This window comes from Onthophagus taurus, chromosome 7 (genome assembly GCF_036711975.1).
Source record: "Onthophagus taurus isolate NC chromosome 7, IU_Otau_3.0, whole genome shotgun sequence".
NCBI lineage: Eukaryota > Metazoa > Arthropoda > Insecta > Coleoptera > Scarabaeidae > Onthophagus > Onthophagus taurus.
The window spans coordinates 27,163,796-27,287,750 of record NC_091972.1 but is presented as its reverse complement, the minus strand read 5'-3'; the positions used below and the strand labels follow the sequence as shown (position 1 = coordinate 27,287,750).

General features: G+C 33.1%; 4 protein-coding genes across 4 annotated transcripts; 2 read left to right on the top strand and 2 right to left on the bottom strand.

Moving 5' to 3' along the window:
- Positions 1-19,989: 19,989 nt before the first annotated feature.
- Positions 19,990-22,166, bottom strand: LOC139430792 (putative ankyrin repeat protein RF_0381). Its single transcript, XM_071198087.1, has 3 exons — positions 21,959-22,166; positions 21,724-21,905; positions 19,990-21,668 (listed from the first exon to the last, which is right to left on the bottom strand). The coding sequence occupies exons 1-3, from the start codon at positions 21,992-21,994 to the stop codon at positions 20,306-20,308; spliced, it is 1,581 nt and encodes a 526-aa protein (XP_071054188.1). The 5' UTR covers positions 21,995-22,166; the 3' UTR covers positions 19,990-20,305.
- Positions 22,167-36,450: 14,284 nt separating this feature from the next.
- On the top strand, positions 36,451-43,946 carry LOC111416136 (endoplasmic reticulum metallopeptidase 1-like). Its single transcript, XM_071197929.1, has 9 exons — positions 36,451-36,618; positions 37,345-37,502; positions 37,560-38,616; positions 38,674-38,912; positions 42,453-42,633; positions 42,710-42,903; positions 42,954-43,106; positions 43,165-43,370; positions 43,446-43,946. The coding sequence occupies exons 1-9, from the start codon at positions 36,609-36,611 to the stop codon at positions 43,927-43,929; spliced, it is 2,682 nt and encodes an 893-aa protein (XP_071054030.1). The 5' UTR covers positions 36,451-36,608; the 3' UTR covers positions 43,930-43,946.
- Positions 43,947-61,087: 17,141 nt separating this feature from the next.
- LOC111416669 (endoplasmic reticulum metallopeptidase 1-like) lies at positions 61,088-77,159 on the top strand. Its single transcript, XM_071197987.1, has 9 exons — positions 61,088-61,293; positions 61,364-62,081; positions 62,144-62,443; positions 69,000-69,226; positions 75,714-75,894; positions 75,949-76,142; positions 76,193-76,345; positions 76,408-76,613; positions 76,669-77,159. The coding sequence occupies exons 1-9, from the start codon at positions 61,150-61,152 to the stop codon at positions 77,138-77,140; spliced, it is 2,595 nt and encodes an 864-aa protein (XP_071054088.1). The 5' UTR covers positions 61,088-61,149; the 3' UTR covers positions 77,141-77,159.
- Positions 77,160-80,741: 3,582 nt separating this feature from the next.
- LOC111416678 (endoplasmic reticulum metallopeptidase 1-like) lies at positions 80,742-121,281 on the bottom strand. Its single transcript, XM_071197509.1, has 12 exons — positions 121,263-121,281; positions 120,860-120,943; positions 94,111-94,166; positions 93,708-94,050; positions 88,300-88,677; positions 87,703-88,244; positions 82,116-82,296; positions 81,860-82,044; positions 81,654-81,806; positions 81,388-81,593; positions 81,220-81,338; positions 80,742-81,164 (listed from the first exon to the last, which is right to left on the bottom strand). The coding sequence occupies exons 1-12, from the start codon at positions 121,279-121,281 to the stop codon at positions 80,818-80,820; spliced, it is 2,613 nt and encodes an 870-aa protein (XP_071053610.1). The 3' UTR covers positions 80,742-80,817.
- Positions 121,282-123,955: the final 2,674 nt, after the last annotated feature.

Sequence of the window (123,955 nt, the reverse complement as noted above, 5' to 3'; positions counted from 1 at the left end):
AGCGTTACGAATAACGCACATTGCATTTAATGTTTCCTCGCCCGTTCTATTTCCTTTTTTCATTTTAATATCTGTTACCATGGAAAAAATTCTTTCTGCTTCAGCATTTGTATGAGGCAATGTTAAAATAATATTGGCAAGTTTTCCTAAATTTGTAAATAAGTGGTCGTTATTAAAATTTTTTTTCATCCAATTTGAAGCCACATCGATTTCAGTTTCATCGAATGAAGTAGCTAGTTTCTGCCACTCAATTGATATGTCAGTGGCAATGAAATTAAAAAAATCAACAGCCAATCCAACTATATCAATATCAGAATTCTTCTTAGTTGAAAATGCCACTTGGGGATCTAAAAATTCCATTGCTTTAAAAATGTGATTATTAAGTGTTAAGTGGAAATCGTTTTAAAATTTCAGTAGTGGCGGTTACGTAAAATGATAAACATTTTTTCGAATCTCCTGTTGACCGTCCAGTGGTAAAGATTTTATAAAGCTTTCACACTCATCACCTAATTTAATCTTATCTAATGGCAAGAAATGTTCAGTTTGACATCCGGTTTTAAATAATTAGTGCATAGTCGTATAAATAAAGTATTACAGTGCCCATGTAATTTATGAACTGACTATTTGATTGAAATAATGAATTAAGGGAATTTAAAAAACTTGGAGCATACTTCATGAAATATAAATACCCTTTTAAATACATATTTTTCATGTCATTGTGGATAGTTTCTGCACTTTTTAATTTATCCTCAGTTATTGCTAGTAAAAAGAAATGTTCTAACACATTCCAATTATTTAAAATTCGTACTACACAGTCGAGCCGACTCAACCAACGTGTAGTTACTAATTAAAAATTTTTTGTTTGCTCTGGTTAAAGTAATCTTGCAACTCCGCTAAAACAGCGCATCGTTTCGCACTTCCTGATATGTACATTTTAACAGAGCTACTAAATGATCCACAACTTGGGTAGCAACATTGTGCTCCGCGAAAAATACAGAAAGTTTAATTTCAGCTCTTTTAATATTATCAACATGTATATCTTTATCATTACTAACAAAATAATTAGCCAATGGTTTTGTCGTTTTAACCGCTGACATATTTTCAGAAGTTTTTGTCTATTAGAATGCCTTAATAACTCACTCTTGCCGCATGTCAATTCTACATTACAAACGGAACATCTAAAATTTAATAATGTTCACACAGAAATATAAATTATTTTATAATTAATTTAATTTTATTGATTAAAGGAAGCGCGACTACCTGCATTTATTTTTATTTTTCTTATCCGCTGTTAACTAGTTTTTAAAATGGGGATCCTGCAACCAACATTCCTGGAAAACTTTCGTTCCTTTTTCTTGGTGGAACTTTTTTTGAGGAGGTTCTAAATGTTCCGTATCTGATGAAGAATCTTCCATTTTTTTAAACAATACATTCTATACAGTAAAGACAATCCGACTCGGTACTCTACACGGTTTACGATTCTACGCAGTTTACTCTCGTAATCAATTATTGAATATGATATAACATGACGTAGCCTCTATGCGGTAAATACCCGAATTGTTTCGGATAAATTTATTACGTTCGGCAAATCTCTGATAGATGGCGCTATTACTAAATATTGATCGTCTTATAATTAGAAGATAGTGCAAATGTCAAATTACAAAAACATATTTAAATTTTATAATATAATAATTTTGAGAAATTAAAAATCTCTCAAAATAGACGAATATCCCTTTGTTTCTAGGAATACTGAAAAATCTCCCGAATCGGGATATATCTCTCAAGTTGGCAACACTGCGAGTCGCATGTTTAGACGAAGTCGCGGAATAATTCAAGATTAGGAGTCTCTCTTAAAAATCGATGATTTTTTTTTTAATCGATAGGAAATGAGTCAAAAGAGGCGTTAATGATAAAAAAAAAGTGCGGAAAAGTGTAGTACTTACCGAAAAATCACTTTAAAGTTGCGATTTGACGTTTCTTTTTGGAAGTTCAAAGCAATGTTAAAATTGCATTTTCGTATTAAATCCTAACCTGAAATTGTTTAATTTATATCCACGCACAAAATAAAAAGTTATTTTCACTGAACTTGTTGAGATTACAACATATTTTCGGATGAAAACCTTGTTTCTTAGGCTATCGATGCAGAACGACAATTAAATGTCGTTAGATAGAATTGTTTCTACCAAATGTGTATTAATAGACTTTGTGTTAATAGATTGCGTATCAATTGATCTGTCAAATGACTGAAAGCTGAAATATCTTTATGTTGTAAATATAAATGATAAATAAGTATAGTAGCTTATTTAATAGTAATTTAGTTAAATTAAAATAGTTATTAAAAAAGACATGCTTACAAAATAAAAATAAATAAATAATCCGTGTGACGATAGCAACAAACTGTGTATTTAACCAAATGACAATTATAACTGACAACACAAGCAATGTTAACCATGTATTTTCTCGTATTAAATTCTAACCTCAAATTGTTTAATTTATACCCACGCACAAAATAAAAAGTTATTTTCACTAAACTTGTTGAGATTACAACATAATTATTCATAATGACACCTATGTGAAGTTAGCCCCCAATTAAACAGAATTTTACATGTATAGTATTTTAATTATAACATGAGAACCAGTGAACCGATTTCGATAAACAATGTCTCATTCGAAAGCTTAATCCTTCGTTTGCCTTATATGTTAATATTAAAATCAATAAAAGATGAAGAACACCGCTCTGTACGTAAAATAGCTTAATATTACCAAACTTCAAGCCCTTGTGCAATTGTTATCAAACCGAATTTTAAAAAACTGTGTTCACAATCAGAAAGAACGCTCCTTCAAATATCTTAATCCGGGTTTTTGTCGGTCAATATCTATTAGCATCATGGTTAAATCACCTTTAATATACATCTCTATATACAGAAACGTTTAATTGCTCTACCTCTAAACAACTGTCTTATTTGATATGAGGAAAACTATAGAAGTATATCATGAAGTTATAGACTTACACAAGGACGTTTTTGGTCAAAAAATTACCAAACTCACACGTTTTAGCTACTTTTAAACATTGTTGGGACCAATAACTTACTTATATCACCAGGAAAAAACTCTATAACCAAGCAGCGATAGCCGCGTGTTATACACCATTAGAAAGACCAGAAAATTGTAGATAAGATAGACCTATACTTCTATAGTTTTCCCCCTATCAAATGAGAAATTTGTTTAAAGGAATAGTAATTAAGCGTTTTTGCGTGTAGGGATGTATATTAAGGGCGATTTAAGCATAACGCCGATAGACATTTACCAACGAAAACCCGGGTTAAGATAATTTAAAGAGTGCTCTATCCGAGTGTTATAATAGTTTTTTAAAATTCGGTTTGATAACAATTGCACAAAGGCTTGAAGTTTGGTAATTTTAAGCTATTTAATCTAAGTACAGAGCCACCGCTTTGTAGTTTAAGTACAGATTGATCTTAGTATTAACTTATCGACAGACAAAGACCGGTTTTAGATAGAGAAAGAATCTCTAATTATTATCTCGAATTATCTCTAATAATAAGAAAGATATCAGCTAAGAAAGTAGATAAAAAATTACAGATACAAGTTTGTTGCTATCGGACAAATGTGGAGGAGGCTGAAAACTAGAATTCGTAAACATAAAACTAAAGAAAATTCCAATATTTCTAAGCACCACATAAAGACTGAACATAATATAAATTATGTTGCGTAAAAATCGTCAATCTTGCTTTTATCGATGTAATATCGCCCAAATAAGAATTTTGTGTAGAAATTAGATTTTGAGTTAGGTTAATTTACATTTAAACTTGCGAAAATTTCCCAAATGTCGGATTAGATATGGAGAAGGGTGTGAGTCAAATATAAACACCAGCTATAAAAATAAGAATAACTATTTATAGGAACTCAATCTGTTTTTACAATTGATGACTATTGTTTATTCTGTTCTTAAGGTGGTCCCACACGACTGGTGTAATTGGCAAGTACGCAAGTAGGCAAATATTTGTGTAAACATTGGCCTTACATTGTAATTCACGTGTAACATAAAAAACACCTATAACAATGTGAGCTCCCAGACGCTACGCAAGTGTATCCGAGTAGACGAATATATATAGACGGTTCGTTATCGGATGGATACTCATTTGCGATTTCCTCCAGGTCCCGTTGCTCAGCTGGCTTCATATGGTCGTACTTACATAATCGCAGCTATTCGATAAAATTCCGCCGCCTTATCAAGCTTCTTCACTGTGCACGATTTGTGGAAAATATATCTGGCAAGATTCCCAGGGCGATGACTTTTAGTACGGCCAGATGTTGACATACTACTCTTCGCATGACGCCAAGTGGATTCGATGGATTTGTAACTTAAAATATGCAAAAAAGTTGCCTTTTCGAAACGATACAACCTTACCGCACCTTCCATCTTTTTTGTTTCCGAGTGGAAACGTGCCCATTACACACCCACAAGTACCCATCAATTGCATTTCTACCTTAATCTTTTGAATTTCTCCAAAATAAGGTTTATTATTCTTCTCTTTCAGATTTGACCAAAGGATTTGACGAATATTTCACCCTACGTTATGACCTTTTGATGCAAAAAACTTTGTAACTACGAAAGGGATTTTCATCAATAATATGTGTTATTAAGTTCCAAAATAACGTTAAACTAACTAATAATTATCCTAATTATAATATTTAAGTGGTTTGAAGTCTTTTAATAACAAATTTTTATTTAACTCTCATGCTCTCTATTAAATGCGGTAACAGATTATAAACATTTCAAATAGATTTTTAGAATCTATTTGTATCTTATATTCTATTCAATTTCTTTTTTCGAATCTATCTTTGCTTCTATCTGGCGACGCTCTTGTACATAGTTAATAGACACACAATCTATGTAACGACAGGCACTTATTGTTAATAATTATGACCTATGCGAGGTTAGCTCCAAATTTTCCTAGTCCCCAATTAGATAGGATTTTACATGATTGTATAGTATTTTGATTATAACAAGAAAACCAGTCAACCAATTTCGATAATCAAAATCTCATTCGAAAGCTTAATCTTTGGCCAATACGAAAGTGGAAATGCCAGACTCGAAATCTCTCGCGGGGTCATTTCAATGGCTGTACGCACATAATTAGTAAATTTTGAAATCGGGCATTTCCACCTTCGCATTCATTGCAGATCATACTTTCGACCAAGATTTTGATGACTAAAATTGGTCAATTAGTTACGGAGATAATTGATGTGTTTAATTAATTCGTTTGTTGTGTTTTAATCAAAATCCTTAAATATTTCGAATCGGGCATTTCGACAACAGCATTCAGCCAGACACAAACTTTCGATTGAGATATAAAACATTAAAATCCGTCAAACTGTTCTCTTATTATAGTCGATTTAGTTTAAATTAATTTTTTAGCACGAGCGTTCACATGTGCATAAACAACGAGCCGAAGACGGTATCATTCCGAGGGCTGTATAAACTTAGCGGGATAGAATTGAAATCGAGCATTTTGTGATTTCGATAGAAGACACTATGACGAATCGAGTGACGTATAGATTTTGATCATCGGGTACATCGTTTACGAGTTATCACCACTTAAAGAAGGTCAATTTTGTGTTATTTTCCTGTATCTTCGCATTATTTTGACGTTTTAGCGAAATTCGAAAGAGTTTTCAAATCGGGCATTTCCACTTTCGTATTGGCCAAGGATTAAGCTTTCGAATGAGATATTATTTATCGAAATCGGTTCACTGGTTTTCATGTTATAATCAAAATATTATACATGTAAAATGCTATTTAATTGGGGGCTAACTTCACATAGGTGTCATTATGAATAATTATGTTGTAGTCTCAACAAGATTACTGAAAATAACTTTTTATTTTGTGCGTGGGTATAAATTAAACAATTTGAGGTTAGGATGTAATACGAAAATACATGGTTAACATTGCTTGTGTTGTCAGTTGTAATTGTCATTTGGTTAAATGCATAGTTTGTTGCTATCGTCACACGGGTTATTTTTTTATTATTATTTTGTAACCATGTACACGTCTTGTTTAATATTAATTTTTAATTAATTAACTATTTTAACTTAAGTAAGGTACTATTAAATAAGCTATTATACTTATTTATCATTTATATTTACAATATAAAGATATTTCAGTCGTTTGACAGATCAATTGATACACAATCTATTAACACAAAGTCTATTAACACACATTTGGTAGAAACAATTCTATCTAACGACAGGTAGTTGTCGTTATGCATTGATAGCCTAAGAAATAAGGTTTTCATCCGAAAATATGTTGTAATCTCAATAAGTTTAGTGAAAATAACTTTTTATTTTGTGCGTGGGTATAAATTAAACAATTTCAGGTTAGGATTTAATACGAAAATGCAATTTTAACATTGCTTGGAACTTCCAAAAAGAAACGTCAAATCGCAACTTTAAAGTGATTTTTCGGTAAGTACTACACTTTTCCGCACTTTTTTTTTATCATTAACGCCTCTTTTGACTCATTTCCTATCGATTAAAAAAAAAATCATCGATTTTTAAGAGAGACTCCTAATCTTGATATATGCCAAAAATTCTCCTCAAAAAAAGAATTTAAACAAAATTATAACCTGAAAAGAAAAAACAATAACACGAAAATTGAGTCGGCTGAGTCAATATTGTAAGAGACACTCCTTTAATGTCAAAAAAATAAAATAATAAAAAAACTCGAGCGAACAGGTCGAAAACAAGAAAATAAACTATTAATAATTTAGATTCTATACAAAAATATTCAAACCTTATCTGGAAATCCTGTTCCTTCTTTTTTTATTTAATGCGACTGCACGTGTTGATTAAAGCGGAACCAGGAAAGCCGGAACAAACTTTACCAAAAATTAAACAAGCGTACTGCACTAACGCTTGAGAACAAAAGAGGAAGTGGTGGGAAGAGGAAACGCGGTACGGACGACCGATATCCGCATCCCCACCCCTAATATTAATGGATCTTAAGAATATCGATAAATTTACCAACGAACACTCAATGACCTTTAATAATCAACAACAAAAATAAATTAAGATACCCCGCGAGTGTATTAATAAAAATTAGATATCCATTAAAATCATAATAAACTGATTAAGGAAAGAAAATCAAATGAAAGTAATTACATATGAAATCACATACAGTGTGTCCGTAAGTAGCGGATAAAATCATTATAAACGGTTTATGAAAAAATCCCTGAAACGGGAATTATGCAGCTGCATCCCATAGCATTTAAGAAACTAATATGATAAGATTAGTAGAAGAACCGTGAGACTCGAAATGAAACTGTAACAAGATTGGAGACCGTATTGGCCGACTTCCAGCCAATTCCAAAGAGTCCATGGATCACATTTCCAGGACAATAAAATTGATGGCAACTCAAAATTCAAATCAATTCGCTCTTGTATAAGGACAAGAGCCTCCATAACTCAAACCGTAGTAAATATAATTCCAAAATTGAAAGAAGTACTTCCAATGTTTATCAAATTATGTGAACATTTTTTAAATAATTATTATGATAGAGTAAACCCTCATAATTCTATAAATCAATTTTTAATAAACATTATTAAAAGTCGTTTCGAAGGAGAAGATTTAAATTTTCTTATGTAACCAATATTAAAATTGACTGCACTAGATTCAGAAAAAAATCCTACATGAAGAAATTGCATAAATTTAGATCTTTAGACCCGTTTCAGGAATTTTTCCATAAATATTCAGTACAACATGTGTCGGCTAACAAGTAGCCTTCTTCAGGTACAACTAAAATTAAAATTAAATAGTTGGTAAAAAAAATTGATATAAAAAACGTCAATGCGGTACACATATGAGTAATCGGGAAATCGTATACATATATATAAATCATTTCATTGAAGTAAATTAGAAAAGGTCATTCAAAGAACATGTAAAAATCCTTCAGAAAAACAAAAGGGTTAAAAACTTAACTTAATGAACAGAGTTTATGTAACTTACTTGAAAAGGACGAAAAACAATACTAACAAAATGTTCAAAGAATGTCAGTTGATCTAAAAGTATAAACGTGAAAGTACAACAGTTAAAGAACGACTGGTCTTAAAAATAAGGAAAAACAAGAATGGGACGCGTGCTATACAGGTCTTTAATAAAGAATAAAAAACCTATCGTTGTGAAAAATAGACTTGCGCGCGAAGAAATTAAATGTATTTTATAAAAAATCTAAAATTGTTGATATCCGTTATGTTGTTAATAAGTTTGTTTTCTAAATTACCAGTGTAGATATGGAGTTCCTCGTATAAATCTAAAAGTTTGGATTTTTTAGTATTCTTTAGTATTTTTGTACAATTGAGACTGGTTTTATGATTATTTTCTTTTAGGTGTTGGTATATTGCGGAGTTATTACATTTAAGATGTTCCTTAAATCTGGTTTGGATGTTCCTGCCTGTCTGTCCTATATAAAACCGATCATCGGACTTGTCAAAACGGTGTTTGTTATTAGTTAGCATATGACCTAATTATATGATATGTTAAACTTTTTGAGGTGTTTAGTGATTTTATGCTGTATGGAGGGCGCAAATAGAAGGGAGATTATCTTGTCTCTATTGTTGTGTCGGGGATATACCATTCTGTTAATTAACGATGAGTGAACTCTGTTGTATATGTTTTGCATGTCCCAGAAACTATAACCATTATTTGTTCCGATACTAAGAATTGTTTTAAGTTCTGAAATGTAGTTTGAATCATTGAGTGGTATGGTGTTAAGCCGATTAAAGTAGAATCTGAAGGCAGCTTCTTTGTGTGACGTTGGATTGAAAGAATTCTTCGGAATTATCAAATCTGTAGATGTTGGTTTTCTATATATATTAAAAGACAGATGGTCGTTATGATCTCTGGAGATACTTAAGTCGAGGAAGTTAATGCTCTTATTTAGTTCCTTTTCCATAGTGAATTTTAAGTTGTTGATGTTGTTGAAGATGTTGTACAATGCCCTAAGTTTAGCAGCGTTACCCTCATAAAAGATAAGTATATCGTCTACGTAGCGTCCATAGTATGAGATATTGGATGTGAAAAGTTTATATTTCTCTGAGAATAACTGCTTCTCGAAGTCATTGACGAACATTTCCGCGATGATGCCCGAAATTGGAGATCCCACGGGAAGACCATCAGACATTTGATAATATCGATTGTCAAATTTAAAGAAGTTTTGTTAACAAACTATTTTCAGAAGGTTGCAGAAAGTTATTATTTCATTATGATTAATATTAAGATATTGGTGGTGGTTATCTAGGTGATTTTTTATTATAGATATGGACTCATGAATTAGCATATTCGAATATAGGTTCTTAATATCAAACGATATAAGAAGGCAATTCTTTGTGAGAGTGATGTTCTTAATTTTATTAATTAGATCCATGGAGTTCTTCACTGAATAGGAGTTGTGGTTGTGGAATGAATTAAAGAGAAAAGATAGGATAGTCTTTGCTATTTTGTTTGTGGGAGTATTGTTGTTAGTAATTATTGGTCTAATACTTTTATCTTCCTTGTGAAGCTTTATGAGGCATTTCAATGTAAGTGGTAACGGATTCATTTCTGTTGATTTGTTAGGACCAATGTTGAATTTTAAAAGAGCGGTAGAATTCTCTTTTATAAATTTCTTTAGTTTGTTGCTAAAGGCTGTGGTTGGGTTATTTTTTATGGGATATATGTTATTATTATCAAAGAATTCCTGGGCTTTGTCCACGTAGGTACACTTGTCCAAGATAACAAGACCAGAATTTTTGTCACCAAACGTTATTATGAGATCATCGTTTTTGAACTTTTCTCTTATGGATTTTATGTGTTTGTGATCTGTGGACATACAGGTATAGTTTGTGTCAGATTTAGATCCAAAATGGCTTCGCGGTTAGAATCAAAGATATGTTTAATATTGGGATTTTTGGAAAGTTGTGCTTCCATATGAATTGCAAAGTCAACGGACTTTACTTTGTTTGGTAATGCTAATTTATGACTCATGTTTAGGATCTTTAATTCAGAGTTGGAGAACGCAGTATTACTAAAATTAGTAAAGAGTCGTGGAAATAATGAGTCGTCGAGATCACTATTTTATTATATTAGTTATAGTTTGAATGGGTCTTTCTGTTTGGATTCTTTTGACCGTGAAAAGAGCATTACTATTATTGTGGTGAGATAAGGCAGTCGAGGGTTTATTTATCAAATTAGCTTTATATGATTGTTTGTTGTTTGTCAGGATTCGTTGCTTTGGAACTTGTTCAAATTTATTAGGTTGTTTTTGGTTCACTCTATTAGTATTATTGCTGACGAGGTGTTTAAGTTTGTTCTTCTTAATTTCTTTGTTCTTTATTAACCTTATAGACTGTCAAAAAACCTCATCACGAACCGTCACTGTCATTAAATGATGTAAGCTTTGTAATAAATCCATCATTCGGTACGTGAACGTGACTGTGAAGCACATTTCGTTAAAACACACGCTCGCGATTCAAATGGCTAATTTATCGTGCGTCTACCTTTCAAAAGTCACCTTCTGAGCGTCGGAGCGGAGCGTCATTCAAACTCGCAATGACCAAAGAAATTACATATATGTACATATAGAAGCAGTTGTTAACACTAAAACTTGAAGTCAACGCAACACGCTGTGTGTTTACTGTTATTTACTAACAACCTTGGCGAAACGGAGAACGTAAACAGGTCGGACCACCGCACCGGCCAATTATCGCAGAGCACTCCCGAATATTGAATATTATTTTAGGTTTTAAAATTTATTATAAACAGTCGTTATTAGGGCTTTTTGTTGCACCCTCACAAAACTGAAGAAAGAGGTGGGCGGATTTGCGTTTAAGCTTGAAATGAAATTTGCATGTTCTTTGGATACGTCACTGGTTACACAGGAAAAAATCGTGTCGTGTAAAAATTTTAGAGTAGTTAGTAAAAAGAATTAGAGTAAAAATTGTAATATCACATGGTAAAAATAACTCTAATGTACACTATATTTAATATTAATATAGAGTTCATATATTATTCACTTAATAGAGTAGTTTTTACAGTTCTCTAAAGGAGAGTTCTTTTTTACTTATGTTAGTGAAGTTATGTAAAATATAAAACATTAAATTTTACACTAGACGTGTACTTTTTCTTCGGGTACTTCGTAGGCACCGCACTATTTTGCTCGGGATTACTCGTCGGTACCACGTGATCAACATGTGGTGTGGTGCAGCTAAAATTTAACGGTCACCTACTAAACGAGTCGGAACTCGATAGCGTCTCGAGACCTGATTTACGCGATATAGAAAGAAAGAACGATTATTTTTATTTTAATTATGTTTGCCAAAATAAAACATTCATGATGTGAAATTAGTGGAACTTCCGGAAGATTTTACATACAAGTTCCTTGTGAAGATTGGTAAGTATATGCAACTTGGTGCAACTATACATATAGGAAACTTATAGAAGACTCATTAGATACAGTTTTGATGGTGACTCAGCGGAAACTTTAAAATGAATTAAGTATTATATAACAGAATTTAATTTTTTTAAATTTAAGTATATACAATATATTACAAGTAAAAATAAAAACAAATATTTTATAATTTTGATTTTTATTACAAACGTAAAACTTCCCTAAAAATACTCCACTTCCTATTAAAAATTAACACTAATAAGTGGAAGATACACACTATTTAGTGATATTTTGTCAATTAATAGGGTAAAATTAGAGCGAATTTTTAATAATTTACACTGATTAGATTAGAAATGTATCTAATTAGAGTCACTACAACATCTAGTTAGATTACATATAATACACTGTTATAGAGTAACGATTTTACACTATTTAATAAACACCATCTTCTCACTATTTAGTGTAAATTTTTAATCTATTCACCTACACTATATAGTGCAAAAAATAATTCTAAATAAATTGGACCGATCTGAACCATGTTTTAGAGTTGATTTTTACTCTATATTTTTTCCTGTGTATAATTTAATCAATTGGCTGGCGTGCTTTATAAATTAATGAATTTCTCCATTGTCTTCAGGTGAATTATAGTAATCGGTGAAAATAATACAGAATGTATTTCTGAAGATTAAATTTTATTTAAAAAATTTTTTGTTCTCAACGACCGGTTTCGATTATTCTATAATCGTCTTCAGGTTGTTCGCTACGAATTAAAAACATGTATTGAAAATCTAACAGAAACATAATTAATTAATTAACAAGTATTTACCGTCAAAAGGGAATTCAATTCTTGAAGAAAACTTGGAGGCATGTCAATTCTATTCATTACACAGAAAATTCTTAGAGGTTATGTCGTGTTCACTTGTCACTTGTTCACTTGTCACTTGTCACTTGTGCTTTAGCCTCTCAACGGTCCAGGAAAGATTTCTGTTAGGATGGAAATCTCAACTGTATACTTTTTACATCTGTTTTAGGGTTTTACGACTTGACCGACTTAATCTCTGTATCAATATCCTTTTTCACAACTTGTCTATTTAATACTTCCTCTGACCGAAAATAAGAATCCCATTTAAAACACAAATGTAATGGTTTTGAAAAAGGGTATTTGAGGTATAAAGTTTTTTGTATGTGTAAAATATCATTGTTATGGAACCATTGTTATGTCATAAAACCTTAAAATAGAAGGTTTAAATTTACAGGAATGGGGTTATTTAGAAATGTGAGTTGGAAATGATTTTATGTTTTTATAGCGTAAATAGTTTGTGTAAAAGGTTTATTTTGCTTGAATAATTTTATGCAATAATAATATGTATTGTCAACTGCAGCAGTTAGTGTAACGAAAAAAAAAACGCGTAAATAAAGAAAAAAATACATAATATATATAATATATAATAATAGTTGATGTAGAGCACAAAAAAGTATAAATGGATGTAAATTGAAATTAATTTGGTGACAATGGTGTGGTCGAGCAACCGATGATCTTACAAAAAAATCAAAACTAATGATAATAATATTGTGAGACCTTAATTACAACAACAAAAAAATACATATAATAACCAACACATTTACAACACCAAACACAACACGGGTCCTCGCCTAGCTCAATTGGAGATTGGGTTGGGTAGAATTTCTTTAAGGCGCCACACAGTTGCTCCCGTATTGTCCACGAACTGTGATGTGAAGTTGGTAAGTGTGTGTTGTGAACAAATGACAAAAACAACAAACACAACAACAAAAAAATAAGTTGAAGATTTGAGTTGCAATAATATTTATTTGGGATAATACCCAAAGAACGAAAAGCAAAAAAAAATGAACAACAAAAAGATTAAGTTTAGAATTTCGCAAAAATTAAAACAAAATAAACTATACAAGGTTCCGAAAACAAAATTCAAAAAAATAATGTCATTAGCGATTGAACAATAAAAAAAAAAAACTAAAAAGAAAATCCCTAAATTGAACCCGCACGACTCCGTATATTTGAGCTTAAAATAAAGCCGTAATAATAAAAAAAAGTAAAACCGAAATCAAAAATAAATTCGCCAATGAAAATTATCTAACAACAAAACAAAAAAAAATTAATATTCAGAACCAAAAAAAATGACCAAACAATTACTTTTCGTAAAACAAAAAAAACTAATTAATTCGACAGATAAGAAAAAAAAACGGTAAGTACAAAAAAAATAACCGAATTATATATAATACTTTTAACTTCTAATTCTTTACTTTATTTTAGGTTTTTATCTGACCTTGACTGGATGAACCTAATCCAGGAAGTCTTCTTCTTCAGCAACGCCTTCCAGAACTTAGAAAAGGATGGATATTGATGAAAGAGAATTCGAATAAGGATGATATTGATTCCCAATATAAAATTTAATAATGTGTTTTCTTCCAACAGGAAATGCAAATAAACCAAAGAAAACGCTCTCCAATACAAAAGGCCTAAAGCGAAAATAAAGAGAATTAGGAAAAAAAAATAGAAATGAAAAAGAAGTGGGAAGAAAAAGGAAAAAAAAGGAATTTTGTTAAATAACGCAAAGATTGTTAAAGAGTTGTAAATTAAGGATTAAAAGAAAAGTCTTACCTCAGATTCTAGTGTTAGTTCTAGTTTTAGTTCTAATTTTAGTTTAATTCACACGGGCCGTGAAAGCCTTCGTACTTATAACATTAAATATTACTTTAAGGTTTTCGTATATAATAATTATGTGCGGAACAACTTTATTGGGTTTGTTCTGTTGTTGCTCCCCGATATCAATAAATAAATAAATAAATAAATTCCTAGTAATGGTATATATTTTTAGGACGACAATCAAAACGGACAAGCAACGGAAAATATTTCCTCGACTTATCAGTAGGCGGTCAAAGAATACTAAAACTTTTGCGGCGCGCAAAGTGTATTCCAAAAACATGTTCCCCTTGGATTTGTAGAGATATTGTTGAACGACATATCGTTCAATATAATGATAGGAACTAACGATATACTCCACAAAACATCACCATCCCAATTGAAGTCCCAATATTCTCACCTCTTCCGCTTCCTTCTTTCCTTAAATCCTAAAGGAATACAAATTTGAACAATTCCTTATTGCAAAAACTTCGAGTCTGTGAACGTAAGATATTATAATTTCTGTCATGCTATAAATAAATAATCGCCATGCCTTTATAGGAAATCAATTATTACATTCGACGGTTTTGTGCTGAAAAGCAAATCAATTGTATCGACATTGAAGCAATATTGTTAACAGAAACATGATGAAAAGGTAACACAATGTAAAAATGTTTCTTTTCTTATGTATTTAATACAAATTTCTACACAGGGATCGAATTCACTTAAATGAACAAGGGTTGGAACCGGTCTGGAGCGCGGTAGCAAGTAATTATAATAATATTCTCAATCCGTTATACAATTTAATTATAACTAAAACAGACCATTAATATAATAAAAAATATCTATCAAAAATCCACCCTCCAAATCATCCTAAAATTTCATCAATTTCAGATGTGTCCATCGGGGTCAAATTCACCCCCAAAGTCCACACCGCGCTATGTGCATATAGAGTCTAACAACAAATTTTTTTCTCGAAAACCGTTAAGGTTTACGGTGTTTTGACGGATGATTTAAATCGCTAAAGGCATCCTCTAAATCATCCTAAAATTTCATCAAATTTCATCTCTAAAGTCCCATCCGCGGTTTATAAGAATGATTTTTTTTCTCGAAAACCGTTAGGGGTTACGGTGTTTTGAAAATTGATAAAAATACTTAGAACTGTGTTCTATTATGTGGTAGAATTTGGTTTAATTCGAAGGCGCCCATAAGGGCGAAAACATCCCTTTTCGGGGGTGTGGGTTGAAAAAATTTTTTTTACCAAATGGGGTTGTAAGCTTTTCTTGAGGGTAATAGTGACCTGTGTGTGAAATTTGGTGACCCAAATCGTATTGGTTACGGAATTATTAATGTTTTAAGTTTATGGCAGGGATTTACGGATAACTTCACACCAGTGGAGAGCCGTTATTGTAGGAAGTAGAATCCTTCCTACAATAATGGACCTACAATACATCGAAGGAGAAAAAACAGTGGCCCAACTCCATAGAGACTATGTAGCGATCTGTAAAGAAAATAATAAATCATATGCAAATTTTTTAATGCATATGTAAATATCTTTTTTTTTGTAAAAAGAAAGATCACTGTGAAACTTGCGGATCGTATGAGCTAGCTTTAGCAGAAGATAAAGAAAATATGAAAAAAGAATATGACACATATCTAATAGAAAAAGATCTCTCACGTAAAGAAAAAGAAAAAGATACAATTTAGGCAGTGTTGTCGTTGCAGTGTATGATTTACAAGCAGTTCTTCAATGTCCCAGAGGAGACGTGTCCAGTTTCTACTACGTTTCCAAATTAAATGTCTTTAACTTAACTGTTTATGAACTGAATTCAAAGGCAGTGAATTGTTTTATGTGGCACGAGTCTGCAGGTAATAGAGGTGTTTGTGAAATCGGAACATGTGTTTTGAATTATTTGGAATCTCTAGAAGATAGAGAAAGAAATTGGATGTGATATTTTATTCGGATAACTGTTCTGGTCAGCAGAAGAATCAGTTTTTGTTTGCAATGTATCTTTATGCTGTTAGAAAATACGATCATATAAATTCAATAGCGCACAATTTTTTAATAAAAGGGCATACGCAGAATAGCGTTCACTCTGTTATTGAGCGTCAAATAAAACGTGCCTTAAAATCAGGACCAATTTTTGTTCCGGAACAGGACAACCGTATAAAGTTCATGAATTAAGTCATGAGAATTTTCTCAGTAGGATATATTTCCATCTACTATTCGAATCAATTGTTCAAAAAACATCGACAATTAGTCAGTTAAGATATCTAACATTAAAATCATTAAAGCTGAAAAAGAACAACCATAAACTGTTCTACAAAACGTCTTATGGTGAAGGCGTGAGCAATTTCATATCATTCAGGTAAAGCAACCAAGAAAGTCAAGTAACACAAGAAGATCAGAAAATACAGTTAGTGACACTTTCGTAGAATTGAAGAGACTGTATAACACCAAACCTGGATTAAGTAAAAAAAATAGTATACATATTAAGTTTATTTTCTCAGAACAAATAAAAAAAATCTGTTGTTCGGCAGTATTACTTTAATTATTTCAAAAATTTGTAATTTAAGAAGATAAAATGTTATGGTGTTTGTATATATATATATGTAATATATATATATATATATATATATATACATATTATATGTATATACAAGTGTCTGACGTAACTCGTTCGTTAGAACTTTTTCAGGTTCCACTATTCGCAGAGGTTTGAAATTTTGGTAGCATGGGTTGTTCATTCGGAACTTTCGATATAAAATATTTAGAAGTAGACGGAAGTAGACCACAACTTCGTTATTTTAAATGGAATACTATAGTTTTGATTGCACATTTTAATTGTGCGTAAAATATAGGTTGACTTTGATAAAAGTTATTGGTACCTAGCGTTTTCGAGTTATTTTGGTTTTAAGCCTTTTTTAGCAAATTTCACCATGCTCTTTAAAACCCCATATCTCAGCCAACGTTCATTCAAAAGAACTTTAAATTAGCACGATCACTCTCAGATGCTGCCAAATAGATTGCCATTTGTTGTATCAGAGCATCTTATACAAGGTCAAAAATTGAATTACTGTTTCTCCATATTCAATGGCGAGAAAATAGAAAATTTTAAATGGAACGCACCACATTCTTTTAGCCTATCTGAAAGGGAAATTAATTCTATACAAATTATTTATAAACATACCTATACCTATTTATTGTAGTTTTCCTCATATTGGGAAATTTCCAAAATCTCGGGATAAGTATTTCACGATATACATATGCTAGAAAAATGTAAATTCCGTCATTTTGATGAACTTTATTTGCACATAAATCACGTAATTTGGTATTTTTTGCGGAATTTAGATTTTTCTAGCATTAGACGAGTTAATTAGAATAAAACGGAACTCTCATGGCACACTTAAATGGAAAATTAAACATTAAATTCTAAAAAATATTGACGTTTGAAATGTCACTTATGTGGTACCATTGGATTCAGAAAATTATTCAAATTTCAAAAATGTAATAATATATAGGGTGTTCCATTTAAAAATCTAAAGTTAGTGACACTTCTGGCGAAACCGGAATTGAAAAAAAAATTACTTGTATGTCAAAAAGTGTCCTTATCATGTGTATAGGATGTCCCAAATTTGAATCAATTATCTTCAAAACTAAAGGAGATACGGGGGGTGTACCATGATCCTGTTACACCCGGTATACAAGGTGTTTCGGTGACTCGGGGAACAAATTTAACCATATACAGCCTGATTCAGAGTAAGGGCCTTATTTTTTTTTAGCCACACTACTTTCAAAATATTTGGCAGTAATATGTTTTAGGACATTCTCTACACGATGGTGATACCAGATTTTCAATTGGACGAATTATTTCAAAATGGCGACTGTCAACTTTTTTTTTTTAAATGGAATGCCAAAATTTTTTTTTATTATTGAGATCCTAAAAACATTCTTTTTACGACAGTATTTTGTTTTTCTTAAAAATTTATTTCTTTCCCCATCAAAAATCGACATAACATTTTAATCTAGTAGCGCATGAATGTTTTACAATCGATGTTATTTTTGTCCAAATAAATAAATAAGTAGATGTTTATTACAAAATAAAGTTTAATTGTTTCTTTTGTGTCTAGCGCTACTTGATATTTGGACAAAAATAAAATCGAGTGTAAAACATTCATGCGCTACTAGATTAAAATGTGTGCTTTTTAATGGGGAAAGAAATGAATTAAAAAAAAAAAACAAAATACTATCGTATAAAGAATGTTTTTAGGATCCCAAAAATAAAAAATAAATTTGGCATTCCATTTAAAAAAAAAAGTTGACAGTCGCCATTTTGAAATAATTCGTCCAATTGAAAATCTGGTATCACCATCGTGTAGAGAATGTCCTAAAACATATTACTGCCAAATATTTTGAAAGTAGTACCCATAGTGTGGCTAAAAAAAAATAAGGCGCTTACTCTGAATCAGGCTGCATACTAGAGTGAAAATGATGACGATTCATGTAAAAAAAATTATAAAAGTCTTCAAATTTCGACGATACAGGCCATAAAAGTTAGTTATCTTAAACACTATTTACAGTAAAGCGTTGAAATTTGGTACAGTGTAAATCAATGTCATGTAAAATCGTTAGGCAATTTATGAATTGGATCGGTCATCGGGAACAATGCTATACAGGTGTTCCTAAAGTTTGTTTGTTCAGAACTTTTTTATTCTATCATAACCGTACATTTATGTTTGCAGTTTCTAACAGCAAATTTAATTTAGAAACTTTTATTACTGTTAGATAATATTGATAAAAGTCACCGTTTTCGTGTTAAATGCAAAAATGTTGGGTACCAATTTCATTAATAGCACTAAAAAAAAAGAAATCTTAGTTTTTGAACATTTTCTTTAGTATTTTTTATTACTTGTCTTGTTATTCTATGTACTTTTTTTATTATTCCTGTTAGTATTGTCGTTTTTTTGTTTATTTTTTGTTGATTTTTTATTTATTGTTTTCGAATTCTTTTATTAAACCAACTAAAAGAAATTAAAAATGTGATTTATCTAAATCTACACTTGGACATGTTGCATACATACATAATAGTTATGACAGCTGAGTTCGATTTTCATTTCTCATTGCCAATTCAGATTCAGATTTATTTATTTATTTTTTTTAGTGTTATTGAATTCGGAGCCTAACATTTTTGCATTTAATACGAAAACCGTGGTTTTTATCAATATTCTCTACGAGTGATAAAAGTTTCTAAACTAAATTTACTATTAGAAACTGCAAAAATAAATGTAGGGTAATGATAGAATAAAAAAGTTCTGAACAAACAAACTTTAGGAACAGCCTGTATAGAAATGTTCCCGCGTACCGAACCAACTCAAAAATTGCCTAATGATTTTACGTGATATTAGTTTACACTGTACCAAATTTCAACGCTTTACCATAAATAGTGTTTAAGATATTTAGAAAAATGTGTTATAATTTCATAACTTTGATGGCCTGTATCTTTGCAATTTGAGGACTTTTACTAATTTTTTTTACATGAATCGTCATCATTTTCACTCTAGTATACTAGGTTACATTTGATCCCCGAGTGACAGAAACACCCTGTATACCGACCGATACAAAAAATTAATGTGAAGTTTATTGTAATTATTGAATATTTCTACCTTATATCGTGAATTTTAATTTTTTGTCATAAAATTACGAGGTAAATACGAAAAATAGCCGATTTTTGACGGTGACAGAAACTTTTTCTAATTTACTTATTTTAACTTACTTAATTTCTTACTTAATCTTACTTACTTAATTTCAATTTTGAATACATATTTTATTTTTTTGGTGTTCCATAGGTTCGCAGAAAATCACGGTATAGTAGAATGCGGTTTAATCAAAAACAGCTGGGTCAACGCGGTTTTAATTAAAATTTGTCAAATAATTTCGTTTGTCCAATCCCATTATCAGTTTTTCAAAGTTATGTTTCTCTACTTTTTTACAGTTATTTACGCGAATTATAAATTAAAAAGAAACAAAAATAAGCCATGCGAGGAGATGGGGGAAAGGCCTTCTACTACCGAGAAATACTATAACATAACAAAAAGCAAAAGGTAATTTGAGAAATCATCAAAAAATATTTTTTTACATTTTATAATAATATTTAGCTTTACAAACTTAATGTAATAGTGTAACAGTGTAACAAATCACGTTTCACAATGAACCCCCATTTAGGCGTAAAAGTTTACACATTTCAAGTTTTTCATCAATAAATCTGCAATTTTTAATGGAGTAATACATAGGTGTCCGCCCCTTTTTGGTTTTAGCGTTTACATCCGTTCCACCTTCAATGAGCAATTGCGCAAATTTCAAGCACTTAGTTCTTCCGACAAAATGTAAGGCTGTTTTATTTTCATCGTAAGTCTTAGCGTTAATATCAGCTCCGTTTTCAATTAAAAATTGACCGAATTCAAAGTTTTCGAATTGGTTAGCTGCAGCATGAAGGGGTGTCTCTCCACTATTAGTTTTAACATTCACGTCCACTCCCTTTTTGACCAACATTAATCCGAGTTCTACATTTTTCGATATAGCAGCATAATGCAAAGGTGTGTATGTAAAGAAGTTCTTCGCGTTAACATCTGCACCGTTTTCGATTAACGCACCACTCAAAACCAGATTTGAGATTGCACCACAAAAGTGTAACGGAGTATTTTGATAAATGTTTTCAGCGTTAACGTTAGCTCCGTTTTCGATTAAGAAACACCCCGCTTCAATGTTTTCATAGAAAGCGGCATAATGTAAAGGTGTTTTCAAATCTTTATTTTTAGCGTTAATATCGGCACCGTTTTTGATTAGAAACTGAACGAATTCAACGTTTGAGTGCTTGACGGAATAATGTAATGGGGTGTCTTCGAAATTTTTTTCTGTAGCGTGAAGATCCGCACCATACTCGATTAATAATCGGCCAAATTCTATGTTTGTTGACCTTGCTGCAAAATGTAAGGGTGATTCATTATTATTATCTTTCGCATTTACATCTGCTCCATTTAAAATTAGTATTTGAAAAATATCTTTTATACCAGTGTTAGTTATGTAATGTAAAGGCATCTGCCCGTTGTTGTTCTTAGCGTTAACATCCCCTCCATTTTTGATTAGTAAACGACAAATTTCTAATTTTGAATTTTGAACGGCACAATGCAAGGGAGATTCTCCGTTATTATCCTTTGCTTTAATGTCCGCCCCATTTTCGATTAGCAATCGACATAACTCTAAGTTTCCATTCAATGTGGCGAAGTGTAAAGGATTTTGTCCTCTCCTATTGTTGCTAGCGTTAACATCAGCTCCATTTTCAATCAACAATTGACTCAATTCCTTATTATCTAATGCGGTTAGATGTAAAGGAGTATAACCGTTGTTATCATGAATTGTTACATCGCAATTATATTGGAGCAAAAGGGAAATTGTTTCAGAAGAAGCCTTGTTTCTAAGCGAGTAGAATAATGGTGTTTCTCCTTGTCGGCTTCGAATATTAACGAAGGATTGGTTTAAAGATAAAAAGTATCTTAAAGATTTTAAACTAGGGATAAATAAAATAAATTATTAATTATTTACGTACATTAAATAAACTGAACCTTCCATGACGAACAGCCAAATGAACACAGGTTACGCCGCTAAAATTATTATCAACGACTACTTTGCGATAATACCCGTTGCAATATTTTTCAATTTCGTTAACCTCGTCTTCTCGAATAGATCTGTATAAAGATGATTCTGGAATTGTTGATATATGAAGATCGTCATCAAAAAAGTCTCCCTAAATAACAAAAAATAAATGTAAACTTAACAAAGAAATTAAAAATTGCTTACCATAAGATTACTTTCAAAGTCACTATTACCATTCATTCTTCCCCTATATCTCACGACAACTAAGCTATATACAACGACACAGCAAATCTAAAATAATTCCAAAGAGCAAAGAGATTCATGGAGACTTTATCTTATCATTGAGTAACAATGCTTAATCATACATTTATATTGGGAGTGTATTAATCAACAAATCAAGTGATTTTAGTCATCACTTGTGTGGTGGAGTTATCTGTAGTTATCTTGCGCGGTTTACATCAACCGCTACAACTTGTATAAAAAGATCAAGAAGTAACATTTTACATATATAATGCGAATTTGATTATGTATTTCGTTAATTTTAACTTAATTATTTGCGTATGTTCCGAATCGCGTGCGCTATCAACAACAGTAAAACCACGATTTCACCTAGTTTTCACATTTTTGCATTTATCTGGGTTTCTATGAATCAGAGAGCAAAAGTGCAAAAAAACAATTTTGTTGAGAATAAACTTTGCTACAACTTTTATATTAAAATTTATTTTCTATTAATTTTCGTACTACGTACGCTACCAACAACAGACTTACATTACATTACATAGAATACATATCGGGTAGGCGGACCAACCAACCTTGCACCGCGACCCTAAGGATCTATTGTACCCGGATAGATATCGTTATCAAATTTCACCGTGCAGTCCAATGTTCTTAACGAACATTAATACCTTGCTCGGCGAAAGGTCATTCAGATCTTTTGAGGAGATAAACTGCGACCCAAAAATCGAGAATCTGATACGGTTAACGGCAGGGCAGTGGCATAAAACATGCTCAACCGTCTCTGCTTCCTCCGCACATAGTCGGCATTCAACATCGTCGGCTAAACCCAACAAGTTGAGGTGTGCTTTTAATCGGCAGTGCCCAGTAAAAACACCCATTAGAACTTTTATGCTACTACGGGCAAGTCCTAAAATATTCCCGGGTTTGACAGTGGCGATGTTAATAAACACCTTAGCATGTCTCATTCCAGGAGAACTGGTCCACAGTAGGCGAAGTCTCTCTTCAGCCCACAGTCCAATCCTATATTTGGCCATCGCAAATGATACACCAACTGCTGGTTCCGGTCCCACAAACGCTTCAGCGCTGCCATCTCGTGCTAGCTTATCTGCCGCTTCATTGCCAGCAACCCCAGAGTGACCCGGGACCCAGATCAGAGAGACTCTGTTATCACAACTCAGTGTGTTTAATGTTCTCTTACAATTATTAACCAGAGCCGACACCGTTTTCACGGCTTGCAGCGCCTGGAGAGCGGCTTGACTGTCTGAGAAAATTCGTACTGTCATGTTCTTCACCCCTCTTTCAAGAAGGATTTTAGCACCCATGTCAATAGCAAATACTTCCGCCTGGAATACAGTACAGTACGTACCCAGGCTGTAGGCTTGCTTAATTCGAGGTGTCTGGCAGTATACTCCTGCTCCTACCCCTTCAGGCGTTTTTGATCCATCTGTGTACAAGCAAATGTCTGCCCGAACCAAAGAATTTTCATTTTCGATCCAGGACTGCCGCTCAGGCAGTACAATCTGGTATCGAGCATTAATCACTGATAGTGATACCGCCAAATCTGACGGCATTGATAGCACAGTATCAGTGCTTATAATGTCTTCCGCAGCCCATTGGTAGGACATGTCGGAACAGTTTTGAGCATATTGCTTAAATCTGTAAATGGTTGTTCTAGCCACTTTCTCTATATGCAAATGCAGAGGAGATAGGCCAAGCAGAACCTCCATTGCTAGAGTTGGCGTTGTGCCTATCGCACCAGAGATTGCCAATCCAGCTGCACGTTGAATTCGTGAAAGTTTACTGATAACTGAAGTCTGTCGGACTTTCCTATACCAGGCTGCTGCTCCGTATGTGATCATAGGTCTAACCACAGTCACATAGAGCCAGTACAGTCTTTCAGGGGTAAGACCCCAATTTTTTCCACAAAGGCTGCGACAAGTCCACAAGGATAGTCTAGCTTTGTGCAAAACTCCCTGCAAATGTCCATTCCATGACAGGGTTTTGTCTAGGATTACTCCTAGATATTTGACATCCTTTGAGAAAGGAATTTCTTCACTTATTATTATTATTATTATTATTATTATAACAACAGACTTAAAAACGACAACGTTTTCGCTTTTCGCCATTTTTTCACATATTCTTATTTTTCTGGCTTTCTATGTATCTAGGAGCAAAAGTTAAAAATTGTAATATTATTGAGAATAAAATTTGCTACCACTTTGTGTTAAAATTATTTTTCCCAATAACTTCCGAATCCCGTAGACTAGGAACAACAATGTTTGAAACCACTATTTCACCTAGTTTTCACATTTTTACATTTATCTTGGTTTCTATACATCGGGGAAAAAAGTTTAAAAGAGCAATATCGTTGAGAATAAAAATTGCTACAATTTTTGTGTTGAAATTATTTTCCTAATGCGTTCCGAATCCCGTGCACTACCGACAAGAATATTTAAACCACAATTTCACCTAGTGAGAAATTGGCATAGCAGAAGAAATGAAACGCCAATAAATAACATTTCTCGTATGGAAGTCATTAGACAAGAAGTCGGTCCCGTCGTGATTGCATAGAAGGTGGGTAATACAATAGATATGTAATACCGGAGACTGAAAAAGAAAGCACGACGAGCAACCTTTAGAACGCAAACATATCGGCAGAACTGCGCATTGAACGGTGAACATGACGAGCCTCTTGAGGTACCTGGAATTTCTTCCCTAACCCTCTTCATCGGACCTAAAACAAACGGAAAATATATTACAAAATGTTCACTAATTAATAGTGACATCGGAAGTGGAATTGGGAAGGACAATCGGACTCCTGGATCGTCAGACGAGAAGCAGCCTTGGCCGTTTGTGGCGAAGGTGTTAAACGTGGTAATCCGTTAATCCCGCTAGGAGGGGATTGGGGTGGTTTTCGAGCCGCGTAAACTCGGTACTGGCCTTGTCACGAATGAACTCCTCGATGGTCGCCATCTGTCGACGCCTGGTTCGGTCCTAGGAAAGGGGTCTTGGTGCCCTTTTATATGTTCGGGATGTTAACGGTCTCGGGCGCCACCTTAGGTTTAGAGAATTAAGAACTTTTTCGTCTCCAGGTAACTTTTGGGGGTTACAGTCGGAGATTCAGGGATTCGGTAGGGGAAAGAAGAAAACAAGAAAAATTCGGGAAACAAATTACCATAAACTTTATTAATAATAAAATCAACAAATAGGAGAGCAGTTTATTAATTTTTGATCACGGTCGGAGAATGGGGAGGGTGGGAATAAATCGACAAGACTTTGACTTTATAATAAACGAGTTTAAATTAAACAAACAAAAAAAAATGAGGCGGAGATATAGGATACACCTGGAAACTTTCCTAAGGTGTAAAGGAACGGAATACTCGAAGAACCTTCTAAGAGTATTAAGGTTGGGACAAAATGTACAAAAATTAATGAAAGTTAACAAAAATAAAATCAAAGTCTTTCAAAATAAATCGGACTTACGGTAAAATTGAAATATAGGTAATTCTCAGAAAATTAGCGGATGTCTTCGGAACTAATCACGGCTGTTGTGGACTGTTAAAACTGTCGTAGAACTGATGAAGAACTTTGAATAAGGAAATAAAAGACAATATTTGAACTTCGCACTTGCATAAATTGTTTAATTTAAATCGGTACCGGTTTCGAAGTATATCACTTCATCTTCAGCCGAAAACTATATATAAAAGTAAAATGCTAAGATTAATCTAAGTTAAAAAATATAAATTTATAGAATACTCACTGTCAAAAGGTGAAGCCAACAGGCATATTCATTTGAAATTTGAAAAGTTTGAAAAATTGAAAAAATTATATAGTCATAAAATTATTTCAATTCAAAATTCTGACGGCGCTATCGGATGCGGGACACAAAATTACATAATTACTGTCTTTGAACGGATAAAATCGGTTAAGGAACGGCGGAGTAATTAACAATTAATCAACAATAATTAACGGAAAAATTTATAACACAAATCAAAAGATACCCTTACTTATACGGAAAATCACAAAAATATTTTTAACAAAACCGGCCACTGTTTACGGCACTTATATTCACAAACGTTTTCCCGACCAGGTGTTTCACGTTAAAACCAATTAATCGGTATTAATTTACGCGCACCTTAACACAAAACAATTCCAGCAGTTGGGTGATGTTCGGGGCAATCCTACATGGGCAATATTTTTCACGGATGACCATCAGGAACGGAGTAATTTAATTAATTATGATGCGGGATGATTTTCGGTGAATAATTGTGTTAATAATAAGCGGATCATCTTTAAAATCGTTCAACGGTTATTTCACTATATTTGTAAATGTTTGAAATTGGTTTGATCGTTCTACGATTTCTAATTCCGCATCATAAAAAATAGTCGCTATACGGTAGCTCGACGGTAGCTCGCTGGCTGCTGAAAACTCCTCGGGACGGTCGGCTGGACCGATAGAAACATGTGACTTGTCGTATCTTGTTTGAAAATTTGTTAATTTCGGAATTATTTAATTATTTGATATAATAATTTTTCGGAGAGCACATGTTTTCGTGATTCAGCAATTTTATTAATTACTTTCATTTATTGATGATTCGGTCAGGGAACGTTGTTGGTATTTAAGATAACGGTTTTGAAATGGAAAACGGAGGAAATCAAAGTTTAATTATGAATATTATCGAAATTAATGAAATGTGAATTGGGTTGCATAAACGGGCGGTGATAAGATATCTTTTTCGGAATTTCTACAAATTGGGTGGAAACTGTAACGTACCGAAGTAGTGTGGGAAGTATACTCGGATATATTTAATTTTTGGTAATTTTTCGGGATTTTCGGTTTTTGAAAAATAAAAATAATGTAACTTCGTTACATTGTGCAGTGTCGCATTACTGACAAACCAAGGTGCATCAAATACCATCCTTTGGACCTTGTTCTGAACCCCAGACTGAAGAAGCGTATGTCATCGCAGGTCTGATAACCGCTTTGTAGAGTCGAATCTTCCGGAGAGGATCCAACTTACTTCGGCGATTTATCAGAGCGTACAGATTGACCAGAGCTACCTTCGCCCGGTTCGCCATGGCCTCGATGTGACTTTTCCAAGTTAGTTTAGAGTCCAGAATGACACCCAAATACCTGGTTTCGGAATGCCAGGGAAGCTCGTTCCCTCGCAGTACCAACGCATCGGGGGGTCTCTGTCTACGCCGAGTAAAGAGTACTGCGGTACTTTTATCAGCGTTGATTTTGACCCGCCACTTTGCGAAGTAGTCTTGCAGCTGATCCGATGCTGTCTGCAGTCTACGAGCGGCGATCTCGGGGGACCAAGATCTGCTGTAGATGCACACATCGTCGGCGTACATCGCTAACTGAGTGCCCTCAGAACGGGGTATAGGTCGCTCACAACGATACAAAAGAGTATCGGTGAAAGCAACGACCCCTGAGGGATGTCAGCAGTTAGGATTCGCTCTCTCGAACGCGACAAAGCCGTTGGCGTTCCAATGAGCCAACTCAAGCGAATGAGGTACTCTCGGTCTTCGATGAGTCATCATAAGAGTTTCATCATTTTGGACATGATTTGGACGCACAAGTTAACTCGTGCGTCCCTATCGGATTTGTCGATCTGGATGACTACGCTCATCATCGCCAGTATGTTGAGGAAGGGGTAGGTTGAGGGTTCAACCGCCACCTCTTTCGCAACATTGACCGGTGATGATGTTTCAGCCACTGCGATCGACCCGCTTTTACGAATCCTCCTATTGCGACGCCTCCTCTGCGACCTCGATAGCTTCGGAGGGTCATCGGTCGCCTTTTGCTTCGGCTCGGTGAGCTTAGCTTTGGGCGCCGCGACCTCTTTCCGAACTACCTTGGTAGCTGGAGCGTTCGGTTTGGCGTTGCCTTTGGGATCTTTCGCCTGACTACTAACCACTTTCACGGGCTTCGCCGCGACTACTAGAGCCTTTTTATCCCCCGTTTGCGTCTGAATAGGTGCTTTCGGGGGAACGGTCGCTTTGATCTTTGGGGCTGCCATCCCGGAAAAAGGGATGTTTTCGCCCTGATGGGCACCTTCGAATTAAACCAAATTCGACCACATAATAGAACACAGTTCTAAGTATTTTTATCAATTTTCAAAACACCGTAACCCCTAACGGTTTTCGAGAAAAAGAATCATTCTTATAAACCGCGGATGGGAATTTAGGGGTGAATTTGACCGTGATGGGCAGTTCTGAAATTGATGAAATTTTAGGATGATTTAGAGCGTGCCTTTAGCGATTTAAATCAACCGTCAAAACAACGTAACCCTTAACGACTTTCAAGAAAAAAAATTTGTTGTTAGACTCTGTACGTACAGAGCGAGATTTCGAGGAAGATGGAACGCCGAGTAATCTACCCTTCAAAGCACTTGTTTCGTGACCAATTTTTAAATGTATTACTGCGATCTATCTCCTAAAATCTTTGATGGAAATTAACTTCTTTTCATGAATTCTTCTATACAGCTTGATTCAGAGTAAGCGCCTTATTTTTTTTAGTCACACTATGGGTACTACTTTCAAAATATTTGGCAGTAATATGTCGTAGGACATTTTCTACACGATGGTGATATCACATTTTCAATTGGACGAATTATTTCAAAATGGCGACTGTCAACTTTTTTTTTTAAATGGAATGTCAAAATTTTTTTTATTATTGAGACCCTAAAAACATTCTTTAGACGAATAGTATTTTGTTTTTCTTAAAAATTCATTTCTTTCCCCATCAAATGGCACACATTTTAACCTAGTAGCGCATGAATGTTTTACACTGGATGTTATTTTTGTCCAAATCTCAAGTAGCGCTAGACACAAAAGAAACAATTAAACGTTATTTTGTAATAAACATCTACTTATTTAATATAAGGAAATTTTCTTCGGTATTTATCACCCAAATTGTAAATGGTAGAAATCAACGATATCGTACTTTACGGTGATATAAATTTATTCACTCAACCGGTTTCGATATTTATAATATCATCATCAGGAGTTCCTATTGAAAAACAGTGAACAAAATCAAAATTACAATCATAAAAACTCAAATCAGAAAATATAAAACACATTGACATAACCTACAAAAACTTACGTCGGGAATGGTCTTTTAAAACAGATTAAAAATGTTGATAACATCACAACACCAACAGTAAGTGATCGATCATCTGCGTATAATTAAACAAATATGTAATTAAACTAATTAACAAACTAATGAAAAACAGCGTGTGACCGGTAAATCATAAAAGTAAGCATATACCGAGAGATCAAAGAAGCCGGTCCGCTAAAAACTACTTTCCCAAGCGCTTGATACCAATACTTACTGTCCTCGTCACAGCCTCCTCCCATCTCTACTTGTTTTTAATTTTCAACATTCATTGGTCGACGAGGTGATATCGCTTTTAGTTTTAATGGTTTCGATCAACTGAGCTCAGAGTCGTGTTCTTGGTTTTGGCGTTTGGTGTTTTCAATATTTCATTATGAATTTATTGCGGTTTTATTTAATATTATCTGTCTTTATTAAGACTAAAATTCGATTGTGATTTTTCTCTAAGGTAAATAATTATTTTATTTTAAATTGGTTTGGTATAAATTTCGTTGATTTATTTTTAGGTTAAATCTGCCTTTCACCTTAGAAGAAGACAAGTTTCAAAGTTTCTTCTCCAACCTTATCTTCGAAATGGAGTAAAAGATCAAAATGGGGTATGAAAGTATTCAACAAGTCTTTGTGTAGAGGAATTTAGGGAGACATGCCTGGAAAATGTAGTGACCTTATGTCATGACATTAGGAAAGTTGTCAATGTGGTTTGTTACAAGAATTCATTGAATAATTACATGATGATGAATTGGAAGAAGGATTTTTTCAACATGACAATGCAACTGCACGAACAAACAAAGGATTCCTTCATGAATTTTATGATGATTGAGTAATCGGTAGAGGATGTTAGCCACCTCACTCACCCGATCTAACCCCACTAAATTTCTTTTTATTCGGTCATTTCAAAAATTCTGTCTACAAAAACCGTTTACAGACCATAGAAGAATTGGAAGATGCAATACGACACAATGTTCAACAAATAACTGCAGAGCAACTTGTACAGGTCTTTGATAATATGAAAAGAAGAATCACTTTATGTTTAGAAAAGAATGGTCAACATTTTGAATTCGTTTTATAATAAATAAAACTTCTAAACCTTTATTTTTATAATAAAATAAAAGATCTTTTTTTGATTTATGAAATAAATTAATTACAAAAGAATAGTTTAAAGGGTTTTCTTTTTATTAATTAATCCTTTTTAATTATTTCCATCATAATTTAAATTTACATCCACCAATCTAACTCCAGAGAGAATTTATGTCGAATTTTGTTTAACGAGAGTAACATTTTTAATTTTGTGCGTGTGAGTTTTTAAGGTTATGTTTACTAAACTAAAAGTTTCCTCCCATTTCCCCACCACTATTAAAACAAGTGGAAGGAGGGTGTGACCGCTGTGACGAGGGCAGTAAGTATTGGCATCAAGCGCTTGGGAAAGTAGTTTTTAGCGGACCGGCTTTCTTGATCGCATTGTATAAGGTTAAGTGTCATATGAAGTTAGCTAGTAAAAAGGGGGGGGGGCGGTAAATTCAAAACTATAAATCAATCTCTGTTCTACTTTAAGAAATCCAGCAAGCAAAGAAAGTTCCTAATCTTCATTTATATATAATCTATAATCATTTATAAAATTTTTCTTGGGTTCAACAACAGCCGACTATTCAAAAAATTCGCCATGTAAAAGGATAAGGAGAGAAGAAGGGATAACATACAATGGGTAGGAGAAAAAAGGAAAAGGTGGAAAGGATTAATAGGGAAGGTAGCCAAGGAATCCCGAAACGGTGCGATATGAAAATGCTACCATGTTTCATATCGTCGTCCGTCTGGGGGTCTGGGAGGGGTGTATGGTTGACGAAGTTCCATATATAGTGGCCTTTGGGTCAACTGCAGCTGATCATTCAAACATTCAATTTCGGGGTTGTTTTTCTTAAATTTTCCTATCTCATAAGCCTCCAGAATCTCAAGCAAATATCCCTTATTCTGTTGATGTAATAATCTACTGTTGTCTATGTGTATCATGGAAGTCATGGTTGAGTTCTAGTAAATGTCTGCCAAAATTGGAACTGGTTCTGGTTTTATGTTCTTTTATCCTGGTACGTAAAGATCTACCAGTCTCACCTATGTAAACTGCCCCACAAGTCGAACAGTCGGAAAAGAACGGATAAATGTAACCAAACCACAAGATCCGGAAACCTACAACAATGCTAGAGAGTTCCATCAAAGAATAACTAATTTATCCTCCACAACTTTTAACTCAGAAGAAATAAACCTTTTAAGCAAAGGTCATAAATATGCTATTTATGAAAAACCTAAACTTAGAAGAGCAACTATGGAGTTGGAAGCGATTATAAAGAGTTGCCCAACCAATAATGAACTGAGACAGGAGATACATAGAATTGTGATCAATGAAGATAGAAGACCAAACAAATTACAACAGAGAATACAGGACACTTTCATCCATCAAAAAGAAAAAAGAAACCAATAACCTTATTTTTGCTATTGCCGATAAAAATGCAGGTTTGGTTATCCTTGATAAATCACAATATATTCAAAAAACCGAAGATTTCCTAACTGATAATCATTTTGAAACTCTTACAAAAAAGAAAAACCCACTTAATCTCTTCCATTTAAGAGTTAGAAAACTGCTAAACAATATGAAAGATGTTTTGTCCACATACATCGAGAAACCTATTTCCTTGTTACCAATGAACCCTAAGATGCCTCGTTTGTACTCCCTTCCAAAACTACATAAGCCGAATATCCCCATAAGACCCATTATCTCATCTATCGATTCTACCACCTATAAGATTTCAAAATTTTTGATCCAATTTAGCAAACAATATTTGACCTTCAAACCAACCAACTAACAGATACGAGTTTATTTCTAAACTAAAGACAATAGAACTTCCGAATAATTGCATAATGATATCTTTTGATATTGTCAATCTTTATACCAACATACCAACTAAAGAAACACTTATTCTACTTAAAAAGTTATTAACGGCTGACTTAAAGAACGATTTATTATCTGACACTATTCATAAATTCTTTCAAGTATGCATTGAACAGAATTTCTGTTCGTTCAATAATAATATTTACAGATTTCAAGAGGGATTACCTATGGGCTCACCTCTGAGTTGTTTCATGTCAGACCTTTTCCTGGATTCAATAAAAAACGATTTTATTTTAAACAATAATATGAACCCGTTTAACAAACACATTGTCACCTGTTTTTAGGATCTCAATAATAAAAAAAAAATTTTGGCATTCCATTTAATAAAAAAAAGTTGGCAGTCGTCATTTTGAAATAATTCGTCCAATTGAAAATATGATATCACCGTCGTGTAGAGAATGTCCTAAAACATATTATTGCCAAATATTTTGAAAGTAGTACCCATACTGTGGCTAAAAAAAAATAAGGCGCTTACTCTGAATCAGGCTGTATAGCAAGAAGGAGTTTACAACAGTCGTATCAATTGTCATTGATGGTCATGACTTCGCTGTCAAATCTTTGATCATAGGATTCTGGAGCTAACTTTTCTAGGTCTTGGGTTGGTCGCAACAGACATTTTACATTTTCTTATTTTCGTGATAGTACCTGTTACACGTACTTGCATTTCTTTTAATTGACAAAATAAGGCATGATTGCTATAAAAATTATAAAAATATAAGCAGCAGCTTTTTGGACTATATCAATTAGTTAGCAAAAGAAATAGAAATATCCATCTTCACCACAAAGTGCCCAGAGTTTGTAACCAAATCGTATTGGCTTACCCTTTATGAACTTTTAGTAAGAGGTGAGTGGTAATATCTTACAATCATTTCATTTATGAACACATTTTCTTAAGAAATACTAAAATTTTAAAAACTTGCATTTGCTATGCCTAACACGGGTCTAATCTTAAATGATTTATCGCCCTTACTTTCATTAGCTTCGGCATTATTCCGAAAATGTATGTAAGAGTTTACTTGAAAATAGGCATTTTTGCTCAAAGTATTTTTCATAATAGATTTTCCAAAATCGTCGTCGTCTGACCAACAATCGCGCTCAGATGGTAAAGTGTGGTACCCGCTAAATATAAAAAGAAGCCAATAAAAATTTTGTTCTCATCATTTGTGAACTGTGGTATAACCGGAAGTGCTAGAAATCTGAAAATATTTTAGTCGAAGAGAACGCAATTGATAAAAGTTAAGTCTGAATTGTCAAATTTTTATTTTGGCCAGAACCCCAGAAACGTCTAATGACCGGTCTCGCTGAGACACCCTGTATACGTACACAGTTTAACAACAAAATTTTTTTTCGAAAGCCATTAAGGGTTACGGTGTTTTGACGGTTGATTTAAATCGCTAAAGACACCCTCTAAATCATTCTAAAATTTCATCAATTTTAGAAGTGCCCATTAGGGTCAAATTCACCCCTAAAGACCAATCCGTGATTTATAAGAATTATTTTTTTTCTCTAAAACCGTTAGGGGTTACGGTGTTTTGAAAATTGTTAAAAATACTTAGAACTGTGTTCTATTATGTGGCAGAATTTGGTTTAATTAGGAGGTGCCCATCAGGGCGAAAACATCCCTTTTTCGCGGGTGGGGGTTGAAAATTTTTTTTTTACCAAATGTGGGTTGTAATCAGCATACTCTTCAGTGTTATAAGCGTACATTTTGAGTTTCTTCTTGTATGTAATAATTAAACCTTACAGCAAACTGACATATTACAATGACAACTTTGTTTTTGTTAAATGTTTGATTTTACTGACTATTAATAAATTCGCTGTAGAAAACTCTAAAGTGTTATAATTTCGTAAATAATTGAAATAGGACATATGTTCATTAACATTTTTTTTGGGTAATTGGATTAGCTATCATATGTCAAAGTTTGATGGTGAGCTAATAAATCACCCTGTATAGGTATATTACTCCTATAATATTATTATTATTTTAATATTATTAATATTTTTAGGTTAAAACCTGGATGTGGATTCCTATTTTTATTTATTTCGTACCCCAATTTGCCACGTTTTTAAGATCATTACCAATTTTATTATTTAATAAATATAATCTGCCTGATAGCTTTCAATTTGTTTCTGTTTTGTTGGTGGAATCTTCATCAACTATTGGGAATTCGATTTTGATATTATATGTCTTACTTAGAATGGATTTTATAAGAGGGTGCCTTATTATGAATTGCTTATGTTGCATTCCAGCAGCACTCTCATTACAGCACGTTGGCCAAACATTATAGTTAAAGAGCAGGTAAGCTAAAAATTTATTTGCTTAGATTCTTTCTGTGAATAATATTACTAACCGTATTCTACATCTTGATGTGTGGTATCTCCCTCCATCTGTCTCAAAATTATATCAAAAACAAAACTATTTATTAAAGCAGTGTTTTTAAGAACATGATTCCAATCAAGAAAATATTTTCATATAGTTGATGTATGTAAAATATACAGTATTGGTTCGTTAAGAAATTGTATACTATTAGTAGATCACTTACTTTTATATTTCTAGAATGCTTTTGGTGACTACAATATTATAATTCAAAATGTATGGATGTTTAAACAAAAAATAGGTGCATTCAGAAGTAATTTGCTTAAGAAAAATGCCACATACAATGCGAATATTTGCCTTTATTACACAAGCAAACACAAAAATAAAACAAAATTTTAATAGCAACTCGTCTTAATTTCAATTTTCAATTCTCAGCTACAATTTAAACAACTATTGTTAGTTCCTTATACAAGATGTTCTAGAGTTGCCACAAAAGCTGAGCTGATGTCTACATTTTGTTCTCAAAACCATCTTCTTTAAAATCTCTAGAGTTGCTAACTTTTGTATGTCCTTGTTTGAAATCGAATGGTAACACCGCTGTTTGTTTAGTTCATCGTGTAGTCTTTTTTATATATTTATAAGTTTTCTCAGTTATTATCTTAACTTTAGTGGATAAAAACGGCAAACAATAACCAATTATAGCATATTTAAAGCAAATGATAAATCAAAACAACGTGTAGTACTTTTTTAGATTAGTACTTTTTTAAGATTTATTTTATTATTTGCAGTATTAATGTGATTTAAAAGTAAGCAACAAAATTGAAACTTCATGAACTTCAGGTCGAAGTGAAAGAATAAAATTATTTCTGATCGATTTTTATTTTCCTGAAGATATTGTCAAAATTCAATATTTTTCAAACTTTTCTTGATATCTTTTCTACGATAGCGTTTATTTATTCAAAATGCAGCAAGACGATCAATCTAATGCCGACAACCCAATACATAATATTTCGCATGTCAAACCACCTCCTTTCTGGATCAACCAACCAGAAATTTGGTTCGCCCAAGTTGTGGAACAATTCGCCATATCTAGAATTTTTAACGAAAAATTAAAGTATAATCTTGTTATTATAAATTTACCGATCGATGTAATTTCACAAATTTGCGGTGTGATTAACAATTCCCCTGAAAATGACATGTATCATTTTCTTAAGCAATGGTCTATAGACTCACTAACTAAAGAAAGGTGCTTAGATGATCTCCTGTCAGATTCTGAGATGGGGAATAAAATCGATAAATAAAAACAGAATCGTTAAAAATTATTTACAGCCAGTGCAAACCAGCAAAATTCACAAACAGTAAAACCGTATATGAAAGGTCATGTTCTCACTTTCCTGTCACAAATTTCATTAATCCACTGTGGAGGATGTAACACATTTTAATTAGTTTATTTTATCAAAATTAAAAAAAATATAATGTCCATATAAGGGATCCCCAATTAGAACGTATTAATGACGCAAAAGGAAATTTCACGGAATTAGATTTTCATCAGTCTAGGAAGCTCAATGACCTTGCTTAGTACGACAGTAGTCCGTCTTATAATCTGTTGTTGCATTTTGGTATAAAAAGAAAGAAAATACTTGGAGCAATAAACAACTATTGACCTAAGTTTCGGGTGCAAGCCAACCCAACCTTTGACTCACTCTAAGATACGAGGAGTTACCACCTATAGCAGTCCCTTAATTTATTTTATTGATTCAGTTTTAATTCCGTTGCGTTAAGTACGTTCCTTTTATTGCTGACTGTGCGAAGTGTCATATACTGTGTGTTAATTAATTATCGTACCCGACGTCATCATTGCAAGTATGCAACCAATATCACACTGAATATATGTGAATACCCAAATCGCGTATTGCAATATCGTCTGGTACGATAATTAACACACTGTACTTAAATTGTCGTTGTTTTACTCGTGTTAAATTTTATTCGCTTTGTTTTATAATAATTATTAGGAATTAAATAAAACGTTTTCCAAAAAATCTCAATCATTTAAATTAATGTATTTATAAACGGGAACTTATCATTAAGGCAATTAAGTTTAAAACCTTTATTCTGTTTATGTAAAAACGTGATGTTATCTTTATAGTAAAGGTGATTGTTGTAAATGAACAAGATATCGTAATTCCGGAAAGCAATACTTGTGGGAAATCTTATTGATCTGTTGACATCACTGCTATTTATGTTTTATTGTAAGTTAGGTACTTTTAATTTTTAATGTGGGTATGTGAAAGTACTAACATCTGTACATAGAACTGTCTTTATAACAACAATGAAATCTGTTTGTTCGATTGTAAAATAAGTTATAAGCGTTTTACCTAATTTTAGAAAATTAAAAGAAGTAAAGGTCCGATTGAATTGTGTTATAGTAACTAAAAATCTGGTCATTTATGATATTTAGATGATATTATATATATATCTTTATATCTTTATTTGGTTATATTTATAAATTCTATTACATTTAGTTTGTTGCAATTGTGCGAACTTTTTTACAGATAGTTAAGAGAGATTTTAGAGATAACATAAATAAAATTGTGTTGATAAGACACCAGATTAGAAGAAATTGTTTTTATGTACCGTGATAACAATATTATCTATTATAAAACTCTGCCTTGAACTAATCTAAATTATACGACAATAAATCACAAATATGCTAAAAGCCAAATGACCTTTTTTAGTGGAGTTGTTATCTCTTAAGGCATTTATGCATACAGATAAAGCAATCATTACTCAAATCTAATCTGACAGGATTATACTTCAACGCAATCATTTCAATACATTATTTTCGTTACTTTTTTAAACATTAGTATCTAAGGTGCCAATTAGGTGATAGTTAAACCTACGATGCCATCTTAGCAGTTAGACAATATTTCTACGAAAACCATATTAAAATTAAATTAAAAAAAACTTTCAATTAGCCATGGGTGGAAGAAAAAGTTTTCAAAAAGACGAAGAAGATCATGAAACTATAGCTTATCCATTCACCATAATTGCAATTGCTGTTATTGTTGGATTGTATGGAAGTATTTATGCCATTGATCATAATTTGCCTACACCATTATATTTATCTGATGAGGTATGTCTATCTTTCTGTATAAGTTAAAACACTAATCTATAAAAAACTTAATATCAGGAAGCCAACCCAAATTCATTTATAGCTGAAAGAGCAAGAGATTATCTAAAGCCACTAGTAGCTATCGGTCCAAAAGTGGCAGGACATATCAACAATGAAGAAAAAGCAGTTGACTACTTAACAAACACTATTAATGACATTATAGCAAAAGCCAATGTAAAGCAAAAAATAGAATTACGTAATCAAGTTGCTTCTGGGTCATTTTATCTCGATTACAAGCCCCACGGTTCTATAAATACATACGAAAACATTCAAAACGTGGTGGTAAAAATCTACGGAAAAAATGACCCTAACACAAGTGTTTTAATTAATACCCATTTCGATACTGTACCAACAAGTCCTGGAGGAAGTGACGATGGGATAAACGTAGCTGTCGCATTAGAAGTTTTAACAAAACTTTCTCAATCAAGTGAACAACCGACTCATAACGTGATTATTCTTTTTAACGGAGCCGAAGAAGCCGGTTTAATTGCTTCGCATGCATTTTTGTCGCACACGTGGGCGAATGAAGTACGCGTTTTAATTAATTTAGAAGCTACTGGAGCCGGTGGTAAAGAAATTTTATTTCAAACGGGTCCTGATAAACCATGGTTGTTAAAATATTATAACGTTCCTCACCCCCATGGGAATGCGGCTGGCGAAGAAGTGTTTCAAAGCAATATTATCCCTTCGGACACTGATTTTAGAATATTTAGGGATTACGGAGGCTATATCGGTTACGATTTTGCTTTCACAAGAGATGGATATCGATATCATACAAAATACGATGGGTTTGATAATATCAAATTAGGAGCTTTTCAACATACAGGTGATAATATATTGCATTTAACAAGAAATTTAATGGAAGCAGAAGAGTTGGATGAAAATTTTACTGAAGAAGATGGGAAAATGATTTTTTACGATATTTTCGGATTGTTTTTTGTACATTATTCGGAAACTACTGGGGTTATTATAAATAGTTTAGTAATAGTTGTTTCCTTTTTACTGCTAATTTGGGTCTGTTGTGGTGAACATCCTACGACAAGTGAACGTGGGTTATTAGTGAGAACTTCGGTGGGTAAGTTATAAATAATTAGTTTTACTAGCTTATTTTTCAATAAAATTAATATTTTAGGTTTTCTTCATGTGAAGATTTTTAACAGTTTTAAACACATTGTTGTGTTACTAGTTATAACTTTAATAAGTTGGTTACTTGCTGTAGGAATTGTGGCTTTGATTGCGACTATTTTGGATGTTTCCCATAGGACTATGACTTGGTACAGTGTTCCTGCAATTAATTTTGGAATTTATGTAGCTCCGGCGGTTGCAGCGCTTTTAATTGCATCATTGATTAATCACAGATATATACGAAATGTATGTATTACCTTTTTATTATTTGCTTCTAAAATGGTTTAACAATTTCTTTATTTGAACATAAAAAGAATTTAGTTTGAATAAGTAGTTGAAATACGTCGTTGGAATTCAGATTGTATGAATTGTATATTCTGGTCTTTCAACCTAAAATATTTTTAAGATAGACGCAACTTCTAATCCACCAGAAGTAAACTGTACAAACAAAAGTACAGAGGATTTAAAGATATTTAAATTCTCTATTTGGTTAAATAAATATAGTGTATAAAGTATCAAAGCCAACATGCATAATATTACTACATCGACTCAAAACGTTCTCCGAAGTCTTGCATTTCCTAGTTTCCACTGCTCTCTATCCTTCCTCCACAGCTTTCTTCCTCCACCTCTCTCTCTCATCTCCTTATCAATTCCCTCTCCGTAGCTGGTCCATGGTCTTCCTCTCTTTCTACGACCATGCGGTTTTCATCTCAGTTGTTTCGTTTTTATATTATCTACAATAGCATTCATGATTTCCAATTCTTACATTTCTTATCTTTTCTGGTTTTAGTCCATCTCTGTGGCTTCAAGATATTTTTCTGAATTGTGTTTCCATGGCCATTTCATATGAGACTGTTTTTTATGATTGTGTAGATGATCTTCTGATTGTTTAATTGTGATATTTTATGGTCCGATATTATGTTGTTCATTATCTTTACTGCCTTCCTGCCTAAAGTGTTTCTTTCTTGAATTGCTGTGTCTAAGATTCCATCATTCGAAATTGTGATAGATATGTGTACATTTGGATTTGTACTCCATTTTTTCGAGGTTTATCTCGAGTACTCCATTCGGTACATTCCATGCATACACAATCCTGTGTCAGTTTTCTACTCATATATTCCCGTGTATGAGTGGAAAGTATATACAGGCTGTTACTAGAAGTCGTGGCATCATTTCAAATAGTAGAGTTAAAATGATGATGATTCGTTTAAAAATTTTTGGTCTTAACCCATAAATGACTAAGGTATGAACTTTCAAAGTTAAGTAATTTTTAAACACTTTCTTAAATATTTACAATAAGGTTTGTCTTAGAAAGATAAAATTTGGTAAATAGTGCTATTTTATCATGAAAAATTGTTGAAAAACTACGGGATCAATGCTATACAGAGTGTTCACAAATGTTATTTCCTTAAAACTTTTTTATTATGTCATAAACCCTTAAATTTTACAACTGATTCTAAAAGCCTATTTCATTGTGCTTATGAAAACAAATTGTAACTGAAGCAGTAAAGAAACTGTCAAATCATTCGGTAATAGTCGTTTAAAATGGTAAATAATTACAGTTTTAGTGAGCAAACTGACGTGCTTTTAACGTTGGGTGTTAACGCAGTGTGAGATGATATTGCAAATGATGATACTGTTGACATCAACAGTTCGGACATTTCCGAATATCCAAAAGTACGGCTTGGTGTGTACCACACGAGCAGCAATTGTATCCATAACACTTGTCGACAGTACAAGAATTAAAAATTGCTGATCATCCGTTGCAAGTACAGTATTGCCATACTATGATGGAAACATGTACTACTGATGCTGTATCAGCTGCATGTTTAGAAAAAATACTTTTTATTGATGACCATTAATTTGACATATTGCTTTACTGCTTTACTTACGATTTACTTTCATGGCCGCCTAAGATTAGTGACAGTATTTCATGGACGAGGTTGTATCTTTTTGTGAATAACTCTAAAACGATGCGTCTAATCAAACATCTCTTCGAGTGAAAATAATTTTGAAATGAAATAGGCTTTTAGAATCAGTTGGAAATTTTAAGGGTTTACGACATAATAAGAAAGTTTTAAGGATAACCTTTGTGGACCTGTACAGCATTGATCCCGTGGTTGCATACTTTCAAAAGTGATCTTAAACGATTTTCATGACAACATTGTATTGTTTGCTAAATTTTATTTTTCTAAGACAAACCATATCAAAAATGTTTAAATTCTTTTGAACTTTGAAAGTCCATATCTTAAACATCTATGGGTTTAGACCAAAAACTTTTACACGAATCATCATCATTTTCACTCTAGTATATGTGATAAAAATTATGCCACGACTTACACAAGTCCGTATCTCTGTAGTCTTGCGTAATAACTATTTGGTCATCTACCAAATAGAGGGTATATAAGGTGGTGTCATTTAAAAGTATACCCATTCTCTCATACTTGCGCTTCTAGTTTCTTAGGGTTTGCTATAGGTAAATTTTAAATAGCGTTGGGGATAGGGAGCATCCTTGTTTAAGTCCTTTGGTAATTTTGAAACCTTACTTTTACTGTTAAATTATCGTATAGTGTTTTGCTACTCTTATTAATGTTATTCCTGTTAGTCTTTTGCAATGCCATCCGTAGTTTATTATGTGGTACACTGTCATACGCTGTGTTGATATTCACATACAGGCAATGTACTGCTTGATTTACTGCTATTTTCTTCTCGATTATTTTTGTTAGGCAGAACAAATGGTCTATAGTTGATCTACTCTAAAATCTACTTCTAAATTCTATCTGTTCTTCGGCTTAAATCTCCCTGTATTCATGTTCTATTCTATTCTATTAATGTTCTATTAATTGAAATTGTAATAGCTAACGGGACAGGAGTTTTTCCATTCTTAAGCTGTTTGCATATGCTTTTTATTTCGACGACGCGACGGTTAGTCTTATAATGCGGATATTTCGCATTAATTTAATGCTTTTTCAAGGGCCTGACGGCTAGTCATTACAACAACAATTGAATTGTTGTTAGTTAGCCGCACGTGTTTTTTTTGTGATGTTAATTGAGGTTCTCTTTTGTTTTTGCATTGACTTATGTAATAACTAGCCATCAGGCCCTTGAAGAGGCATTAGGATAGTGTTATTGGCCAGTATATGATTTGTATATGTTGAAATTCGCTTGTAAGGTTTGCTATGAATTTTTCCCCATGCTTGTTCAGTAATTTACTGAAATAGTTCCATTTCTCCTTTGTTATGGGTGATATTAAATCTTTTTTCGTATCCTGAGTTATTCTTTTTAAAAATTTCCAATTTTTCTGTACTTTGTCTTTCTCATGTGTTCAATTGATTATAATTCTTCTCCGATGAGTCATTTTTCCTTTGTGTGATCTTTTTGGGTCACACTGTATATTCATCGGGATATAACGTGATCCGTCTTCCAATTCCTAATCTCCATTCGTCTCTGTTTTCCACGTCTCCAACTATCTCATCCACATCTCTCCGTCAATACCTTCTCTCCAACTCCTCCCTGGTCTTCCTCTCCTTCTTCCTTCTGATGTCCAATGCAGTATTTTCTTTGCTAGTTGCTCTTGACTCATTCTATGTTTATGACCGTACTATCTAAGTTGGGCAGTTCTCTTGTCTGCAATGCTATGTTTTACCGTTTACTATATTTCCTCTCAGAAATATGCTATACATTTTCTGTTTGAGTCAAAATAAATTACAATATTAAAATGAATCTTCAAATTTGTTCCAATTATTAGAGATATTTTAATAGTCATTATCGTTTTCTTTCTTTCAGATAGGATTAACAAATTCATATAACGCCTTAATACAAGTCCACATCGTCAGAATATTATGGACATTGGTACTAATGGTTGGAACGATAATGCAGTTGCGGATGAGTTACGTTTTGATGATCGGAATTTTATTTAACATCGTAGCAATGATTATTTCCCATATAATAGACACCATAAAACCAAGTAATTGATAGTTAAACTATTTTTTTTCTACTACACCTTTTATTATATAAATTTTATAGATAATTGATTCTTTTAGAATTAACGAAATATGTTTGGCCGTACGTTTACATATTAAGCACAATAATCCCAACGATGATCGTGTATAGTTATGGACATGAAGTCATTGCATTATTTATACCGATTCTCGGACGATTCGGGTCCGGAACTAACCCAGACTTATTGATAGGATTAATCATGGCCTTATTCACCATTATGATTGCATCTTATTATGTAAGAAATAACAACTGAATCCTTTGATTAAATTAAAATTTCGTTTTTAGGTACCTTTATTTATTTACTCAAAGAAACCGTGGTATATAATAATAACTATTTTGGCTATTTTCTTAACTGGTATCATTTTAATTTGTACTCCGGTTGGATTTCCATACACTTTTAGCGAAACGAACCCAAGATTACAAAGGTTTTCTATATACGTAAGTTGTTTTTATAACTTTAATGAAACTAATTTAAGTTTTTATACATTATTTTAAGCATACTATGCGAACAATTAGAAATGATGAAACCAATACGATAAAACACGACGCTGGGTTTTACTTTACACGACAAGACAGAAACACTCCGAGAAGTATTGAAGGGATTGTAACTTCTCTAAATGGTGCTATATCTTTGGAAGACGACTGTAACATTGCTATAGCTTGTGGGTTACCTATAAGCAATTCAAGAAGTATAAAAAATCTGTAATTATATATATTTTTTTCACTTTCCTCTATTTTTCACTTATTAGATATTTACTAAAATATATAATTTAACAGAGAAAACAGCATATGGATTCCAACAAATGTAAATCCATTCGACACAGGAATCAGTTATAAATACGAAAGAGATCAATCATCACATGATTCTCCAACAAGAAGAACTTTTAGCTTTTCTGTAGAGGGTTCTAGCAGAATCGATTTGTATTTATCTATTCGAACAAAATACAAATTGATTAATTTGAGTTTGGTTGAAAAGCTACCAGAAAGCACTTTGATGTGGAATGATCAACCGACGTATTATATGGCTTTTAAATACGGAAGAACGGCTGCTCCCTTTTCATTCAAATTCACTGTTGAAACTGATTCAGATTGGTCTACTCCAGTGGCGGATGTCGCGATTACCACTAAGTTCATTGACGATGCTAAAACAAAAAAACGGGAATATTTAGAATTTTTGAATGAGTTTCCTAAGTGGACGATTTTTATGGTTACTGGATTGGCACAATATGAGAATCTTGTTATTGATCCATTAAATGATTAAAAAGATATTGATTGTAACTAAAATAGTGATTTATTTTTTAATATTTTCTTCTCCCTAAAACAGCAACCTTCTTTCTATTTCTTTCATTCTACTTTATATTTTCGCGGTTTTTTGCATTCTGCAGGTCTCATCTTGTCCGTCATTGTCTCATACGTTATTGGGAAGTGTACTACATTGTTAGAATTCACTCGTTTGCAAATCTCACAGAGTTTACTGTGCTGGTGTTTATAGTGCAAAAATGGCTGCAAAGAAGTAAGTATTTTTTGTATTTTATTGTAAATAATTTGAAATTGTTTTTGTACTAAAACATACTATATTGTCAGTTGAATGTTTGCTATAAATGATCTTGCCAAATTTGCATGTGTTTATTATGGTAATTTACCGTTATTTTGGGTGCACTCTTTTTTTAATTACTATTCTACCAAAGAGCTTATTGATTTGGTGGAAAGTGATGAGTTTTATGAAGCAGACATTTATATTACTCCACCTAATGATGGAAGAAACTCTGAGGAGATAGTGATGATGAAGAACTTCCTTCAGATATAAATCACTTGAGTGGACGACAGTTACAAGACTGCAAAATTTAGACAATTCGATAAAACCGCTTACATCGAAGACACAGAAAATTCTAGTAACGAAGACGATTTACCTCTTTCTCGTTTAGTCAACACAAATTATAATCATCCGCCTAAAAGAAATTGGGCGAAATGTGATTTGACTCCAACTTTGCCGTCATTTGTTTCGCCAAGCCAATCTCGTGTACAGGGTGGGCAAATTTGGGTGTTATTATAGGCTATCTCAGAAACTATAAGAGATACAAAAAAAGTAGGTGCCATGTCCCGGTCTCTCTTTCCGAGACTAATCCAATCCCGTAAAGACCAAATCTGTATCTTCTTTTGTTTTTAAGTTATAGCCAAAAAGTCAAATTCTAGTGATTTCAAAAAATGCTCATATTTCGTTTATTTTTCAAATGAGAGAAATGGGGTTAATGCATTCTTAAGACACTTTTTTGAGTAGAATATACTGCCGTTGAAAAATTTTTAACATAGCTGATAATTTTTGAGATATAACATAAAGTTGTATTTTTTTAAATACAAACTATACTTTATTATGATATTACTGAAAAGAGCATATTTTTAGCTTTCCAATGATGTATCGCACGCATGATGTTTCTGCGGAAAATAAGCGTTATTTTTCAATTTTTAAAATATTAAAGATTAAAATTCAAATTTTTAATTATAGTAGGCGAGGAAAACGCTAAATACTACTTAGTTACTATAGCAACGTGAGTTTACATTTTTGTTGTCATTTCATTCATGAATTTTGCGAAACGAGTTTCCCGTTTAAGAAGTTCCGCATTATCTTTAAATAAAGCGATAAAATTAAATATAGAATATATTGGAGTCCGCTTTGAAGATGATACATAAGTCTTCATATCCCCATTCAAACGGTGTTTCTCCGAAAGTCCGCTCCCAGTTTATGATTCCTAATTTTCCTCTATTGCAGTCAATTTCAAAAGAAAAGTTTGCTGATATCAAAAAACTTCTACATCTTATGTTTGGGGAAAACTGGGAAAATACTACCGAAGATTTCATTCATTGATACCGAACTGTTCTAATCTTACAACCAGTAAGTTGAGTAGAAGAAGATGACAGTTTATGACTGTTTAGTTCCTGAAGTTGTCCATATTTAATTATTCATTAATTAATACATTTCTTGTATTTTTAATAAACAAACTTTAAATGCTAATCATTTTTTATTGGTAAACAAAGTCAGGGATAAGATGCTGAGAAATTTAAATTAACTATTCAAAGTTTTTATTCGTTGGTACAAAACCAACTTATCCTGAATAATGGTACAAAACCAACTTTATTCTGTCATATTCGTGCAAAACCATATATTATAGCCACTAGGTAGTATTTACTGTCCGGACACGCCTACTATAATCAAAATTTTGAACATTAGCGCTTACTATTTTCGAATTGAAAATTAACGCTTATTTTCTGCAAATACACCATACATGCGATACATCATTGGAAAGCTAAAAATATGCTCTTTTCTTTAACATCATAATCAAGTATAGTTTGTATTTAAAAAAACACAACTTTGTGTTATATCTCAAAAATCATCAAGTATATTTAAAACTTTTCAACGGCAGTATATTCTACTTAAAAAAGTGTCTTAAGAACGTATCAACCCCATTCCTCTAATTTCAAAAATAAACGAAATATGAGCATTTTTTAAAATCACGAAAATTTGACTTTTTGGCTATAACTTAAAAACAAAAGAAGATAGAGGTTTGGTGTTTGCGGGATTGGCTTAGTCTCGAAAAAAGAGACCGGGACATGGCACCTACTTTTTTCGTATCTCTTATAGTTTCTGAGATAGCCTATAATAACACCCAAATTTGCCCACCCTGTACATACCGATGCTGTTTCTTGGTTTGAAAGGTTTTTTGATGAAGAAATATGCACTTTTTTGAACGATATGTTTGTACTTTATGCTCAGTAACATAATGACCATAGTTTAGAGATTGATACTGGCGAAATTGAATGCTTCGTTGCCATTTTGTTCTTGTCAGGACATCTTCAAGTTCCTCGATGGGGTATGCTGTGGGCGACTGACAGTGATACATACAATCCAATGGTCGCAAATGCAATGAGAAGAAACAGGTTTGACGTTATAAAGAAGTATGTACACTGTGCCGATAACACTAATCTACCTAAAGCTGATAAATTTGCAAAATTGCGTCCTCTTTTTGACATGCTTAAAAAACGTTACTTAGCACATGTAATTGTAAATGAAAAACTGAGCATTGACGAAAGCGTGGTTTCTTACTTTGGTCGACATGGAGCCAAACAGTTCATCAAAGGTAAACCGATTAGATGATATAGGTACAAGATATGGAGCGTGTGTGATCCATTAGGATACCTGACTCAAATTGAACCATATCAGGGAAAACAAGAGAACAGACCTCAGATTGAACAACTGGCTGTTGGCGATTCTACTGTTGTCTCATTAATGTAAAAACTTCCAAAACACGTGTTGTTTAAAATTTACTCTGATAGATATTTTCATCTTTGAAACTAGTGAATTATCGTCAAACTTTAGGGTTTGGATACACCGGAACCATCAATCCTAACAGGATTGAGAAATGCCCTATCACTCCCAGCAAAATTTTAAGAAAGAAACCAAGGGGGCACGTATGAGTACCTAACGGATAAAGCTACAAACAAAACTGTGACAACTTGGAATGATAACAGCGCTGTTTTTACTGTGAGTTCCTGTCAACCCAATCGAACATGTAAATAGATGGATACCAAGCGAGAAAATGAAGGGCATGTTTGTCCCCCTCATGTTATTGCAACAAATCAGTATAACAAAAATACAGGGGGAGTTGATAGAATGGATCAAAACATTGAAAACTATAGAATCAGCGTTCGATCAAAAAAATGGTGGTGGACCTTGTTTGCTTTCTGCTTAGATAGTTGCCTCCACAATTCCTGGCAAATTTATCGTATACCAGCAGGAAACGAAAAAGTAGATATTTTGAAATTCAGGCGAGAAGTTGTTCAAGTTTATTTAAAAAAGTATGGTCAATCGGCAGCTAACGGAGGACGTCCAAAGACTTCAAAACCACTGGCGAACAGAATTCATGCCCTAATTCGATATGATTGCCTAAATCATTGGATAATGCCGGCCCAAAAACAAAATCGTTACGCACACTGCCACAAAAACGCTACGAAAATGTGCGAGAAATGTGTTGTAAACCTTCATGATTATTGTTTTAAGAGTTATCATGTCAAAGAAAATTAATATATCGTTACTTTAATTTCCTTTCAGCCCCAGTGTTCCAAAATTGGAACATCAAAAATTAACGAAAATTAAATATAAATATTTTTTTTGCATATAATTTGACATCTTATGCATAAAAATCGTCAAAATTATGTAAAAGAACCTTTGTATTCGAAATAAGTAAATTCGGGCAAAAACGACTTTAATAAATGATGCATGATTGCAATAATTCTGGCTTATGCAGCAAAGTAATAACGGTGGTTAAAAGTAGAGTCAAAGGTAAAACAAATAATCACATTTGAATCTTTTAAAGAAGTTAGGTTTGCTTTTTTAAATGATGCTTCCGACATTGTCCATCTGTTTACTATATGCTATTTTTTTTTATTCCGTTTACTCTAACTACCAAGCTAATATTGTGTCTGATGTTACGGCTAGTTTCGATGATACAGACGTTGTCTGCTGTGATCAGGCTGAACTTCAGGAAGCACTAGAAGGTATTAACGTTTCGAAAGGTCCGGGAACGGACGATATACCGGCTATCAAAATTAAACAATGTCACACATCTTTGTCACTTTTTGTAACTATCATATACATACAACAAATCTATACGGCCCGGCTATTTTCTGTTATGGATGGAGGTGGCGAGATAAAATATGCAGCAGGTTTTTATTTTAGCGAACACGAATTTATTTACGATATTTACAAGCTTTACAATATTCAATTTACCAGTTGAGACGGTGACTGACTTGCTGAGTCAAATCAACCCCTTTTATACCCGTCCGTTATACCCGTTACATCAAAATGAACCAAATGAAAGTTGTTCTGTACGAAGTTCCCCCTTCGTCGTCACGACCAATTTTTTAAATGCCATCTGTGTTTTTGATTGCAAAATCTGAATCTATGGATAAAAGTAAAATAATTAAAAAAGAAAGAAAAAATTACCGTATGGTCTTGCCAGTACGACGGCGAAACATCTTTTGTAGACAAAATCTAAATAATTTTTTTATTCAAATAGTTGTAAATATTGTTTATTTATAAAAAAAATGATTAAACTATACTATTAATCAACAACAGGTATAACATTTATGATAAATGTTCAAATATTTCCCCACCCACTTCAATACATTTATTAACCCTGCTACTAAAACTTTCTTTACATGTTAAAAGGTTTTCTTGGTTACTATTTCTGCATGCATTTCTTATCCGCTCTTTCATGTTTTCTGGCGTAGTCGGTACTTCGCGATAAACATTACCCTTAAGGACGCCCAAAAAAAATCAAGAGCTGTTAAATCAGGTGATTTGGCAGGCTAGGAAATTGGACCTCCCCTTCCAATCCATCGCCCAGCATAATCCCGATCTAATGCTTCATGTGCAATATGTGAAAAATACACAGCCACATATTTTGTCTTTCTTCCCTGCTCAAATCTACAAGTAACGTTGGTAAGACGTCATCTAAAAAATTTCGGTACTTCTCCCCATTCAGCATACCATCAATAAAGTATGAATCGATTAATTTATCACCAATTATGTCACACCAAACATTAAGGTCGTTGATGTTCTACTTCACGCAACCATCCCGGATTTTCAACGCTTCAATAGTGCATGTTATGTCTATTGACTTGTCGTTTGTTTGTAAAAGTAGACTCATCCGAGAATAGCACGTTACCAAAGAAATTGATGTCCAACCGCATTCGTTCTTGTGCTCATTGACAAAATGTTAATCGATTTTCAAAATCACCTCCATAAAGCTGTTGATGCAATGAAATGTGGTATGGGTGATACTCGTTGCGCTTTAATATTCTTAAAATGCTGGTCTTCGATATTCCGGCATCAATTGCAAGTCGTCGAGTGCTAAGTTGAGGATTTACCTCAACGCTAGCTAATACCGCACTTTCCTTTTCTTCCGTAGTTATAGTTGCTCGCCGAGTTCTTTTTCTTGATTCCACATTTTCAGTGTTAGTGAAATCATTCACAACTCTGTAAAAGGTACTTTGCGAAGGCGTATTTTGATCAGCAAAACGTTCTCGATACAAATCTATACTATCAGCAACTTTTCTGCTACTTTGTCCATAAATAAAAATCATTTCAACATTTTCTGCCACACTTAGAGTATCCATGATTTAATGCCTTAGTTTAAACACTTAATGTAAAACGATGGAATGAATTCAAAATTTGTTGCCAAGCAGCTTTTATGCAAATTTAGTTATACCTGTTACATTTGAAAACAATTCAACCAATTAAGTCTCTGACAGCGATATTCTGAAAATGCCGACATAAGCAGTTTCACGAATTCTTGTTTTTTATGCGTTATTCTGTTATCAAATTGACAAAGGCGAAGAAATGTCGGAACATTTTAGACCTCTTTCCAAAGTTATTTCCGACGAACCAGGTCACCCGATGTACCTCTTCTGCATTTTTTTGTTGAGCATTCTTAAACAGTATTCTAAGAATTAAGAACTAAAAAAATTCATAAATCTTATTTGTTCTTACTAGATTATAAACGTTAGTTAATTGTTTCTGAAGAAGTTTAAATTTTTTTCAAAAGATGTTTTGCTGTTGTACTGGCAAAACCACACAAATTTTATTATTGTTTTTTGAATTACTTTACTTTTATCCACAGATTCAGATTTCACAATAAACTATATAAGGTGCCATTTAAAAAATTGGTCGTAACCTTCATATAACCTTGAAAATAAGGTCAAGGTCAAAAAATGTTATTGTTATATAGTTTCCCTCTTCGCACAGAACAACTATCATTTGGTTCATTTTTATGTACAATAACCTGTTTTCGAGATAATCGCTTGTCTCACGTTAAATGTACCAGCCTCTATATAAAACAAATATAAGATAAGTTCAAAAGGGCTATAGACCTGAATCTTCCTGCTCAAAACCTATATATTTATAATTATTATTGAATAATGTTCTTGAAAAACTTATTTATAAACGATTTATTTGTTACGCTAGATTGCTTCTTTTGTGCGTGGAAGAACTCAGATAGACACAATCTGGTGGTGTCTATTAATAGTTGATATTCTGATTCAATATCAGTCCCTTCAGGTGTACCATAGGGAGGCCATCTCAGTGCCCTGCTATTTAATGTTTACATTAACAACCTTTTCAAAGTCATAAAATACTCTTAGTGCTTAATGCGCGCAGATGAGTTAAAAATGTTTGCACGAATTTCTGATGAGAATTTTATGATTTTTAATCCAAATAAATGTAATGTTGTATCGTTTAGAAGGCCGGAACTCAGATACGATTACAGCTTGGATGATTCTATTTTACGTAGACGTTTGCGTTACATTTGACACTAAGCGCACCTTCAGTGGTCAAGTTAGTGGAATGGTTGGCAAGGCGTTGACAATGTTGCGTTTTGTCACAAGATCCACTGAATCATTCACAGACATTAACGCCGTTAATGTTTTATATTCTGCATATGTAGTTAGTGTGTTTAATTATTGTAGTACTATTTGGAACCCGCAGTATCACATTTACATAAATAGAATAGAAAGAATTCAAGAGATGTTTTTGAAACACTTATGCTACAAATTCAATTGATGAAGGAGATGATGAGGTCTTTGGAGAGACATTCTAATGCGAAGGGGTTGGAGGTAAACGTCGAGAAGACAAAGATCATGAAGTCTGTAAAGAGGGGAGAAGAAAGAATGGAGGTGGCAGAGAAGAGAGATAGAGGTGAAAGAGTATATGTACCTGGGATATGTGTTCTCGAAAAGTAATAAGGTCGGATCGCACATGAGTGGGTTGGCACAAAGAGCGAACAGGGTGATAAGACAGGTTTGGGGATGGGGGGAAAGAACTTTTGGGAGGGATGTGGGAAAAAGAAAGGTTGTCTTTGAGGGTATGGTGAAGAGCATTTTATGCTCTTTCAAAGGATATTTTCAGTAAGACCATTTGGTTTAAAAGAAATAAGCTAGTGGGCATTATCTGCAGCGATTACATATTATTGTGGCCCTTAGTCACCATAAAATTTGCTAAATATTAGTTAAAACCGCATCTCGATATCTCAATCCATTCTCGAATTATAGAAGAAAATGTTAAAAGTTCGTGTATCTTAATCGGATCAAGTTACCTTAGCAAACAAATAAGAGAGCACAAAAATGTTATTACCTAGAACCTTCCTTCACACTTTATCCAAGCTTAGAACTGGTTCAAAACTACTTTTGGCGTATTTAAACGCCAACGGATCAATGAAACATATGATAGATAACAATGATAATAAAACAAATTAAACGCAACACACTTAGAATTACTAACATTTTTAAACGATATGGAGATACATATTATTCTCTTGAGGAATATTGTGGACAATTGTTTTCGGGGTTCCCAGATCATATGGGATGTATTGCGCATCAATGTGATTTACGAATTCATAGAGATGTCTAAATGGGCTATACGTTGCCAGTTTCCCGTAATCGCTAAGCCAACCTTAAAAACATTTCTAGAGAAAATAGTATATTGTTTTATATGGAAGAGAAGCAGTGTTTTTTTATGGCGTGGTCTGTCGTTTAGAAACGAACGCAGTGAGTCGCTAATGACAGATGAGCCGTTAAAATTGTGGCGTGTCTGACAGTTTGAGCAATGACGGACCAGCCACAAACGAAACTGCTTCTCTTCCGAATAAAACATAGTATTTTTTCTTCAAACATTTTTTAAAATTTTTTTATGTTATGGCGCTAAAGTAAATTTCACTTATATAACGCTGAAGTACTTTTTTGCTATGTTGATCTTAGCAACCGTCGTTATGCAACAATGACTTACTTCTACCGCGAGTAGAACACACCAACAAAGTTGTCATTTAATGACGTTTGAAGAAAAATGTCTTTCTTTGTCGTAGTTGCATTGCACATTTTTTCCATAGTGGTCAAGCTGTTCAATGTAACGCCCAAGCGTGCCGAGCCCTTGATGCTAAGCAGTTTAAAACTAAAATGAGGCTCCACCTTGGATTTAAAAGTTTCTATAACATTGATAAATTGATAAATACCTGATAAACAATTTCGATAACTTGTAGGGCTTGCCGATGGTATTCCCATAGTTTGAGTCGTGCTTTTGCTATTGTGATAATCTTGCAACTTTTATTTTTTGCTAGCTGTAGTCAGCTCTTCTTAATTGTATTGTATTTTTATGATGTTTTTCTATTTTAGCCTAGATTTCCGTATAAATTTTGTATACTTTTTTCATATGTACCATATGAAGAGCATAAGAGAAGTTTTTCTTAATAACATGTTCAGCTGTTTCTGATTCGTCGTTGCAAGTTTGATCCTCAGCTTGTCCAATATGGAAGAGATGGTATTCTAGGGGCGCATGGCCTGTCAGGAAACCTGAGAGCGTCGTTAGATCCCCTTTGCTGAGGCATAAAACCTCTTTGGTTTTGTTTTGCGACGGAGTTATCATACTCTTCGTTTGTCTGTGACCTGGAAGTTCTTTCCAGCATAAGGCTACCTTTGAGGTTTCCCAACTGTTGATTACTTGTTTTAGGTGGCTTTTTTGTAGTCTACAGACGGGTTGGGGTCCAATGAAAGGCGTTTTGGCTGCCTCTTTTGCCTGCTTGTCCGCCTTCTCATCGCCGCTAATGTCTCTGTGGCCTGAAACCCATCATAGAGTAACATCACTGCCTCTAGCGAGTTCTCTCAGGTTGCTGCTAGACTCTCTGATCAGTGCGGAGTTACACGTGTAGGCCTTTAGGGCGGCCCGACTGTCTGTGAAAATGTTTATGGATGCACCTTTCTGTCCTATTTGTTGGTTCAAAGCGATGAAGAAGTATATAGCTAGAACTTCTGCTTGAAAAATGATTATGTCCGAGCTGAGGGGCAATTTAATGAGTCTATTTGGTCCACTAATGTGTACCAGGCAAGGGCCCCTCTTTATAATTGAGGCCCTCCCTTTGTCCAATCATCTCTGCTTCTACATATGACCTTATACGGCCGGTCGAAATTGTATTCTGTCTATATAAGGTCAGTTTTAATTTCAATCAAGTGATTTATACATGTTTCCTTGACGATTTTGAGGTGTCCCCTAAGGTTACTCTGCATCAGCTTGAGTGAAGAGCATGTTTTGAGTGATAAGGCACTTAGAGCTGCCTTCTTTTGTATATATAAATGAAGAGGTGTGAGACCGAGTAGGGCTTCAAAAGCAGCTCAAAAGCAGATCTATTGGACCCGTTATATTAAGATATGCTAGCCGCTGGATTTGTGCCAGCTATTGTTGTGCTGTCTTATGATTTGTTTTTGGCCACCAAACCAGTGAGGTCTGGTTATTGCTATGTAGGCCCAATGAGCCATTCGTGGTTTAACCCCAGTTCCTTCCGAGGAGCCTGCGGCAGATCTGGTTAGCCATAATGGCCTTTTTCCTCACCTTGTCTATGTGTGAGTTCCAGTTTAATTTACTGTCTAGTATTATCCTAGGTATTTAACTTCTGTTTTGAGGTTAATAGTTCTGCCTTCAATGGAGGGTGCTCTATCTATCTATCTACCACTAGATAGGAACCGATTAGGTTTACAATTTCCAAAATCTTAGAAAAGATATTAAATAACTGCCTATGCGAAACAATTAACACTTTTCGACCAGCCATGAACTGTAACGATTATCAAATATAATTGAAAACGGATTTGGAATAAAGCAATACTCGACCGCTCTTTTCCTCGAGCCTAAGCTTTCGATCGTGTTTGGACAAATGCATTGATTTGCAAAATATTACACTTGGATCTTGACACCAATATCGAACACACACGTTACCAAGGAACAATTGGTCTTTGGTCCACGGCTGTTTATTATGTATATTCACGGCAATCCTGTTTTCAGGAGCACGCACCTTTTACGAGGTCTCCTAAGAGAAATGAAGAAAACAAATGTGGGGTGTTTATTAAATAAAGAACAAAATCCCACCTGTCTTTAATTATCTTTGGCAATCCATGTTGCGAGTTGTAAAAGTAAATATGTTGATATAAAAATATAAAATTTTAGGTACAGTAATACCCCGTAGTTACGCGATAGGTGGGACTGACAGTAGCCGTGTAAGTCGAAATTCGATGAATACATATTATAAAATCAAGGATTAATAAACATTAATTTTGTTAAAAAAATGTATGTACAGGGTGGTTCAAATTCGATGTCCGAATGGGCTATCTCGGAAACTGTAAGAGTTAGAAAAAAAGCAGCTAACATGTCTAGATCTCTTTTTTTAAATAAATTCCAATGTCGAAAACCTAAAAGCGCTATCGTTAAAAAAACCGCGTAAGTACGGAGACGCGTAAGACGGGGTCGCGTAAGTAGAGGTTTTACTGTATTTAAATAAAATAACTTCTTTCTCGTTAATAATTTAATGTAATCAGTACCGGTTTCGGGTAGTAGGCCATCATCAGCTGAATTGTCATAAATGAACAAAAAAGAACAGAAAACTCAGACATAGGTAAAAAAATTTAAAGTAAAAATGATAAAATAACAAAAAAGCACATTACAACGACAAATGAAATGATCTGGTCTTCATTTTTGACAATTCAGCTGATGATGGCCTACTAGCCGAAACCGGTACTGATTACATTAAATTTTTAGCGAGAAAGAAGTTATTTTATTTAAATACCTAAAATTTTATATTTTTATATCTATTGTCTTTAATTAGTTTATTATTTAAAATTAATATTTCCACCTCAATGAGTCTAAAATCAGTTTATTTTATCACTTACACCACAACTTGCACAATCTGCTCTGCTCTGGATATGTCGTTCTAACTTCTACTGTACATCAAGGTACATAAATATAAGGTATGCTCATATGGTGAACGAGTTTTAGCACGTACTGCGCATTGGCCCGCGTACGTCATCACCGTGTGTCACAGCTTAGCAGCCAATTGTAAGCGAGGGTTTGTTTACAAAATTACAAACATTGGTTTATTTCGTTTAAGTGTCGCTAGATTTTTGTAGTATATATTGACGTTACAAAAGGTGTTAAATAGTTTAGTTTTTTATTTTATCGTATTATTAATTATTAGTTAGATTTTTATAGTGGATATAGACAAGGTGTTAAATAGTTGAGTTTTTCTTATTATATAGTATTAATAGTGTTTCGTTGATTACCAGGTAAATATATAAATATGTGATAAATCCTAATAAAATATTCGTCTTCTAGCTGTTAATAAAGTAGCTCCAAATTCTTTTAGTTCTATAGTTAACATTCTTTAGAATAGTTTAAAAAATGGCGAAGTGTTTAGTATTAGGCTGCAAGAATCACAGTGTTACAATAAAAGACAAAGGTATACACTATTTTAAATTTCCAAGTGAGCCTGATGTATGCAATCGATGGATTGATTTCTGCGGTAAAACTGTAAATTTGAAAAGTGGTAAGAGCATACAATTATTTAAAATACTTGTAAAAGTGTGATTTATCAATAATTTGTCCACATATTACAGGTTCAATATGTTCGATGCATTTCAAAGAATCAGATTTTACTAATTCTTATAAGGTAAGAAAGCAATTGGGGTATAGATGTGCTCAAAAGCAATACTTGCATGAAAATACAATTCCTACACAATTATCACCCCTTACTACAACTATGCAAAACGACAATGTGGAAAAAGCTAGAGAAATAGGTATTTTCATAGTGAGCAAAGTTTGACATATTTGTATATAAATATTTTTACAGTTTGTGTAACACTTGCAATACCACCACCAATTAATATACCATTGATTACCCCAACTACATCGGCAGAAGATGAACCGTTTACCCCTGAAAGTATAGTATGCTATAAATCTTGTAGAAACGTTATAAAGTAAACATGTTTATAGTCTCAGATGTTGTTACGACTGACGAAACCACCAATGATAGTACACCATCTCAGAAAAGTACCGCATCTAGGTATGACTTATTACACCTAGTTAGAAAAAATATCTATTTTTGCATTTTATAGGTTACTTTCAACACCAACAGGAGATGATGACATTGTAAAATTGAAATTAGAGATTTCTATCCTAAACAAAAAAATCAAATACCAAAATATGGAAATAGAACATCTAAACAAGATACTACAAAAATGCTTTACGCCTGGACAAATAAGATGTTTAAAGAGAGGCAAACCATCTACTAAATGGTCGTCAGATGATATATCGTCTGCAATATCTTTGCCATGTATAAGTCCAAAGGCATATCGATATTTGAGGACCATAAAAGGATATCCTTTAACAGCTTTATCAACTTTGCGACGTTGGGTTTCAATGCTAACTTTTCAACCTGGCATACTAAAAGATATGCTCACTGTTATAAAATATAAATCCCTTGACATAGGAGAAAAGTGTCCTTTCATTTGATGAAGTCCATATATCAAATCGCATAATGATTGAAAAACGACGTCAAAAGGTTGTTGGACCGCACAGAGCTGCCCAAACAGTAATGGTGAGGGGACTTTTTAGTAGATGGAAGCAAGTAGTCTGCTACGACTTAGACACGGCCATGACAAAGGATATCCTGCTGCGGCTGTGGTTAGCGACCTAGGTCCTTCTAATTTATCACTTAGAAGAGATTTAAATGTAGGACATGAAGATTACCAAACTTGTTTCATTCCACACCCTAGTGACGACAGTTTGGAAGTATTTTTTTCTGATGCACCACACATTATTAAATTAATTAGAAACAATTTGTTTGATAGTGGCTTTAGGAGTGGTGAACAAGTTGCTTTGAAAGCATGTTTTCAAGCTTTACTGGCTCTTCAAAAAGGAGAAATAAAATTAACACCCAAAATTAGTCAATTTCATATGGATGTAACAGGTCAGCAACGATAAAATGTTAAATTAGCTGCACAAATTATCTCTCACACAGTTGCTCAGGCAATTAAATGGTGCGGTGAAAAAGGCCTTTTGTCAAATTTCAACTGGCAGTACACACATAAAATTGTAGAACTCCTTAATAATTGGTTTGATGTTTTCAACTCAAACATGAAATTCTCAAAACAGTCTAACGCATTTGGAATAGATCTGGAGAATCAAATGATGTTGCTGAAGGCTGTTAATGAAGAGATATTACACATGAGAGTTGGAAAACGTACTTCGCTTTTGCCATTTCAAAAGGCAATTGTATTAAATAACAAGTGCTTGCCAAAATTATACCACTATTTAAAAAATAAATACGGTATAGAATACATTTTAACTTATCGTTTAAATCAAGATGTGCTGGAAAACTTTTTCTCGTAAATCCGAGGAGCTGGTGCTACAAATGATAATCCAACAGCTCTAGAGTATCAATATCGAATAAGATGGTATATAATGGGAAGGGATTCGTCAGCTGCATTCACAGCTTATCAAAATGTGCAAGTAGATAGAGATGAGTCATTGATTAGTTTAGAGAACTCTCAAGGATGTTTAACTGATTTCATGGGCAATTTTAATGATGCAAAACAGAATGAAACCCAAGTTGACGAAGCAGAGGAGGATATTGTGGCTAGTATAACATCATTCGTGGATTTAGAAAATCAAGAGGATTACCTGCAACTATTACAAAATTTTGAAGAATTTCAGGCGGAAAATGAAGTTTTTGAGGTAGAAAATGAGTTGTGTAGTGAAGGATTAAAATGTATTGCAGGGTACATAGCCTTCAAATATAAAGGCAAATATAAATTACACCTCGACCAAGAGATACAAGAACGAATTTTCATGGATAAATACTTTATCAAAAGGACACTTATTATACCCAAAAGAAGATTTGTTCATTTTGGTTAAAGAGATTTGGCAAACATTTAACAAATACCATGGCAAATCGTTATCAAAGGAACCATTTATTTTTAAAAGAGTTTTTAAAAGTATATTGGGTTGCTTACTTCTCATAAACGTTTTAGAAATCGCGCCACTAAGTGGCTCCAGCGCGTCATCACTTTATGGGCATAAGCAACCGGCGGCGGCGAGACGATAGCAACAAACCGCTCAGCAACAAACTTTTTCCTTTACATTTCCACCTACTTCTAGGGCCCATATCTTTGTTATCTAGAAAGATAGCGGAAAACTAAGCACACGGTTGGAAAGCTTGGTCGTTTCTCTATCCTAAACCGAGTTTTCGTCCGCCGATATGTTGATAATAAGAGCAAGAAAAAATAAGAAACGTCGCGCTGCATTCAATTTACCTCGGAATTACCAAACTTCACGGCCTTGTGCAGCCGTTACCAGATGGAAATTCAATAAATGGTTTACATATTCGGAAAGAGCTGACCTTGGACTATCTTATTCCGAGTTTTCGTCCGCCAATATCTATCAGCGTCTGTAAGAAAACGCACCTGAAAAAGCCCCTACCGATGAAAACACGCAAATATTTCTTGCACTAATAACTTTCCTATTTAACAGGGAGAAAACTCTACAACTATATTCAGCTTATGGGAAATTTCCTGCTCCAACGATGTGTGACACACCGTGATCACACGTTTGCACAATCCTTTTTTCTGACTATGAACTACCTAAACCACGAATTTTTGCAGCGGCTAAACCACGCTTGGCTCAATAACTCTCTTATGTGAAGGGGAGAAAACTCTAGAACTATATTCATCTTATGGGAAATTTTCTGCTCTTTCCAACGGTGTGCGACGCACTTCGCGTACGCATTTGCATACGCGTTTTTTAAATTGATAAACTAAATAACTTAAAATGCAAAGGTTGGTAACGTTACCAGATTCAAAACCATCAAAACACAATTTCAGATTCTGATAAAATAGGTGTAACATGAAATAATCTTTCCGTTTTGAACAGTTTAACATGTTTCTAAACGTAAAACTAAAGCTAGAACTAACACTAGCACTATCACTAGAACTAACACTAGACCTAGAACTAGAAACTTTCGGGTTCGCTTCGAACTTGTTTTGTGAAGAAGGTTCCAACATGGCATCTGACACGTCAAACATTTTATTAACACCGGCCTGAAAGTCTTCGTACTTATGTATATGTTTTTAAACGGTTTTAAATAAATTAAGAGTGAACGAAAAATTATCTGTCAACATGAAATGAAGTTAGGATTCTCTCTCGGGTAAAACTTTGTCCCAATTTTTCCTTCATCAAATAAGAAAGTTAGGATAAGAAGTGATTGTGTTCTGCTACCTGTAGGTTGTCTTTCAGGTGTGTTTCTTTTACAGACGCCGGCAGATATTGCCGGACGAAAACTCGAAATAAGACAGGCCAAGGTTAGCTCTTTTCGAATATGTAATAGTAAACCATTTGTTGAATTTCCTTCTGATAACGGCTGCTCAAAGCCTTAAAGTGGGGCAATTTTGAGGTGATTTAAATGTAGTGTGTCGTTTCTTATTTTTTCTTGCTCTTATTATCAACATATCGGCGGACGAAAACTCGATTTATGATAGAGAAAAGACCAAGCTATTCAACCGTGTGCTTAGTTTTTCGCTATCTTAAAAGTATCCTAGAAGTAGGTGGAAATATAAAGGAAAAAGTTTGTTGCTGAGCGGTTTGTTGCTATGGTTGCTATGGTCTCGCCGGTCATAAGCATACCTTATATTTATGTACCTTGCTGTACATGTTGTCTTCCAACTTCTACTCCCCACCACCTAACCCTCCAGAATATTCCTCGCCACACCCAAAACTCACAGAAATTATTATATTTACACGTTTCTGCAAATAATCTTAGTATTTCTAGTGACTGAATAAATGAAAATATTTAAATTTCCTTAATGTAGTCTTTTCTTAGTTTTTTGTATTGTTTTTAGAAATATATAGAAATTGTTTTGTTACAAATTTATTCTTGATTTGTTAAAATTCTAAAACGCTATTATTTAATTTTTATTATTTGATCGACTTTACGTTTTGCTTAACATTTGGTTCAATACAAATTGAAATTATTTTTTTTTTTACTTTTATTTTTTTTAATGATAACGCGCAAATGAAAAGGTACTTGAGTTTAAGTACTGCTTGCAAGTATGCACTCATCTATTTTAAATTCAATATACACTATTAGTTATTTTAAACGTAAAAGTAAATTTAACGGTTGGACAATAACATTAGTAAATATATGTAAAGCAATTAACAAAATAAGTTACTACTGATTTATACTATAACAGCTACAATTATAACGAGTTTACTCTCTCAATGGATAGACGAACTAAAACAAATGACCAGGGAGAATTATCAAAAAAATATATGTATTATAAAAGATATGGACATCAACTAGCTATTTTTAATCTTTCCTGTTTATCATACTGTCGTCATTCAAGATAGAATTCGTTTATTTGAATCGATTATCTTGGCAGGTGTTTAATAAAAATCGTAATCGCACCAACGGATCTTGCAGGAGAGTTGTACAAAATGAATTTATTGTTAATGGTATCTACTTATCAGATAATAATTATTGAACTTGAATCTACATTGATTTTGTGATTATATGTTCGTTTTAGTACATTATTGTAGTTCACAGCTGATTTCAAAACGAGAAAAATGTGTGCGCAAAGACATAAAGAATCCACCGGAAGAATTTCTTATTTTTTTGGTTTAATTTTAATCGCTGTCGTTGGTGGATTATACGGAATTATCTATGCTATAGATCACACTTTACCAACACCTTTAGAATTATCTGATGAGGTATTTAGACATATTAATTATGATGTAAATATTAATGATATCTTAATAATTTGAGTTATTTTTAATGTAGGTTGATAACCCAGAAGCATTTATTGCAGAAAGAGCTAGAAATTATTTAAAAGATTTAATTAAAATTGGCCCAAGAGTTACTGGTCATGAAAATAATGAAATATTAGCGGTAGAATATTTAATAAAAACGATTAATAATATAATCGACAATAAACACATAAATCAAAAAATTACATATGATGCTGATGAATATTCCGGATCATTTTTCTTAGATTTTAAACCAAACGGTGCCATAAACGTTTATAAAAACATACAAAATGTGGTCGTAAAAATTCATTCAAAAAATGATTCTGCTCATAGTGTTCTAATTAATACTCATTTTGATACAGTTCCAAACAGCCCGGGTGGGAGTGATGATGGTATAAATGTTGCTATAGCTTTAGAAATAATTAATAAATTATCGAAATTGGAAGATAAACCGACACATAACATTGTATTTTTATTTAACGGTGCAGAAGAAGCCGCTCTCTGCGGTTCTCATGCTTTTATAACTCAACATTATCTGGCTAAAGAAATTAGTGTTTTTATTAATTTAGAAGCAACGGGAGCAGGTGGCAAAGAAATATTATTTCAAACAGGACCAAACGAGCCTTGGCTGTTAAAGTACTATGATGTTCCACACCCGCACGCAAATGCTGGAGCGGAAGAAGTTTTTCAAAGTAATATTATTCCTTCGGATACGGATTTTAGAATTTTTAGAGATTATGGTGATATTGTTGGTTAGTATTTTAAATTTTATTATTAATTTTTATTAGTGTTTTATTAATTTATTTATTGTTAGGATATGACTTTGCTTATTATAAAGATGGATACAGATATCACACAAAGTATGATTTGGAAGAAAATATAGATTTTAGAACTTTTCAACACACCGGTGATAATATTTTGCATTTGGTGAAAAACTTGGCGGAAGCAGATGAGTTGACAGATCCAAAAACGGAAGGTGGAAAAACGGTTTTCTATGATGTTTTTGGCCTTTTTTTTCTTAATTATAGCATGGAAGCAAATGTGATTTTCAATAGTCTTTTGGCGTTATTATCAATAACTTTACTTATATGGGCTTGTGTGAACGTACAATTAGGTGAGTGTTGAATTTCAATACTTATTAATCCAGATGTTACCAGTGACTTTTTAAAACCCTTAAAAGCTTTTTGCGTGTAGTTTTCGGTGTGCAAAATCCACGTGCAAAAAATCATGTTTACACGTGGAGTTCAACCGGAACTACAGTTCTAGTGAATAGTGTGTGAAAGTAATAATTAGACCTTTACCTTTCTTTTTTGTGCTTCATCATGTCTAATTGGTGGTAAGTATAAGTAGTTTTTTATGTAATTTTTATAAAAAAAATATGCGAACTTATTTAATCAGCATATATAAACATTAAGGTTATATATGTAGGTTACTATGTAGTATGTAATATTTTTTTAATTAATGGAAAGGTTCTTTAGAACTTCCCGAGATACCAAGAAGAATTAGAAAATTTTGATTATACAATATTCCTACCTGAAAATGCTAATTGGAATGTTACTGATAAGAATTTGGGAGAAGAGGATGAAGTTCTGCATACACGTAATGAAATAAATGAGTGATGAAAATTCTTTGTTTTCATTTATAAAAAAGAATGCAATAATAACACTAATTGAATGCACTTACGCACTAATCAGTCTATAAAATTAAAAGGATAAAAGGTTGGTCAAACACTGACTCTTATAGTGGTCAATTATCAAAAAATGGAAAATTTAGCAAATATGAATCAGCTTAACTTTTTTTAGTACCAATATGACAACGAGTAACTTCGTTGTCATTTTGGTGAAGAAGATCTTCAAAAGGCTCTCGATGCAAGAAGTAGAGGTTTATCTTATGAACAAGCAGCCAAGATGCTAATAAAAAAAATAATATTTATTTATTTAATATTTATTGTGTGTCACCGATTGGTTTACATTCGTCAAAAAAGAAATACAGCTCGTAACATCAATGATAATCGTGATAGTAGTACAATAGTAATTCACACCATTTTTGGATCGATCCAGTCGGATCTTATTTGATCGGATGTGTCCACACTGCCGTGTTTGGCACGCATGAACTTGGTTGTTTTTTACATATTCAACTTAATTGTTGATAAAGTGCTTCAAACATTCCAAGATATACAGACAAGGGAGTGTCAAGCATTTGAGCTCTATAAAAGCTTCCTTACAGTTTTCGCGGTAGTTTAGTTCCCCAAGTGTTCTAATAGCCCTTCTTTGAATGCTAAAAATCCGTTTAATAATGCTCGAATGACCCCAGGCTATCAGTCCATATGTGATATGCTACTGTATATACGAGAAGTATACGGTTGTACACGCGTGTGTGGAAACAGAGACAGATAGTTGCCTCAACAAGAAAGTAGCGGAGCTTAATTTACCGGCAAGTCTATCCCCGTGTACAGCCCACGTAAGACCTTGATCCAAGTATAGTCCAAGGAACTTACAATCAGTTGTAGGCTCATCGCTTCGTCCCTTGCGTAGGGTGAAGGTGAGATTTACTGTCTTGTTTTCATTTAAGCTGATATTATTGCTACAAAATCAATCTTTAGCCAATTCTAACATATGGGTTCGCTCCATGACAGCATTACTCAGAATAGAATTTCTGCTTACAAACGTAGTGTTATCCGCATATAACACACATTTGTCTCCTCCAATTGAATCCGGTAAATCGTTGATATATATAAGAAATAGTACAGGGCCCAAAATGGAACCTTGTGGAACACCATACTTAATATCTCCAAGGTCAGAGAATTTCTGATTAAATTTAACATATTGTTTTCTATTTGACAAATAGGATGATGTCAGTTTACAGGCCTTAGGAGCAGATTGTACATATATAGTTTTCTTAAAAGAATCGTATGGCAGGCACAGTCGAAGACCTTCGTCAAGTTAACACAAGAAACACTGCAGAACTCTGAACTTTCAAAGCAGTCGACGACCTCTTCCATCAATTCTAACAGCGTCTACTGTAGATCTGCCCTGTCGAAAGCCAAAGTGTTGTCTAGAAAACAAGTCATTAAGCTCAAAATAATTTATTAATCGGTTTTTGAGCAAGTGCTCAAAGATTTTAGATAATACCGGCAATGTACTTATGGGCCTATAATTTAATAAAAGGGCTTAAAAATTGGCGTGATACAAGCCGTTTTAAATGTGTCTGGAAAAATTCCCTCTTGTACACACCGATTCAGCAGTGCAGTCAGTGGAGTGATAAATAGATTGCGTACTTGTTTCACTATTGCGACATTCAAGCCGTAGCAGTCATAGGACTTTTTATTTTTTAATCCTGTAATAGCATCTCTCACCTCCATCCTCGAAAAAACACCAAACTCAAAATGCTCATTTGTTGAGACTAGGTTCATCAAATGTCAAGGGATAAAAAGAGAAAATTAGCTCGTACTGCATAGAGCTCCTGAATGATACATTTTTATTCTTATTACTAGATTTAATTGTTATTTCTGGAAATGCATAAGATGAGGTCTGAGCAAGATAGTCAGTGAGAAGATTAGCTGCAGTTTCAGGGTTAATATTGGTATCAATTGCAATATGAAAGCTGAACGACTCCACCATGGAATAAAAGTGGTTTAAACCCTCGCTAGTAATTTTGTTTACTGTATGTGTTTGTATGACTCATGATGTGGGATTTCAAAAGTAGCATGTAACCCTAGGTGATCTGAAATTAATAGGTCCGCAGTTACAATTTTTAAAGTTGTCGCCAGATTAGAAAAAATATTATCCAGACAATTTCCGAGCCGCATGGGATTACAGAAATCAGAAACAAGACCGAAGCAAGAGGCTAGATCCGCAAAACAAGAAACCCTACAATCGGTCGTTCTGATGAAGAAAAACTTTTGGTTGAATGGTTGTTCCATTCAGCAGATAGAGGTTTTCTTGTTACACAAACCCAGTAATTGGATAGGATAAAAATTCAACTTCTGGCAAAAGAGTTAAAACGGGATAATATTTATAACTTCAAGGGCGAAAGGCTAGGATTGGTTTAAGGGATTTTTATCGCGAGATCCTGAAGTATCTATTCGATTATCTGAAAATCTTACTGCATCTAGAGCTGTCACCTAGAGTGTCACAGAATCCTCGTTAAAGCGTTGGTTTGCAGAAGTTAAATCTTATTTGGTCACTAAAAATTTATTGTATATATTGAATGATCCTAAGAGAGTTTTTAACTGTGATGAGAGCGCTTTTTTTTGAACCCGAACGAGGACATAATTCTTGCAAAAAAGGAGAACGAAATATATATAATTTTGTTGGAAACGATTAAAAAAAATTCTTACAGCATTGATTACATACAATATTGCAGGAGATATTGCGCTGAGAAACTGCTATGGTAGTTTATGCTTATATATGATTGACAAAAAAAATTGTTGATAAAGTGCCCGAAGATTGGAGAATAGGCAGAACGGATAGTGGTTAGATCAGGGCCATCTTTTTTTGAGTGTATTGCATATATTTTTTTTGATGGGTAGTTAAGTCAAATATAGAATTGCCTATAATTTTGTTTGCAGATGGGCATGTGTCATATCTTACACTAGCCGTGAGCCGATTTTGTAGTAAGAATCAAATTATTTTGGTATGCTTGCACCCAAATGGAACACATATTTTACAGCCGTTAGATGTTGGTTTTTTTTGTCCATTAAAATCGAAATAGAAACAAGCAGTCCACAAATGGAAAACACAAAATTAGGGTGAAAAGTTAAACAAAGAACATTTTGCTCCTGATTTAAAAGATGTCCTTGACAGTATTAATAATAAAGAAACAACCCTTTTAAATACTTTCAGGGCATAAATACTTTTGACGAGAAGCACATTAATTTTAAAAAATATTTTAAAGAAGACATTAATATTTTCTCCATCGAAAATAGTCCAGTACAAAACAAAGCCTTTGATCTTATACAATATATGGAGAAGGAGATGAGACCAGAGAAGCTGAAGAGTTTTCAGATAAGTGGAAATGTTTGGGAAAGATGCACAGAAGAAGACACAAGTTCTGCAAAATCTGATATGATAATACCTCTGGATGAACATGAGATCAAGTTCTTATCGAGAAGTCACAAGAAAAAATCCTATTAAAGTCGATTGACCAAACCCAAATAATAGATGTTTCAAATTTGAAAAATGGTTATATTCGATCCTTTAAAACCGTTGCAAGAAAGTACACCACAAATCTCGAAAGAACATGGGCAAGAACATGTAGCAAAAAAAAAATAATGGGTGAAACAGACGAAAACGTTACTACGCTTTTTAAAAAAGCATTGTTTTGGCCTGATAAAGCTAATAATAAATCTGTAAGTATAAAGAAAACATTCCTACAGTTGCATCATCCCTGGAATGGCAACATTACCACTTAAGAAAGGAAGAGGCAAAAGAGCTACAAGAAAAGGCAAAGGAAGAAAGAAAACAAAAGAGAACAAAAAAATGAACTCAAAGCCTGAAACTACAAAAATACCAAAACGAGAATTGAAGTCAAATTGTGTTGGGAAGTAGGAGAGTACTGCATTGTGGAATATAACGGTTCTGAGTTCCCTGGCGAAGTTTTAGAAAAAAATCAAACAGCAATAAAAGTTAAAGCGTGATGATGTTTCGTGGTATGACTTGACCAAAGGTTTTATTAAAAAAATTCAAAAACCAAAGCCAATTAACAAACGGGTAATTTATGAAATTTGTAATATTAAGTAAACATTTTGCTTACAAAAAGGCTTGTGTATTATATTTTGGCATTTTTTTTTTATTAATAAAACGAGCTTAATATTTTGTCGTCTATTATTTAAAACATAATTGCTTGGCATTATTAACTTGGGCTAAATGCGAAATACAGTTTACCTTTTTAATTTTAAAAAAATATATTACTTCATGATGTTATATTTTATATGTAGGGTGAGTAACTTTAAATGAATCAGATGTGTATTTGATCATATGTTGATCATGTTATTTAAAGGCACAGAGATCTACAAAACTAATATGGCTCGGTCAAACACAGACATTAAAAAATCTTTAACAGGTCAAACACTAATGCGTTTACCCTAACTAGTAAATCCTGTAAAACGGTTCTTTCGGAAAGAGAAAATGAACATTTATACTACACTACCGAACATGATAAAGAAATACAAAACAAACAGTGTAGATGAGGCCGCCAAAATATGGATTGTTCTGCTGTAAACTTAACATTAGTCAATTCGACAAACATTACAAATTTATGTTGGTGTCTACGTTTAATAGCTTGCTATACAACATCTTAATTAAACGAGTAAACCTAACAAATTAATATTAAGAACCGGTAACAATATTTAAAAATGGTTAAAATTGATTTGATGAGAAATAAAGTAGTAAGTTTACATGGCACGAGATAGTGGAGAAGTATTGTCTTCAATGTAACATAAAGGGTTTTCTAATAAGAACATAACAATTTTGTATTTTAATAGGAACGCACCTGTAAATAATGTTTTAAATAAATTCGAGTTGAAGTACTCACTAACAAGGCACCGACCAAAGTGCCGAAAATGTCATAACCACATATGCTTCAGTTAAAAATGAGCCAAATCAGTCGATTCTATGCCGTTCACAGGAATTGAGAATTTCTCAAACCACATTATGTAAATTTTACGGAGAGATCGTGGGAAGATTAAGTTAACTCAACAACTGAACGCTGTATATTTCAATGACACAATGGGAGGTGTTAATCGCGTAGATCAACACTTAGCTAAACATCCAATTTCAAGAAAATGGGGCAAGAAGTACAACAAGAAGATTTTCTTCCATCTTTTAGATTTAGCGTTATAGAACTCATTTCTGATTTACCGAAAAGGAGGAGGAAGCAAACGCCACTGGAATATAGGATATATAGTATGACAATTCTGCATCCCTAAACAAGGTGGGTCGACCTTCCAACGTTCTTCTATCTCAGAGACTTACCGAACGGTATTTTCCTGAATGTTTTCTAGCAACTAAAAAGAAAGAAAATCCCACAAGGCAGTGTATGGTCTGCAGTAGGATGCGCGATAGTCGTGGTAAAAAAATGGCGGGAAACGCGATACCATTGCCGGATTGCGATGTGTCTCTAAGTGTAACCCCATGTTTTCATGTGTACCATGTTGTATATATGATTTTCGTTGTCATTGTTATCTTATGAGATACGTGTTTCTCACCAAAAATGGAAATTTTACAAATTTTATTCAAGTATTTAATAACTTTTAATATGTTTCACTGTCGGTTTTTCATAATACTATCTTCACAAACAAGTAAGTTCTTAAACAATTTAAACTATAGTTAAATATATCAAAATTTCTCGTAGCAAACTGAAATTAGCTCTGAAGAAGGTTAAAATTAGTAACCGAAAGATAAGCAAATTTAAAAAAAATTGTTCGGAATTTTATTCTCACCGTCCACCCTGATTACATTATCTTTAACTTGTAGTTATCCACCATCGGGATACTAATAACTCACCCTGTATAACCCTTAGCCCATACATATATTATGTAATACTTTTTTACGATTTCACAGCCGGTGTTATTAGATAATATAATTTTATATTTGATTAAAATTTTCGAATGGATCCCCCAAATAAATGTGTTAAAATATCTGTTAAAATAAAATGTTTTTTATTTTTAGGAAATCTAAAAGTGAGTCTTCTATACATCACGATGCTAGGTTTCGTAATTTTACTTGGTTGGTTCTTGGCTACTGGGATTGTTTTAATCGTAGCCGTCATTTTGGATGCAACAAATAGATCTATGTCTTGGTACAGTTCACCGGGAATCATTTTTCCTTTATACGTCGCCCCCACATTTGGTTCCATGTTAATAACTACCATTATATCAAATAAAGTTATCAGACACGTAAGTTATTATTACAAGCTATATATCTATATTATTTATAGTCTTCACTTCTTTTATTCAAAAGTATAAGTTTACACATTTTTTGGACAGGACCATTTTATAGTTATTTATTTCTGTTCTTTTATTTTATCGCGTAAACACGGTGAGTAAATTGTGTGAGTACGGCTAGTAGCGCACTAGCGACTTTATTGTTGTGCAACTTAAAAATCGCTCAACTAAAAAGTTGCCAAGAGATTAGCGCACCGCGCACTATCGACTAACCCTTCATCAGTGTGGTGGGGTATGACATACCCCACCAACTATTATATTTTTCCAAATATTTTAAAATATATTACTAAAAGCGTCATCTAACTTGTAGTAGCTGGAGAAAAGTAAGTTGTTAGTAGAACGTCATCTACATTATAAGGCCAGGCGCGCACTCGCGACTTTATTGTTGGCCAACTTAAAAATCGCTCGATTAAAAAGTTGCCATTAGATTTCCGCTCAGCGCACTATCGACTAGATAGTTGCTGCAGTCTTAAATTTCAACATGGACGCTACTGATGTAGCATGTGTCTGTGCATTGATTATCAAAAGAAGAAAAAGGAAGAACAGACGTTTTTGGGTTCATCCCCTCATTAGTCAGCGACTGTTTAATGGTCAATTTTATAAACTGTTTGAAACATTGAAGGACCACCCCATGAAATTCTTCAGTTACTATAGAATGAGTTATACGAGTTTTAACATCTTACTGACTGCAGTTCAAGATCGTATTGTACATCAAAATTTGGCAGTTTACTTGAAAAAGGACAGTTAAATATACCAGGCCCAACACTGCTACCAAATGAGGAAACCGGAACTGTCATGCCGTTTATAATTTTAGGCGATGAAGCATTTGCTACTTCAGAACATATTCTACGTCCATATCCTAGCAAGAGTCCGTAGAATGGTGGAGTGCTCGTTTGGCATATTAGCTGGCAAATGGAGGATACTGAATAGGCCATTAGATACCAGTCTTGAATTATCCGATATCATTATAAAAGCATGCTGCATTCTCCACAATTTTGTTAGGAAGCACGATGGAGTTTATTTCGAAGATAGTTTGTACTAATGTCATTTAGAGAACATGAATCCTGTTGGAACAAGAGGTACCGTTAGAGGTATTCACATTAGAGACTATTTTGCAAAATATTTCACCTCTCCTCAGGGAACTGTTCATTGGCAATATGACAAACTTTAAATAAAAATGCCAATACAATATACAGGCTGATTCAAAAGTATTTGGCTAAAATGAAACCCCATGTGGAATAACCAATTTTAAGTCGAAATGAAAGAAATTTTTTTTTCGATCGGCTCAAAGTTTCATTTTCAGTGTTGGGTGCAAAACTGAAAGTTTTATAAAAACAAAAAATAGCTAACATTTCCGAAAAAAAAAAATTGAAATCGAAAATAAAGAATAATAATTTTTCTTTTCTTTAATTAGCATTCGTTCTTGAAATATTCACAAAATCGTTTATTCTGAGCTAAGGATTTTTTTGTGTTTGGTTTTTATAAAATATTCAATTGTTATACTTCAACGACTTTTTAAAAAATAATAAAACTTTGAAGTCGATTATATCAACTTAAAATTAGCTATACCACATGGAGTTTCATTTTAGCTATCTTATTTAGCTATCTTTATTGTGAATCAACCTATACACAATTATGTATCTACCTTTTATAATTATAGAATTTATTTAAATAAATAATTATATAAAGATATACTACCTTTTTCTGTTTTCTCAGCACCGGAAAGATTATACCAGTTCTCTACAAATTTTTCAAAGTTTTATTTTTTCGTTTCGAAATACAATTCCAATAAATGCTCTCGTAATTTACGAGGCCAATACAAAACAATATAATTTCAATCGGCGGCAGTTTCTAAAAGATCTTGGTTTACAACTTATAACTCATGTTAAAGAAGAAAGATTACAGAACAAACGACTGCCACGTGAGCTCCGAACCGATTTACAAGAAAATGTTGGTGAACCTAGTTCTAAACAGCAGAAAACATCCAAAAGATGTTCCGTATGTCATCTTTTGTATCTTCCGTATGTAAGAAGAGACTGAACAAGGAACACCGTTCGTTCAATTTAATGGAGAAAATGGTCCACATGGAAGTTCCAGATACAAATTGTATTGAAAGCCAATGGGACGCAATAGCACAAGAACAATTATTGTTCTTAACACCAATTATTGGTGTGTCGCATAGAAGATAAGCCGTTGAATCGTGTGATGTCATGTCACTGCTGCGGAAATGTGGGAAAAGCTTCGTACAATTTAAAAGAATAAATCACAGGTGAGTGTTCACTTATTGCAATAGAGTTTTTTTAGTCTTACTTCCACAACAATTACAATTTATGAGGAAAGAGGTATTGCTGAGCTTGTATCTGCAATTGAAAAGATTCAAAACTGTCTTAAAGAACAAAATGAGTCAATTAGTACCGGGATGGTAATAGCAAAGATACTTATGTCTTTAGCGGAAGGATTAAAACATTTTGTGTCAGCATGGGAGTCTACCCCGCCTGAAAAACAAATACAACCAGAATTAATGTCTCGGTTAATGATAGAAGAAGGAAGAAACAGAAAAGGAGAAACTAGAACGGCGTTAATGTGTAATAACAAAAGCAAAACGGTTGATTGCAAAAATGAAATAAAATGTTTTAATTGTAACATGAAGGGGCATATTAAATGAAACTGTCCTGATTTAAAAACAACAGAAAGGAAGGAAACATGTTTCCTATGTAAGAAAGAAGGCCATTTAATAAAGGACTGTCGTTTTAAAAAAAATAAATGTAAAGATGGCCAAAAGAACATAGAAACACTAGCGTTAATGGGAAATTCAACAATTTTGCAAGATATGGAAAAAGCAGCATTAATTGGTGAATCAAGTAAAAACGAAGATTGGTGGTTAGACAGTGGAGCCACAGAGCATATGTGTTACATAAAAATGAGATTTAAAGGGATAAATCAGTTGAAAGTGCATAGATAGGTCAAAGCTGGAAATGGATTAGTATTGGAAGTAAAAGGTGTAGGAAAAGTTGAAATTCAAGTGTGGAATGGCATCAGATGGATCAAGACTGAATTGTGCAATGTATTGCTGGTTCCTGAATTGGATGTAAATTTGTTTTCGCTGAGTTCAGTTTTGGATAAAGGTTTGGAGCTGAAAGCATTTAAAAATAAATGTAAAGTAGTGGATTCAAAGGGTCAAACAAGAGCAGAAGCTATAGGAACCGGTAAATTGTATAAAATGAATTTCATGGTTGAAAAAAAAGGAAAACAAACATTAAATATATGTTATAAAGTGGAATGTTTAACCAATTAGCACCAAAGGATGGCTTATATTTATTTTGATGAAGTAAGAAAGGTGTTAAAAAGAAATTAAATCCAATATGAAAAGGTAAGCAATTTGTTTTGCACTGAATGCTTAGCAGGCAAGCAACATAGATTACCTTTTGCTACAAACAAGTCAAGGGCAACAAAAATAGGTGACCTGATTCATGCAGATATTGAAGGTCCTATGGAAGTACCATCATTAGGAGCTGCAAGGTATTTTTTATTATTAAAGGATGGTTTCTTGAAGTATCGGGTGGTATATTTTCTAAGAAATAAATCGGAACTGGTAAAAAATATCGAAACATTTTTAAGGATGACAGAGAGCCAGACTGAAAAAAGATTAAGTGTTTATGAACAGACAATGGTTTGGAGTTTGTGAATGCAGAGCTAAAACATATATTGGAGAATAAGGGTATAATACATAAGAAAACCTGTCCATACACACCACAACAAAATGGAAGGGCTGAGCGTGAGATACGTACTTTGGTGGAGGCAGCAAGGACATTGTTACATAATAAAAAATTAAATAAGCACTTATCGGCAGACGCAATAAATGCAGCGGTGTTTATATTGCATGGAACAAGTAAAGGTGGTGTAAAGATGAAACGCCATACAAAATATGGACGGGCAGAAATTACTATATAAAAATGCTAAAAGAGTATGGGTTTGTTGTGTCTGTCCATATACCAAAAGAAAAGAGAAGAAAGTTAGACTCAAAGAATGAGGAAGGAATATTTATAGGTTGTGATGATACGGTAAAGGGTACAGAATATATTTTCCCAGCAAAAAGAATGTGGAAATGCACAGGAATGTAGTGTATATACCAATTGAACTTAGTAAAGATAAACTGGAAAATAACAATACTCAGGAACAAGTAATAGTAGTAAATTTGAATTTAAATCACGAGACTGAAGACGACATAGTTGAAGATGTGACCAGAGATGAAGATGGCATGGAGGAACAATTTGAAGAAGAAGGTCAGAGGTTGGAACAAACTAGAAGGGGGAGAGATGATAGAAAACCTAATGGATGGAAGATTATGACACTAGCTTTTGTACTGAAGCAGAAGAACCGATGAGTGTTGAGGAACCGATAAAAGATAAAAATTGCCAAAAATGGAAAGAAGCAAAGAAATTTTGAAGCACCTTTCAAAATGAAACCATCTTTTGCAATGATTGCAACTAATAAGTATATCTGCATTCATTATAGAGTCCACATCGCTGGCAGTGCTTTTTAATGTTGACTGAATTTTCTAATAAATAAGTCTGCACCCAAAGTCGATATTGTTCGGGATCTAATTCTTCAGTATTAGTAAATAAGTGATTGACAATGCATCGACGATTTATAATATTTATAAAATAGATAATATACAATCCACAGTTTATGCTGTTTGATTGTTTTGGATATTTATAACAGGTTGCTAATTTCCATCCTTTAATGCTGATTTGGTTATCACAAGTTTTTGATCTGTTACAAACCTGGAAGAACTTTATTATTAGTACCTTTTGATACTACACAATTTGCTGTCTCTTTGGAAAACAAATATATTAAAATTTTACCATTAATGGAGGTAATTGAATATATTTTGAAGCATTGGGCTCTTCGTTTATTGATGTCAATAACACATCGGCGTAGTCATCTATATGATAATCACCTTCCGTTTTAGCTTCCACATTTACTGAGTTAGCGGAAAAACTTTACTCAAATCTAAATTTTTTGCAACCTTCATATTTACATCGCTCATACACTACAATATTTGTGTTATACCCTTTAATTTGTTTGCGTGAACCTTTAAATATCAAAATATGAAAATATACTTAAAATTCTCTGCACACCAAGCAGGGCTTAATTCCTCAGCCTTAATATAAAATTCAAAAATTTTTAAATCATTATACCTCTTGTAACATCTATCCTGGGACACACTGTATATAAAGAATATAGATCAGTTAAATTGATAAATATTAAACGAAGAGACAAAGAACAATAATTCAATTTAATTTTTGTTTTTGATACAATTTCAATAATTTTTATTTATTTTTGAATTTTAATTCTTAAAAATGTATAGTTTAACACAGAATAAATAAAAAGGTAAGGGTTGATAGGTTGTAAAAAAATTAATAAAATAGTAAATTAGAAAAATAAATTGTAAATTTTGAAAGCCCACCTTGAAAATTGGGCAAGATGTAATTTTTTTGTTGCCATGATTAAAAGGTTGCCAGTGCGCGCCGCTTTATATAACTCAGTGTTCCATTTTGGTGATTTTTAAGTTGCCGCAACTAAATCGCCAAGTCCTCAGGTGTAACTCAAAAATTCTAATTACATTTTCACAAAATTTTTATGATCTTTAATTATTTTATATTACCTAGATAGTCTAGATAGAAAACAAATTTATTATTAACAGACTTAAAAAACTCTCAGATATAATTTAGTGTCAGAATAATAAAAGTTTCTTTTCTATAAATTTTGGTTTATATGTTTGTTGGTGTTGCTCACAAAGGAAAACAACATTTTGGTGTGAAACGCCTTTTCTTAAAGAGAGTTGTTATTGGTCTAGAGGTATAGTTGATTATAAGCTGCGTGCAGAAGTTATTTTTTGATTGGCATGCTGATAAGGGTATAGAAGTATCGTCAATTAGCCTATCCAACATATGCAGAAGGAAAGCATAATCTTGATTCCTATCCATTTCATTACCCATATGCGATGTATCGTTCTTCTAACTCTAGATTTAAGGGAGGATTTTTCCTGACATCAAATAGAGGGAGTGATTTTTGGGTGATCATTAGAATATTAATGATGATTAAATAATTCTATGAACGCTACTATTTGCGATGAGAGAATTTCAAAAGATAATAAAATAATACTACTACTGCCAATCATAATTTTTGCCAAAATTTCAGGTTTTTGTCTCAAAAACTCAAAATGTCTCAGCAGTTTTTTTTATTATTGTGTCTATTTATTAAGTTTTCATTAACATCTAATTATTTTTTAATAAGTAAAACTAATTGAAAAATAAATTACTTAATTTTGTAGAGAAAGATTTTTATTTATATCGGTATTGTTTCCCGTGACTAGAATATGAGCAATACTTTTGAGTAATTTTTCTACAACATTCTCTTAATATGTCAATTTTAGAAAACGTTAACATTAACTGGAAAAGTTATAATGCAAGCTCACGTTATCCGATTAATATGGACTTTACCGCTGATTGTAACTACCGTTATGGAATTAAGGATTGGTATAATGTTTATGTTTGGAGTTTTCTTTAATTCAATAGCTTTGCTTATTATACATTTGGTGGATATTTGTAAACCGAGTAAGTAATTTTCTTGATTTCCTAATACTTTTAAGTATAAAATTCTCTTTTTAGAATTAACACCAAAATTATGGCCTGTAATCTACGTCTTAAGCACAATCATTCCCAGTATGATTATTTATTTATATGCCCATCAAGACGTTGCTCTGTTCACGCCAATTTTCGGTAGATTTGGATCTGGATTAAACCCGGACATACTCATGTGTCTTTTTGTAGCTTCTTTTACTATGATAATAGGTTCTTATTACGTAAGTTTTGTTATTGCCTTTAAAATTTTAAATAAAAAAATAAATTGTAGATTCCTTTATTCACATTCATTAAAAAGCCGTGGTATATTATTTTGGTTCTATCCAGCGTTTTTTTGGCTGGAATTATTTTAGCTTACACCCCTGTAGGATTTCCTTATAGATTTAGTGAATCAAATCCAAAGTTACAACGATATTCGATTTATGTGAGTACCTTTTAAATTTATTTACTGTATTGTTTTGTTCATTTGACTATCTTATTTTTTAGCACACAATGAGAACAATTAAGGATTCTTCAGATTCCATAATAAAACAAGATACCGGATTTTATTTCTATAAAAATGATAGAAATACTCCTCATAGTATTGAAGGGGTAGTTTCGTTTATGGAGAAAGCTACTTCCGTTGAAGATGATTGCGAAATTACGCTTGGCTGTGGATTACCAATAACAAATTCAAGAAATATCAAAAATATGTTAGTTTCACTATAGCTTTTTATATATTTATTTTATATTTCTAAATATTTGTAGAGAAAATAGTGTTTGGATCCCAGCAAAAGAACCTCCATTTCCATGGACTTCAAAATTGAATTATAAAATATTGTCCAATGAAATAACGCCAAAGAAAAAGCAATTCTCAGTTGAAATAGAAGGTTCTGATAAAATAGATGTTTATCTTTCGATTAAAAAAGGCTTTAAGTTGGTTCAATTAAATTTAGTGGATGAGATTCCTTCGAATTACATCGAATGGAATGACCAAGTTACTTATTATTTGGCTTTTGTTTATGGAAAAACTGAGTCGAGTTTTTCATTTTATTTCATCGTTGAAACGGAATCTGATTTTTCAATACCCTCCGTTGATTTAGCAATAACAACTAAGTTCGTTCATGATGATTCATTCATGAAAACGAGTGAATATGAAGAATTTTTGGCAGAATTTCCAGAATGGACTGCGATTACTGTATCGGGTTGTGCTCGATATGAAAATATAGTTTTAACTTAGAATAAAATAATTCATATAATCCTTTCTTATTTATTTCCTAAAAAAATTAAAATACCAAGCTTTTTATCTTTTCCTATCTTGACAATTCAGAAGTAATTATATCAATAAGCTAGTACTACACATGTAATAGAAAAGAGATATAAACTTTATTTATATTCAATACTCGGTAAAGCTTCCACGTGCGGTTGGAGAAGACACATTTGATTCAATTCAGATCTGGACTCTCGGCAGATTCATTCAGGTAACCCCTATATCACCGTACTAGTTAATGATATACCTCGGATTATTGGTCCACATTGTAATACTGCCATAACGTAAAAAGCAGATTGTCATCTAAAATTGTGCAGTAGGCGTCGGCGTTGAACTTATCATGAATTGGGACCAAGGGTTCCAATCTCATCTCTTATAGTAATTTCTTATATACACAAATTACCTGTGACGTAGCCATACCCATCAGACAACAAAGCATGAAGTTTGAGATATCTTTATAAAACAGTATAACAGTAAAACACAAATCCATATACCTAATTATGTTAGTTAAACTTAAGATTTCATTATTTATTTTCTAAAAAAAGGGGTAGTAGAGTATGTAGGTGAGGCAACTTAATACACTTTATTATTATTATTATGATTGCTGCCGAGCTGAGGAGAGCGGCCCCTCTCGTTACCGTGACGTATAAGATCTATTGTAACTTTAGCCCTTCAAAGGTTTAGGGCAAATGTAGGTCCTTGTTGAACCTTAGTATTGTCCTGAGGTCTTGAACCTTTATGTCGGTAGATAACAGGGGAATTTTACCGAAAATGTTGAACAGTATATGTTCAGCAGTTTCTGACTCGTCGTTGCATAGTCGACAAGTTTGATCCTCAGCTTGTCCAATGTGGAAGAAGTGGTATTTTAGGGGCGCATGGCCGCTCAGGTAACCTGAAAGCGTTCTTAGATCCCCTTTGCTGAGGCATAAAAGCTGTCAAGTGGTCTATAGCCACGTTGAAAAGTCGGCAGATCGCAGCCAGTCTGGAAGGCGAGTCGCTGACTATAAAGGCGCTAAGAGGATGTCCCCAAGGAGGGAGTACTATCACCTCTATTATGGTGCCTGGTAGTTGATGACTTGATAAACACCCTAACTAAAAACGGATTTAAGATACAAGGGTATGCTGATGACCTGGTAATCACAATTCGAGGTAAATATGATTCAATCATAACTCAGTTAATGCAGAAAGCCCTACTACTCACCAGTACTTGGTGTAGAAGCAAAGGGCTCAGCATCAATCCCCATAAAATCGAAATAGTCCCTTTCACTCGGAGAAGGAAACTACAAATAAAAGCACCCTCCATTGAAAGCAGAACTATTAACCTCAAAACAGAAGCTAAATACCTAGGGGTAATGCTTGACAGTAAACTAAACTGGAACGCACACTTAGATAAGGTTAGGAAAAAGGCCATCATGGCAAACCAGATCTGCCGCAGGCTCCTAGAAAGGAACTGGGGGTCTCAAACCACGAATGTCTCATTGGGCCTATGTAGCAATAATGAGACCCATGGTCGCCTACGCCTCATTGGTTTAGTGGCCAAAAACAAAACATAAGACAGCACAACAACAGCTGGCATAAATCCAACGGTTAGCATGTGTTAATATAACAGGTGCAATGAGATCCTCTCCGACGGCTGCTTTGGAAGCCCTACTCGGTCTCACACCGCTCCATTTATATATACAAAAGGAGGCAGCCTTAAGTGCCTTATCACTGAAAACAGTTTCTTCCTTTCACCTGATTGAAGTTGAAACGGACCTCATACCGACAGAATACAATTTCAACCAGCTGTATAAGGTCATATTTAGAAGCAGGGATGATTGGGCGAAGGGAGGGCCTCAACTAAAAAGAGGAGCCCTACCCTGGTACACCGATGCTTCAAAGACAGTTAGATCCGGAGTAGGAATGGGCATCAGTGGACTAAATAGCCACATCAAATTGCCCCTCAGCTCGGACATAACAATTTTCCAAGTAGAAATTCTTGCTATAAACTTTTACACCGCTTTGAACCTACAGAAGGGACAAAAAGGTTAGTCCATAAACATTTTTCCAGACAGTCGGGCCGCCTTAAAGGCAATTCAGGCCTACACGTGTGACTCCGCACTGATCAGAGAGTGTTCCAGCAACCTGAGAGAACTCGCTAGGGGCAATGATGTTACCCTATGGTGGGTTCCAGGTCACAGCAACATCGAGGGTAATGAGAAGGCGGACAAGCTGGCCAAAGAGGCAGCGAACACGCCCTTCATTGGACCCCAACCTGGTTGTGGACTACAAAAAAGCCACCTAAAACAAATAATCAACAACTAGGAGGTTTCCAAGATAGCCTTACGCTGGAAAGAACTTCCAGGTCACAGACAAGCGAAGAGTATGATACTCCGTCGCAAAACAAAACCAAAGAGGTTTTATGCCTCAGCAAAGGTGATCTAAGAACGCTCTCAGGCTACCTGACCGGCCATGCGCCCCTAAAATTCCACCTCTTTCACATTGGACAAGCTGAGGATCAAACTTGTCGACTATGCAACGACGAGTCAGAAACTGCTGAACATATACTGTGCAATTATGTCGCCAGAGGTCGTCTAAGACACTCATTTTCGGTAACACTCCCTTGTCACCTACCGACATAAAGGTTCAAGACCTCAGGACAATACTAAGGTTCATCACGGACCTACATTTGCCCTAAACCTTTGGAGGGCTAAAGTTACAATATATCTTATAGGTCACGGTAACGAGAGGGACCGCTCTCCTCAGCCCGGCAGCAATAATAATAATAATAGTATAGGAAATCTAGCTGACGCTAAACCAAAGGCATTCATAACTGTGGAAACAGCACATTCAGAGACACCTTATATCATGAAAGAAAAATTTCTGAACGTGGGTGGATTTTTCACAGAAATATCTATGTTCTAATATAAACTATATTTTATATTATTTTATATTATAATATTTTAAATTTATATTGAAACAATCCATGTTACTTTCTTACCTTACTTACTCAAATTGATGATGTAAACATCAATATACCGGATAGTACACTGAGGGAAATTATTCTTGACTCTCAAGAAAAATTGATTCTTGAATGTATTTCTTAGAAACAAGTATAAGATATTCTTAAAACAAAAATATTTTTTTGTTTTAAGAATAGAAATATTATCGAATGAAGTATGTCATATTCTTAGCATCGAAGAATATCAATTTTTTGTATCAAAAAATCCATTCTTGCGTCAATAATTTATAATACTCAAATGAAGAATTATACAAGATTGTTGTTACATGAATAACTTTTTCTAAAAAGAAAGATACATTATTCTTGACTTAAGAAATCTATTCTCGATACGAAAATGGGGTTGTTGATGTAACACTAAGATACTCTTTTTCAAGATTATTGATTTACTTTTACTAAGAATTCGTTTTCTTGAGAATCAAGAATATTTGTATACTTGCTTTGAGAATATGTGGTTTTTCTTCACTCAACAAAATGATCTTCTTGTGGATATAATAAGAATATGATAAGCTTGAATCAAGAGTAATAATCTTCGTTCAAGAATATATTTCTCTCTGTGTATGAAATAAAATATTAAACGTTAAGAAATTATTTATGTATACATATAAAAAATACCATTTTCTACAAAATTACTATAATGGATAACTAATTAAATAATCCAAGATTCATAATAACCTAATGCTTGGGTATTGATTGCGGCAAAATCTGGGAATTGATCCAAAAATCGTTTATAATGATCCGTTTGTGGGTTTATTTTATCATGTAAATATTTGCCGGTTACCGCAACATCTAAAACTTTTTCGTTCCATTCATTTGGAACCAAAAAATCGACGTAAAACTGTAACAAGGCTGGTTCTTTACCGTAAACGTAAAGAATGTATAAAGTGGGTCTTCCGTTCCATAACGGTTGTTCATTTGGGATAAAGTCGTTTAGGTTTGTTTCTAAGAATTGTATTCCTAATTTTGGTGATAAATATACGTCCATACAGTCCGGCCCTATTAAAAAAAATATTCAAGATAAAAATCAGTTAAGTTATATTATTGTTTTAACCTGAGATTATAAACTCGTATCTGACAACGGTTGAATTTAAATTCCTTTTTGAATGTACCATCTTCGGTAAATCGCTTGGATATATTGGTGGTTTTGTTGGAATCCAAATACTTTTATCTCTAAAATATTAAAACTAATTTTTTGAATCAACAATAAATGTTAATTTACAATTCTTCGAAATCTCTTGAGTATGTTACGGGTAATCCACAAAATAAAAACTTTTTGCAATCATTTTCTAAAGATACGATATCTTCCATTTCTTTGACGTATTTTTTTATGGTTTCTGGTGAATTATAATCCATTGGGATAAAATGAAAACCAGCGTCCGATTTTATTATTTCATCGTTTTCGTTGTGGATAATTCTTTGAGTATGCTAAATATAACAACAAAAATCTCCTTTTAATTTATAATAAAACTTCGATTAAAAACTCACGTAAATAGAAAATCTTTGTGGTGCTAATTCGTCTAAATCACCACTGTATGGAAAGCCAACAGGTGTTAAAGCAAGTATAAAAGAAGCTATAAAGCAACAAAGAAGACAAAGAACAATATTTATGGAACCTTTGGTTAACAATATTAAAGGAATCTAAAAAAGTTGTTAATATCATTCTTTTAAATAAAACATTTTAAAGCAGTTACGTAATAACATAAACAAAGTATTGTTAACATCATTGTAAATAATCCAATAAGCAATTCTGGATTCATTTCTGTACCAAATCTTCCACAAATTGGAATGAATAAAGCCAAAATGTGAAAACTTATTCCGTATAAGAACATTGTAGGAAATATGTTTCCTATTATATAAATTGAAACCCACCAACTACCTAAAAAATAAAATGTTATATTAAATCATCTTAAAATTTGTAATATTTAATCATACTGATTTAAAAATTACTTTTTCGATGTAATTTAAGTCCATGTATAATCCATAGTGTAATCATATTGAAGATAATTGGGATAATGAGTAAATAAACAGCTCTGACACCAAAACACACACCAATTAGCACAACAATGGTCCAAATTGTTCTCGTTAAGTGTGAGTGAAGAATAACATCATCTTGAATTGGCGTTGAATCCTAAATGGACAACGTTAAAAAAAAAGTAGGTCTAAGAATGTTTATACATTAAATAGAAAATAATTTGTTGATTTTGTTTCTAACAATGTTTGTTAATGAAAATTATAACACGATTTATACATTACATGAAAGTTGAAAGTTTTTAGGATGGTTTATAGATTTGTATAAATGAAAATTATTACTAAAACAATCGAAATGAAAATTTGAACTACTTGTTATCAGCTCTTTCATAATTAGTATGTAAACCAAAAACGTTGATAAACTGATTTAAAAGTTTATTAGCAAAGAATTGTTGTACTATAATCGACTTAAATTTCAACTCAATGTTAATACAAACGTGATTAACAAATTATCTTATACATTTGATATATGAAAAGATTTCTTCACTGAGAAAAGTTTTTAAATCAGTCTATAAAGTAAGTTGGACGACACTTCTGTAAATCTATGTTTGTCAGATGTCAGAACAATCAAAAATTCATTTGTTTCAAAAGATTCTGAACCATTTAGAAAACCTAAAAATAATACCCTAAACTTATTTAATAATTTAATATTAAGGTGTAGAAATATTTTTTTAAATTTTAAATCGTATTATAAGGCAAAGTAAAAGCAACGGAAATATTAAATGGAATTTGCTACATGTCATTAAAGCGATGACTTCGTCCTGGAATGGTCTAATTTTGGTCAACATAAGATGGATTTGAAACACATCATGGTTTTTTTGTATTCTACAAAACATCAGCGGTTCAATATCTTCCTTTAATTATTTTAAGTATGGTGCTCCAGTCAAATTTTCTGGTATAATAAATATGGTACTTGATTTGTTGTGAGATTTCTATATGAAAATGGTAACAGTTCAGAACAAGAATATGGAAATATATTCTCAGATTTCGATTAGCTAGATACTGATGATGGACGAAGCGAAAATCGAGCAATAGAACTTGAAGTACAAACTCTAAACGCGCTACAAGAAGGTACCTCAGGGTACTAACTGGAAAGAGAGGAAAGATCAACGTTAAGCATTCTCAGTAATAAAATCGTTCGCTTCGTAGTACATCGTACATATAATTTTTCTAATGCTAAGTCGCTCTATGATGATGATATTTCGATTTAATTTTTGCGACATAGTTCTAAATAGGATATTCAAGAAGATGGAGATTTTATAAGACGCATTTCTTAGATAACTATGTATACTGTTGGGTTGGGCTTAAAAATAACGAAGTTCTGGGTATAATTCTGGGTCCATTACAATTCATTAACTGGAACTAACCCGTACACAATCCTTAACAGTGTTTTAAACTAAAATTAGAACTAAAAGAGAAACTAAAAAAGCTAAAAAAGAAACTGGTTCGAAGTCACTTCCAGTTTCCACAACCAGTTTCTGAAGAAGGTTGCAACATGGCATCCGAAACGTCAAACCTTTTCTTAAAAGACGCACGGCAAATCCCGAAAATTTTTGGTGTTAGTTCTAATTTTAGTTTAATTCACACCGGCCGTGAAAGCCTTCGTACTTATATCCTTAACAGTGTTGTTCTTCAACTATATAGATGTATGTATAACATCACTGGTTATGTATTTTATACGTATTTTAATGATAGCCAAAGAGCTGTTTTAAGGATATCATTTGGTATTTTATCGTATAAATCGTACTCTTTTCTTCCTAATTAAAATGCACCCAGTTAGAGAAGTGGTCAATCCTAGCGTCAATATAAGTTGATTTGTTTAATATCCAAAATGAAAACTTGAATTTATATTCCTATTCTTCTGTGCCTTCCCTTTATCTCGCCCCTGTCCTTCGTTAATAGTTCAGAGTTTCGACTGGGATGCAGATGTCCAGTAGTTCTGGTTCCTCGTCGTTTTTTCTCTCTGGCGATTTTCGGCATGGTGTGTTCTGGCATTGTCTCAATATGGTCTCTCCATTCTCTTTATCTGCCTCGCGTCCATCTGACTATTTCCTGCACTCCACATTTTCCTCTGATTGCCAACAATTACTCGAAGAGTTTTCATCTCTATGATTATGAGAAGTGTTTTGGTTGTGGCGTTTCTGCCATCGTTTCAATGACGTACGTTTTCACCAGTCTTCCAATCGTCTTATAGATCCTCACCTTACTTTTTGTTTGTAAGTATTTGTTCCTCTATATTAGATCCCGGAGGCATCCCGATAACCGTTTGTTTACATCTTGTTGGTTCGTCATGTTATGTTTCTCTGTCATTATCTTGAGTTTAAACAATATTCTTTGGAGCCCATCTTCGTCTTCAGAGATTAAGACGTATCGTCTCCGTAACATCTGATTCTTATATTCTTCTCGTCCAACTTGTACCTCCTTCCACTTTCTTCAATAAATTATTTCGTTAATAAATCGAGTAGAGTGAGGCTGAGGCTATCTCCCTGCTTCACTCTAGTTGCAATTTGTATACTTTTCGTGAGTCCTTCCTATGTTCTTACAAATGATTGATTTGCAGTACTCATGGCAATATTATGGTACTGGTAAGTGCCATAATATTTTGGTGTACATGTCGTTTTTCTAACAAGGTTGCTACGTTTCTTACAGTTAGTCCCCTACCAAAAGTAATTTATTACCTTGTCCACTGTACCGGTTGAATATTAGAAACTTCCTTTTTACTACACTTTTATTATCAAATGTTTTTTCATTCCCATTTTTAATTCTTGAAATTTAATTTTTTATCGTATTGGCTGGCTTTGTGACTGTAGCCATATCAGAGGCTTGTATTCAGTGACAATCATGAGTGATTTCACCATAACGATATGTTCTGAATTACTTCATTGCGTATACAATTACGAGAACTTCTTTTTCGATATCTGAGTATTTTTATTTTTCGATTCCGGGTTAATCTTGTAATAAAACTGCACTTTGGAAACTGATGTTTCCGTGTGTTTGTAAGCAATTCCTTATATATTCTGAAGGTATCTTCAGAATAAAAGGTTTTATATTGTAAAAATGTATTATTTTTTAAGACATTTGGACAAGATTTAGTGATGAAAGCATAAGAATAATTTAATTTCCTTTTTAATTTTTGGCATGGGTATTATCGAATTGCCGATAATTGTTCTGGGTGAAGTTTAACATCTTCTATTTGGGACATGTCTGTTACGACATGGTCCAAATATAATAAAAAATATATAAAATATAAGGTATTACTCATTGAGGCTTAAATCTCTACTCTGTGCTGGAGCTTCCAGGTCATGCTGTGCATCTATTAAAAAATTGTTCGATGTTTTGGATGCCATCTTGTAACCTTCTTCAGAAACAAGAGGTTGTGAACTGTATTGAATGTTAGTTGTCGAACCAAATTTATTCACTCCTATGTTAAAGTTAAGAGATTTCATTGCAAGGTAAGCTATATTTTTGTGAAAATCCAAGATACTTTTCTCCTGTACATTGCAATTTTCTATTTTTGTAGTATATCCCCAGTAGCATATATGTCTTCAGATCTTCGTAGTTTTACTTGTATTCCCAGTCGATCATTAATAACGTTTAAACCACATTTTGTTCACATTTTCTTAAGGATTCATTTCAAAATGGTCGAATAATTAAGTAATAACTGTACCGGGTGTTTCAGAATTGCACGACACTATTTTAAGAATATATTCTTCAGCACAAAATAAACAAAAAGTTCATATAAATATATGTCCCAAATTAATTTATTACCGAGATATTTGAAGTTGAAGTAAAACATCTGAAAGTATTGCGTTAATCAAGTAGCTATGGATAACAATCGCATATTGTTTTTTTGCGTGTGTTAATGTGTTAATTAGTGCTTAACACTGTTGGTGTAGTGGTTTTTCTAGTGCTGTACGAAGAATTTAATTTTCTATTATTTATCATGGGAGACACCACAAACTTGTTCACTTTTGCGGAACAAACAGACATGTTGTTGATGTATGGCGAGGTACATAAAATGGAGCTGCTGCTGTTCGAAGGTATCGTAAAAATTTCCCACTGGAAGGATACCAAATCGGAAAACGTTTGAAGCCATTGAAAGACGTCTTAGGGAAACTGGCACGCTAAAAGTTACACGAATAAACGCTGGTCGACAAATGTTTCGACGAACTGCTAACGGTTAAGAATTGATACTCGATCCTGTTCAGTTATCTTCTTGTACTGGCACCAGAAGATTGTCACTTCGTTTCGATGTTCCGAGTACAAGCGTATGGCGAACATTGTGTGAGCAACAGTTGTATCCATATCACGTTACACATGTGCAAGATTTATTACCAGAAGTCTATAACAAGCGCATAAATTTCTGCCAGTGGTTAATTTGACAATGTACACGAAATCCTAACTTCCTGACTGCCTCCTAGTTACTGACGAATGTTGTTTTACCAGAAACGGGATTATTAATTTTCGAAATACCCATACTTGGCACGAAGAGAACCCTCATACGGCTGCTTCAACTCATTACCAACATACTTTTTCCTTAAATGTGTGTGGTCTTCTTGGTGACAATCTCATCGACCCTTTCTTTAGAATATCTCCTTGAATTTTTTACAAAATAACTTGTATGAGCTCCTAGAAGACATTCCTATAGCCGACAGGCAGCGAATGTAATTTATGCATGACGGTGCTCCTTCTCACTTTTCTCATCTTGCCACTGATTATTTAAACAGAGCATATGGTAACCGATGGATTGGTCGAAACGGACCTGTGAAATGGCCACCACGGTCTCCTGATCTAACACCGTTAGATTATTTTGTATGGGGCTAGATGAAATCTATGGTTTACTCTACGTCTATCCGTACCCAAGAAGAGCTCAGAAATCGCATCGTGGAAGCCGAAACAATTATCAATGGCCGTCCTGATGCTATAAGACTTGTCAGAGAAACGTGGATTCATCGTGCTCAATGTGCATTCAAGAAAACGGGAACCATTTTGAACATTTACTCTAACCGCTTCATTGACAAATAAAAATTTTTATTTTCAATATCTCGGTAATAAATTAATTTGAGACATGTTTATGTGAACTTTTTTGTTTATTTTGTGCTGAGGAATACATCCCTAAAATAGTGCCATGCAATTCTGAAACATCCTGTATATTAGAATTCTATTAAATTTGGGCTAAGGAGTAAGCAATCTGTTAGTTTTAACAGCTTATCTCGTCATAACTTTTCTATAAAGGCGGCGAATCATAGGTTGAGTTTGGACTCGTATTTAAAAACTCCTCTATGATGTACTAACATGTATAATTCCAATATAATTTTATTTTATTAATTTAATATTTTAATCCTCTTTTTTGATCAATTACTATTTCAGAAATTTCTGTAGAATACAGTATACAAAAAAAATAATAAGCGCGCGTTTAAATAAAAAATGATAATTTGTTGAATGTTTCTTTAAACAATACAAAGAATAAGTATAAGTAATTCATTTTAATAAAAGGTACACTTACCTTTCTTAAATATTTATTTGTAATTAATAGAACCGAACAAGAAATAATTAATGTTAACATGGAATATAATCCAATGGCCAAATAAGGGACTTTATACCAACTCATAGTGTTTCCAATTGCACCCAAAATCAAACCAATTAAAAGTATAAAAGCCGCCGACAACAACCATTCAATCAAAATTTCGATAAATTTTAAAAATGTCAATATGTAACATTTAAAAGTATATCTCATTGTTTTAAATTCAATTAAACACCAAAGTAACGTGAGAAATGATAATATTATTACTGAGATGTTTAAAATAAGTTCAACGGTTTTTTTGTAATATATCACAAATAAACCGAAAACATCAAAAAACACAGCTCCTTGATCGTTTTGGCCATCGGTTTCATCTTGTAATGATATTTCTTCCGCTTCCGATAAACTTGTAACGAGCGATAAAATATTATCACCACTTCTTTGGTAAACTCCATCATTAATGTTGGTAAAATCATCGTACTTGGTATGATATCTGTATCCATTTTTAATATAAGCAAAATCATAGCCTTTTAAAATTAATAATATTATTCATTTTGATTTTTATTAAAGAAATACAATTACCAATCAATCCACCAAAATCTCTAAAAATTCTAAAATCCGAATCAGAAGGAATAATATTACTTTTAAATATTTCTTCTCCAGCCACATGACTAAAGGGATAAGGTACTTTACTATAATACTTCATTAGCCAAGACTTTTCCGGTCCAGCTTGAAATAAAATTTCTTTTCCGCCAGCACCGGTCGCTTCTAAATTAATTACAACAGCAATTTCTTCCGCCCATTCATGCTGGGTGATAAATCCGTGTGATGCTTGAATGTTAGACTCTTCACCACCGTTAAAAAGGAAGATTATATTGTGTAGAGGAGGAGATGATCGCAATGAAAGTATTCTTAAAATTTCTAACATTATTGCACAATTTATACCATCATCACTACCACCTACAAAATTAAAAACAATGTATGATACAATAAAAAAGGTTTTCTTAAAAAATCTACAATAACAGTCATAAGAGAAAATAAAAATTCAATTAGAAAAAGTGTGAGTATATTAGAAATATTTCAATAGAATAGATGAAGAAAGCTTAATGATTTGGATTGATGCCTACGGTGTTGCAACAAAGCTTTCCGGGCTAACGAAAAAATTAAACAACAGTTACCATTCTCATTTTTAACTGAAAAGAAGCAAATTTTCACAACAAGTTATGGTCGGTTTGAAAAATCATCAAATGTAGACACTCTTTTTATAGTTTGAAATTAAAAGAGGAACTGGTATTTCGATGTAGATGCAGTACAAAAATATCTAACAAAATTTGCTGATATTGTTAGCAAATATTTAAATGCACTCCTGATCAAGTTTTTAATACTGATGACTTAGCATTATTTTGCAAAAAGTCTGTGTTAAAAATTTATAAAATTGCTATCCACCAGAAATCAGCAAAAGATCGCATAACAATTCTTTTCCGTAGCAACGCTTCATATTGTGAAATCACTGAACATGTTAAAGCTGGCCAAAGAGCTGTAGAGCCAACCATTATGATGATCTTGCTGTTTATTGGAGAGTTAATGAGAAAGCGTGGGTTGTCGGTGACTGTCGCAATGTTTAATGAATGTTTTATCCCAGGTCTCACAGGAAATTTAAATGAAATGTTAATTGAAAATGTACCGCGGCAAGATCTGTAGCACGAGGATTGATCGTGATTGATGAAGCAAGTGATTGTGGTAATGTTACTGGTGAAGAAGAATTTGAATCAGTTGAAGTTATAGTAAAAATCATCCACGAACGATTCGATTTAGGAAGGAATATGGGTAATCATTTTGTAGAAAAAAAAATCAAATGTCTCTACGATTCTAATGTTAATCATTGCTTAGCTCAATATGATGTGATTGGTGTAAATGTTTCTATTTTTCTTCTTTTGTAAGTACAAAGTTGTATTTAATTAATAAGGGAATATATTTTTTTGCCTTTAATATACAGGTTGGTCCATTTAACGTGAGACAAGCGATTGTCTCGAAAATGGTTCATTTTACATAAAAATGAACCAAATGAAAGTTGTTCTGTGCATTTTTTGACCTTGACCTTATTTTCAAGGTTTATATTTTATTGTAAAATCTGAATCTGTGGATAAAAGTAAAGTAATTCAAAACAAATTTTACTGTGTGGTTTTGCCAGTACAACGGCATCAATTCAATCTTTTGAAAAAAATTGAAACTTCTTCAGAAACAATTAACTAACGCTTATAATCTAGCAAGAACAAATAAGATTTGTGAAATTTTAAACATTTTGCTACCAGCTTCAATACATTGTCTTTAGTTCTTAATTCTTAGAATACTATTTAAGAATGCTCAACAAAAAACAATCCAGAAGAGGTACATAGGGTGATCTGGCTCTTCGGAAATATCTTTCGAAAGGGGTCTAAAAGGTTCCGACATTTCACCGCCTTTATCAATTTGCTAATAGAATAACGCATAAAAACAAGAGTTCGTGGAACTGCTTATGTCGGCATTTTCAGAATATCGCTTTCAGAGGCTTAATTGGTTGAATTGTTTTCAAATATAACAGGTAAAACTAAATTTGCATAAAAACTGCTTGGCAACAAATTCTGAATTCATTCCATCGTTTTACATTAAGACAAAGTGATTAAACTAAGTCATTAAATCATGGATACTTTAAGTGTGGCAGAAAAAGTCAAATGATTTTTATTTATGGAGAAAGTGGCAGAAAAGTTGCTGATAGTATAGTTTTGTATCGAGAACGTTTTCCTGATCGAAATACGCCTTCGAGAAGTACCTTTTACAGAGTTATGAATGATTTCACTAACACTGGAAATGGGAAATCAAGAAAAAGAACTCAGTGAGCAACTGTAACTACGAAAGAAAAGAAAATTGCGGTATTAGCTAGCGTTGAGGTAAATCCTCAAGTTAGCACTCGACGACTTGCAATTGACGCCGGAATATCGAAAACCAGCATTTTAAGAATATTAAAGTACAACAAGTATCACCCATACCACATTTCATTGCATCAACAGCTTTATGAAGGTGATTTTGAAAATCGATTAACATTTTGTCAATGGGCACAAGCACTAATGCGGTTGGACATCAATTTCTTTGGTAACGTGCTATTCTCGGATCAGTCTACCTTTACAACCAAAGGACAAGTCAATAGACATAACATGCACTATCGGAGCGTTGAAAATCCGAGATGGTTGCGTGAAGTAGAACATCAACGACCTTGGTCGGTTAGTGTTTGGTGTGGCATAATTGGTGATAAATTGATCGGTCCATACTTTATTGATGCTATGCTCAATGGGGAGAAGTACCGAAATTTTTTAGATGATGTCTTACCAACGTTACTTGTAGATTTGAGTAGGGAGGAAAGACAAAATATGTGGCTGCAAAATGATGGGTGTCCAGCACATTTTTCACATATTGCACGTGAAGCTTTAAATCGGGATTATGTTGGGGGATGGATTGGAAGGGAAGGTCCAATTGCCTGGCCTGCCTCAGATCACCTGATTTAACACTTCTTGATTTTTTTTTGTGGGGCACCCTTAAGGATGATGTTTATCGCGAAGTACTGACTACACCAAAAAATACGAAAGAGCGGATAAGAAATGCATGCAGAAATAATAGCCAAGAAAACCTTTTAAGATGTAAAGAAAGTTTTAGTGGAAGGGTTAATAAATGTATTGAAGTGGGCGGGGAAATATTTGAAATATTTTATTATGAATATTATACTTGTTGATTAATAGTGTAGTTTAATCATTTTTTATAAATAAACAATATTTAAAACTTTTTGAATAAAAAATTTATTTTGATTTTGTCTACAAAAGATGTTTCGCCGTCGTACTGGCAAAACCACACGGTATTTTTTTTGTTTGTTAATTATTTAACTTTTATCCACAGATTCAGATTTTGCAATCAAAAACATAGGGTGCCATTTAAAAAATTGGTCGTGATCTTCATATGGCCTTGAAAATAAGGTCAAGGTCAAAAAATGTTTTGTCATATGGTTTCCTTCTTCGCACAGAACAACTTTTATTTGATTCATTTTTATGTAAAATGAACCGTTTTAGAGATAATCGCTTGTTAATATCTTACACCGATCCTCGTCCCTCCAGGGACGAGATTATTATCAGATTCAAATAATCTTCATTACTAAATCCAAAGCATGACATTGTTTGAGAACAGATCACTACAAAAAGTAACCTAGTCATCACACCAACAGAAATAAATCATAGCTTTAACAAATGTCAAACTGTTTATTTTTTCCTTATTGATCCCCCGATAATACATAAACACCACAACATTCCCAACACAAAATTTTTTTTCCCGCGGTCAGAGTAGATGATTTATAAATTATAGAAAGTAACGTTGTAGTTAAGATTTTTGATTACAAAAAATTAAAATCTCAAAAATAACTCAACTTAGGTATAGTGTATGTAACATACGAGTGGCCTAAAATTGAACATGAAATCTGAACATATTTTGGTCGAAAAGAACGCAATTTGATAATACTTAAATCTGAATTTTCAAATTTTTATTTTGGCCAGACCTGTATAGTTCTGATGGACGGTCGTCGTATGACCCTGTATACAGTGTCCCGTATCTTCCGCATCAGAGCATTATACGGTTGTAGGATACATTATTCTATCTAATAAAAATTTTCTGAAATATTTATTATAACCGCACGGGAAATGTTTAAACTCTTCCAATAGCAGATCGTAAATCAGATACAGATAATTGACCTCACCCCCGGTCGGTCCGCCGCGCCGTTTATATTGCGTTTCTCACGTACTCACCAATAGATTCGACACGGAAAGAGAAATAAACTTTTTCCGTGAATTCGTGAGTCCGCTATTGGACATCTTTAAACAGTTCCCGTGCGGTTATTACAAACATTTCGAATAAAATGTATTAGAAAAGTCGCTTCAGAATAATGTATCCTACAACCGTATAATGCTCTGATGCGGAAGATACGGGACACCTGTATATGTAAATATATCTCGATGTAGATTGCTATTTAATGTAATTAATTTTGTGGAACAACATCTTTTGGGCTTGTCCTGTGTTTGCTCCCTACTTGTACTTGTACGAATAAATAAATATCTAGAATGTAAAATGGGCCAATAGAAAATCTGCATAATATGCTACGCTGACGACGCTGCGTTGGTCGTCAGCTCAGCGTAAGACCTGCAAAAACGGCTAAACAGGGTCAATCAAGCCAGCAAAGACCTGAATATGGCTATCTCTACTTCAAAAACTAAATAGTAGTAAGGGAGTCAACAAGATGTAAGCCAGTAGTCAACAACACAACCATCGAATAAACCATGGAATTTTTCTACTTGGAGGCTCACATCTCAAGCACTCATGAGCCCGTAAAGGACTTGAGGAGAAGTCAGACCAACAAAGTGTCCGCAATTTCAGGCTGCCTACGAGAAACTGTTTGGTCGAGCAAATTCATGCGTATGGATTATAAAGTGCAGATACATAAGACCTGGATCTGCCCGATAATACGATAACAACATACGATATGGAAATACGCGAACACATAATCAAAACTGAATGTGTGCAAAGAGTAGCAGAAATGAAGAGCCTGACGATACTCTCAGGGACGACCAGATGAAGAAATCTTGTGATGGTTTAGATATTTCAACAAGACAACAATCCTACGTATTGTGCGAAGATCCTGAAAGATATTATTGTCAACTAATCGTGAAGTTGAACATTTTGTTATGAATCCTAACGCTATGATTAAACAATTTAATAGAATCGTTTGAAAATAGGAGATTAATGTGGAAATCTCTTATCCCTTACTTTATGAAAAACTGTGATTAACCTACGTTAATTAAAGTTGCAACATTTTGTACAAATATTAAAACATCTGTACTTGTAGAACAAACATTAAAAGTGTGTATATCTAACAATTTACAAATTGACATAGATTTAACAAAGAAAATTAAATATTTCACCTGGACTCGTTGTCATTGTATCAAAATGTGCATTAATTAGTACACTTTTATTTGATTCTTCTTTTCCATGTAGTTTAACAACAACATTTTGTAAATTTGCGTAGGCGTTTATTGAACCGTAAGGTTTATATCCCAAATAATATGAACCCTGACTTAGCTGTAGATCCACTTCAATGTTTTGCTGAGGATTTCTATCCTTCACTATATTATTTATAATTTTTTTCAGATATTTTACCGCTTCAACTTCATTTTCGTAACTCCCAACCACTCTAGGTCCCATATCAACAAGTCCTTTCAAGTAATTTTTTGCGTTTTGTGTTATAAATGTATTAGGATTATCAATCTGTAATTTAAATAATATTTTTTGTAAGAATCTATAATTTTTTGTTTATTACTTTCTTACCTCATCTTGTAATGTTAAAGCTTTTGGAAGATCCGTTTCGATAAAATAAACTCCAACTAAAAGTCCAATTAGAAAAAGTATAAAAAAAACACCGTAAACAAACGAAATTTTATTTGGAATATCTTTTCTGTTTGGCATTGTATTTTCATTTGATCAAAAAATTCAATAGACCGTCTTATTACGGATTAAAATGGAGTATCAGTTATAATCTTATCACCGAATTGGCTTGTTTGTCAAAAATGAAGTCGTTTTGGAGTACATACTTATTTAAAGGATCACGTGTTCAAATTTTTATTTATTCGAGCCTTATTTACTATATAAGTATTTTAAATCAATATTGGATCATATAATTTAAATAAAGATATAATGCATATTAGGATAACTGAATAATTTAAATGGTGTATCTTTTTTTATCTGTATCAAACAACGTACTCATTTTGGGGCATGACTTATCTTTAGAATAAAATAAGAGTATCAATCATTTCGTAGACAAAACAATGCAATTTTTCTCCTACAACTTTTTGTTGATAGACACCCAATATTTCTAAAAACATTTTTGGATATTTTATCTTATTACAAAAATGATGCAAATGCGAATGGGCAGTTTTATACGTAAACACTACCAATATTGTCTATATAAAAATAAATCATAGCAGCGTAGAATACTTGATTGTATATACTTTGTTTCTATAAGTCGTGGCATTATTTTAATTACAAATACTAGAGTAGAAATGATGATGATTCGTGTAAAAATTTTTGGTCTAAACTCAATGGCTAAGATATGGGTCATCACAATTAAGAAATTTTTAAACATTTTCTTATTTTCAATATGGTTTCTCTTAGAAAGATTAATTAGAAAGACCACTAGAAAATATGCAACCACGCGATCAATGCAGAATGTTCACAAAGGTTATTTCTTTAACACTTTTTTATTATGTCGTAAATCCTTAAATTTTCCAACTGATTCTAAAAACCTGTTTCGTTTTAAAATTATTTTCACTTGCAACAGAAAACAAGAAGAAAAGATAGAAGGAAAAAGAAACGTTGGAGTATTGATCGATCGAAGGAAATAACCTTTGTGAATATCTATATAGCATTGATCCCGTGATTGTATTTTTTCAAAAGTAATTAAACGATTTCTTGTGATAACATTGCACTGATTCCCAAATTTAATCTTTCTAAGACAAACATAGACTAACTAAGACAATTTTTAAACATTTTACTAAATATTGAAAATATTTAGTAAAGTCTCGTCTCATACGAACGGTGTGGTAAATTCAATTTACGGGTTAGAAGTCCTACAAACCGGGGATTCTAACCACAGACCCAAAACTAAGAATATGCTCACATATGCCATATAAATAGACCTAATATACTCTTTGATGACTGTGGCGGTGCACATATTCCCTGCCATATTGATTTCAATTTCTATATATTTTTTTAAATCAATAAATCTTTTATTTTTCTTTTTTATATGTAAAATTTTGTTAATTAATTAATCAACAGACTTCAATCTTTAAAGAAGTCAATTTTTATTGTCTTTATAAAAAATAATTTTCATTTAGGTATTTTTTTTAATATGTGAGAATACACCCCACATATTTTGATGACCCCCGACAAGCGACTACGCTTAGGCAAGAAAAAGACGATAATTTATAAAAAAAATATAAGTACGAAGGCTTTCACTGCCGGTGTTAATTAAACTAAAACTAGAACTAACACTAGCACTAGATCTTGAACTAGAAACTTTCGGGTTAAGCCGTGCGTTTCTTGAAAAAATGTTTGACGCTTCAGATGCCATGTTGGAACCTTCTTCAAGAAACAAGTTTGAAGTGACGAATTCGGTTAAAATTTGACAATAAATACATGAAAAGGTAATTAATAACTAATTTAGTGTCTAATTGTCAAATAAGTTGTTTTTGACAAATCCGGGTTGAGAAGGCTTCGTTGAGTTCCCAACCATCACGCTTACTTTTTATGTTATTCCCATGTCGATGAATCTCCATCGCCTCTCTCGTCAATCATTGGAAGAAATGTCTGTTTCTTGCTAGCACTTTGGTTTTGTCGAACTCTATGCTGTGTCCTCCTTTGTGGCAATGCTCTGCGACTGCAGATTGTTGGATCTTCCTTAGTCCCTGCTGCAAAAGAAAGGCTATGCGATGAGAGATATCCGACGAGCCACCAAACCACGCAAACAGAAGGATGACTCGGTAAGTACGACACCAGCCGGTTTTATCTGCGTTCCTTATGTTTCAGGTGTGACGGAGCGAATTGCGAGGCGTCTAAAGAAGAATGATATCGTGGTACGATACGGTACGGTCAGCAAAATACAAAACGCTCTTCCGATAGCCAAAGACAAACTAACCCCATTAAAGGGAGCGGGAGTCTACCGGCTATCGTGCAATTGCGGGAAATATTACGTTGGCCAAACTGGACGTAACATGAGTGCCGCATCAGGGAACACGAGACGACGTCTGACTAAGGAAGTTCCACCAATCTGCAGTCGCAGAGCATTGCCACAAAGGAGAACACAGCATACAGTTCGACAAAACTAAAGTGCTAGCAAGAAACGGACATTATTTCCAAAGAATGACGAGAGACGCGATGGAGATTCATCGACATGGGAATAACATAAAAAGTGAGCGCAGTATGACAGTTCGTTTAACAGTTAACCCTTTCGTAAGTTCTATCTGGCTTAAAAAAACAGTCTCTACATAAGGCATTATTTTTCATTATATGTCACTAAGTTTTTCTAATAGTGTAGTCGTTGTTTCTAGATAAGCACATATAATTCAATAAATGTCTGTTCAATGTTCTGCTGATAAATTTTTGTTCGTGCCTTTTATTTTAAATGTTGTGTAGTGTGTTATTATCCTTAAGCATCTTCTTACCGCTTTATTAATAATGTCAAGTGTTTGTTTCGGTGCACTGGCAGTTAGGACATGTCCATAATCCAACAAAGGTCTAACTATTGCTTTGTAGATGTGTACGTCCGTTTTAGTGAAAATTCCTTTATTCCCGTATGTTAAGCTTTGAAAGTATTCTTGTCTAAAATCATACATATGTAGATATTTGATGTTTTCCAAAGGTCTTAATTTACCATGTTCTGTTTGCATGTAGGGAGAGACCTTTTTGATGTCGTGGTAAGGTAGTAAGAGCTGGAATTTGGAAGGGTTGGGTTGTGGTGTACATTTGAATAGCGCATAGTTTTTGCGTGGGTGACCAATGTCATGTCGTCCGCGTATTGTAGAATATATCGATTTGGGTTTAATAGGGAATGGTTTGGAGAAAAAATGTCGAAACAGTAAATATTGTATACAGTCGTATACAGTATTGATAGACGAGAGGTGATAGAGGAAAGGTTATTATTATTATTATACACAATTGTCGTTCATTTAAAAAGTCAGTTGTGATTCTGATCAGATATGGGTTTACATTTAGAAGATTCATTTTGTAAATTATTCCCTTATGCCACACGCTGTCAAAAGCTTTGTTGGTGTTCAAAAAGACCGCTGCTGTGCATTTATTTGGAATTGTGCTGTCTCGATGTTGTTGAATAAGATTGAAAGAGGAAGGGAGAAGATTTTTGAATCAACGATATTTAGGATTCTTGCGTTGATTATACTTTCGTATATCTTTCCGATTACGGGGAGCCTGTTAAATATTTTTATAATAAGAGAACTTGGAGCATGATTGATGCACGTAGTCTAGAGAGTGCAGTTAAAATTAGCCCGTTCTATTCATTTCCTGGAGTTAGATCCACCATCCGCTTTGATGATTCACCCAATATTCTTCCGCTGTGTAGGACAATACGTATTTATGCACAACTTCAGTATTTTCGTGGTGTAGCATACCTCAAACAGTTCGTCTAAACTAATTTATTAATTGTTCATTAATTTTAATGCAAGATGTTCTAAATACAAACCGATATTTAATATTTAGACACTATAAGACATATTTAAAAATATGCATTTAATTAGCTTATATTTTGTCATCTAAACAAAATAAAAAATAGAGAAGTATAGTTATTAAGTGTATTTATTAAGTTATTAAGTAGTTTGAATTGATTAACTTGATAGTTTGCCTCTACAACTGAAATATTCAGACCAAATCATTGATGATAGTGTCAGATATTGTAAAATAAAGTATTTATATAGATTTGTCTATATGTCAATTTATAAATATTTAATTAACTGTAACTATTTACTATACTCATAAAATATTTGTTTTGAAGTTATAATAAATAAGTATTAATATACAGGGTGTTCCGTGACTCGATCGACAAACTTATACCATATACAGCCTGATTCAGAGTAAGCGCCTTATTTTTTTTAGCCACACTATGGCTACTACTTTCAAAATATTTGGCAGTAATATGTTTTAGGACATTCTCTCCACGATGGTGATATCACATTTTCAATTGGACGAATTATTTCAAAATGGCGACAGACAACTTTTTTTTTTTTAATGGAATGCAAAAATTTTTTTTCTACTTATCTTTATCTACTTATTTATTTATTTGGACAAAAATAACATCGAGTGTAAAACATTTATGATGTTTTATGATACGCTACTAGATTAAAATGTTAGGTTGCTTTTTGATGGGGAAAGAAATGAATTTTTAAGAAAAACAAAATACTATCGTAAAAAGAATGTTTTTAGAATCTGAATATAAAAAAAAAATGACAGTCGCCATTTTGAAATAATTCGTCCAATTGAAAATATGATATCACCATCGTGTAGAGAATGTCCTAAAACATATTATTGCCAAATATTTTGAAAGTAGTACCCATAGTGTGGCTAAAAAAAAATAAGGCGCTTACTCTGAATCAGGCTGTATTCCGGGGGTCATTACGATCAAAAAATGGTATATCACCTACGGGTGAATTCATTCTTATTTCGGAGATATTGAAGGAATTAAAAAAGTTAACAGTTAGTCTTGACGATTTAATGTTTGACAAATTAATGATTTTTGTACTGTCTTATTAATTTAAGCCATTATGTCGCATTTTACTAATGCAGAATGAATGGTTTTCGTATATGGTTTTTGTAATGGAAGTGGACTTGCTGCAGCAACGGAGTACCTCAGGCGATACCCCAATCGCATTGTGCCTCACCACACAACATTTTTAAACGTTTTTTGTTGCTTGAGAGAGACCTTGGACGTGGGTCCCAGGTTTATATATTAAAAATGGAAAATTACATGTTTGGAGAACAAACCGATATGCTTTTAACATTGGGTGAATGTCTTGGAAATTCCGTAGCAGCCGCTAACCGTTATCGGCAAAAGTTTCCGAATCGTAGAACCCCCAACAGAAAAACGTTTTCTCGAATTGAAGCCCGATTAAGAGAAAATGGATCACTAAAACATATATTTCTGAACAACGGCAACCCTAGAGATCTGTTCGAACTCCTCAATTGGAATAGTTAATTTTAGAACATGCAGAAGAAAATAGTACCAAATAGTGCTTCGGACATGGCTAGGCGATTTGGGACGTCAAAAACGACTGTGTGGCGTATTCTTCGAGAACAGCAGCGTTACCCATTTCACTGCTGTAAGGTTCAGGAAGTACAGCTTACTGATTATCCAATTAGATTGGAAGATTGCCAGAAAATGCAACAGAAAATACAAATTGATAATCAGTTTTTAGAAAAAATACTTTTCACCGATGAATCTACTTTTTTCAAAGATGGAATAATTAATTTAAGGAATTTACACAGTTGGGCGGAAGAAAATCCAAAATTTTTCAAAGCTTGGAAATCTCAATGATTTCCTCTCAATGTTTGGGCTGGGATTGTGGGGGATGTCATTGTTGGTCCCGTTTTCTTGCCGTCAAGACTTGATGGCCCTACATACCATCAACATTTGGAAGGATTGGACGAGTTCTTAGGTGACGTTCCGTTAAATACCAGAAGGGACATGTGGTATTTACATGACTATTTCATTCATATCGTTAACAGCCAATAAGAATTCGCGGTTTATCGTCAATTGCGAGTATTTCAGCGGTTATTTGGCCGTAACCATGGAGAACGGTAATACGAACCTTTGTATTATCGCTGTAATACGAACCTTTGTATTATCGCTTGTTTGACTTTTAATTAATTTCGAGACATCCATGCATGTTTCCATAGCAATCAATGTAATTTATTAAAAAAATATTAAAATTCTAAAAATATGTATATTTTTTATTCATGAAATAGTCTAGCCATATACAACACGACAATCGAAAATACTCGAATCTCGACGTATTGCCTTAAAAAACACCACTCGACCTTCGGTCTCGTGGTGTTTCAGGCAATACGTCTCGTATTATCGAGTATTTTCGATCGTCTTGTTGTATAATATATGATGATGCCCCTGTGCACAGCACAAATGCAGTGAAGGAATTTCTAGGGAACCGTTTCCCGGGGCGGTGGATCGGACGAGGAGCGGAAGCATCGATAACTTGGTCGGCCCGGTCACCAGACCTTACACTTATGGACTTTTATTTATGGGGGCGAGTTAAATCGTTGGTCTACAGCGTTGAAATTACATCAGTCGATCAACTCAGGCTACGAATCGTCGATTCATTCGAACGGAGATAAATGTACTGCCTAGAGTACGATTTAATTTAAGGCGACGATATCAGGCATGTATTGATGCTAACGGAGGTCTTTTTAAACATTTCCTATAGTATTTTTTATTACTTGTCTTGTTACTTTATGTATTTGTTTTATTTTTCCTGTTAGCGTTGTCGTTAAAATTAAATTTATTGTTTTGTATTATCTTTTATTAAATCAACTAAAACAAATTAAAAAGGGATTTACCTAATCTACACTTGGAAATGTTACATACATGATATTTATGACGGCTGAGTTCGATTTTCACTTGTCATGGCCGAATTAGATTTTTTTTTAGTGTTATTGAAATCGGAACCTAACATTTTTGCATTTAACACGAACACGGTGATTTTTATTAATATTATCTAAGAGTAATAAAAGTTTCTAAAATAAATTTTCTATTAGAAATTGCAAAAATAAATGTAGGGTTACGATCGAATAAAACAGTTCTGAGCAAACATATTTTAGGAACACCCTGTGTGGCATTGTTCCCGCGGACCGATCCAACTTATAAATTGCCCAATGGTTTTACGTTATATTAGTTTATACTGTACCAAATTTCAGCACATTACCATAAATAGTGTTTAAGATATTTAGAAAAATGTGTTAAAATTTCATAACTTTGATGGCCTGTATCTTCGAAATTTAAGGACTTTTACATGAATCGTCATCATTTTCACTCTGGTATATGTGGTTAAATTTGATCCCCGAGTCACCGAAACACCCTGTATAAACCTTGACCCACGTCGTCCTGTAGAAAGAGATGGCAATTGACACGCTGAAGCAGTTTTAAATGCTGTTGAACGAAGTTCTTTTACCAGTATTCGTAGAATCTCATACCAATCTCATACTATCTGATACAACGGGACTCCCTCAAAGCAACGTAAGGAGAATTCTGCACTATGATGGCTTTTATCGTTTTGGGAGAAGTTTATCACATTTTGGGAGACAAGTGACGGTATTTCTTAATGAAAATTTTCCGGAAAGGCGGATAGGACGAGGTGGTCCTGTACATTGACCAGCTTGGTCACCTGACTAGTCGCCTCTAGATTTTTTTCTGTGGGGTTGTTTCAAATCTCGTGTGTATAATAATAATCGTAAACCAGATACACGCGAAGAGTTGATTGACAGAATAGTTGAAGCTACTAATTCGCTAAAGAATGAATTGGCAGTAATTAACTGGCAATATTCTATGACACGAAGGATATCTGCATGTTTAGAAAATGCGGTTCTCATTTTAAACAGCTGCTGAAGTTTTGTGTTAATTAGCTCATAAATAACTAAATTAATAAATTTTCTTTTATCATTTTTATTTTTTTTGTTTTTTTTTTATTTTTATTTCGAGTGATATACTATTTTTTGATCGTAATGACCCCCTGAATATATGATATAAGTTTGTCGGTCGAGTCACGCAACGCCCTGTATAAGTTATGTGCCAGCACATATGAGATAAAGCCAAGAACAATGGGAAGATTCCATCAAAACTCCTTACAAAGCATAGTAGGTAAATACATAGTATCAAAGGGCGCAAATTTATAACTCATTTATTCATTTTACTCTAAGACGTTACACTGTCGGTTTGAACTCTAAAATTTTTCTTAAAATAAAATAAATAACTTAATTTTCAATCTTAAAAGTAGTTTTTAAAAATTAAACCTTTAAAGACGAAAACAAAAGTTATATAATATTCTTTTAGTATTATTAACTACAATCAGTAATTAAATAGAAAAATATCTGTTTGCAATTTCGTAAAATTTCTCTAATCCTTGATTCCAAGAAAATTATTTATAATTAATTTTAGTTTATATCCAACATCTCTCAGGCGTAAATTCTAGTTCTGTTAGAAAGGAAGAGACCCGCGGCACACGAATTACATACGGTAGTAATTGGCTCCGGTAGAAAACTTCTTATTCCAAACCGGCGTCGTCGCTTCTTCCAGTCCAATAATTTTTTAGGGCATTATAGATCTTGTGCCTTCTTCGCTCTTTTATATATTGCCCATTGTAACTACCTGCAGCAATTAGAGAAATTCCTAATTAAAGAGATTTTTTAGTTTATTATTTGCACGCACTCAACTATAGTAGAATGTTGAAACAAAATTTCTATTTACTGTTTTATCAATGTTTATTCTCAAAATAATTTTTAACGACGTTACATTTTTCGGCAATTACACATAATTTCGTTATGCTTTAGATGCTAAGATTCTAATAAAAAGTATAGTACAATTAAGGCCAAAACATGTACAAAGGTTTTCAAAACACTGCTTATGTTTATTGAACTAAAACTGGAACTAACTACAACTAGTAATGTATTCAATAATTTACATTGTCTAAGATGAGTAATGAATTGGCAAATATCAAGTCGAGACTTCTAATGAAAACATCATTTAAGAAGAGGGAGGAAGAACAATGGGAAAACAACAATCGAAAGAAATTAAAGAAGAAATAATTATTGTCCAGTCATAAAATCCGGGGGCCAAACTACAAATATAAAAGCCACGTATCTGAACTACTTGGAATAATAAGTTTTGTTAAAGTTATACAGTAAACCCTCTATTTTCGACCACCTCTAAAAAACGGTCACCTCTAGAAACGGCAAATTTTCAAATTCCTGGAACAATTACGGACGAAATCCCTTTCTAATAACCCTCCCAATAACGGCACCAACTCCATTGATAACCCAATTGATATTATTGCAGAAAGTGAAAAGTTCAGTAATAGTGCTAGAAAGATGGCTGAAAAATTTGAAGTCCCAATTTAAAAAGCTGTTAGAAGAAAATTCCAATCTAGAGCAAAAGAGAAAATTTCCTAAAACCGAAGGACTGGCTATTGATCAAATAGTTTACAATTGGTTCTGTAAAGCGAGAAATAGAAACATCACCATATCTGGACCTTTATTAAAAGAAAAAGCAGCCTAAAATTTGAAACTTTTGAGTTTTAAAGCTTCAAATGGATGGCTTGAAAAATTTTGTCGAAGACATGAAATAAGCTTTAAATCCGTTTGCGGTGAATCAGCTGATGTCGATCTGATCAGTGTTGAAGCATGGAAAACAAAGTTAAAATTGATATTGAAGAACTACTTACCAAAAGAGCTGAACAATGCTGACGAAACTGGACTGTTTTATCTTGCAATGCCGAACACAACGATAAATGTACAGGTAAAAAAAACCCGTGGCTAAAACAATTTGATGAAAAAATGAGAAAGCAAAATAGAAAAGTACTTTTATTTCTGGATAACGCCACGTTTGAAGTAAAAATAGTGTTTCTTCCTGAAAACACTACCTCACATTGCCAGCAATTAGATCAAGGGATCATCAATAGCTTTAAGGTAGCTTACAGAAAGGCCTTAATTAAAAGGCTTTTAACATTTACAAACAACGAAAGTTGTTTCGAAGATGCCGAAAAAAGTATCAATTTGACCAGTGCCTTAGTTTGGATAATAGAAGCTTGGAAAAATGTTTCTCCAACAACCATTTCAAAATGCTTTGCAAAAGCCGGATTCTTCGAGAATCTTGTACAAGAAGGCGATTTTGAGGAAGAGGATGAAATTCCACTGGCCCAGCTTTTTTCAGGTTTAAAAATATGCCAAACATCAAGCTGGAAAATTATGCGTCTATTAATTCTAATGTATTAACTGAAAATCCCAATATAGACATCCAAGAAATAATCAACGAATTAAGTGACTATAAAGGCAATGATTCAAACAGTGAAAGTGATGTTGAAGTATCTGAAAGTTGTACGTCAAACATTAGGAACATGACTGAAGTATGTGCAAAACTAAGGGATGTACAAAGTTTTTTATTATGTAACAACAAAGGTGAACTAGCTCTAGAAGTTATTAACATTTTAGCAAAATGTGAATCTCAGGTGTTACAAACGAAAATTCAAAACTTAAAACAAACCTGTATTGAACAATGTTTCAAGAAAATGTAATTTCATTATACTTATAATTTTGCATTAAATGAAATGATCAAGACGATTTATTTACTTATGTAATTACCTCTCAATAACGGCCACCTCCCTTTAACGGCCATTTTTCCAATAAATTTTTGTGACCGCTATTAAGAGGTTTTACTGTATTGTTACTTTGCTACTGTTGTTGTGGAGCACTATTACATTTTTTTCGAGCGAGAGAAAAAGCAATGAAACAAGATTGAAACGACATCTTAGCCACGACAATTTGTAAGTGGTCCTTAAAGCTAACACAAAAGAGTTTACTAAGACTAAAGGAAACATGTGTGATAGTGTTAGTTGAATCGGAAGTAACGGAATTTCGGTATCTTCTACTATCCGTGCCAAAAGTCAAGGTCCCTCACTTTAGAGATGGATATCTTCGCAATCACTCGATGAAAAAATTTCGGTAAAGTTTGCTGTAATCACTGAACATTTCTACGTAATATATGCGAATTTGAAAATTTTCGGCTCACCGGTTTTTCTTTTATAGCGAGTTAAATGAAAAAATACACGATTTTTGACAGTGACGGCGACTTTGTCCACTTTAGGATTTTTTTAACTCAAAAGCTACTTGAAGAAAAAATTTCAATTTTGATATTCCATATAGTTTCGCAGAACACCCGCTATTTAGTAGGAAGGTTATGGCGAAAACGGCCGAGCTCAGTTCGAGAACTTGAGGTTGATGTTCCAAACATAATACCTCAGATTATTTAAAGAAGATTACTGAATTATTTGATTGGATTGCTTACAGAACACCTATGGACACGACCCAATGCTGCCCCAGAAAATTCTTACTCTCCCTCTAGTAGTAATCTCACTTTGGCATTTATTCAATACATGGATTATATTGGCCTTGATGTCGTCAACTAAAACTGATTTACCTTAGCGCAAGGGTAAATCTTACAGAATGTCCTGCTGGGAAATTTTTCTATTGGACCAAATGGTGGCTATCGCATCTATCGAGCACAACCAGGCGTGGTTTGCAAGTCTTGTAGAAAACAATAAATAAATAAATCAATTGTCATATTCTAAGACCACGTTTTACAAGCAAGTCATTCAACAACGCAGAGGTTTACATTCGATGATCCTGAGCATGAAATTAATGTGTTTTAAAAAGCAGTATTTGGATGCTTCTGTATCAAGATTGAACCAATGCTAAGCCAACACATAACGTTGAGTGGTTTTTAACAACATACATTTCTCAAACGATTAGTGGTTAACCAGAGGTGATTTAATTTTTGCAATATTTTTACTTCCTTCTTGCAAAATTATTTGAAGTCACTTTCAAGGAGAAAAATGAAACCGGAAATGATTAATAGAGTGAGAATTTGATAATATCCTATTCCAAATTATTTTGCTGATATGGCCCAATATAAAGTTTACTCTTAAATAAGATAGTTTCCAAATATCCAGATTTTTTTTTTACATTGTATATTTAGGTTATAAGCAGATACGGCATTTCAATATGGCACGCACTTCACCAAATTTGTAGGCCATATTTAGCTGGCTTTGCCAACATACATGGTGTAAAAATTATCCTGCTGCTAAATGGAAACAGTTGTTCATCGACAACAACACAATCGGATAAAAAATAAAGAGTGCACAGGTATGTATTTAGCGTACCAAACGACTACGATCGCTGCTGTTTTATGTTTTACCAAACGTTCAGTCTTCTTTTAAAACGTCAAATAGGATCGTCAAAAAAATTCACAGAAACAGATAAGAGCTAAAGTTGCTCTATACAATACTTCTCTATACAAAATAATCAATATAGTTAAGTACCCATCGAATTTCCCTTCAGTGAGATTACGCCACTTTTGTCTAGCTTATCTGAATTGTCTGCATTTCAATTACACTGCAATCTTATGGCTTTGTAATATATGTATATATTTAAAATTTGTTGTTTAACGCTATGGTATGTTATGAAAAGGTAATTAATTCAATTATCTTAATCTGTACTTTTAAAACTGGTTCTATTTAATTTTAGTCTGACTAGTTTCGGCCCATGACCATCTTCAGGGACTCTACAATAAGATTAACATTTTTTTCAATTTAATTACTTAACAAAGAGGATTCTTGAAATTTGATATTAAAGTTAAATTTATAAAAATACAATAAAAAAGATTACTTACATTTCACAAGAGATCACAAAAAAGTCATATCGTTAAATATTAAGTTTACAAAAGTTCCGCAATTATTTAAAATAAAATGTAAAATTAAGGACAAAATTTATACGTTGACACGTTAAAATTAAAGAACGTTCTGAATCTAAAAATATAAACCGAGTGCAACGAAATACTATACACTGAGGGAAATATATTTTTGAACGAAGATTATTACTCTTGGCACAAGCTTATCATATTCTTGTATATCCACAAGAAGATCATTTTGTTAAGTGAAGAAAAACCACATATACTCAAAGCAAGTATACAAATATTTTTGATTCTCAAGAAAACGAATTTTTAGTGAAAGTAAATCAATCATCTTGAAATAGAGTATCTTAGTGTTGCGTCAACTATCCTATTTTCGTATCGAGAATAAATTTCTTATGTCAAGAATAACATATCTTTCTTTTTAAAAAAACTTATTCATATAACAACAATCTTGTATAATTCTTCATTTGAGTATTATAAATTATTGACGCAAGAATGAATTTTTTGATACAAAGAATTGATATTCTTCGATGCTAAGAATATGAGATACTTCATTCGATAATATTTCTATTCTTAAAACAAAAAAATATTTTTGTTTTAAGAGTATCTTATATTTGTTTCTAAGAAATACATTCAAGAACAAATTTTTCTTGAAAGTCAAGAATAATTTCCCTCAGTGTAGGCATAAATTTTTAGGTGTTGTGACGTTTTGTAACAAATTTCGAAAACAGAAAACAAAAGAGACAAACAAAATCTTTGCAAAAGATGAAAAGTAAATAAATGTAATCATATGTAAAACAATTTAAGTTGGTGAATGTTAATAACAGACCAAGAGACAAAGAAAAAACAAAGTAAAATATTTCACAGAAGTAGTAATGAAATCTAAATTTGTTTGTAAAATTATTTAACAAATTCCTCTATTCAATTATTTTAATATAATTTCGAATTTAAAATTCTTTATTAAAATTTAGTTCAATGTAGAACTGATGAATAAGAAAGGTGAGAATAAGTAGGATTTAAATTTAGATTTTAAGTTAATTATAAAAATGGGGGAAAATGAGTTTAGGGGCAAGTGTAGGGGAAGGAAGTGGGTGTTGGCTGCTGGGACTCCAAAAAGTGCGAAAAATACACGCGGTCCAGCCTGCATTAATCCTCTGCATTTTTGGGAAAGGGTTGGAAAAAGAGTTTGTAGAATGGTGTTTTAGAACTGGACATTTGCGCGTTAAAGCATTCAATTTGGGGATTTTTTAATTTAAATTTATCTATTTCGTATTGTTCTAGAAGATTCAGTTTGAAACCCTTGTTGTGTGAATGTAATAATGAAACATTTTGTTGTATGTCAAAATCATGTTTAGAAGTTAGCATGTGTCTGCCGAAATTAGAACTATCATTGTGGTGCTCTCTAAGTCTGGTTTTTAAGGATCTACCAGTTTCTCCTATATAAGTGGCATTATAAGTATTACATTGTAGTTTATACAGGATATCCGGATCTTCCGCATCAGAGCATTATACGGTTGTAGGATACACTATTCTGAAGCGATCTTCCTAATAAAATTTTTTCGAAATGTTTATAATAACTGCACGGGAACTGTTTAAAGTCATCCGCTATTGTCCAATAGCGGACGACTTTGATTCACCGAAAAAGTTTATTTGTCTTCCCGTGTCGAATCTATTGGTAAGTACACGTGAGAAACGTGTTTTGATCGGCACGGCGATCTGGCCGAAGCTTGGGCCGATTACCTGAATCTGATTTACGATTTGCCATTGGACGTCGAAAAACAGTTCCCGTGCGGTTATTATAAACATTTCGAAAAAAATTTATTAGAAATATCGCTTCAGAATAATGTATCCTACAACCGTATAATGCTCTGATGCGGAAGATACTGGACCCCTGTATACCCCACTTTTATCTAACAAACCTATCCTGTCTTTGGCATTGAAGAATTTTTGTTTTATGGTGTTGTTATTTTTAAATAATATATCAATATTGTAATTTTTAAAAATCCTTTTTATGTTATAACTAATGTTGCCTGAAAAATTGATAGATCTATAAATTTTATTGTTGGTGATGTCATTTTGTGTTGAACTTTGTAAAGCTGTAGATGAATTGAGATTGTGTTTCAATTGTAGTTTATTAATGAATGAATCAATTTGTATGTTAGAAAAGCCATTATTAATAGCTATTGTTTTTATAATTTGAAGTTCATTATTTTTATTTGCTTCTGAAGAAGGAGTATGAAAACATCTATGAATGTGATTATTGATAATATATTTATTATTATATGATTATTGTATCGGTCTGAGATGGTTTTTATATACATCTTTTATTCAATGTTATTGTTATTATTCATTAATGTAAGGTCTAAAAAAATTAATTTGTTTTTCTTTTTCTAATTCAACAGTAAATTTTATGTTAGGATGAAAAGAGTTAATGTAATCATGAAAGTCTTTAATACGCCATAACAGGATGTTCTTGTTAATAGGATTGTTGAGATCAAGAATAATATTTTCCATATGGTCAAGGAAACTATCACAGAGGAGGCCGCTCAGAGGGGATCCCATGGGTAAACCTTCATTGTAAACATAAAATTTTTGTTGAAATTGAAAAAAGTTTTGTTCTGTACAAAGTTTCAATAAATTATAAATGTGGTTATCGTTTGTAAGAGGAAGTTTTTGCAATTGGAATGTTTGTGTATAGATTTGTGACGTCAAATGATAAAAGTGTGACATTTTGTGGCAGTTCAATGCTTTTAATACTATCAATCAAGTCAATTCTATTGTTGACGGTGTATTTAGCTTTAAAGTTAATTATATATTTAAAAAATTGAATTAGAAATTTTGATATTTTATATGTACTTAAATTAATAGATGAAATAATTGGTGTAATAGGGTAATTAATTTTATGTAATTTGATCAAAGAGTATGATAACGGTATTCTGGGGTTCATAGGTCATAATTTAAATGCATTTAAGTTATGTTGTTTAAGAAAGTCATTTTTAATATGTTTTTCGTTTTTAGGGGAAAGGATGTTGTTGGATTTTTCTTTATTTCTGTAAACTTATTATTTGTGAAAAATTCTAAAGTTTTGGAAATATAAGATTGACTTAAGTTTTTGTTTAAGTTTACATACAGCTTTGGCTTCCTCTTGATTTTGTATTGAATTGGTGTTTTTGTTTTTTTGATCTTTCTTTTCTTTTTCTTCAAAATCTCCATGAGATCCATGCTTAGGCGGTCTTCCTCTGGAACACCGTTGGCAGCACTTTCTAGGTCGATAGCTAATTTGGGCAGGTCCAAATGTGTGGGTGTTATGGCGTATTTGTGTCCCTTATTAAGTAGATCCAGTTCTTTTTGGTTGAAGGTAATGTTGGATAGATTAGTAATTCTCGGGTGAAATTTATGTGTTGAAAGTAAAGAATTTATATGATCTTGTGCTTGTTCTTTCCCTCTAAGGGCCGGTTGTACCAACTCCCGATAAATTTGTCCGATAGATAAATAGGCGCACTTAGCCAATGAGAGCGCTTAAAACCGCTGTATCCATGGTAATTATCCGTTAGATAGTTTATCGGGAGGTGGTACAACCGGCCCTAAGTCTGTTTATTTTATTGCTTTTGTTTCTCCATGAATCATTTAAACGTTTTCTATCGAAATGTTTTCATTGCTCTATAATATCGTGCAACTCATAGGGCCGGTTGTGCAATATACCGATAAACTTCCCGACAGCGTTATCTGGCCGATAAGTTAGTTTGTACTGTATTACAATGTACGAATATTTTTGTCGGTGAGATTATCGGCAGGATAACTTATCGGGTACTCAGCGGTGCCGATAAGACAGTTTTCCGCCAGATATACAGGATGTATCTGAATGACTGCAACAAACTTCAAGGGGTGATTCTTTAGTATATATGAACTATGGGTGACTTCGGCTCCCCTAAGGAGCTACACCCCTCCAAAAATAGCGGAAAATTTTGGTTTAATTTCTTTTTCTCAAAAACCATAAACGTTAGGAAAATGAAATTTGGGGAATATGTTTAACTCATAATAGGGCACGATTTGACCCTATTTGTGCTTTCAATCTACCCTTTCTCTACCCTCGAAACTGGTTCGAAGTCACTTCGAACCAGTTTCTGAAGAAGGTTGCAACATGGCATCCAAAACGTCAAACCTTTTATTAAAAGACGCACGGCAAAACCCGAAAGTTTCTAGTGTTAGTTCTAGTTTTAGTTCTAATCTTAGTTTAACATATTTCGTTTATTTTTCAAATTAGAGAAATGGGGTTAATGCATTCTTAAGACACTTTATTGAGTAGAATATACTGCCGTTGAAACATTTTTAACATAGCTGATAATTTTTGAGATATAACATAAAGTTGTATTTTTTTAAATACAAACTATATTTTATTATGATGTTACTTGAAAGAGACAGTTCATGACTCTTTAGTTCCTGAAGTTGTCCATATTTAATTATTCATTAATACATTTCTTGTATTTTTAATAAACAAACTTTATATGCTAATCATTTTTTATTAGTGAACAAAGTCAGGGATAAGATGCTGAGAAATTTAAATTAACTATTCAAAGTTTTTATTCGTTGGTACAAAATCAACTTATCCTGAATAATGGTACAAAACCAACTTTATTCTGTCATATTCGTGCAAAACCATATAGTCACTAGGTAGTATTTACTCTCCGAACCCGCCTACTATAATCAAAATTTTGAACATTAGCGCTTTCTATTTTCGAATTGAAAATTAACGCTTATTTTCTGCAAATACACCATACATGCGACACATCATTGGAAAGCTAAAAATATGCTCTTTTCTTTAACATCATAATCAAGTATAGTTTGTATTTAAAAAAACACAACTTTGTGTTGTATCTCAAAAATCATCAAGTATATTTAAAACTTTTCAACGGCAGTATATTCCACTTAAAAAAGTGTCTTAAGACCTTATAATTTGAAAAATAAACGAAATATGAGCATTTTTTGAACAAAAGAAGATAGAGGTTTGGTGTTTGCAGGATTGGGTTAGTATCGAAAAAAGAGACCGGGACATGGCACCTACTTTTTTCGTATCTCTTATAGTTTCTGAGAAGGAAAAACTGCTACCAACCGACTCTTATTTCGCCGATAGTAATCCTACCGACAAAAACAGTTCGTACAACAGCGAATATCTTTATCCTCCCGATAAGTTTATCGAGCGGATAGTTATCAGGTAGATTGGCTAAAATGTTATAAATGTAGTTAATTTTTCTATTGATTGAATCTAGTTTTCGGTGACTTTTCTTGATTTCTTTTACAATGTGATTTCTACGGATGTGTCTTTTTTGTGAATTTGTTAAGTGTTGAGGTAGTTTGTATTCTGTGTATTTTAGGAATAGTTCATCTTTTAAACATATTTTATTATTTTTATTATTACATTCACACAATAAGGGTTTCAAACTGAACCTTCTAGAACAATATGAAATAGATAAATTTAAATTTAAAAATCCCCAAATTGAATGCCTTAACGAGCAGATCTATAGTTCTAAAACTCCACTCTACAACTCCTTCTTCAACCCTTTCCAAAAAATGGAGAGGATAAATGCATCTACTTCCTTCCCCTACACCTGCCCCTAAACCCATTTTCTCCCTTTTTTATAATTAACTTAAAATCCAAATTTTAAATCCTACTTATCCTCACCTTTCCTATTCATCAGTTCTACATTGAACTAAATTTTAATAAAGAATTTTAAATTCGAAATTATATTAAAATAATTAAATAGAAGAATTTGTTAAATAATTTTACAAACAAATTTAGATTTCATTACTACTTCTTTGAAATATTTTACTTTGTTTTTTCTTTGTCTCTTGGTCTGTTATTAACATTCACCAACTTAAATTGTTTTATATACGATTAAATTTATTTACTTTTCATCTTTTGCAAAAATATTGTTGTCTCTTTTATTTTTTGTTTTTGAAATTTGTAACAAAACGTCACAACACCTAAAAACTTGTTCCAATAGTACGGTGGTGTTCATAACATCGATCTCGAAGCCGTTTTAAGTCGATCACCAACAAAATCATGAATCTGATATATCTACCTATATCTGGGCCTCAGAGCCAAAGGAAGGTTACTTTTAAAATGATTTGAAACCCTTTGGTCGATCTTGGCAAGACATTTATATAAAAAGTCGATCTTGATCAAAAATAAAACCAAAAACCACTGCTATAGTATTTCGTTGCACTCGGTTTATATTTTTAGATTCAGAACGTTCTTCAATTTTAACGTGTAAACGTACAATTTTTGTCCTTAATTTTAAATTTTATTTTAAACAATTGCGGAACTTTTGTAAACTTAATATTTAACGATATGACTATTTTGTGGTCTCGTGAAATGTAAGTAATCTTTTTTATTGTATTTTTATAAATTTAACTTTAATATCAAATGTCAAGAATCCTCTTTGTTAAGTAATTAAATTGAAGAAATGTTAATCTTATTGTAGAGTCTCTAAAGATGGGCATGGACCGAAACTAGTCAGACTAAAATTAAATAAAACCAGTTTTAAAAGTACAGATTAAGAAAATTGAATTAACTACCTTTTCATAAATTAACAACTGGTAGTATGGATTTTAATTATAATTAGCTTTGGTATGTGTTTGAGATTTTAAATACTGCACTGGCTACGAAATGGTGAACGCCAAAAGAATAAATACGTTTGTTTGATAATTATAAATTTAGAGTAGTATTTGTAAATTTCTCAATGTGTTGTATTTAATATATCTGACGACTTCTCCAGATGTTGATTAGCGGTGTCGATCGAAACCAGTCGATAGTAATAAACACTTTTCACCAATAAATGTAAAATTTTAATTCTCAATTATGACATTTAGTCGTAAATGTGTCATCATTTAAACACAGCACCTGAAGAGAGGTTTTGCGATAGCGGTTTCTCGGACCCCTACGTTTCGATAAAATATACTTTGTAGGGGAGTTTGTTGGTGCATTTGTACTTGACATTTCCATATAGTTTTATCTTTACTGTGTAAATCTTGACTATTAAAGTTTCTTAATGTTATCTAAATTGTAGCGTACACAGGCTGTGTACCTTCACACAGAAATTATAACTTTTATCAAATTATCTAAATTGCCAATAAATTGCTGTTACCTTTTTATTGATATTTTGATGTAAAATGATTCCATTACAAACTTTCATCGAGACAACACGTCCGTCTTTGTATTTTAATTCTAAAAAGAGTTTAAATTATTGAATTACTACTCTTTATTGGTGACTCCGACTAAAGAACTGTAAGGATTGCACTAACAAGAGGAAGGATTACTACATCCTTCAACCCGGACCTCACTTCCAACCACGTTGCCCCAGCCACTCTGCACTAGCAAGAGGAAGAGTTAACCTCACCTCCCAGACCTCACCTCCAACCACGTTGCCCCAACTCCATCGCTGCTACAGCTTCGTTTTGAACGTGCCTTGCAGCCCCTACGATAATACTACAACGTCAGATCTGGACTCCGCTGCTTCAACTCACCCCTTCGTTGAATCCTGATCAACCGTACCCTCTTCTGCTCCTTCCTGTGCCTGCTCCTTCCTTTTTGGAATTTTTTCTTTAGATTCGTGGAAGACGGTTTGTGTAAGGCTTTAGTCATTCTTTCTTAATCAAGAAATTTTATACGAAAAAAGCAGCAAAGTACATTTTATATTCTCTATCATTTGTCATATTTGACATCCCATTATTTTATTTTCATTTTTAATATAATTTTTTGCAATGGTAGACGCTACTATCGGCGACAATTTTAACTTGGACATTATTACCAAATTTACTTTACCGCCTTTTTGGAAGTCAAATCCTACTGCGTGGTTTACAATTATTATAGAATCACAATTCGTTTTGTCAAGGTTGCAAAACGATAAACCGAAATATCATTTGGTTTTGACTCATTTACCAAACGATGTCGTAACATTAATTTTGGACGTTATTCAAAATCCCCCGGCGGATAATTTTGTATTTGTCACTCAAACAAATTTTGATTGACAGACTTTCTTTGAGTGAAGAAAGACGTCTTGATAACTTACCGCCAAATTCTCAAATGGGTGATCAAAAGCCGTCAGAGTTTTATAGATCCATGTTAGCTACTGCCGGCGGTTCACATGTGGTCAGCAGATAATTTGCTATTGAGCTTTGGCAAAAGAGAATTCCAAAAGTGATATCAGTTGCTTTGTTATCTTCTGGAAAAAATGATGTTACTGACCTTTTGTCAGTTGCGGACAAAATATGGGAAGCTCTACAACTTTCATCCAATCCAACTTATACATCCGAAATTAACAAAATTTCATCTAGTTCCTCTCTCACTCATTTCCAAGAAGATATAACAACATCTCTTCAAAATCTTTCGGTAACTATTCAAACCTTGTCTAAACAACTTTCGTCTCTAGAAGATAAAATGTCTTTGGTAAATTTTAAACATGATGATGACAATGTGAACACCCCAATGCTGTCGTAGTTGCCATCACTCCAGAAGTAGATTGCGCTCCTCATCCCAACATTCGCGTGGTAGGTCATGCGCCTTCTAATATATCGTCTGTGAAGTTCTAATACCTTGTAACCCTAAAAACATTTTTTTTCAGTAGACATAAAAGACGTTTTATATTAAACTGGGAAAGTATTTGTTTGTTTGTTTTGAAACTGTCAGTTACACAAGGGCTTAGATACAAACATATGATTTTTAATTTTTTAGTAAATATTGTATATTAAAATTTCCAGTGGCTTACGAGTGATTAGCTTTAGATTTTTGTCAAATTTGTGGGTTAGGATATATTATATTATTTTTACAGAAATAAAACAGTATTTAGGAAAAACTACTTTTATTACGAATCAATAAATTCTCTAAAAAATTTTACTCTGAATCATGTTTTAAGCTGTCATAAAAACTATGACAGTCAGTAGGTATTACTGACTTTAACAGCTGCAAATGTTGCCATTTTTGAAATTTTATTTTTCGTTTCTCTTTATACATTTGTGGCCATTCTACCATTTGAGAAACAGGTTTTTGTCGTTGTGGAAGTTCTCGCCATTCATCATCAAAATCCAATTTGTAATAAACGTTTCCATTCGGCAAATATTGGAGAGCTCTAATATCGGTGACCACAGGATCGTTTGTGACCTTAAAGGGAAAATGACAGGCAGCTATAAAGAATGTTTCATAGTATTACTAATTTTTACCTTTCCAGGTCTAATAGATGCATATCTTTGATATTTCTTGATTGAGTAATCTTTAAAATTAAAATATTGCATACATTTAACTTCATATGGAAAGGGCTTCATTCTTGCTTCCTTTGTTATTCGTAGATAATCACTAGGTAAATGAATGTCTCGTCCTTTTAATTTCCTTTCGATGCAGCTGTGAACTGAGTCGCATTCCATTTGTGTGTGTCCAACTTCGAGAAATTTTTGAATAATTTCCATGTTATTATTTACAGAATAGTTTAATAATGCATTTGCTATAATATTATTTCTATTTTGGTAAGTACATCCATCACTGTAAATTATAATTGGTCCAGATTCATTATGACAGTCTGTTGTTAGGTATTCCATAATGCAAGAAGCAAAAGTCGATGCAGTCATTCAGTTTCACTAAACCAAAAACACTTTGCCTCATGCGTTACTACATTATAAACTGTAAAATTGTGGCAACACAGTTTTAACTTAAAAAATATTGTGCTGGCTTGGACATACGGACACACTTTTACAGCTTGTAAATCCATTGTTAAAACCCGACCTTTTTTGTTCATTTTTGCTTCTTTCTTATCTCTCTTTTTTTCTTCACGAGCCCTTTCTTTTTTACGTCTGTGCGTATTCCATTCTTTGTCTGATAATTGACCAACTTCATGTTTTGTGCACAAATCACATTTATCCTTTTCAATGGGGTGAATTGACAAGTTCATAGAATAAAACATTTTGCTAAAAATTGTTCTCGACAGGGTTACTTTGTTTTCTTCTTTGCACTTAATTTCGTATAACTTAAATAATTGATTTAGGCTCCGGATTACCGTTTCTAAATACAATTTACATGAATTTGAACGTCCATAATGTGAAGGCAACTTTGGTAAACAATCAAAAAATTCTTTTAGTAACCTCTTATCTTCCACCTTGTCCTGTCGAGTGGTTCGTTTGTTTGATTTGTAGGTCAAATCGAAGCTAGAAGTCATACTGTAACATGCCAATCATGAACGGAATATTCACCTATAGCAAGTGTTTGAAGAAACATTTGTTTACAAACTTGCACTTTGTTCATATTTATTGTGAGAAAATATTTTAAGGAATATTTTCGCCTACTCTCAAAGCTTTTAGTATACGTTCTTTTTGCGACAGTTTTTTCTATGTGATTGATTACAAACACTTTTCGTTGATCCCAATTCATTTCACTCCAGAATTTAGTAAATATGGCATTGCGCTGAACGTCATTAATTTCTGAACAATTCCTGGATTTTACTCTAAGGCACTCTTTTGATTTGCAAGAAGAACCCATTTGTCTTGCTTCTTTTGGGACATTCTGTTTTACTTTACCTTCTTTAGTTCTGCTGTACCCCATATACGCTTTTCCTTCCATTCGGCTCCTTTTTGCAGAATTTTTTGCCCATTTATCAGGTTGAGCAGTAATACTTCTTTTCCTTCCTTCCGTTATATTGCCATGATTGATATCATTTTCTGTTAATGTCTCATCCTGTTTTGTTTTTTCATCTTTTTCAGCATTATTTCCTTGCACTTCGTCGCTATCTGATGCACCATTTTCCTTTTTAGGTTCGTAGTCATCGTCATTAAAATCATTGTTAACACATTCTTCGTCTTTTCGTGCATCTAGCTCCAACATTTGAACATCTCTTAAATCCTCAATTATAATATTTTCAACAGGTTGCAGATGGCTTATATCCTTCAGCTCCTCTAGCTTCAAATTCGTAATTACATTTAAATTAATTAAAACGCAAACAATGTTAGCATAGTAATGCAAAATAAATAAGTGCAAATATTTTTTGTTAAATATAATAGACTTCGTTATTATACATAATAATTTAATATACTTACCGTAACTATTTCCATCACTCAGTAAATTTATAGATATCAAGTACTAGTTTAAACACACTTTTGACACAGAAATCCACACCAATATCAATTATTTTAATAAAACAATAACATTAGTTATAGCGGACACAGCCTACTACAACATTACTTTATTTTAACAATGCCTACTTTTTAATTATTTTTAAATTAAATTACCAAAATTGTTTCTGTACACAATATTACAAATTGATTATTTTTTAAATAAATACCTTGTATACCACAGTTTGACTTATACCAAATGTTGCTTAAGAGGTATTCAAATTTTCATTGTGGTGTACGAGGTATTATTGTTTTCTTGTTGAGGTGCATTTGGGACACGTGATGAAAGAAATCCCTTTTATCTAAGTAAATGCGTATTTGTGGATTACTAGGTGTTACTAGTACTATGTATAATTCTGTAGATTTCATAAAAATATAATAACACAATTTTGGATTTTTTGTGGGTTACAAGGCATTAGAATTTCACAGACGATATGTTGGTATCGATCAATCCTGTAAGTTCGCGTCTTTTCATTTTCGGCAACCAAAATAATCTAAATTTTTTGCTTGACACTGGAGCCGATGTTTCTGTATTTCCTTTTAAATTTTATTCAAATCGAAGACAAGACACCATCTCTCCGCTTTCCGCTGCCAATGGTACAACAATTAAAACCTACGGTAAAACAACTAACAGTTTCATTAAATCTAAGAAGGAATTTTCCTTTCATTTTTACCATCGCCAATGTTAAAAATTCAATCATTGGCGCTGATTTCATTATAAACTCAATCTTTTAGTTGATATCAAAAACAAGCGATTAGTTGATCCAACAACAAAATTATTGTCAATCGGTTCTATTGTCAATACTAATACACCAACCCCAAAAAACTTTTCTATTGAAACTGCGTACGCTAAACTTCTCAACTCATACCCGAACTTGACATCTACACCAGATTTCTCAACACCTGTTCAACACACCGCTCACAAGATCATAACAAATTCACACCTTCCTTTTTGTCGTCCCAGGCGTTTGGATTCACAAAAATACAATATCGCCAAAAAAGAATTTGAATACATGGTTTCTATTGGAATTTGCAGGCCCTCTTCTTCCTCTACGGCATCCGCTTTACACATGGTTCCGAGAACACACTCTAACGATTGGCGATTACCGTCACTTAAATAATGTCACTGTTCTTGACCGATACCCCTTACCACACATCCAAGGTTTTAACCTCCATTTACATGGACGTAAAATTTTTTCAAAAATTTATTTGGTAAGAGCGTATCATCAGATACCTATAGAAGACATCCCCAAAACCGCGAAACGCAAATGAAAGCTTTAATTTCACAATTTGGCGATTAGTTCCTAAACATTTGCACTCCGGACTAAAAGTCATCGAATTGGCATCGTACTTAGCCGCGGGCTTATTCAATGCAGGAAATTCATCCCTTCTGATGATCATGAACGAAGCAGGAATTGTAGTAGGTACGCAAAGCTTCCAGTACGCTGAACAAATAGATAACCAGCGCGTGAGTCGACAGAATCGACGTAGTTCATTGAAGTCGAAGGAAGGTCGGGAAGCTCGCAAAGCACTGCTGCAGGTGCAAAATGAAGCCTATGAGGAAGAAGAAGGACTAATGTATGGTGCTGGAATCGCGGATTAATCGGTGACTACTTTATATTATTGTTAACTTTTCAAAATTTTTAGTTTTCGAGATTTTTTTTTCAAACGCGTTTTTCTCAAAATGACTTTTTTCACATTTGCGGGAACTTTAACGCAAAAAGTAATGAACCAATCATTATGAAAATTGATAGTATGAGTCTTTATGAAATTACGAAATATATGAACCAACTTTTGAGATGATATCATGATTTTAATAGTTTTTTTTTGCATAATTAGTAAAAAAAAAAAGTGAAATTTTAAGTAAATTTTTCCAATACCTGCAAAATTTTTAATTTTTGTTACATTTACCTGCATTGAGGTTCATATTCTTAGAAAGTAAGTTATTAACCTAAAATAAAAAGCTTTTCGATTTCAGATGAAAATTGAAATGGCTGCACGTCCCGCAATTGGAGAACTCTAGGTACGATGTCCAGCGGACATCAGTGAATAACTTTGTTATTTTTCTATAAAATTATTCAAAAAAATTCACAAAAGTTGTTCGAAATATAAACAAAATAGTGTCAAAATTTGATTAAATTCTAATCAATTCTTCCCACCCAAAAAAAATCCTAAAAAATCAATGAAAATGAGCCTCCTAATGTGGTTTCCATCCTTAAAACATCTAAGAAAGAACTAGCTACATCAGCCATCCTTGCTCATCCATCACCACAAGCTACGCTTTCTCTAACAACGGATGCCTCAAATATTGCCATGGGAGCAGTTCTTACTCAAACTTCAGACAACGAAACACGACCTTTAGCTTTCTTTTCTAAAAAATTAACTCCAAGCCAGATTAATTATTCAACTTTTGACAGAGAGCTTTTAGTGATTTATTCCGCGATAAAGTTCTTTAAACATTTTCTGTATGGAAATCAATTCGTTGTTTTCACTGATCATAAACCTTTAATTAATGCAATATTTTCAAAAACCGCAAAAACTCCTCGACAAATTCGTCACCCAGTTCACATCTGAACTTAGATATATTAAAGGAGATTCGAACGTTGTGGTAGATACTTTGTCACGCATCAATGTTGAATCCCTTAATTCCGATTATCTAGATTTAAAATCTATTAAAATTGCTCAAGACCAGAATATACAATTAACGCTCTTACTCAATAAACAATTTTCCAACAAATATTTACGCAATTTTCATTTATCTCAGCAAAAAATTTAAGATTCAGATTTTAAACTTTGGTGCGAACCAAATTGTAAAAAAAATAATATCAGATAATTGTAAAAATATCAAGTTAGTTGGCCCCCTTACACCTTTTAAAAGCTATTCGTACTTACTCACTACAATTGACTGCTTCAGTCGCTGACCAGAAGCATTTCCGCTCAAAGATGTCGCCGCTTCAACGATAGCCAACACTCTCTTTCGCAATTATTTTTCTAGGTTCGGAATACCTCACAACATCGTTCTTTTAGGCCTCCGATCTTCTCTTAAGGAAGACCTCGGCTGTTCTTCTGCCGAACTTGTTTACGACCAACCTCTCCGACTACCTGGTGAATTCTTCATAAAGTCACAACATTCGTTAGAGACGGAACCCATTTTGCAGAATTTGCATGAAACATTTTCGAATCTACAACCAACCGAAACGTCATTTCATTCACGATACAAACCTTTTCTTCATAAAGATCTTTTTAAATCCGATTACGTTTTTGTCAAAATTGAAGGCATGTAACCTTCACTTACCTCTCGTTATGAAGGCCATTTTAAAGTTCTTAAAAGGCTTCGAACGACATTCATAATTTCAAAAAATAATAAAGACTTACCTATAAATATAAATCGTTTAAAACCCGCATTTTTACTTAATGACAAGTTAAATAACTGCCATAGTAACGACACGTTTTCTATCAAAAAATAATTCAAAGTTCACATTAACTTTTCTTGCTAATTTATCTTTAATTTTCGTACTTTTAATGTTGCATTTTACGTTTGGTTTTCTTGTGAAAGGAAGAAATTATAACTTTTATCAAATTACCTAAATTGTTATATTACCTTTTTATTGATATTTTGATGTAAAATCATTCCATTACAAACTTTCATCGAGACAACACGTCCGTCTTTGTATTTTAATTCTAAAAATAGTTTAAATTATTAATTGCTACTCTTTATAAATAATAGGTGTTCTTCTTCAAACGGTATCAAATATTTTTCCGAATTTGCAAAAGTTGTTTTAATATTTAAAAAGAAAAATAATTAAGTCATCATTTTGTTAGTAGATAATTTTGGGAAATATTAATAGGGATTGAGTTGAGGAGTATTTTAATTGGGGATTATTAATTTCCGTATTTTATCATTATACGAACGATTATAGTTATAGAGACGATTATAAAGTTTTGATTGAATTACATAATTAAAATAATTAAATTAACTTTTATAAATATCTTTAAAATGAACTTTTAAAATTTTTCAAAGTAATTTCGTAAAATTAAATGTAATTATTTCAACACACAAGATGTAATGATGATAGCGCGTTTACATCAGAATTAATGTCTTTTAATAACTTCTTGTTGTCTTTACCTATTTTTACCTCAAGGCAATCTTGCGACCCTCATAGTTAATTGATGACGCGCATCTTTTGCAATACGTACTGCGGTTATATTTTAATTAAAATCTTGATGTTCAAAAAAATTTTAATAACTTTTTGACCCAATAAACAATTCATATACATTTTTTGTTGTTGGTGCAACTGCTATTGCCTAATTGTTTTTGTCAAATTTATAAAACCTACACACATTTGTTAAATTCAAAAAGCAGTACAAAAACATAGATTCAAAAAACTACTCAATATATTTCTTTTTCAATATTAACGCGATCAATGTAACCCGGATATATTCAGTGCGCGTCAAATGTTAATTTTTTAAATTAATTTAAATTAAATTTGATTATTTGTATGCATTTTAACTGATCAATTCCATTTAATCTCAAGTATGTTATCAAATCGCGTGGAGAAGACGTTACAAATGTCATATTGCCAAAAATAAATAACTTTTTATATAAAAAAATTTGTAGAATTCATCAATTTAATAAGAGAAAATGAGAAAATAAATAAGGTATTATTTAATATAAATAAGAGAAATTATAGTAAGATATTTTGATTTATTTCGCATTCAGCAATAAATTGTAATATGGGTAGACGATCGATACATTAGAATTACTAAAATTGAATTGTCTAATGATTAACTAATATTATATGTGCCTTATATAATAATATTCAATATTTAATGCAATATGATCATCATATTTATATTTCGATTTCGATAAGATATATATCTTCCAGATTATGAGACGATGATCAGAATAGCTATAGATATTTATCGCTATAAGAACCATTTTTGACGAAGACTGTATATGAAATAGTAGAACTGTATATGAAATAGTAGAGCTACTTTTTTGTGAAATTTACAATGGCGCAAACCAAATTTTCATAGCCATCTGCGTTTTTGATATACAGGGAGTGTTTGAAATTTACGATTTTCAGACACCTCCTGTATCTTGGCTATCTGAAAACTTAGTAAGAAAGTAAAAACGGGTTGTAATAGATTTTTTCACGTAGAATCCAATGGTGCACGTAGAATTTTTCTAGTCATCGTAAATGCTAGGAATTATCTTGAGAGAAAAGATGCAAAAACGAAAATAACCGACATCATGGAAAGAACGGCAGACGTCAAATGGCAATGGGTAGGGCATGTGGCTAGGAATCATGCAGGCCGGTGGATTCATAGGATCACCTTGTGGAGGCCAAGGGAAACCAAAAGAAATGTAAGAAGACCACAAGCGAGATGGAGCGACGACATCAAGACTGTAGCGGGGAAACAATGGATGAGGATAGCAAACGACAGAAATGCTGAAAGTTGAAAGAGGCCTATAGCCAACAATGGAAACAAGAAGGCAAAGAAGAATCCGAAAGCTCAATATTCCGATCAAAATAATTATTATAATTGTTTTCGTTTTGTGTAATATAGCATTTTTGTGTTCATATTCTATTGTATGATCTGTAACTTATCCTACAACACAAAACGCTGTAAAAATTAAAGAAAAGTCACTATGAAATTGTGAAATTGTAAAAATTTTGTAAATGTAAAAATTGAATAGGGGAGAGAGGTTGAGTGATACTTCATTTGAAAGGTCTTGGAAGCTTCCTTACAACGGTGTATGAAAAACGTAAATTTGATTAACCATTTTCGCCAAAAATCAATTTTTTAGCTCAAATGAGCAACGTTGAATATTTTGGTTGTAAATAAAAAAAATTGAATGCGTTTTTAAATCAAATGTTCAAATTGTCCTCCATTGACTTCCATACAATAGTATAATCTTGACTGAAAACCGTCTCTAACATGGTTCAGCATAATTGGAGTTATGTGACGACACTCATTTACAAT

Coding starts and splice junctions, on each gene's coding strand:
- LOC139430792 (XM_071198087.1), bottom strand. CDS start 21,994: ATGAATGGTAATAGTGACTTTGAAAGTAATCTTATG. Junction 21,906..21,958: donor ACTTTGAAAGTAATCTTATG/GTAAGCAATTTT, acceptor TTTGTTATTTAG/GGAGACTTTTTTGATGACGA. Junction 21,669..21,723: donor TTGGCTGTTCGTCATGGAAG/GTTCAGTTTATT, acceptor ATTTATCCCTAG/TTTAAAATCTTTAAGATACT.
- LOC111416136 (XM_071197929.1), top strand. Junction 38,617..38,673: donor ATTAGTGAGAACTTCGGTGG/GTAAGTTATAAA, acceptor TTAATATTTTAG/GTTTTCTTCATGTGAAGATT. Junction 43,371..43,445: donor TCAAGAAGTATAAAAAATCT/GTAATTATATAT, acceptor ATAATTTAACAG/AGAAAACAGCATATGGATTC.
- LOC111416669 (XM_071197987.1), top strand. CDS start 61,150: ATGTGTGCGCAAAGACATAAAGAATCCACCGGAAGAATTTCTTATTTT. Junction 61,294..61,363: donor CTTTAGAATTATCTGATGAG/GTATTTAGACAT, acceptor TTTTTAATGTAG/GTTGATAACCCAGAAGCATT. Junction 69,227..75,713: donor CAAATAAAGTTATCAGACAC/GTAAGTTATTAT, acceptor TGTCAATTTTAG/AAAACGTTAACATTAACTGG.
- LOC111416678 (XM_071197509.1), bottom strand. Junction 81,339..81,387: donor TCAAGAGATTTCGAAGAATT/GTAAATTAACAT, acceptor TTAATATTTTAG/AGATAAAAGTATTTGGATTC. Junction 81,165..81,219: donor ATACGAGTTTATAATCTCAG/GTTAAAACAATA, acceptor TTTTTTTAATAG/GGCCGGACTGTATGGACGTA.